This window comes from Thunnus thynnus, chromosome 6, assembly GCF_963924715.1.
Source record: "Thunnus thynnus chromosome 6, fThuThy2.1, whole genome shotgun sequence".
Classification (NCBI taxonomy): Eukaryota; Metazoa; Chordata; class Actinopteri; order Scombriformes; family Scombridae; genus Thunnus; species Thunnus thynnus.
This window is the reverse complement of record NC_089522.1, coordinates 693,403-805,948: the sequence shown is the minus strand read 5'-3', so window position 1 is coordinate 805,948 and position 112,546 is coordinate 693,403. Positions and strand designations below refer to the sequence as shown.

Here is a 112,546-nt window from a genome sequence, read left to right as displayed (position 1 = left end):
ATCCTCCAATCCCTTAAGTGCACCTGAAGGAGACGAGGATCACTGTGTTTATTGATTGGTCAGCTGATCTGACAGTCAGCTGCTGTTACAGCAGATCAGTGAAAGTACCTGTGGAACATGAATGAAAGCATCAACTGCAGCTTTCCACATCCATTCACAAAATAAAAATGACTGAATCACGAATAAAAACACTCTTTTAACTTTATTATTGTTCTTCATGGGCCAAAGGTTTCTTTTCTTCTCTTCCGCTTCAGGAATATATGACGTCACACAGTTGCATGTCTATATTATCACCTTGAGCCTGAAAATGACGTCAGATTGTCACAAAGTAAATATTTTATTTAAACATACAGACAGGTGACAAATTAAAGGAAAAACTGGTCCAGGTCTGAATGCTTGGCCCCTACAATGAGGGGATCCGGTGGCAATATTCAGCCTCAAGAGGGCAGGAATAGAAATCAAATTCATGTGGATTCCTGCACATACCGGTGTGCATGGAGATGATCTGGCAGATAAATATGCAAAAGGAGGAAGAAAAAGAGAAATAAATGTGGTTGTAAAATATCGCAAGGCTGAGGTTAAAAGTATAATCAAATCAGAAATGAAAAAGAAATGGCAGGAAGAGTGGGATAGAGGCAATAAGGGCTGGTGCTACTACAGCATTCAAAGAAAAGCAGGAGAAATGAGAGGAAGTAATAGAAATGGAAAGGAGGAGGACATTATATCATGGATGAGGTTTGGTCACACCGGTCGAAACAGTACATTAAACACAATGAATAAGCATCTACTGATAGATGTTAACATTGTGGACTACAGGAAACGGTGGTGCATGTATTTTTATACTGTCCTAGATATCAACAATCACATGACACTTGGTATTACAGAAATGTTGCAGATCCAGGAAACAGTGAAATGTCAAAAGTGCCGATGAACAAATTCTAAACTAAACAACCTGATTGTATTTCATGTAATTTAAGTGGCTTCAAATGAAAGTAACTGAACATGTGGTAGTGATGTGAATGAATGTGTGAATAAATGTTAATAAAGACGCAGTGGCCGCAGTGTCCTCTGAAGCAGAAAAAGCCTATGATATGTTGTAAAAGGAGGGACTTCTGGTTAAGAGGCATTTAATCAGAATTGGAGGAAAAGTTTTTCATTGGGAAATGGACTTTCTGAGTCAGAGAACTATCCAGGTAAAGGTATGGTCTGAAAGGTCCAGTAAGTATGAGGCAGAACATGGGACTCCTCAGGGGATACGTCCTATACTCAATTATGATAAATGATGTTTTTGAAACTGCATCACTAGATATGGGGAGATCTGTCACATCCTGCCTGGACTCTCAGTTTGTTTTTGTGTTCTTTGGGGTTTCCTGTGTTACACTTCTGTTGTCCAGTCCTTCTGGTCAGATGGTTTTGTTTGTTGATATGATTTGGATGGTGGGTTTAGAGGACTGTTGTGTATTTGGGTCTGTGATCATCGTTATTCTTGGACGGTTTAGTGTAGGTTATAATGAGAGTTTGTGTGTTCTGGGTTTTGGTTTGGTTTCTCTGTGTTTCCCTGCTGTGTTCCTGCACTCCCCTCCCGGCCTGTTTTTCTCTCCACACCTGCACCTCATCTCCTCGTTAGTTCAGTTAGTTTTTAAGTCCTGGTTTTCTGTTCAGTCTTTGTTGGATCATTTGTGTTTCAATGCCTGCTTGCTCTCTTGTTTCTTGTTCTGTCAGCTTTTGTTTGTGCTGCTCACTCCAAATAAAGAGCTTTCTTCAGACCTACTTCAACTTCAGTCTCTGCGTTTGGGTCCATTCCCGCTGCTCATCATGACAACATCATTATTTGCAGATGATGGGTTTTGTGGAAAAAAGGGAAAAATTTGGATCACGTAGTTAAAATAAACCAAGTTGAAATGTAAGGTAAGAAATGGGGATTTAAGTTCTCAGCTGAAAAAAATAAAGTAAGAGATTGGAGAAATGATTGGAGGACATTTTCATTTGAAACTGATGATTTAGAAACAGCAAGACATTTTGATTCTTAGGAGTCTATGTTAACTCCAGATTATGCTGGAAAGAACACATTAAAAATATTGTTGATAAGCATAAAGAAGTTATAAATGTGATGAGATGTCTTGTGTCTTGACTGGGGAGCCAATATTACATCCATGAAATACACATACATAGCTTTAATCAGGTCTGGGTCAGTTATATTATTATAGTTTTAATTAGGTCTAGGTTAGATTATGGGAGTGTAGTTTATGGTTCAGCATCAAGGACTGTACTTGAGATATAATAGATATGATCCAGACCCGGGCTCTAAGAGTATGTATAGAGCAGTTTGAACCTCCCCTGTGTGTGCCCTTCAAGTGGAGACAGAGAAATGCCAATGTGCTTACACAGATAACAACTTCTAGTCAACCACTGGATACATCTGACAGGTAAGGGAAGTAGTCACCCAACAAAAATGTGCTTCAGAGCTGCTGAGAAAGGGAGAGAACACCAAGGTCAAGTTTTGGCTGAACAGAAGATGCAGCAGTGAGGGACTGTGGAGTATTTGAGAAAGAGTTTTGTCCAACTGTAACATTGCCAATAACCCCTGTGTGGATACTAGAAGCTCTTGTGGTGGATGTCGAAATGCTTCAGATTGGGTAAGAAATAGAAGTACAGATTTAATGAGTGTGTTTTATTGTTATACAGATTGCAAATATACAGACTATGTGCACGTTTTTCCAACAACAGATATTACCGGTTCTGCAGGTGCAGTTCCAAGTCACAAGGCTGAAATATGCAAACACACATCTGATTTCTTAACTGTGTATAGAGTTGACTTGTTCCCCATTCTTATGGCTTTAGGATGGATCGAACAAAACACATGAAACAAAATACTAGTCTGTAGTGATTCAGTCTCTGCACTGTCCAGTCTTATGTCAGGTGTGTCTAGTAATCGTCAGGACTATTCAAAATAATTGCAGTACATTCAAGAGTAATAAAACAAGGCACCGAGGTCACATTCATTCAGGTTCCTGCTCACAGAGGCATTCTGGGTGACAAAAGAGCGAACAAACTAACCAAACAAGCAGTTAGAAAAGGAAACAGACGTCCATATGAAACCTTTGAAATCAGAGGGAAAGGGCGTAGTGTGGCAACAGCACTGGGATCAGTAGAGAAGAGTGAAGACATTTACATTCAAGTCAAAATAGGGTGAGTAGTGTGAGACAGAAAAGAGGAGGTAAGTAATGACTAGATTAAGAATAGGGAACAAGCACACTTAATATTAAAGGGAAGCAACTGGTCTCTGTGCACATTGTCAAGTATAAACTGTGCAACGTGTGCAGGAAGTATAAATCAGAGAGAAAGGACATGATGGAGGAAACGAAACGATTCAAGCCAACAGGATTTAAGAGCGTACTGGAGTGTGGTGATAGTGGACAGGGCAGAAGATGCTTGATCAGCTGCTAAATGAGGACAACGTGGAAAACGTGACAATCCGGCATCTGTAGGATTTCAGTAAGTCCAGGAGATGGCAGTAATGCAGCGCTGCGGCTGCCAGCTGCAGTTAAACCTCAAAGAAGAAGACGGAGAAGACGGGGCGGTAACGTGCTGAAACTACACACCTACTAGCAAACAGCGAAAACAACTGACTTGGGATGCATTTATTAACGTCTACCGGGATTTCCATCACACCCACACCGTCTGAATGACTGTCAGTGCAGCAAATGAAACGGAAAATAACAGCTTCTGAGCCCGTCTGAGCCGTCCAGTGACCCCCCCCCTTCACTGAGCGCAGGTAGCATTGACGCTAATTACTAAGCTAACGTCCAGTCGCGTAGTAGTAGCTAGTTAGCTTAAAAAGAGATTTCAAAAGCCGAGGGGCCAGGATGACAGAGGGTTATTTGTGAAGAGCGACCCCCATTCACGGTGAGTCACGAAACTGAGACGGTTTGCCAGCCGGGACGCTAACGTAGCTGCTAACGTTAATCTCAGTAAACTTGACAGGAATGACAGTTAGCATGTAACTTAGCATGGGTTTTATATCCTGAGTTACTCAACACATTATCATGCCAGACATGGCTGGTAAAGTAACAGCAAACTACACAAGGACAGTCGTTTTGACCGGTGGACATTTGGCTGATAGGAGGGGCTGTAGTTAAGGTAGATATGTTGGGGCTCAACGGTCTACAGTTTGATGACATTTAACTTAACGAAGGCTAGCTAACCGCAATGTTATAGCTAACATTAAGAAATTTCAGATAGATGTATCTGTGTCACTTTTCAGCTTAGATTTGTGTCAGTGTCACATTTAGTAAATAAGCCAGTGTATGTAAAGTAGGACATATTGCTCATGCGTACATTGTTACCCTTCAAACTGTGTGAAAGGTCGCGGCTGAGTCAGCGAGGCCTCCGGTAACGTTCAAACCTGCAGCTCCCACCGCAGACAAGGAGCTGCAGGTCCAGTATTGAGGCCAGTGGCTGCGTTGCACTGGTGTTATACTGTCTGACCAGAGTGTGCACTAGTACATTGATTACTAAAGGATGTGCATGAATACATTGATTACTGGAGGGTGTACATGAATCAGATCATGCTGATTCCCGAGGAGCAAGCGAACATGAAAACTTTCCAAAACACTATATAAGACCGAGCTGTCTAATTATACATGAGGAAGGCTGGCAGTATTTTATGTCTTTTAAACGATCAGTAATTTCCCTGAAGAGGCAGAAACCAACAGTGAATTTGTCCTTGGTATACACACGAGAGAGAGAGAGTGAGAGTGGACGAGCATTATAAGAAAGTAAAGTGAAATAGGGCTGCTTCACATTTGAGAAGTTGTAATCAGATCGTTTGAATATTTTTTCTTAAAAAAATGACTCAAAAACGATAATTTGAATATGAATAAAGTTGCATATTAATTTTCTGTTGACCCATATTCAATACATTAACTAATGGTTGCAGCTCTAAACTGAAACCAAAACTGACCTGATTACTGTAAACTGATGTAGCTCAGACTGTGCCAGGTTCAAGGTAATATCCCCCCATATAGCTTATCAAGTTATATAATTATAGTTCAGCATTTATTTATTAATTAATTACCCAATGTTTACCTACAGGAGCAGCACTGTGGCTCAGCAGCGGTCTGCTGCTCAGCGCTTAGGAACCTCCTATTTTCTTTCACTACTAGTGAATTTCAGTGACACCTTTTCCAGACATGTTTTTAAGGGTGTTTTCGATGTTTCTCTTCTGTCTAGTGCCATGTCTCTGGTTTTCCCACGACCCAACACCAACGCAGTCCACAGCAAGAAGGATAAGAGACTGATGGCTGAGGTGAACGCGTCGCCACTCAAGCATTTTGTTACGGCAAAGAAGAAGATCAATGGGATCTTTGAACAGCTGGGGGCCTACATCAAGGAGAGCGCTTCCTTCCTGGAAGGTAACCTCTCGCCTGCCAGTCGCTCTCTCTTTCACACTACATCCTCATTAAACTTCCATTATGTCAACTGCTCTCCAGCATCACTTGGAAAGTGTTTTCATAGAGATGAATATACAGAAAAACTGAGCTTTTGGCAGTGACAAATGTTGGTTTAGTGTAGGTGGATGACTGAGAGAAAAAGATGAGTTTTTAGATAAAGCTTGGTTAGTGTGGATGTGGGCTCATGCTCTCTTTGTCCATACACATGTAACCTCTGAGATCATTTCTTTATTCTTAGCAGATAATGACGTAAATCTCAACTCAAAAATAGATGGAAAATAATGTGTTGCATCATTGCAGAGCAGACAGTTTACATGATAATTATAGGAATATAAATGTGATACATTAAATTATTTTGAGTGAAATGTTGGAAACCAATCAAATTACAGGATATTTAATTTGACACTTGATGCCAGCTTACTGACGCCACTTTCTCTCTGGTGGTTTTACTTTATTACACCCATCAGCCGTCGATGCTGTTACCATGGCATCAAAACTGTCACTACTCTTCGGCTTTCAACCACAGACTGTGTAACAGTCAGCAGCTAACTGATGCTTTAACTTATGCAGCTGCTGCTGAATGTAGCTCTCAAATCAGTGTAAAAATAGGCTCTGCAGATGTTTTCTGAGGCTGTCTATGGAAAGTGCAGGTATGAAAGGATTGACTGACCTCTGTCTGATGACCTTCATATGTTAGATACTCATAAAAATGAAGAGCTGGACCCAGTCACCACAGAGGAGCAAGTCCAGGAGGTTCGGGGTTACCTCGCCAAGGTGGCAGGGATCGGAGAAGTGCTGGCACGCAGACATATGAAGGTGGTCTTCTTTGGGAGGTAAATATATCTTTCTTCTATCTATATTGAATCAAAACAACTTTTTGTTTCTTTGTTTTCTATTTTTATAAACTAGTTTTAGATCCAGTTCTGTCTAGCTGTCTAGAGGATTTCATATCAACTTCAAGTTTGGCTCTCTGCTTGTTCTGTAGGACCAGTAACGGGAAGAGCTCAGTGATCAACGCCATGCTGTGTGACAAGGTGCTGCCGTCAGGAATCGGACACACCACCAACTGCTTCCTGAGGGTGGAGGGCACAGATGGCAACGAGGCCTTCCTCCTCACTGAAGGCTCTGAGGAGAGGAAGAGCATAAAGGTCAGCATGAGTGTAACCTGATCTGAAACACTTCATGTCTCCAACCTCTACAACTCCAGTGTGTTTGCTGTGTGTGTAAAGCCGGCTGATGATGATGATGATGATGATGATGATGATGATGATGATGATGTGTGTTTACAGACGGTGAACCAGCTGGCTCATGCTCTCCACCAGGATGAGGACCTGGACGCCGGCAGCCTGGTCTGTGTCATGTGGCCTAAAGCCAAGTGTGCTCTGCTCAGGGATGATCTGGTCCTGGTGGACAGGTTAGACACGAGTTAACACTCTTTTATCAACACATGGATGTGTTGTATATGCTTTTTAGTGTAAGTAATACAGTGAGAAAGAGGATGGGCAGGTTTCTAGGCTTCAGTGACGTACAGAGAGGAGCAGGACTCTCTATACGTTCAGTTATGGCATTTCATACCGGGGCTAAGGAGGGGACACTGCTGCTTGTGGTGGTAGCTGCTATCACAGTGGTAAGAGTGAATATAGAAATACAGATACCTGTTTATTTATCAAAGGCAAATATTTAATTCCAGTTTTCTCTCGCCTAAAAGTGACCATGCTCCCTTGTTTAGGACTGCAGTTTGCTTATTCTGCTTGGTGTTTTCATCTCCAGCCCGGGTATCGATGTGACCACAGAACTGGACAGCTGGATCGACAAGTTCTGCCTTGATGCTGACGTGTTTGTTCTGGTGGCAAACTCTGAGTCCACGCTGATGCAGACGGTGAGACACGACAGCTTAACGGAGCTAGTGTGATTAAAAAGAGCAAATGGTCTGTTGAGAATTTGTAGTTTGAGACAGAAGCTTTAGAACTGGGTGAACTGGTGCATGAAGAGAAGTAACTGGAGTGATCTTCAGGATGTAAAACTGTCATAAATATCATGATGTTGTTGCACTGTTGCCTTTTTTTTTTAAAACAACTGTAAATGATGTGTGTCTGCAGGAGAAGTCGTTCTTTCACAAGGTCAATGAACGCCTCTCCAGTCCCAACATTTTCATCCTCAACAACCGCTGGGATGCCTCCGCCTCCGAACCTGAATACATGGAGGAGGTCAGTCAAGTTCACTCAAGCAAAACATCCTCCATCATCACCTGGAAACACATGACATGACTGACAAGTAGGCTTGGATAGAACTGAAAATAGAAAACATGGTGTTAAGTTTTTAATTTCACATGTATGGAGTAAAGTCTCTGTGTTGTTTTATTCAGCATTTTTATTTGTGTATCTATTTTATTTTGTTTTTTGTTCAGCCAAAATAGTCGTTAGTGACTTTAGTACATAACTTTATCTTGAGATGACTTCTTCTAACCACAAAAGCCGATTATTAGCGTTTTGATTGTGTTCAACTGCTATCTGTTCATTATTCTGTGAGCTATAAGTATTTGATCCCAGCCAGTCTAAGTAGGCTAATGACATATTAGACACACAGCATCGTAGGAGAGACAATGTCATACATGCTACACTGACTTCTGTCAGCAGGAGCTCAGCTCTTATGGGTTTTTTGTTTTGTTTTGTTTTTCTAATTTTTTTTTTAATACAATTACCGTCATATTCCGTAAACCACGGTAGGAAGGTGTGATGGTATGAAAAAAGAGATACTGGCCAAACCCAGTACCCAGAGAGAGTGAAGCCTGTGAAACTGACTCAGTGTGGGGTCGTTCAGAGTACTCTGACTATACAGTCCAACTTCTTGATAAAAGTATTGGTTCAATATCAACGTGTGTGTGTAAACGGAGGTGTGGTATACTATTGACCTGCAGCTGACTCAGCAGTAGATTAGACAGGTGAAGAGTTTAGCTTCTATCACCGTCGTTCTCCTTTCTTCATGTGTTCTGCTGGAATATTGGTGCGATAACGTTTTATTGAATTCAAATCCAATATGGAGTCTACTCCAGTGTTTCCTCTAGGAGTTTTTCAGCAGCGGTGAACAACACAACAACAACACCAGGACCCATATTTGTGCCACCAGCAGTAGAAATAACTCAAAAGTATCTTTGAATTGTTCCAGTCAAGTTTATTTATGTTCATAAAGTCGTGTGCACGTTAATTCACCAGAAGCTTTTGACACTAAATATTTAGTCATGATGCAACCTTGTGTTGGCAGCTGAAGAGCAGCTCGTCTGTGAAAGTCACCTGGTTTTGGAGCAAGATTTTGATTACAAAAAGAGCAACATCAGAGAAAAGACTCCACCATGACTTCCTAATCCTGGATGTTTCAATGAAAGTGTCTAAAGTCATCAATCATATTTACCTCAGGAACAGGACTGTTGTCTGACTGTGGACACTCAGTCTCATTCTTATTTGGACTCTTGACTTGGACTCAGTTTTAATGTGCACCAGGGCCGGCCAGTAATATTGTTTTGTTTATTGCTTTATTGTTTTACAGATTTCTGTCAACGTTGACCTAACAAACAGAGTTAGTTATGTATGTTGTGTGAAGGGGTTTGTTTCATGTAATGCAGAGGAACCCAGTTTGTTCTATTAATATTTTGATAATTATTTTGTGTGATTTTGCATATTTGTTGTATAGAGATAAATCATGATAGATTTAAAACATGTAGCCCAAACATTTGTTTGTTCTGCTGTGGAAAAGGTTATACATTTTCTTTGTTGGTCTTAAAAATGTAAAAAAAAAAAAAAAAGTGCAGATAGCCTTTCATGATGGCTCACAATCTTTGTCTGAATACAGACAAAAGCTGCACAGTACCCAGAAAACAAACGTTTTATTTTAGCTGTTAGAGAATTCATGTGAATGAGCTACAACTGATGTCTGATGTTTTCATCAGAGACACTGATGCTTGGCTAAAAATGAAAAGCTACGACCAGAATGTTTTCATTGCTCTTTGTTAATAAAGAGAAGAGTGAGTAGAGATGTCTTCATAAGAGATTTGTTCACACTGGAGACAAAAAGACAGAAGCAGGTTTACAAGGACTTCAGTGTTGTGGCTGGTGAATCAGGGTATGTGAAGTGAGGAGGACTTCCTGCTTCACTGGCCTCTGCATTGACTGAGAAATTCTTCAAATGTCCTGTATACAAGTTTAAAGACTTCTCAATTAGCCTCGGTGTTATCTAGCCACGTTGATAATGTAGTTAGGTTTGGAGATACCTGCTGCTGAGAAATGTGACGCCACATCCAGTCCAACTGAGCTTGTTGTGGTCCGTTCACACGTTATTGAGTAAACAGGCTGAGGGCAATACATAGACTACATGAATTTATACCACAACTGTCTCTTTTTCTCTTTATTTTTCCCACAGACAAAATGTTTGCTGGCAGCTTGGTGGTTCAGTGGTTACCACTGTTCCCAGTCTTGTCTCAGAGGCACATACCTGTCACTTAGTACCTGTCAATTATGACAGAAATGGGGAGAAATAAGAATGAAATTCTGTAGAAAGGAGAGGCGGCACTCTGGTTCCTCTCCCTCCTTTCAGCTCTGCAGTTCTCCGTTTCAGTGCTAAATGATAGTGATCAGCTGAAGTTATAGGGTTTGTTCCAGTTTCATTAGCTGTGGCTGTTCAATAAACTGTGTCGTTGTCGTGTCAGGTCCGCAGACAGCACATGGACCGCTGCACCAATTTCCTGGTGGATGAACTGGGTGTGGTGGACCGAGCCCAGGCCAGTGACCGCATCTTCTTCGTTTCTGCCAAGGAAGTACTCCAGGCTCGTGTGCAGAAGGCTCAGGGAATGCCTGAAGCAGGTTAATATTCCAACTGTGATCACGGACAAACTGGCATCATTACTGGATGGGAACAACAGTTACTGGTTGACAGAGTATATTTAATAAAAGACTGTATAAGACTTGAGTAGTAAAGGAAATGTACAGAAAGCTGACAGTAAACGTATTCTTTGATCAGATAGTTCCTGGTTTAAATCTAAATTCGTCCAGTTTTAGATGATTTTATTTCCATTTAGACAACTTGAACTTTTCTTTTCAATGAAAAATCAGTTTATTTATTTCTCAGAGTCAAGTATCAAAAAAGTATAGTTTTTGAAAAGTTTGAGACAGTACTCCGTTACGTTTATTGTCCTGTTTCAGGCGGCGCTCTCGCAGAAGGATTTCAAGCCAGAATGTTTGAGTTCCAGAACTTTGAGAGACGATTCGAGGTAAGAATCTCATACGTATGACGACCAGGAAGAAGTCTTTCATAGGTTTGTGTTTACAGATTTAAATATATGAATGAGGCCATCTATAAATGATCCTTATTGGGTCTATATGTAACTAACTGTAAAATGTAACTTGATGGAAGGAGGCTAGCAGTTTCCCCCTGCTTCCAGTGTTTGTGCTAAGCTAGGCTAAACACATTCTGTACTGGATAGTAAATTTTTAAGTAGTGTAAACTTTGACCTGAATGTTCTAACTTTTAGTCATTCCTGTATATTATTCTTCGTGTGAAGTAACTAAATAATCCAGATATAGTTCATTTCATCTGTACTGTGAATAGTGTAGTATCCATGCCCGTTCCTTGTCTTTGTGTTGATGTCTGGTTTGTTGTTGTTGATGTGGTTGCTGTGTGTAGGAGTGTATCTCACAGTCAGCGGTGAAGACCAAGTTTGAGCAGCACACAGTGAGGGCCAAGCAGATCTCTGAAGCCCTGCGCCTCATTATGGATTCAGTCCACATTGCTGCACAAGAGCAGAGGTGAGTCGGGTATCAAAGCAGATTGTACATGTGTACGGACCGAGACTGCATTTGAACCAAACATGATCAGAAATAAAACTCCCCAAAAAATGAATTATATTTAATAATTATTTGTAGTTTTAGACAATGTTACTTGAGATTATTTTATACCTTCTTACCAATGAGAAAGAGAGAGTTTGACTTGAGCAAATCCATGTATTTTGCTAACCAGGGCGCTCCTGGTGTGCCAAAATAATGGAGAGCTGCACTGCAGCACAAGCAGCATGAGGTGGACAAAACACAGTAAAGTACAGTAATGAAAGTATCAGCATTTGATCATCTTTATTTTAGCCGATACAATCCTTTAAAATATACCCAGCTCTGCCCCGTTATCGATCCTTACGATCGACATCTCTTATATTTACATATTCATAGATTCTGGATTTTTACATGAGGACGATTTTAAGTATCTTAAAAGCAAAGTATTTTTATATGTCTTATTATATCTTCAAACATGTCTGGAGGGGATCTTTAAGGTCCATTTACTGGCTTATTCCGCAGCTTCCACCCACATCTCAGTCTTCATCAGCAGATAGAGTTTGCTCAGTTTCCTTGGTGGGGATGATTGATTGGATCAACTCTATCGACTCCCAACTGAGAAAACTTCATTCAAACCCTCACTGATAATTTCTTTAAAGAATTTACGTTAATGGTTTTCATTTATGAGGCCATCTACGGTTTTATTGTGTTATCACATAGAAATTAGGTGTGTGCGTGCACTTGTACGGCTATCATTGTGAGAACCAATTTGAGTTTTAGACCTGGGAAGTGAGGCCATTTTGGCCGGTCCTCACTTCCTGACACACCTTCAAAGGGCTGTTTGAGGGTTTAGAATTGGGTTTAGGTTCAGTTTGGGGTCAGGTATTTAGTTGTGATGGTTAGGGGCTAGGGAATACATAATGTCAATGCCTGCTAAGATAGCTATATAAACGTGTGTATGTGTGTGCGTGCAGGGTCTACTGCCTCGACACCAAGGAGGACCGTCAGGACCGATTGGAGTTCATAGACAAGCAGTTGGACCTGTTGACCATGGACTGTAAGGCCAAGATCAAGAAGATCACAGATGAGGTGGAGAGACAGGTGAATCCCAACATAAATACCTACTAAACATACCTGCCGTCTGCCCTCTGAGCAGCTGCAGGGGAACAGTGTGGCTTTAATTACCTTCCTCAGTCTCAGTGGAGGTTTGTGAAGTGATGGACCTCTGGGGTCTAATTATTGGCCCACTTAACAAATACAAGTCAGAACCAGTCCAGTCAAAGAAACCGCCTCCATTTCAAGGTTATTTTTAATTTCAACATGTGTGTTGCAACGTAAGTGCTAGGAGATGCAGACTGTCCTGGTTCAGTTGGGTTCTAACAGAGCGTAAGAGGAAGTTAACCCTTCCAACAGGAAGTAGTTTTCACTCCCGTTCTCTGCTCATGTTTAGGTGTCTAATGCCATGGCAGAGGAGATCAGGAAGCTGCATGTCCTGGTGGATGACTTCCACATGGACTTCCATCCATCACCAGTGGTGCTTAAGGTCTACAAAAATGTGAGTATCATGTTTGCCGTCCCTCTCTGTGAATCTGCAGGTCTTGAAAAGTTTCTGAAGCGTTGAATTCAGTTTCCTCAAAAAGGCCATAAAGCTTTCAAAGGGCTGATATTGTGGAAAACATGAAAAAATTAGCTTTGGGATGGATTAGGGTGACGTTGGAGCCTCCTGTGCTGTAAAATCACTCAATTCTATCTCCTCAGCCTTTTTAACTTATTTGAAATTTTGAAATTCGTGGCTGAAGAGCGAGCGGTGTTGAGGCGGAACTCGTTACTACGTCACACCAGAAAGTCAAATCAAATATGTAGGAAGTTTTATTATGAGCCCACCAGTACCGTAACTTCTCTGGTCACAGTTTGCACTTCAGTGGGATGATGAGCAAAGTGTTGCTGGTTGTTCAGCAGCTAAAAAGTCTCGACATCCTTCCAGAAGATGGAAATGTATGTCAGGAATGGCTGAAACTCTTTTTTGGAGACAATCTTCCCTTCATTATTGGCGAGTAGTGCTGTGTGTGTTCGGCACATTTTACAGCCGACTGTCTGCTCAACGAGACTCAGCAGCAGGATTTTTTACTTTTTCATCTTCAATCTTGGGATTATGTTTTAAAACATGGTTTCTTTCTGTTACTCAGCTAAAGGAATATAATATATCTGTGCTAAAGCTAAGCTAGCGACTTCCTGCTACATCTGAAAAAACTACTTTTACTTTGTGAGGAAACTTAGACACAATCTCACCGCCCTGAAACATCCTGTTGAAGTCTCACCTGTGCAACAGCAGGTTCTTCCCTTCATTCAGGATCAGACTATATACTGTCTTACATCTCCAGACATTACGCCACGTAAAGATGCTGCATTATTCATTAGTTTGTAATCTGATTGGCTGGGGGTGAACGTCAGGCCACACCTCCAGCCAATCAGAGTAGGTGCTCATTAATAAAAGATCCTAAAAAGCCTTTAATGTAACTTGGTGAAACCTGCAGAAACTCTGCTTTACTGTACTTTTTGGCAAGTTGACTTGTGGACAGATGCCAACTAAAACATTTCTACAGCCAATTTATAGAGTCTGCGTAATGTACATTTTGTTATCTTCCTACTGTATGTCAATAAGGACGTCTGTGCAGACATCTGAGAGAATGTGTGTGTGTGTGACAGCAGAGAGGACCAGGTCTTGATTTAAAGGCATTGAATGGATTTAACAGGCTTATATTAGAGACAGGCCTTTGTTTCTACAGTCATTTCCCCTGTTCTGTAAGTCATCATCAAAAATCACATTTCTTAATATATTAGTAAGAAGCCTACCTGTTTTCTGATCTGTTGAGGTTTTATTTTGTTAATCCCTCCGTGTTGACAGTTGTCTTGATAAATTCAGTGTAATTATATATATATTCCGTATTCAGTACCACAACAGAGTCGTGCCACTCTCACCATTCTGCTGCTTCTCTCTTTAACTCTAATACTGAATTCACTCATTATTTATTTCCTGTCAGTTCTTTGCTCTCTGTGAACCTTCTGTCAGTAAAATATAATAGTTCCCAATAGTTTGGTGTGTCCACCCTCCTGACACTGTTCTCAACCTCTCCTCTCACACAGCTGCAGGATGGAAGTGCATGTCTGTGGGGATCAGCTGGTCTTTGATGGCACTAGTTTTTGAGGTTGTCTCTGGTTTCAGGGCCGGAACACACACTGCAGCACAGATGCTCTCAAACTAGCTCATTTACTAACACAGCAGAGGAGTCCGGACTGTGTGCATTTCTGCTTTCTTTGGATGCATCAGTCTGAAGTCCCCACTGTCCCTCTGACCACCTCCCGAGCTGGTCCAATAATTTATATTGGGGTGAAATATGATTGTTGGAGATAAAACGGGATCAAACTGTAATCCTGAATGTGAATATGTCGACTGTACTGTGTGTGCAATGTGAAATATTCCTGCTTCCAACAGGATCACTCTCCAACATCTCTGTCACAGTGTAAAGCTGGTCCCTGGCCTCCTGCTGGCTCACTCCACCAGTATAAAGCCTGTGTAATCTGTGTTATGTAAGAGCAGTCAGACTTAGTCCTGATGTACTCATTCAACTCAGGCATGGTCTCATTTCATTTGCACAGAGGCCAAAAGTGCCAGTTCTGCCTAAGCCAGTGGCCAGAAAACATTAGGTTAGACTGAACTGGACAAAACAGCTGTAAACCTGAAGCTGACAGAAGCTCCAAATCTATCTGTTAGTTCGTCAGATACAAAACACTTTGACTGCAAAGTAACTGACATTACATTGACTAACATTTCTGTATTTATTCTATGACTTCTTCTCCTTCAGTTCTTCTATACACCCTGGTAGCTGTTGGTAGGAATGCTGACAGATCACACTAATCTAGTCAATAACTTGCCTCCTCCTACACTGAGTCTGTGTCTCTGTTACATAATAATGTTCAACCTGAACCACTGTACTTTGAGCTTTTACATCAAAGGGATTCATATCATTGTTGTCATTCTGTAATCTTTTAACTTGACACATTTTTGTTTGGCTCTTTGCACTGAGAGAATGTGTCACCACATGGACACCACTTTTTTCGTTCCACTGTGGAATTTTTGAGGACGCTATATGGTGGATACATTGACACACTCAGCATTCGGACACTGAAGTACAAAAGGCATAGGATGAATGTAGAGAACTATAAAGTAAATAGGATGTGATTTTGGACTCAGCCTAGGACTCAGATGTTCCTGGTTGGAGCCTGGTTGGGCTTCTTTGTTGCATGTCATTCTTACTTTGTCTTCTTTCGTTTCCTGTCACATCTGTTGTCAGCAGTAGAGGTGATGTACATGAAACTAAACAGCACCAGTTGTGTCTTTTGACTGTTTCATTGTTGTGGCTGTTGTTTTGTTCTAGGAGCTACACCGGCACATAGAAGAGGGTCTGGGCAAGAATATGTCAGAGAGGTGCTCCACCACCATCACCAGCGCCCTGCAGACCACACAGACGGACATGATCGGTAATACTCCTCCTCTTTACACCTGAGACAGCTGCTGTTATCACTTCACACGCTGCCATAGTCAATGTGCTGCCAGCAGAATGCCACCGGCTACATGCATGTTATCACTGTTTACTATGAAGATGATGTGTAGATGCATTCATACATCTGTCAACTATTGATCTAAACTAATTTCCTGATATAGAAACATGGATGTTGGACTGTGTGTCAGTGACTTCTGAGGTCAGTTGTGAGTGAATATATAATCACACACTGAGTTCTTTGCTCTCCATGTGTCCATATAGATGGTCTGAAGCCTTTGCTGCCCACCCCGGTCAGAGAGCAGGTCGACAAGCTGGTTCCTCGTCAGTGCTTCAGCCTCAGTTATGACCTGGCTTGTGACAAGCTTTGCAGTGACTTCCAGGAGGACATCAGCTTTCACTTCTCTCTCGGCTGGACCATGCTGGTCAACCGCTTCCTGGGCCCCAAGAACACCCGGCGGGCCCTCATGGGCTACAACGATCAGGTAACACCTAGAACAGGGATCAGCAACTAGGTGCAACCATGGGCCTGTTTTTTTCAGCACTGCTTATTGGGGGCCGACATGTTGGGCAGTAAAAACAAAGAATATGGTTTTAATACTTTCTGTCTATTAATTTTTTCAAGAATAAATGGATTTATACAACAGTTTTAGGGTCTGAGGGCAGATTTCATAACTCCCATCAGTAAGTGAGGTCAATGAATAGTCATTTTGCAAAAAAAAAAGACAACTCATAAACATGAACATATCCTCTGTGTTACACTACAAGACTAGAAATGTAATTGATAACTTATCCACACAAAATAAAGAGTGGCCTCCTTCATTTATGGTTGAAGTTAAAATACTGGTTCTGTTACAAATCTGGTTATTCACTGTTGTAGAACATATAAATAAAGCTGATGTACCTGCGATCATAATGACGATGGCAACGACAGCAAAGATTATTCCTATTAAGATTATTATCACCACCAACACCACACTTTGCTGTTTCTTCTGAGACTGAGTGGGCTTCTCTGGAGCAGATTTAAAGTGTTATTGAAAGGGTCCAGATAAAGAATAATTCTCTCAATTTCCCTCAAGAGCTTATTTGGCAGATGGCATCTATAATGGACTCACAACACAAACATTTTCGTATTCCTCTCGTGAACCTCTTACTTTTCTGTGAGGTTTGCTTATTCAACAAACCCTTTTAACTGCACAAACTTGACTTTCATTGCTTGTTTTAAGTTGGTGAATGCTGTTTGTTCATGAATGCACACTAGTGAGTTTCGATCATAACAACCCTTGCGTGTTGCAGACCTGAAAACAGATCTTTACAGTAATCAAGTCTGGATGAAACAAATGCGTGTATCAGAGTCTCTGCTTCAGCCATGGACAGGAAAGACTGAATTTGTTGTGTAAGTGAAAAGATGCAGTCTTGGTGGTTTCTTTGATGTACTTATCAAATAAGAGGCTGGGATCAAATGTAACACCAAGATTCTTGGCTGCCACACTTTGTGAAATCACACAGTTGTCAAGCGTTACTGTTACTTGATCAAACTGGTGTCTGTTTAGAAGGGCCAACGACCAGCATCTCAGTTTTATCCAGTTAGAAGTAGGAAATTTGAATGATCATCTAATTAAATCATTTCAGTATGATCATCAGCCCTTTACAGGCACATAAAGCTGAGTATCATCTGCATAGCAAGAAATTTATTCCATGACTACACATAATTTGGCCAAGAGGCAAAATATAAAGAGAGAAACGCAGAGGGCCAAGAACAGAGCCCTGAGGTACTCCATATTTAACATTTTGATGTAATATTATTATAGCAGACACACTGTGTTCTTTAAGATTAATAGGTCTTAAGCCAAGAGAAGGCAGAGACACCAAAATTACAATCTAGTCTGTCTAAGGGCGTACAGTGTTCAGCGGTGTTAAAGGCTGAACTGAGATCCAGTAATAGAAGCACAGAGATGGAATCTGAATCAAGTAGAAGATCATTTACCGCTCTGGTTAGAGCAGTTTCAGTGGAGTGACAGGCCCTGAAAGCCGACTGAAAAGGTTCATATAGATACATTTCTTCTGGGTCATAAGCTGTTGAGACACAACTCTCTGTAGTACTTTAGAAAAGATTGGAGGATTAGAGACAGGTTGAGACTTATTAAGAGAGCCTGGATCAAGGTGAGGTTCCTTAAGTAGAGGTTTAACCACAGCCGTCTTAAAGCTTCTGGGGACAATGCCAGTCGTTAGTGATAAGTAATTAGATAAGTTAAAGCTGGCGTGCAGGTCTTTTGTCTTCCCCCTCTGGCAGTATGGGAGTAAAGGGCGACGCTCAGCTGTGATTGCCTGAGTACAGCGATGTCACTAGGACGAGGGGAGGACATTTCTCTTTGTTTGATAATGTTAATACAGCCTGACACTGGCACACAGCAAGGGCCAGTAAAAACGGATATATTTGGAAGGTCCACTGGCCCAAAAATGTATTTTTTGACAGCTCACTGGGATTTTTCCCAGTATGCCTGATGGCCAGTACATACCGGCAGTAACCTACCGCTGCAGCTGTAAAGCGGTGGATAAATTGTTTTATGTGTCACACAATCCCAGCAAGACGACTCATTTCATTATCTGAATTTAAAAGTACATCAACACGAACATCACTGGCAATAACTGTCATGTTCCAGTCCACCCTTGTTTACTTCACATCTTTTTTGTCATGGTCTTTGAAGCATTGTGGGTTTTTGTGCCGTGTGATCTGGAGTCACTGGTCTCTGTGCTGTTTGCAGTTATCAGCTGTGTTCTCCCTGCAGGTTCCTCGGCCCATGGCCCTGACTCCAGTGAGCACCAGCATGCCTCCATTCCCACAAAGCTCCATGACTCAGGAGGAGCTGATGGTGTCCATGGTGACTGGACTCGCCTCCCTCACCTCCCGGACATCCATGGGTGTCCTTGTGGTTGGTGGCGTGGTGAGGACACACTCAAACTCACACTCACTATAGGATAAAGGCTGAGGATTGCATCATAATATCATATACAGTAATACAAGAGTCCTGACTGTAGATTTGTCGTGTGCAGATCTGGAAGGCAGTGGGCTGGCGTCTGATCGCCCTGTCAGTGGGTCTCTACGGGCTCCTCTACATCTACGAGCGCCTCACCTGGACCACCAAGGCGAAGGAGAGAGCCTTCAAGAGACAGTTTGTGGACTACGCCAGCGAGAAGCTGCAGCTCATCGTCAGCTACACCGGATCCAACTGCAGCCACCAAGTCCAGCAGTGAGCACTCACACACAGTTAGACCTCAGAGGTAGTTCATCAGTGATTTGATCTGTTGTCAGTCTTGTTGTTATAATGTTTTGTTACTCTGTGGTTATCAGGGAGTTGGCGGGTGTGTTCGCTCAGCTCTGCCAGCAGGTAGACGTCACCCGTCACAACCTGGAGGACGAGATCACCGACATGAACAGCAAGATCGAGCTGCTGGACGGCCTGCAGAGCAAGGCTAAGCTGCTGCGGTAAGAAGCCCGCCACACTCAGGGTGCACACACACAAACACTGTGATACAGCCAGACAGGAGGCTTCATCATGCCTGTAGTAACTCCACCTGCTAATCTGATCTGGAGACGGTTTAGTCTAGTCCCTGTACAACCCGGATACATAAATGTGAATATTATTAACGTGTGTGTGTGTTCTGTTGTTAGGAACAAGGCGGGCTGGCTGGACAGCGAGCTCAACATGTTCACCCAGCAGTACCTTCATCACAGCAAGTAAACCTGCCACAGCGTCACCCGAGAGACTCTACAACACTTGTTACATCTGCTTTCAAGTTGACTCACTTTGGTATTTTCAAGTTAATGAGAGTAAACAGTCAACAGTGAGAAGGGACGGTGAGGATGTGTGACGTGAGAGGAAGCTGAGTGGTTGTGATGTGTGGACGGTCCTGCGGTCAGCTGCTACGTTAAAATAAGTTTCAAACAGCTTCAGCTATTAAATATAAGTCACCACATGAATAGAGGTTTAACCACAGACTCCAGAATGAAACATCTGGATGCTCATTCTTATCTTTTCATTGATGCTAATGAGGCCTGATGGATCTGACCCCAGAACAGCAGCTCAGTCTGAGCTCTCCCCGCGTTCCCATCAGCACCACTGACTGACTCACACCAGATTCTGCCTCAGTGAACGCGTGTAGATTAGATTTTGTACATATATTTTGAACACTGGACAGGTGCTGAAGTTAAAGGCAGTCCACATGAGGGAATGGAAGAAACAAACTAAACACATATAAAATAATTTATTCCTCCAGTTTATTAGGAAAATGTTTTTTCAGAGTGAAACGATGCTACGCAGCTATCAGAGGAGATTTTAGTTGAGTTGATGGTTTGGTTTTAGGTGACATGAAGGAAAAAGAGAATAGTCACTCTTACAGTTTTGTTCTCTGATCTGAACTGTAGACGTTACAGCTGATCAGAGTCTCAGAGCGACGCTGCTGATGGGTCAGTATGATGGTATCAGAACCATAAACCACTGGTTCAGCTCGCATGTAGAATAGTTCTCAGAGTAAACATTGTCATTTCTAGGGGAGAATCTAGGGTTCCTGTATGTTATGACTTAAAGAACACGTCTGGTGTTACTCTAAATCTTTCTTACTATGTGCAGATCCAAACCGACGATGTGAGTCTGTCTCTCAATACTCTCCGACTTCGCTACCCTCTCTGTGGCTCTCAGCTCTAAACCCTGTTTCCTCCTGCAGATGTAAATCTTAAAATATTACTCACAAATATATTGTTTGATTTTTAGCGATTTCCCAAAACAGCTGGTCACAAACAGGAGGAAAAGATGCATTTGTAGGGAACTATTTTCAGCAGCGGATGAATGCTCTAGTGAGTGTGTCTGGCAGCATGGCGGCGTGTGTGTGTGTGTGTGTGATTGAGTTGAAATATAAACTACAGTGTGTGTTTTCAGTGCAACACTGATGTGTTTCTACAGAGGACGTCAGGTTTCAGCAACATCAGGCTTGTTAAAGGTCCTTTTGTTCAGTTGCAACATTGAGCATTTAAATAGAAGACAAAGATTTGACATAAACACATTAGATTCTGACTTGATTTGACTGTAAATAGTCAAAATTATTCCTAAATATTGAAGTCAGAATTTTAACGTCCTCTGAGAATTTAGAGGATTCATTGATAGTGCTCATAACTCTAAATCCCTCAGTCTCCTCACACTAGAGACTCAACCAGCTACACATTCATCCATCATTAAGTAACAGAGTCTTTTGTTCCGTAGTTTGTCCAGCAGAGGGCGCTGGTGTTTATTTCTACACTGTAAATGTCCATCGCAGCACATATCCTGCTCACTCTTCTTAAAAAAACCATTTAAGGCATCTTATCAAAAAAATGTTTGTGTTAATGTAAAGAATGACTGGGCTGATATATCGTTATCATTTCTTTTTGAACTGAAATATCACATTTGATGATCTCAACTGTAAAACATGTTGATTTCTAAAACATGAGTGTGGAGCTCAGAGGGAATCTTAACTGGTGTCAGACCTGCAGCCCAGTGTTTTTAATGTGAAGCACCGTGGATGCCTGTCTCAGTGTCTTGTGTGTCATCACTACTCTTTTCTTTTGTTTTGCACCGAATGCGTTGAGGGGCGGGCTCTGTGTCTGCCTGCTCTCTATGCCTCTGTCTATATTAGTATTCATATTCTAATATTATAGTTTTACTTCTAAAGGAAGTGGCAGGAATCTGAACTACATGTGATGAGACCCCTCTCTCTCTCTCTCTCTCTCTCTCTCTCTCTCTCTGAGATAAAATGGTATATTTGGCCTCTCAAATGTGTACATAGTGTAATTTAAGAATTTGCCTTTCAATTGGAAACGAGGGGAACAAAGTGCTGAAGGAGAAGAAAGCACATCAGAGTGGATGTGTCTGGATTCGTCCAGTACGTTAAAGTCACGCTGTAACATAAAGCCATACACTGTGTTGCCAAGTGAGCAGAAGGCTGCCCTACAACACTTCCTTTAGAGGGAAGACATGCACTTTATCCATTCGCTGCTTATCGATTATATTTTTTTTTTCCACAAATGTAAAAGCAGAGAGTGGTTGTATTTGGCTTCAGGAAGGTGAAGGTACCTGCATGCAGTGACTGTTGTAGTTTGTTGTCCTGTTTAAATGTTCTATCATATGTATGTATGTACAAATAATAATAATAATAATAATAAAGGTGACAAAATGCTGAAAAAAGTTTATTAACAGTGTGTTGTATATTTGTGGAATGGCCTCTTATATTATAAGAAGAAATACCAAATATATGTTTGAAGTCATTTAGAAACTTCATCCCATAGTTTGTTCACCATAAAATAAAGACAAAGTTATATTAAAACAAAAAGCTTCAACAAGCAGCAGTGTGGTTGTTGTTCTGCATCTCACATGTCTTCATGCAGCTGCAGAGACATGAAAACATCCCATAAACCTGCAGACTAACAGATTTATCATCTGTTAGTAATAATGTGGTGAAGCTGTTTGTACGACCGCATCACTCTGATGATATTTGTGTCTCATCTCCTAAATTTTCACATTTACTTATTTTAGTAATTAATGTTATTCGACAGAGTTTGGATAAAATAATAATAGAATAAAATAAAAAAAAAAAAGAGGCTGATGAGCTGCGACCCGATGTTATAACTGACCAGTCTGTTGTGTGTAGAGGTGTGTGTTTGTGTGTGTGTTTGTGTGTGTTAGACACTATCAGCCTGCTGATGGACAGTCAGTGATGCGTAATGGTGCCCACATTCATTCATAGATCACTGCAGACTGATTTACTCACTTTCCTTCTTTATCCACATCAAACATTATTTTCATTTATTTTGTTTGGAGAGAGTTTAATTGAAAAAACCTTCTTTACATCTCAAGCATTAATCAGTTATTGAAGCATGTGTGCAGGAAGTATTTAGTTTGCTCGTGTTGATTGACGTTGAGCCACAAACACAGTTATGAAATGTTTACTTTCAGCACAACGTTTAGGATCAAATTTCAAAGAAATACAACAGCTGCGCTGCTTCATTTGAATAAAGTTCCCGCCTGTCTGCACCAAAACACCAAAACACCAGACAGACGCACACAGCGAGTCTCAACAGTCTGCACGTCGCTGCGCCTCCACAAGAATATGATCATCAGTGTTAATGGCTGATATATCATTTCATTCATCAATCAATCAATCAATCAATTAATCAATATTGGCCTCATAACTTCGGTACAAATTTAAAACTGGTCAATAGGAACTCTTGACATAACTGAGACACATCAGAAATCTTCTTGTATTTGTACCAAAATTATGACATCATAACATTTGCTTTAACTGGTCAGTATATTGTGTTTGTTTGTTTGTTTGTTTGTCTGTTTGTTGTGTGTTTTTTTTTTAAACTTTTCTTTAGACTAAACTAACATGATCACGTTGACATGGTTGGTATCCATGAAGTCATTGATTTGTGTTGAGTTTGAATGTTGTTGTGGTGCTGATGGAGTCCAGATGTTTGATCACAGATGTGAGTGTGTGCTCGTTGGCCAGCAGATGGCAGTGTGACATCACTGACTCCTAAACAGCCACCTGGTAACAAACTAAAACTGACAGAAGAGGACACATAACCATGTAGGAAGCCATGTTTTAACCTCACTTACAGTGGAAGCAGAAATATATCATCAGTATTTATTAATCTGTAGTTTATAATCACAGCGGAGGAAGATCTGTGTGTTTGTGAGTGTTGAGCTGAGCTGCAGACTCACATCAACCACCTCTAAAGGTTCAGCAGGTTTATCCTTCGCCTCTGTGAATAGTACATGTAACAGTATAAGAGTCAGTTTTATTTGTATAAGTCCAAATCATAAGAGAAGTTATCAGAGGGTTATAATGTTCAGGTTGAGACTGTGTCTTTAAATCACTACTTTCTTCTTACATGTGACCTTCATTGACTTTGAGTATATTAGTGATTGAACACAGTCTCAGTTTTTATCTTGATTTTCTTTTTTTCATTAATAAGTTATTGACTTATGAGGAACAATATGTAACTTTGACTGGTGTGAGACTCTACTGTGTGTAAATGATTCGGTCACATTACTGAAACAGAAGATAAAGATGGTTCAATACTGAGAAAGACAAGTCTGTAGTGTAGTACTAAATACAGTTCATAGATCAAGACTATGAAGAAGATATTGTTCACATATCTCTGGACCAACAGAACAATACTGCAGGAGCTTTTTACGTAGTGATCTGCTTAATGAAGGTTTGTCTTCAATTGCAGGTACAAATTAAACAGCTCTGATGCATTTCAGTCAATATATCATTAAAACCAAGCATATTAACTCAAACTGGATCTTGAAAAACATCAAATCTGATTGACTGAAACCAGTTGCAGTCAACCTACCAATCAGCAGTTATGTGTGAACTCGTTGGAAATAATCTTCAGGATTAAAAACATTCTCAGTAAGTTTTGTATAAAGAAGCTAAAAGTAACTTTTATTAGTGTTACATCCACCTACACTGCTCTGTGAAGACACAATGCAGACTAAATATGACTGAAATACTGAATGTGCTGTTGGTGCCACTAAAGGAAAGCTGGAGAAAGCTCAACTAGATTGTGGGCGGTGATGAGACGCTGCAGAAAGAAAACAAAGCAAGTGTTAAATCTGAGGAAACAACATTTTGTTTAATTGGCAGCAACATCTCAAAGTCACAGACTGATTGACGCCTGACGTCACGTCTGGTTGGTAGCTTGAGCATCTACTTGTAGCTACTAAAACAGTTTAGCATGACGATAAGTACGCAGCACACGCTGTATAGAGTGTGTAGTGTGAATCTGGACCACGCTATGATCAATCTTCACTGCTTCATTCATACCTCGTCATTATCAGGACTCATCATGCTTTGTTTCCAACATTATATGTAATTTAATATGTTGTGACATGCAAGAGGAACGTTTATAGAAGACGCCTCAGTTATGTTGACAATGTTAGATCTGAAGTGAGTTAAAGGAGGATATGATAACTCATCTGTCACATGTTTGTATGTGAATTAAACGCATGTTAAAGTTAATCTGAAGCATGACCACTAACTCAGACAGGCTGATATTAGTTATATAGTTAGTTTATATAGATATATTGTGTCAGTGACAGTAAATGTCAGGAGAGAAATGTCAAAGGCTTGTTTGATGTGTTGCTATTATTTTGTCCACCAGACAGGACTGACTAAGAGGGCTGCAAGAAACAAGTTAATTATCAATTAATCTGCTGATTATTTTCTCAATTAATCACGTGAAATGTTGAAAAATTGTAAAAAAAATTTTAAAAAAAAAGTGAAATTGACCATGTATATAACAAAGCAAAATAGTAAATTCACAGAAATGGCAGAAAATGTTTGATACTTTTGCTTGAAAAATGAATGAATTGATTATCAGAGTAGTTGCTTTTTAATTTTCTGTTGATTGATTAATTGATTAATTGACTAATCATTGCAGATCTACTGACCAGTATAATTTTATAATTTTGCACTAAAAAACGTCTCAGTTCCCTAATTTAAGGGAAAAAACATTTATGTTGTGTGTTAATGTTTAAAACTATATATATATATATATATATATCAATATATTGACCAATATATTGATATCAGATAGTATACGTATCATTATCAACCTCTATCATCAAGGTTCTAGTTTATACCGGCAGGTTTGCATGTTTAAAATGAGTTGTATCATTTAATTCTTTTAAGTGTTTTAAGAGCAAAATAACATAATTTGACCCTTTAAATTTGGAAACACTTGAGAGCAAAATGTTCCTGAGTGGCTTCATTCAGAGAACCAGTCTGGCTGCTGCTAGACTTCATTATTTCTGTTAAAACTAGAGAAAGATCTGCATCATGTCAGCTTGATGCTGGTTAAGGAGATTTTTTGCAGTGTCGCTGTCTTTAATGATGCAACCTGACAGGAAAGTTCACCACATTTATTTCTTCAAGCACATTCTGGTGTTTTCATCTGTTCTGCTGTCAGAAAGACAGTCAGGCAGTAACTGACAAGAGAAGAAGAAATGTGCTCAAGAACTGGCCGTTCATTGGTCTCCATGTTCCCCTGTGTCCATTCATATGTCTACAAAGAACCCCATTCACACACACACACGCACACACACACACACACACACACACACACACACACACAGTGATGACTTGGATCAGTTTAAGCTCTTCTGAGCGGACAGATAAATCAGAACATAACATGATTTGAAAGATACTTTACTTATTAGATCTCAAAACACTCATTTATCATTAATCTAGTTACTGGAAGAACTACTGAATCTCAACTCAAGGTCCACTTACTCGCTTTTTCTGCACTTTTAACCACATCTCATAGTCAACATGAGTGAATAGAGCTGGCCCAGTTGTCGTCATGTGACCTACGAAACAAGAGTCACATGATAGCAGGTGGTTGTATGTGACGGTATATGGGGGGGGGTCAGATGTGAAAGTCCTCCTCGATCTTTCCACCAACTCCAGGTCAATGACCTTTGACCTGTTGTCAGTGTGATGTCACCTCTCATGATCATCTGATTTATTTGAAAGCAAAAACAAAAACAGAGTAAGGAGGCTTTGAGTTCACATGAATTCATCACACATTCTGATCTTAAGGTCATGAATATTCTTTCATACAATCATCATTTTCACAAAGACATGACTTTTCCGTCCTTCCAGTCACTGATACACAGAGATGAGAAGGTTAAAGCTGGAAACTTCTCTGTTAGATCAACATGTACATTTGTCGGTCGTCACCACAAAGCAAGAAATGATTGAGCTTTAGTTGAACTTGCTCCGTGTCGTCTTTACTATCAACAATCTTTACAGGTTCATGTTTGAACGCTCACAACAACATGCACGAGGTTCTCCTGACCAGCAACCTCTTGTGGTCATGTGACAAATAACAGTTGTAAAGGCAGATGTTACAAGTTGAAGAGAGGAAGGAGGAAGTTTGGGGCGAATGGTCGGACGCACAGAATGTTGACTTGAAGACTTGGTTGGTTTGTTTTGATCTTTTTATGAAGCGAGTAGTTTTATTTTCCTGTTCATACATTCATCTGATCAGGCTCCTGTTATCCAGACTCATTAAAACCAATCCAGATAACATGATCTTGACTCACACTGTGAGTCTGTGGTTAGCACTCATGTGATTGGCTGAGCACTGATCACATGCTGGTCGTCCTGATTGGTTGCCATGGTGTTTGTAGTTACAGACAGCTGCACAGTACGATTTCATTTAAAGCCGAGGAACCATTTTACACACTTTACAACTATAAAATTAGCATATTAAACTGTAGAGCTTAAATTGTATGACAAATCTCCAGCAAATGAAGTTGAGTAATCAACCAGATTGTATTCTAGTGATGTAACTATTCATGTGTTATAGTGCTTAAATGACAAATCCTCAGATGTCGTTTTCTGGCTCCATAGTCAGATCAACCACAAACATCTAGTTGTATATATTTCTTTTGTTCATAGTATCCCCCAAACTATATTTGAGATTAGCACTTTTTATTGTAAAGCCTATTTTATCATGTATAGATTTTACTCCCATCTTGAAATGTCGTATTTCACCTTATAAGCAGGACTTTTCTCTCTGAAGACAGTTCAGCCCAGGTTTGTTAAATCAACATTCAAATCAAGCTAACCCCGTTAGCTACATACAAAGAACAAGGCCCAAGGCTGTTAGCTAGCTCTAAGCTAAACTCAGATTTAAAAGAGACGACTGAATCTGTAGAGTATTTATAGTTTGGAGGTTTTTTTAAATCTTTTTAACATGTTTTATTGCTCCTAACAGTTCTGTGTTAGTCATTAGCCTGTCAAAACAGTTCCTACTGTTGTCCCCCTGTAGAAAGTCATTTAGAAGTAATTTGTATTTTTATTATTATCATGAATGTACAGTTGAAGTAATAGAAAAGTCTCAGTGGTGCAGACCTAAGTTCAACTTGGCCACAAAGAGTGAAAACCTTCAAGTTCAGCCATTAATTCATATAATACAAACATTGTACCAAATGTACCCAATAGATCTCGTGTAGACTGGACATGTTATTCAACCACTCAGCATCATCATCATCATCATACTATCCACTTTTACTCCTGTGAAAAATTGCTCAATGAATAGGCGCTTCAGACAGCTACTTAGCAAACGAAATGCATCTTGCATGGTGGATCTGCGTTGCTTGATCAACAAAATGGCAACATTGATCCCAGAGGTGGCTCTCAGCCTCATGAAGGTCCCATGCTCTGCTGGCCTGTGAGCCCGTCTTGTTCTCGCTGTAATCGCCTGTGAAAAAACAAGTTAGCGATGCTTTCGACTGAGCCGTAACACGCCAGCAAACAGTAAAAAATACCCAACCATAAGAAATTAGATATGTTTCCAGTGTCGCCTTTAACTTTTGCAAATCTTTGACTTTATTTTTGTATTTGTCACTGAGCTCAGTGTGACTTGTGTCTTTTCTCTTCAGTAATGCTAAATATAGTCATCTAACAAAACGGACAATTAAAGGAGATGTGTCCACTTCAATAGCTGATTGGGGTCTGAGACAGTTTACTCTTCACCTCCAGTCTCCAGTGTTTACTGGTAGAATGACGGACGCAGCAGTCAGTGTGTGTCCCTGCTGCCGGGGGCCTTCAGGACCCAGGGAGATGGTATGAGAAGGATGAAGTGATTCCTGACCCACATGGAGACACAACGTGAACTCCAAATGTCCTGGATCAGTTGAAGTTAAACTGAGATGTCAGCCACACATCAGACTTTGTTTGGCACACTGCTGTGCTACTCTGAGAGCCAAAGCCCCTGCAAACCGACAGCTTACACGCCATGTCTCTGTAGCAAATGCCCACTCATAATCTTGATTACTGAGGTTTGGCTATGGTGGCCAAAACAGTCAGTGGCACCCCACAACTCACAAATGGATGTTGAAATTGTATGGAAATAATTCCCTCCATTTGAAATTGGATTAGCGTTTGAGCTAACGTTTGTGTTTCACTTGTTTAGTGAGACCTCCATGCTTCCTGAAGCAGAGGCAGCATCATTCTGGCTGTCAGATCCGTCCAGACGACAGCAGAGGACACAACAAAAGAGATGGAAAGAAAAGACAAGAAAGGAGAAGTGGTCAACTGCATGGTTTCAACTAATTCACTGTTCCATTTCAAGAGTAAATACATTCAATTATTTAAAAAAAAAATCATATTTTATTAGGTTTATTAACCTTTTAAGGTCTAAATTTCTCCTGACTCTGAGTCATGTGGATGTGAATATACAGCAGCATACAGATCTTTTCTGTTTTGAATAAAATGCTCAGAATCATTTCACAAAATGATTTTTTTTTTTTCAAAGGAGGTGAAAATCATGTTGTTTGGAGCAAACTGGCCGGCCAGGCCTCTTGCTGTTTGATGAACTGGGGCATTGTGGGGCATCAGACACATTTCATGGCTCAGTCACCAAGATCGATTAAGTGAAACCAATCGACACATTGCGTGGTAAATGGGGGGCGCTACTTTCATGTGGCTCACACGGACTCTTTTCTTTCTGGCATTTGTGAAGGCGAGCCTGATCTAACTGATTAATACAGAAACAAGCAACCAGCCTATCACATGATGTGGAGGCTGCAGGACAGTGTGTCAGCGGAGGACATGTTGGACAGATGGAGCTCTGCCGTCAGCACAAACTCATCAGTGGCTCATAGCGGCTGCTATTCTGCTGCGCTGCTAGTTTGTTATTAGCATTGAGTTAAACATTATGATTTTAAACTGTCTGTCATTTCACTCACTTGTTTTACTACATTGTAACCAACAAATCATGTCTGTGTATGTCTGATGTAGATGTTATTTCATCAATGGCTGAACTCTGTCAGTATCTGCAGCAGTGGTCCTCCACCTCTCTGCCTCTTCACCCTTTAAACTGAAACAAAGTCCACTTGTGACTCATTGTCAGTGTTGTATCTGGGTCAGGTCAGTCAACCGAAAAGTGATTATCTGAGTCAGTTTTAGAGGTCTGAAGAGGTAAAACCTTACAGTAATTCACAAGAATAAAGAAACAATGAAGGGAACATCATGGGAACGACGTTCCACAACAGCCTTTTTGAAATATTTACATTTAAAACATTTTATATATCAGCCACAGATGAGCGATTTCTATCAGAAGCTGTACTATTAAAAACAGCACACAGCATCAGCATCATCCATCCATCCATTGTCCTGTTTCTTCACTTGTTTCATTCATTTAATAAGGTCTTTCAGTAAATCATATCTAATCATTTACAGTGTAGCAGCAGCGTTAACAGCCTGTTCTTCTCTGTGTGGATAGTTTGGATCTCTGTCACCCTCTAGTGCTGAACGTGTCAAACTCAACACTGAACTCTTCTATAAACTGGACTGTACGTTCTTACATCGAGGTTGAACTCCTGTGAATGCAGCTCACTTACTTCAGAACATGACAGACTTTCTGTCAAAGAAGCAGAAAATGAAACGTTGAAAGGGTCTTTGTGTTTGTGGTTATGGGAACACTGTGCTGCGTCTCTGGTCTTCATCTGGTGTCTCCTCTCTGATTGCATTTAGCTGGAAATAAAGGCGAGACATTAAAGGAAGAGTCAGTCATTCTGGAGAGAGACCCAAACACCTACACCCCTCTCTTCATGCTCCTTCAGAAGCTCCGCCCCCCAAATTCATGGCTGCACATCCCCATGGCAACGGCCAAAAGAGAAATATATCAGAATCCAGAGCGATGCGTCGGCTGTAGAGTCACTTCTGTTCCTCTCAGACTTTATCATGATCCACACTCTCCACCTCTCTGCAGCCTCCACACTCCTCACTCTGGCTGCGCTCAGCGTCTCCATCCACAGAAGCAGCCGTCTGTCAGCCGTCTGTCAGCCGTCTGTCAGCCGTCTGTCCGCTGTCTGTCAGCTGAGAGGACAGAGAGGACAAACCTTCACCAAGCTGACAGACAGCCGAGACTTACTGAAGCAAAACAGCAAATCCACAATGTTTGTATTTAAGGATTCATTGATACAGTTAATAAGTTGAAAACACATATACAGCAGAATATTTGTGTGATTTAAACAGCTGGCTGCTCAGATTACGCTTCACTAAACACGACAGAAACAGACTCTGAGCGTAAAAAAACTGTGAGAAAACACTTTCTGTGTGAAGTGGCCACAGCCTCTCTCTCCAGTCCCCCCACTATTCAACGGCTGCTGGAGACGGGAGACTGTCACGTCCTCACACAGACAGCTGCTCTGATGACTTCCCTGTCCTGTGCATGAGCACCGACGCCCCCTGCTGATTGGCTGGAATAGTGTTTAATAGTGTTTTTCAGAACAGACAGGTTGTGGACTGTAAGGAGACTGAACAAGCCTCCTCCACAATCACTGACTCTACCTTTAACTTGAAGGTCGTCCTCAGCTGAAGCACAGTCCCACTGTCAGCTGATTATTCACCAGACAGCCTCATCAGTATCAGTCACCACTTCACTATTGCAGCATCTAACACACGTACAGTAGTCGTAGAAGACAACAACATGTTTTCTCACCTCTAGAGGTTTTATTTGTTCAGGTTTTGTCTCTTGAGCTTTTAACACAGTGATGCTCTCATCAACGAAAGATCTTTACTTTTAGGTCATAATGATGATGGTTGATCTTCATTCATGTGTGATTTGTTGATTTGTTTGTTATCTGGAAACATGAATATGAGAGCATTGGAAGGATATTCTTCATTTGAAAAGCATTTAATGTAATTTTAATGTAAAGTTGAGGTGATATTCACCACATTCATGTAATCATTCCTGGTAATTGAATAATTGGATGTATGGTCGTCACATGCAGATGATCAGTTATCCAGTTTACAGATGATGTGTGATGTGTGGTGATAAATGATCTATACAGGTGTGCTCACACCTTTACCTTCATTTACATGTAGAAGGTCATTTGTAGTCAAAATGTTGTAAAGAAGTAAATAAAGAAGGATTTAGGAACAAGATGACAGCATGCGGCTAGATTGATCCATTCATGTCTGTGTAATCACGAGGACACGTTTCTGTTTTCAGTTTTTATTCATTTTGAATTTAAGAGTAAAGTAAAGATAGATCAATCTAATAATTGTACTTGAACTGGTGAAAGAAGCCCTGTGTGTGAAAACACAGAGAAACAAAGTTGTTGTTGATGAGATTAAAGCTGGAAAGAAACACGTTGACACAACTGATCCATGTATGTAACTGTATGAGAATTCATCTACGACGATCAACACTCCTTTTACAAGTTTCAACACACACAAAGGAGGAGTGTACGATTTAAAATGCAGTTAAAATCTAAAATGAAACGTCATCACACTGGAAACTGATGTTAGTTCTCCTCTGTGTGTAAAGTCTGTTATAATAAAACATACATGAGCTTCCTCACTCTGCTCTGTTCTTCACCTTATTTTATTACCACACTGTTTTCTAACTGATATTATTCATATCTTTTAGGTTATCACTTGATTTTAAGAGGAGTTTCTCCCTTAATCCTATAATTACTTCAATGTGCTGCATAGTTTCATAACTGAGACTCAGAATAATTTATGACACACCCAGACTGGAGCTGAGCTCGTCTGCTCCGCATGGATTCATGTGAGAATTAAAGAGAAATCATGTTTAGTTTTCTCTTGAAAATAATATATTATAATATATTTATGTAAAATATAAACTAATCTAAAAAGGACATAATATTTATGTTAAAATGTCAGATAGAGTGTATGATGTATAATGTTGTTACATATAGTATCTGTCTCTGTGCTTTGTGTTCACTCACTGGATCTGAAACATGTTGGTGTTTTTCACTAGTCAAACATTCAATATAAAAATAAATGTCATCAGTAGACAATGGACTATTGTACAAAATAACAGAAACACCTTACTATTGAATTGTATCACAGTGAATCATTGTAGAATATTTATAGTGTGTATTATATATTATTTCTAGGTATTTCTGTTTTTTTTTATTTTTATTATGAGATAATTATATTTTTTGTATATTTCATATTGTATTCTAATGTATTTTATTAATGTAAGATGTTCCTACTATATGATCCTCTCCTGCATGTCTTCATAATGTAATGTTATTTACTCAGTGTATGAAATAATGATCATACAGTATAACAGAAGAGGAGCGAAGGTTTAGTGGGGGAGGTGGTACTGGTAGTCAGCCACACTGGTTCTTCAAAAGAAAAAAAAAAAACAAGTAACACAATAACAGGTGACAAATTAAAGGAAAAAACCACATAAAGTGTCTCAGGAAGGTGTTGGGCCACCACGAGCCACCAGAACAGATTTAATGCACCTCGGCATTGATTCTACAGTCTCTGAAGTCTACTGGAGGGACGAACACTCTTCTTCAGAAAGATATGGTGGAGTGGAGACAGATCAGTCCTAAATCTCTCATAGGTGTTCAGCCGGGTTGAGATCTGGTGACTGTGAAGGTCATAACAAATGATTCACATCATTCATTGTCCTGGAAGAGACCGCTCCCATCAGGATAGAAATGTTTCATCATAGGATAAAGCTGATCACTCACATCAACTTTGTATTGATTAGCAGTGACTCTTCCCTCTGAGGGGACAAGTGGACCCAAACCATGCCAGCAAAATGCCCACCAAAGTACAACAGAGCCTGACAGACCTGTACCGCTTTTTCCTTTAATTTGTCACCCATCTGCATATATACAAATATAAATATATATATATAACTTAAAAAAAATCTAATTAACTCTTCTTTCATCTGGATTTTGACAGCTGGACAGTTGCTTTAAATATTTTAGTAAGTAAATCAAAGTAAAGATGAATTAATATTAGATTGCACTGTATTACTGCATAATGTTTGCTTTTATTTGATATTGAATTGTATTATTTCTTTGTTTGTCTCTGGCTGTAGATAGTCTAATAATTAAAACTCTTCCCATCATAGCAGCAGCATCACATCCGTCTCTGCCACAGTCTCAACAAACACTGATTAGCAGCTGTTTATTGCGTTAGATTTCATTAAATATGACAGGTGTTTATGTTGTGTCCTCCCGGTGTGAAGTGCAGGCTGCTGTGCTGGTGTGGAGGCAGTGTTGTGTGTTTTATACGCCTGTGATGTAGACTTTCAATGTGTGTGTGTGTGTGTGTGTGTGTGTGTGTGTGTGTGTGTGTGTGTGTGTGTGTGTGTGTGTGTGTGTGTGTGTGTGCGTGTGTGTGTGTGCATCTTTATCCCTTCGCTTCCATTGGCTGCTGAAACTTGTTGGAGCTTTTCCCTGTCGAATAAGAGAAAGCTCCACGAACCTATCGGTGCTCGCGACCCGTCCCCCCTTCTCGAGCCCGCCTGGTCCAGACTTGTCCGGGATACCGTCAAAGTGGTCCAGCCTGCACCCCGGTTAAATAAGCTCATGTCAGACACAGAGCAGCTCCATATTGTGAACACATTAACAGTGTAAGGACTCCCCGCCGCTCCACACACAGCGCTGCACTTTGCCGCCGAATTTCATCTGAACCTGCTCCACGAGCTCTGCTAGCTTGACTGCTCTGAGGGCTTTCATGTTGATTTTTAATCTCCTTTTTCTCCTCCGACACACACTGGACCGTCAGACATTTTCCACCTTCAAAACACTTGTGACCAACAAGTCTATACTTGAACTGGACAGCTAAACTTGTCCATGTGTTTTTTTGTTTTCTTTTTGTACCTTGTTTTTTTTTAACCGTATAATGTCGTCTTTGCCAGGAACGGTACCGCGAATGATGCGCCCAGCTCCCGGACAGAACTATCCCCGTACCGGATTCCCTCTGGAAGGTAGGACTCAGCCAGCAGCAGCAGCAGCTGGGGGACCCGGCTCCACAGCCCCCGCGGAGCAGCCTGCTGGGCCCTTTACACTCGGGGAGAAGAGATTTTTTTAAGGATTTGAGGAGACTGAAAACTTGCAATTCAATTTGAAAAATGAAAATATGCTAGCTAAACATAAACATGTCAGCTCATTGCAGGAGTTTTAGCTTGACAAATAGCCCGGGCCTTGACTAGATACAGCACTAAACTGCTTTATTTTTGCCATGAAGGACTCGCATTAAAACAACTTTTTCAGATATTTAAAATTCCTTTGTTAGCTTACTAAAATTGTAGCCTAATAAAAAGTTATTATATTAGCTTATTGGGCTAAATATTAAAGGTCCTAGCCTAAAGGATGTCTAGGCTAAACAGGCAGCTGCAGGCCTACAGGCTATGTGCACTTAATTATTTAAACATTAAGTGACCATTTCGACAACTAATTTAAAAAGAATCTAAACATCAAGAAAAATCCAGACAGTCTATAGGCAAAGATACGGGATTTCCTCAAGTGTCCTGCGCCTGGAAATTTAAATGAAACAGAAAAGAGCGAAGAGAAGCAGAGGATTACATCAATATTTGGACAGCGTGATGGTGAATAATGAAGACGGACAGACGGAGCTCTTCACCTCCTCTTCAGGGTCGGACGGAGCTGTGAAGAGCCATCCGGTTAATGTCAATCTGTTGACGAAAAAAATGCGTTTGTTTCTACACTTGAGTTTTACGTGTCAAAATTAGAAAAGGGCTACGAGGCCTACATTAATTAATATTAACATGTCAACAAATTATATACAGAAGCAACACAACATTTAAATGGGGATATTTTCCTTATGAGTGAATATTAGAGTAAGAAAGCTCCGTCTCAGTGTGGCCTTGTGTCGTCCGCAGTGTCCACTCCTCTGGGCCAGGGACGGGTCAACCAGCTCGGCGGGGTCTTCATTAACGGCCGGCCGCTGCCCAATCACATCCGACACAAGATAGTGGAGATGGCTCACCACGGGATCCGGCCCTGCGTCATCTCCCGGCAGCTGCGGGTCTCCCACGGCTGCGTCTCCAAGATCCTCTGCCGCTACCAGGAGACCGGCTCCATCCGGCCCGGAGCGATAGGAGGCAGCAAGCCCAGGGTGAGAAGAGCCACCATAACAACAACAACAACAACGATATTAATATTAAAAAGACGATAATAATAAATAATAAATAATTAAGCAATTAAATAACTGTAGAATTGTGTATGCTTATTTATTGAGGCCTCTCGCCTGATGACAGTTTTGAATGAATTATGAACTTTGTGTTTACGGCCTTAAACGTCGCAGCAGCTGGAGCTCATCACGTGTGTCTCTGTCCCACCTGCAGCAGGTAGCCACGCCGGACGTGGAGAAGCGGATAGAGGAGTACAAGCGGGACAACCCCGGCATGTTCAGCTGGGAGATCCGGGATAAGCTGCTGAAGGACGGTGTGTGTGACAGAAGCACAGTCCCTTCAGGTGAGGCCTCCTCTGGTAAGCCGCATTTCATTTATTTTTTTTCATCCTTCGCTATTTTCCGATTCAAATGAATAAAAGGAACAAAACTGTTGAAAATGAAGACAGAGGTTAGAGGAAGCGGAACGAATGTCATGAGCATTATTATTATTATAAATAATAATAATAATAATATGTAATTATTTTTATTATTATTATTATTATTATTATTTGGCCCTTTACTGACGCAGCCTTCATGTTCGCAGTGAGCTCGATCAGCCGTGTTCTCCGAGCTCGATTTGGAAAAAAGGACGAGGAGGACGAGTGTGATAAAAAGGATGAGGACGGAGAAAAGAAAACCAAACACAGCATCGACGGCATCCTGGGCGACAAAGGTAGGCCAGAGGACCGCGCACAGCCAGGCTGCTTCCAGCAGTTCACAACTGTGCGGACAGCTGGTTGGACTACAGTCTACTTGATGAATTGTCTACAAATTGGGCCTAAGTGGGCGTTTTGTCGCTTCGCTTTTTCCTCCTTTAAGCTGTTTTCCCAGCAGACACAGGAGCCGCTTAATTATTTATGATGGGAGCATGGATCGGGCTCCTGTGGGGCTGCTTAAACGCTTCCTTGAAAGCGATGCTGACAGATGACGGATGTGCCAGTCAATATCAATTACTGGCGGCCCCGACAGGGACCCCGCTCACATCCAGAGGCCAGGGGCCACAACCTCACAGCGGCCTGTGTAGGAGCTCACATCCAAACATTTCATTTGCTTTGGAGGCGCCGAGCCCGACAGAAAGACTAATGAGATAACCCGATAATATTCAAATAGACACAATTCATAACGTTGAAGCCAGCAGGAGAGAAAAATATCTTTATACCGGGAAACTTCCTCTTTAACGTTTTATAGTAAACGAAATGTGCAGAGAATAACCTAAATAATTTAAAGGAACAAAACAATTAAATTTGATCCATAATAGGCTGAAATTATTTTATAAATAAATCTTTAACATTAATGATTAAACGTGATTTTTTTAAATGGCATTTCTCTCAGGTTGCAATAAAATTGCAATTCAACTGGAGACATATTTAAAATTCAGCAGCTTATATATATTATGGTATTTTTTATAAATGTTTGCCACATTGAATATAACCCTTTTTAAAATATTTGAGATGGTTTTGTTTTCTGGGGACAAACTGTACATATCAGGTCAGTTTTTAATACGATGTTGAGCTGCTTTGCTCTCATTTAGACAACAGACGCAGTAGAATAACCTCCACACTGGGTTTGTCTTTGCTTGGATCAGCTGTCCGTTAATTAGACTTAAGGGGTGTAGCTCCCAGTGTTTCCTGACCACTGGTTCGGCTGGTGACATTTATTTTTTCAAAGCGCTATCAACTGTCCTCCTTTTCACATTCTTCAAAAGATCAGCCTGACTTGTGTCTCTCTGTCATCCGGGCCTGGCATTTAATCATTTGAAGACTTAGCCTATTACAGCTGCTAATGAAACCGGTGTCTGTTGAATAGGCGTCTGTGTTGGAGAGGGGTGTAATAGCTCAAAGGCATGGTAAGAAATATATTTATCCCCTATCAGCCCTCACTCTCACAGTTCCAGGCACATGCGTTCTGTTGAAGGGCTTTAAAGCAGATTAAATTGAGCCTTTTATTTCTTTTCACTTTCATCTTTCAGCCGCTCACTTCGTGGTGTGGAGCCTGCGGCGCAAATTCATGAGATTTTATGGGCCTCCTCTCATGTTGTTTAGATTGCATTTTTAAATATTAATTTCATTTGTTTTTGTTGGCACGGTGACAGCGTGTCAGCAGAGTCAGAGTGTGTTTCTGCAGTGGTGTGAATGACGGAGGTGTGACTGTTGTTACTGGATGAGCAACGTTTACGCTGAGTTTTCATCAGATGAGCAAATATACAGTATGATGCAGGCTACATGCTACATGCACATTAAACCACAGTCACAAAGCTTTTCATAAAAACACATAAAAACAACACAAAATGTTGTGATTTATTTAGATTTCTTTATTAGCTCATTTATAATGAAATAATTAAACTCTACTCAAGCTGCGTTTTCTTACAAATATATATTTATACATACAAGATATGACTCCACATATATATATTTTCATTTGTCTTCAATATTATACAGTATGACAAAATATGACAGAGTATAGATTGATTATTTTAATTTTATTCGATGTTAATGTTTGGAAAATATGGACACGAAAAGATGCAAAATAATCCGAATATTCTGGAGATCAGTTTTATTTATAATATAATATAATAAATCACACATTTGCCTCCGAGGGCTTTACAATCTGTACATTTTACAACATTAGACCCTCGATTCATATAAAGAAAAACTCCATAAAAACACTTTAACGGTAAAAATGTAAAAAAGTGATGAAGAGCAGCAGAGGAAGGTCTCACCATCAGGACAGACAGATGTGCAATAGATGCTGTATAGAATAAAACAAATTAGATATGTAGGATATTTTCCAAAATACACTGTAAATATATTATAAATTGTATGTTAATAAATGAGGCCTCCACATATGGAAACACATTTGACTGCAGGAGTGCAGGTGTGACTGGTGGGACAGGTAACCAGCTGTGATGAGCTTCCCATCAACAATGACTGGTGCAGTCTTTTCATCTGCAGTTTAAGGCAGTATTTAGTCAATATCCTGTTTCCCAAAGATATGCATAACCCACTGTGGGCAAAAAAAAAAAAAAAAAAACAGTGGCAATTTCCAGAGTAAGCCTGGCTGAAAGAAAAAAAAGGTCGAGAGTGAGGATGGAGAGAGTGCATCAAACAAATCCAGTGGAAGTGACGAGAAGCAGCTTTACAGAGAGCACAGGCTGTGGGAAGTTCTATTGCAGCTATTAATAACACTTTTCCCCGGGCATCCGCACTTACTCCACTCCATCTGCACTTTCTCCCAGCTATTTTGCTGGGTTGAAATTGAGGGAGACCCAAATGTTGGCTGGAGATAACACAATCATCACAGCCTTGGTCCTGGGCTGTGTATCAGTGTATTAAACTGGGATTAACCTCCCCTTTCCCCCTCGCTGCCTCACACCAAAAATTCACATTTTTAAGGGACATATAAAAAAACACAAGGGGGGCTGGAAGCCAATGTGCCACACAGAGGAATGGTACCAACAATAATAATGATAATCATCAGCATTATTGTCATCATGATAATCATTAGGTTATGATACGATCGATGATGGAGGCATTTATCATCTTACCTAATCTACTCTCACATAACGACTCAACAAATCATTCAAATAAATATGATGAATCTGTATTTAATATACATTTGAACTGCAGCCCTAATCCTGGTCTCTTGTGTGTCACACAGCAGGAAGTAATTTAATTATTTTATTAGTTTATTTAACAGGAATTAAACAGATAAATATTGTTACACAAAGATAAGCAGAACAACAGAAAGGATGTATTCAAGGCGTCTACTGAAGCTCATTTACAACCTCCGTCCCTGCTCAGGCTGTTAAAACTCTATTCAAAATTAGCTGTAAATGTGAAGATTTAGCCATAAAAACATCTAATGTGTTACAGATTTATTAACAACACCAACACAAACATGTCGTATTATCCAGACCAGAGCATCAAACCTCAGGAGTGACGGTTGTTTTATCCCGACTTGCTCTGTACCGACTGTACCGACTGTACCGACTGTACCGACTGTACGTGGTCTGTTCATCCTTGTGCTGCTGCTGTTACACCTCATTTCCCATCAGGGGATCAATAAAGTCTTCTCTTCAAACTTGTTTCTGAGACATCGGACCTGTTTTTGATTTCACATGGTGTTACTGAAGACACTAAACTCTATGAAACCATGGATACACGGACGTAGGAAAATGAGACATTCAATAAGTGCCAACAGTATGAAAAAAAAACACCTGGAGTGGAATAAATGTAAAATCCTTTATCACACATTATATAATTTAATATTCCATTATCATAATGTATTGTGATAGGCTATATTAAATTTTATAGAAAAATTGATGTATGAAACAATATGTGATGGTTCTTCATCACATTGATGCAAAACTGATAAAAACAAGCAGAAACAACAGGAACAGTTAGCTTGGTCGTTGTCAGATAGGCCCAGCCTAAATGTTCCCATTAACATAATAGTTTGATTACCTTCAATTATTAATTTATCAATCAATCTAGTTATCACTGATCATGTCATTCTTCAGGATGATAAAATATGAATGTATGTGTGTATGTAAAGTGAAGGGTTAATGGTTGGATGAGGCTGTGGAGGCTGGCAGGGACGGCAGTAGAAGATCACACTGATCCCTGTGGGGGAAACTGGGTCAGTGTAGCAGCACAGAGGAACAAGATAAGACAAAGTAATAGAAGACATGCACAGGAAATAAGAAACAGGAGACAATAACACAAAGGAGTTGCCACCCTACAACATGGAAGGTCAAATGTTTTATATCATAATATGTGTAATAAGACGTTATATCAGCAGAAAAAACATCAACAATTGAATTAAGACACAATTAATAAGACTATCAGTTAATGAGTTAATTAATGTGGAAAGTATGAGGGTAAGGTTTTAGCTTTAACATATAAAATAATCCAAAAAAGCTGATGTGAAAGTATCACATCAGTAACACGTTTCACATGATCCAGACATATAACAAATGCCAGAATATGTATTTGTAATATCACATGTGTTTTTCAGACACTGTATGTAAAATATGTTATTTGTCCAGACATTAAAGATGAGGTCATAATAAGAGTTTTTAATAAGGTGCAGCAACTAACATTGGACATAAAGAAATCTCTGATGAAGACATCGTAACATTATTAACAGCTGTTATTATTACCTCAGTTGTCCTGCCTGTTGAGATGCTGGTTTGAGCTTTAGTTAGAGATTCCTACACATTTAATAAGGATACTTTCTAATATCAATCAATCAATCAATCAATTTTTATTTATATAGAGCCATATCACAACAGAATACTGATGTATCACAATATGGCAAATTAATGCAAAGTTATTCATCAGACCAAACCCTTCATATGATGCTCTTTAAAACATACACACATATATATATATATATATATATATATATATATATATATATATATATATATATATACATAAAATAGGTTTAGGTCAGTTTTCATAATCAGCTATTATTTATAAAATAAAAACACTAAATACTTGTCAGATATGAATATTTGCTGACAAACAGACAAATTAATTCATCTGCAGATATCACATTAATGGACATTTATCATTTTTATAGACTAAGTGATTAATCAGTTCAGTAATTGATAGATTTGTCTAATGAAACAATTCTTAACTGCAGCTCCACATGAAATTATAATGATTAAAATAATGATAAATCTTTACATCATTAAAACATCACAGGTCAACAGTCCCGTCTCTGAATGCTGCTGATAGTAGTATTTCTTCTCTTTTTCAGCAGCCATTAGCATTTTTGTCGGGGTTGACCTACTTGTTGATTTTCATTTATTTCTTGTAGCACTTTGGACTCCTCAATGATGTCTTTGAGAAAACAAATATATATAAAGGGGAGCTGCTGAGCTGGGAGGGGGCTTTGAATAGGAGAATAGCAGCCCACTTCTTTGCCATGGAGTGTTCAGTAGCCATCCCTTAATCCTCCTTTCATTTCGCCGACAAATGCCAAGAATCTTGTCTGGCGACCCAATGGGAAGCTGATCAGCCAACAAAAGAGGAGCAGTGCACAAAGAGCAAACAGGCAAAATGGGGTTGAGGGCAGTCAGAAGCCTCAGGCGTCCCATTAACAGCCCATTTGCAAAGGATACACACAGGACAATGGCAAAAAGAGAAATCACAACACATAGTACAGACAATATGGCAACAACCAATTAATAAAATGTCAACACTTGGGTTGGTCTTTAATTGAGCCCTGGGTGAGTTGGAGAGCTCATGAACTGCAGCTGTGCAGCTCCAGTCTGAATGTGTATCACTCATTTACATAGATAGAATATATAAACCAGTTTTTAACAAAGCCACTGACTGGTCAAGCTTTGCTCAAATAGAACTTCACTCTGAATTACTGGAGTCCCCAAAGTTTCCAAAGATACCAAATATGTCAGACTGAGTTTGAGGAAATGTTTATATAATTATGAATATTTAATATGTTAATATATGCATATATATTATAATATAATATTAATATATATTAATAATATATTTAATGGGATGGTGCAGCTCTAAAAAAACATTCTGGGTTTTGAATATTTCACTCAGTGTTTTTCATTTTAAGGGGAAAAATGAGTTAAAGAGGTTAACTTGATATCTTGTGCTTGACTGGTTGTTAGCTGCCACTGTGTCAGGATTTGGCAGGGAGACATCTGCTTTAATCCAACTCATTTGGCTCTGGAGAGCCTGCAACAGACCATTCAGGGAGGTTTTCTTCCTCCACTGCAGCTCCTTCACAGTTAGCTGCAGGATCAGACATGTCAAACACTGCTGGCTTTAAAGACACAGCTCCTTGACAGAATGATTCTCTCCAAAAAAAATACCTTTTAGGTTTATTCTTCCATCTACAACTAAATTTATTTCTCCACAAGAAACAAAAGCGTCTGTGTCTTAAATTAAATCCTGGATTCATGGTGATTTGCATTATCTTGCTTGTCACTTAGACATATAAGACAACACAATATAGCCTTTGATCCTTGAGAATTAGAGAAGATGAAATTCAAAATAAAAAAGCTGCAGCTGCTATTTATGATTGGGACAAAAATGAGAATAAATATCAGGTCTGTAGCCTTGATTTTAGAAATACTCATGAGTCCAAGTCCCTCCTATAGCCCCCTAAATTTTTGTTCAATATTATGTATTTAGTTAGCTGTTCGGTTATAATCTCTGCATACTACTATTTCCCCAACATGAAGTCTGTCTAAAAATATTCTCCACGCTGCCGCAAGGAAAATCTGGGTGGGGAAATATTGAATATTTATTCAATATATTGATTATTTATTTTGTGTGTCCAAATTTACCCTGACAAATATAGCACGTGAAATTCACATCTTTACACGTCAAAGACAAGGTAAGGTGACATTTCCTTGTTAGGAAGAGGCCGGTAGTTGGGTGGATGGCTACATAGTTGGGTGGCAAAAAGTGGACTTTGCTGCAGGAGTGTCACATTTCCAACTGAAACTGGGGACAGTTGCAATGATGATGTTTCAAATGATCATTTCAACCCAAACCACAATCTTTTCCTAAACCTAGCCAAGTGTTTTTTGTGCCTAAACCTTTCAAAGCCTTAGTTTTGAAAGCCTGATGCGTCGCTTTATGGACACCAAAGGGTACCTTGTGCGTCTGTATGAGACGCCAGAGGGGCGTGACAAAGCGTCGGTATTTGACGATCTGGGATGAGAATGTGTAGGAAAACTATGCTTCTGATTCTATGGATTATTGGCCTCTGTGGACCATGTCTGTCGATGCAACTTCCGGCAGCACACCTGAGTGGCAACATGGACAGGTGTGGTGAGGAGTCATGGCTTGCACGCTCATACAGTCGAGAGACTTTTCTGGAGCTACCGTACAAGATGACATCAAGCCACTTCTACCGTTTGATGTTGGATATCGTTTCTCAGGAGCTGATCAGAACTAATGGGAGAGAGGAATGAGGAAGGAGAAAAAAACGAGGAAGGAGAGGGGGCATTCAGAACCGCCTATGGCGGAGATTCAATTGGCCACCCCTTCCATCTATCATTCTTACAAACCTGCATCCATTGACCAACAGAGGGAATGCGATACAAACATACACAAGGTACTGTAACGAATTTCGTGAGGCATCTTTGTTATACTTCGTGGAAAGCGAAAGCTACAATCTACAATGCCGACTCTCTCTTTGAAGACCCTGGATTTACCTTGTGTGATATAGACTTGGAGAAAAATAGGGGAAGCGGTATTTGCGTGTACATAAATGATCTATGGAGTATCTATAGTGTGGCTGTGTGTATCTGTGGTGATCCCAATGTAGAAATTCTCAGCATGATTTTGAAACCTTTTTATTTGCCTAGAGACTTTGGGTGTATTTGCTTTTTGTTGTATATGCGCCTCCTAACAGCAAAGTGTAACAGGTGGTTGGCACCATCGCTGACTGTGTGCACCAGCAGTGCTTGGGGACTTGAACCAGTGTCACTTAGAGATTCTGTTACCTGGGTTTGAAAAGTATGTTAAGGACCAGACCAGAAAAGACCATATCCTGGACAAGTGTTTTGTAAATGTGTGGGCCACCCATACTAAATTCTGTTGTGCACATGAGAAGTAAACTAGAAAAGAAAGTGATAAGGACATGGACAAATAAAAGAAAGGAACAACAGAAAGCCTGTTTTGATTGGACAAATTGGGAAATCTTTCAGGAGGGATCACCAGAAACAAATGATTACATACATTTTTGTGTGCAGCTGGTTGTCCCCACAAAGGAAATTCAAATCTATCCAAATAATAAATCATATGTGACTAGGGACATAAAAAAGTCATAAATACAAGGAAAGTGGCTTTCAAAAACAACGATTCTGAAGCACTCAAACAGACAGAAAATGAACAGAAAATCAGATTGAGGGAAGCAAAATTGCTGCACAAATGGCTTTAAAGCTAATAACCCCAAAAATGTATGGGATACCATGGAAACTATGACAGGAATGTCATCTCCAACTAAACCTATTGTGATGGACAATGACTTAAACACTTTCTTTACCAGATTTGAATCACTAGATAATTCTGTTAAGTGCATTGAAATACTTAAAACTATGATACCCGCTACCTCAGACAGAATTGTCATCACTGTTGAAGATGTCAGGAAAACATCTCAGTGTACAAATACCAAAAAAGCTGCTGGGCTGGATGAGTGCAGTCCTTTTCTTTGCAACTGAGCTGGCTCCAGTGTGGCAACCAATTTTTCAGGCTTCCATAAACACACACACTGTCCCTCTGTCATGAAAAACATACAAAAATGCACATAAAACACACATAAAACCATTAACCAAAATTCCAAGTCCAATAGCCCTTACCTCAGTGATTATATAATGTCTAGAAGAAATATCTCCAATATCTTGTCAGTACAACAGAAGACAAATTTCATACCAATTTGCTCATAAGAAGGCTTGTGGTACAGAAGATGCTGTTGCCACTCTGGTTCATATCATTTCTAAACATTTAGACAAACCCAACACCTATGCAATAACGCTCTCTCTAGATTTTTTGTCGGGTTTCAACACAATACAAGCAGACATTTTGGTGTCAAAAATGGTCCAGCCGGAACTGAATCCCTATGTGATTCATTGGTAGGCCTCTCACTAACAGAGTCCAGATTGTAGAGGTGAACAAAACCCTTTCATCTGTCATCGCGACCAGTGTTGGGGCCCCTCAGGGTTGCGTGAGTTCAGTCATGCTTTTCACTTTCTATACCGAGGATTGACGTACAGATGACACTGAATCAATACATTCTAAAGTATTCTGATGATACAGTCCTAATACCTCTGTTAAGTAACTCGGGCAACCCTGCGCTGCCCTAACATGGCTGAACAAAGTGGTTGAGGGGAGTAATAATAATGCTCTTGAGATTCACACAAAGACAAGGGAAGAAATTGTATTTGGTTCCCCATCTCTCATAAAGTTCATATTGTTCCATCCATAATGAAAAAAATCAAGCAGGCATTTTTATGCAAATACTTGGGTGTAATGATAGACCATCTGTTATCCTGGAAAGACCACAGTGAATTTGTCGACAAAAAGACAAAACAAAGAATTTATTTTCTCCACCGCCTTAGGTCTTTTGGGGCGAGTAGACAAATTCTTCTTTTGTTTTTTACTCCTGTGATAATGACAGTATTGTAATATTACATGGTCAAAACTGCTCCACCAAATGAAAATCTGCACAAAGATTGTAGGCCATCCCCTGAGAAACTCTAAGAATCAGCCTAACATAATAACATATTAAGACCATATTAATGTTGGCCAACAACATCGTCTCTTACCCCAACCATGTCCTGATCCATCAAACGGGAGATACGGGGTTCCATGATTTAATAAGGTTAGACTGAAGAACTCTTTTGTACACCAGTCAATCCTAAAATTAAATATGGAGCTTAATCCCAGATCAAATGTACGTTGAAAGGCCTTGAATACTGTCTTCTATGATTGTAATGTTATGTTAAACGTATGTTTCTTTGTTTCTCGTCTTAATTTTTGCGTCAGCTCAAATAGAGCTGCTGTGATGCAAGAAAAATATCAGACTTGATCTGACAATAAAGTATTATCATCATCATATCCTCATCATCATCCTCAGTGGTAGCTATAGACCTGATAAATATAGATAACATTAAGCATCAAAAGAAATAATTTACAAACAAGCAGCCAAAGTATTATATCAGAGGTATAAAATATTATATCATTTCAATTTTGAAAAAGGCAGCTGGATATTGTATTTTTAAAAATCCGATCATCAGCTGCTTTTTGTCTGTTTATTTTTTAACGTGTGTATAACTGATTATTCATATTAGCGGTGAATGTAAAGATCCGGCATTGGGGAAATGGTTAAAGGAATTATTTAAGCGAGTGACTAAATGCATCTCTAAAATCCTGTTTGAAATTTCCATACAGAGGTCTATGTGCTTGGATCTATTAGATGGCTTATTCATGGTTTTCTCCATCAATCCGTAGAGGAAATCACATTCACCAAATGCAACCATCCAGTGTAATTGGCTAGAAAATGACCCTAAATATTCAAAGATTACTGGGGCATAAAGAGCCGTCAGTTTTTGGGGGGCAGAGTAAATGTTCACGCTACTGAAAGGTATGAAAGTGGATTAATGGCCGTTTCTCCGTCACTGCATTAAAATAATTTGAGCCACATATTTAACACGCTCTCAGGCCATGAAGGGAACCGAGCATTGTTCACAAGCTAAAGAGCTAACACTACATTCTTATGGAAATAGATCAGGGAGCACACTGTACAGTGGCTACCTTGGATTAGTGGCTGATTTTATAGAACATTCTGGCTTTTTCTTGCTCACATCTCATCTGATGATTAAATAACCTGTTATTTTGGAATTACACAACCCAGTCTCACATCAAAATGTGTAATAGCTACATATTCATTTCACAATAATGGCTCTTAAATTGTTGAGATGCCTAAGTTTTTTTTTTTTGGCCTGTTCTTTTGTACTGGCTTGCATCCAAGTCACGTGACTGCAGAGTTATTATAGTTTTGTATTTTTCATTAGTTTTTGTTTTTATTTCGTTTTTAATTTTTTGCTGTCAATTCAGTTTAGTTTCAGTTAGTTTACTCCTTTCAGTTATGTTTTTACTGTTTAAAAATGTTTAGTTTCAGTTTAGTTTTTACTATTTAAAAATGTTTAGTTTTAGTTTAGTTTTTATTAGTTTCAGTATTAGTTTTAGGGTTATTTTTATCATAATATGGGGGCCTTTGTCAGGGGCCAGATTTAAGAAGTTAAGAATAGAAATTACAATACAAACGCAACACTTTGTAACGGTCATGTAGACATCCCAGTCTCAGTAAACATATGCACCAATGCCTCCTCATGCTTGTGTTGACAAATTTGACCTAATTGACAAAGAATAAAACTAAAGACGTTTTCTGTATATTTTTATTTTACTTTAGTTACTTTTGTAAGTACACAATATTGTTTAAATTAATTTTTGTTTTTCTCTAAAGTCTAGTTCTCTTTTTTATTTCAGTTAACTAAAATGTTTTAGTTTTAGTTAACTATAATAACCTTGCGTGACTTTCAAATTTCTGTCTGCAAAAACAAATAAATTGGCTGCCATTCCTTTTATTCTCAGTGAAATATACAATATTTTAAGATAGTTTCAGCATTAAAATGCAATTTGATAACATTTCTTGTGAGAAATGTGCATTTTATATTAATAATCTTTGTTTAGTGTATGTATATGATGTTGTTGTTGATGTTGATGCAGTTTAATACATGCATGATGTGGCTGAACAAACATTTTGAATCCATAACAAGGTCCTTAAAGTTTCTATCTCAAAGATCTCCGTTTCGTTCTCTTTGGCAACACCATATGGCTTTAAGCGGTAACTGCAGGTGTGTTGTTGGACCTCACTCGACCTCACTCCCAGAGATCCAAACAGTGTTGCTGTGTGACGTCATGCTAGCACAAGCAAATTGAAGAGCAAGTGATCTAGGTGGGCCTTCTCTCTCTGACGGATCAACCACTGGGTAATGAAAAACGCGTCACTAACTGCTTGTCTTTGAATGCGTGGCGGGAAGAGTCGCCACTGACACCTGGTTCCTAATAATCATTAAACTGCAAATGCAAGAGCTTTCATTAGCGGGCCATAGGCTCAATCACTATTGTGTTACCTCATTTGGTAAAAGATAGTGACTTAACAGACACTTATTTAAATGAAAACCTTTGAGATTATAAGTTTAAACACAGTTTGAAGCGCTGTGTAACTCCCACTGACACTAAACACCAACCCAAAACCCCATCGCTACAATACTAGCTAAAATGTCTGAAATAAACCAACATCTTTACTTTGTCTTGACACAGATCATCTAGATGCTGTGTAATTACTAGTTCAGCAGCACTAGATATTTGATATATTCAGTAGATATATCTTTTTATGACTCTATTTACAACCCGACTTTGCAAACCGGAGGAACTACAACTGTGGTGCTGATTTGTATCAAGCTGCATGAAGTGACTCTAGTAGTTTTTAAAAAATATTAGTGTTTTTCCCAGAAGTGGAAGTTGTAAATACTGAACTGAGAGTACAGTTAGGAGTTTAAGATGATAAACACATTTGTGTAATCAGATCGTAAATATCTAATTGTTAAACGGGTGAAAATTAATTTTAACCATATTTTACCAATATTTGACAGTATTTAAGTATTTCAAAGCAGGAACCATGTAGAATTTTCATACTGACATATTTTGTTATTCTCCAGGTTGAGACCTTTCCAACGATGTATTTAGTTTATCTCTACGACAAAGTTTAAATTTCCTCATTTCATGGACACAAGCCATCCCAGGCCTAGTTTCAGAGCACTTTGAAGGCCCAAAATATGATGTGAAGCTTTCTGTTTGTTTGTTTTTTTGGTTTTTTAGGGGAAATAATGACTAAAACGAGTCACCTTCAGAGATCACAACACTGCTGACAATTATTCATTACAACAGGGTTGGAGGAAGAAAAGACCAACCTGTTTTCATTCATGCATTCATTCACTATTTACACAACCCTGGAGATCTTCTGTATCTTTATGATTCTTGGTTTTGGGATTTTATGTCAGCATGATGATTTATCAGCCCATGCAAGCATACAAAGAATGTGTCTTGGCTTTTGCGCCCAAAAAACGTCACACAGAAGAACAAAAATAGACAAAAGCAAAGTAATGATAATAATAATAATAATAATAATAATAATAATAATAATAATGAAATAAACAAAGCAATTCTTGGAAATATAAAATTAAATGAGCACCTTCACATTTTACAATCACAGGCTATAAAACACCTTTTCTTAACACAGATAGTGGCGTTTGGATTCTGGTTGCGGCAGCTGCAATTTGAAATGGAATGAAGCCCGCTGACAGCAGACAACCCAAGACAGTAGTCAAACACGCTAAGTCCTTAACCTACCGCTATCAATAACTGACCAAAAAACTCTTTATTTCTCAGAATGGAAAGTTAAAACTGATGGCCATAACATTAACCTATCATATAGTTGAGTTATCAAGGACATTTTCATATTTTTGTGTTGAGAAATGTTGAAGATATCATTAGAAGAAAATCTTACCATGGTAACAGTGCAGAAATACTTCAGGCAGCAGGTCCTCCTCACAGCCAATCACAAAACATCAAATTCTGGATTTCAAGTTCAATTCATCCCTGAGGCTCTAAAATCTACATATTTATTGAAAAAACATCATCAAACATACATAAAATAACACAAGTATCATAACAGCTCAGATAACTACACAATGCAAAGACAATGATTCAAACAACATGCAACCACCACAGTAATGATAGAAAACCTGAAACAACTTTACTAATAACTAACAAACATCATATACATTCACTGAACAAAGATTAGGAAAATAAAATGCACATTTCCTGCATTTTAATGCTGAAACTATCTGTAAATATGTATTTTCCACTGAGAATAATTTTGTTTGAGCACACAGACACTTATGTGACGTGGACGCAGATCAATAGAAAAGAATAAGCCAAAGAAACATCTCACCAGAGCTGTTATTATGAAACTAATACATTTTGCACTGTAGACCAACGTACCTATTACATATTTTGATATGAGACGGTTGAATTATGAACTTCTCTCAGAGAGGAATGTGTATTTCATTAGACCTGCGGAGTAATGACACAACTGAATATGATACCTTGATATCAATAACTATGCAGATTTGTGTTAGTGAGGTGTTGTTCCATCCTGAGCCTCCAGAGCAGCTTCAGTGCTCCTTGTCTGCTGGAGGTATGAACAGCCTTCTTCTAACAGATTTTCTCTCATTTGGTGTTTTGATTGTGGGTTGAGATGTGGTGACTGTGAAGGTGGTGACATCACCAGACTGTCACATCATCTTTATACTTATCAAACCATTCAGTGACACCTTGTCCTCTGCGGACGGGGACACTGTCATTGTAGAAGATACTACTGCCAGCAGGTGATTCTTTTCATCTGTATATCAGGTTAACAGAGGTAAAGACATTCATTTCACTTATCTAGTCTAATGGGGCAGCTGTGGCTCAGAGGTAGAGCTGGTCGTCCCCTATCAGGTCAGTGGTTTGATCCCCGGCTCCTCCAGTCCACATGTCAAAGTGTCTTTGGGCAAGATACTGATACTGTGTGTGTGGGTGAGCATTGGAAAATGTGCTTTAGATAAAAAGTGCTGTATGGCTCCTGATGAGCAGCCTCTGCCGTCAGTGTGTGAATGTGGGTGTGAACGGGTGAATGTTGACATGTATTATAAAGTGGTTTGAGTGGTTGGTAGACTAGAGAAGTGCTGTTTATTGTGATAGATGTCCAGCCCTCCAGCAGAGGGTTTGAATATGAACAAAAGAGAAGACAAATAGTTGATGGATGTTTGGATTTCCAGGATAGAGTGTAGAGAGAGCACTACAGACAGCAGGATGGTTATACTGAATGAAGACAGACTGATCAATCATGTCCTTAACCCTGTGTGAGATGTGGAAACTACACACCTCATCTAATTCACACTTGCACCATGTCTTCTATACTATATACCAGTATGATAAACTAAACAACAGTACTGTTTTGGGATGTAGTGTATGTAGGTGAGACTAAGTAGTTCAGGTGTCACAGCTGTCGTGATGTGAATACTGTGAACTTTCTATGTCGTCACTCAGACTAACGTTAGCGGAGCGGAGCAGCAAACTCCAGCAGTAACAAACGCATTAAACAACTTTAACCAAATCTGAGGTGAAGAAAATAACTCGGTGCTCAGTCTGTTTCACCTCAGAAAGCCTTCACCCGCTCAGCGATGTGTTTCCATGGAGTTAACGGAGCAGCAGAGCTGCTAACAACACAGTGGAGCACTCCACCTCCCCTTATTGTTATTCTCATAGATGATGCTTTGCACTTAACTTTATAAAATAAATGCGGACGATTTATTTTATATGCTAGTTATGTTTCATGTTGTGTTTCAGTGGACTAAAGACACCAGTGAATGGTTTGGAGGAAGGAGACTGAGAATATTGCCGCCTTTTCTATTCATTCAATCGAGAATCGATTCTTAATGGAATCGGCAACCAGGTGATAGTTTTGAACTGGGAGATAAGCATCGTTCCAGGCTTACAAAATAGACACCGTCATTTCTCACAACCTTTATTTTTCATCTTTTTGTTCCATCTTGGTATAAAATTTCAATCCCTATGGACACTTTTGTCTGTCAAATTGTGATTTTTTTACTTAAGCACACAACACTCTAAAGGTGCACAATCTGTGTCGGCTGCACCACGCAGCACGGTCTCCAGCCTTTACCACCTTTGTGTCAAAAAAATCCAGGGAAAACGCTGGATACCAATGTAGTTTTACAGATTAAAGCTCAGTACCAAACAGATTGCAGGATTTCCTCAGTAAAATGGAGCTGCATGTATGTGAGAATATACAGTATTTGAACATCCTATTCAACACTGAGAGGGACTGTACTGTCCTGATGGCTGATGATGTGATCATACAGCAGGAACATTGAGACATTCATGTTTGAAAACAGCAAATAAGATTTGGTTTGAAGAATTTACCCTCTTTGCAGATGCTGGCCTTAAAGTCAGTGTTGTTTAGTGTTTTTAGCTCTGGTCAGACAGCTGCAGATGATGAGCATGTGGACAGAAACAACCTGCCTGTCTGCTTTCACATGTCATCCACTGATACTCAAGCAGTTGCTAACAAGAAAAAAAAGGAGCAAAAAAAATCTTCAGGGGACTAGGAGGCCCGTCTGTTATTTTGTGTCTGCATTTGCCATTGAAAGAGTTGATGAACTCCTCCAAGTTTATTAAAGAAAAGGAAACAATATGAACCAAAGGCTTGAGGCACGCAGGCTGACAAGTGGCGGCCATTGTGGCTTGAAGGCAGATGCATGAATACCTCTGAATAGACTCCCTCAAAGTGACACGATTGAGCTAGACAACAGCAAAACGCTGAAAGGAAAGCTTCTCCTCTGCGCTGATCGGCATTTCTAATGCTGCTGCTTTGAATGAATGTACATTTGCAGTGGGGGAGGGGGGGGGGGGTGCTGTGGTCCACTCACTACAGTTTTTACTGCTGTTTGGATGGAAGTAAATACTTTATGCAGGCAAACGCTTGGAGCACAACTGGGAAAATAAATAAACAATTAAAATGAATAAATAATAAAGAAAGGCTCTGATATGATGAACCTTTCATTCAATGGATCATGTATATATACACATACTGCTTTACACACAGCTGGATACATCAAGTCATTTTTTAAATCTACCAACTCAACACCAGAGTTTAACAGTAATAGAACTAACTAGCAAATCTCTTATTTTATCTGTTTTTTTTTGTTATAAATAAGAACTGATAGTTTGCATTTATTGAACTTTGAAAACAAAAAATGGGGCTTTTCAAAAATCCATAGAGGAACTGTTGAGTTTAAATGTATTAATTAGCCTTTATTATCTGTTTTCACAACATAACAGACAGCTCTGCTACGCCAACAGCTGCATTTCACATTACATACACCAGCTGTCTGCTCAGTCTGCTCTGACTGAATATTTAGGGTGATATATTAAGACATATATTAATATTCCTGATGTCCAGAATCTGTATTTTGGACTCTTCTTTCTCTCTCAGCTCAGCCTGAGCGGTTGAGATGTTTCACAGTATGCTGGACTATTTCTTGTCCAGGCTTTATCCAGAGTGACTTCACAGAGACTTCCTGGGACCTTGACTTAAGATGATATAGTCAAACTACTGTTTGCGAGGTCAAGAATGAACAGACATACATACATCTGCAGCTCCAAAGGTGGGAACGTATGGACACAATAACTTATACACCTGTTCAGTCTAATGCAATAACCTGGCAGTGAATACTAGTCAAAGCTCATTATTTCATGTATTTTCTTGATATTCTGTTACAGTGTCCAGTCAGCTGAGGTTGAGATGTGATTGACTAAGAGCAAAAGTGTTGCTATGGAAACTCATCATAGGCAGATAACGTAGTTGTTTCTCCAACAGGAGAGGTCACGGGGTCATTCAAATCAAAAGGCTTTATTCTCTGGGGAATATGAATGTGCCCATTAGATTTGATAGCAATCTGACTTTGTTATTATGAGATATATTATCAGATATCAAAGTGATGTTATGTATCGGACTCTCTGAGTGTCAGCAACACTCAGAGGTCTCATCCTCCTCGTAGCATCAATGTACTCATGAGATGTGGTGACAACTTGGTAATTAGATTCTGACATTTCTTCTGTACAGTCAGAGATGTTGGCCTGTTGGTTTTGCCGGAGGAAAGGTCAGGAGGTCATCACATCATTCTGACCAAGTGTTGGACTGACTGATGTGCACATCCTTTGGTACGGTGTAGGCAGAGATGACAGTAGCTGACAGTGAACATCTGTGATGTTGTCAGTGTCTCAGTGTGTCGGGAGGTTGGTGACATGGTGGTTATTTTGTCTCTGCCCATCCACGTATCTCTGAGGCAGCGAGAGGAAACAGAGTTTGGCTGCTTCAGTAGAAGATGGTTTCTCAGCTGGATCTACACTGGAAGTGCTGTCAAGGCTTCAGGTTGCATTGTAGTGACAAGCTGTCACACCAGTTTGAGTTTCACATTGGTTACACAGAAATGACGACATACAAAACTGATTAAAGAATTATATTTAAATATCAATATATCTCCTCAAACAAACCCACATGCCACAACAATCTAGTGCAACCTTCATGTTGGATGGATTCTATGGCACATTATGGGCCTTATATCAAACAGTGACACCTGCGTTTGAAGCCTAATTAGTAGTGAACACGACAGCCGAAAAGTCTAAAAGACACCATCATCCTGTGACACTTATGTCCATAAAATCTCCCATTTTCTGCTCTTTAGCCTCTTTATCCTGGAATCTCTCTCACTGCCTTATTTGTGTGTTTTTTGCTCTCATACACAAAGGCAATAAACATGTCCTCAGAGTGTTACAAATCAGAAATTTGCTCCCCCCCCCCTCCACCAACTGTGAGAGGGATGGCCAGCATTGAGTGCAGCCATTTTGGAGCAGCCAGCTGCAAGAGGGAGCACTGAGCTTCAAACAGCAGGGTTTGTCTTACGCTGGAAACTGCTGCACTGATTTAAGCATCCACTGGCTCTGGACTACTACACCCCCCCCCCCCATCATCCCGACTCCACACTTCAATCATCGCTCTGTCTATTACAACATTACTCACTAATATACCTCACATGTTGCTAAAGGTCTGTAGGAAGAACCAAGAAGTAAAGATAAAACATTTAGAGCTGCAGTGCATTCATCAATCACAGCCCAGTACGTTACAACTCCCCTCTTATGTTTTACTAAGGTGACCATATAATGCAGCGTATGACACACACCGCCTATGAGAGGCCTTGAGAAGGCTGTGGGCCGCCTGGATCGGCATGAAGAATGACATCAGCAGGAGGAGAGTGAGGAGCAGCAGCCTATCCCTCCATCTCTAACAAAGCCTTTTAACCACAATCTGTAAAGAGAGTCAACAAGCACAAATCACTTCATTTTCTTTGCGCTCCTCTGATTGTTAATATACTTTCTTCCAAAATAAGATTATACTATTGCTCCTTAAAACTTTCCGCAATTGCTTTCTTTAAGCCTGCAGCTGTCCACTGAGGGCTTTGCTGTGTCGAGTATATCTTAAGAGCTCCTCTTATTATTATATTTGCTCCCGGCTCTAATCTTTATCGGTGTTTATATTGACAGTCGGCAATTTTTGTTTATGGCTATTTTTTTTTAAAATCTACTAAATAAAGACATGAGCGTGCCAGTGCCTGGGGAGAAAAGAAGATAAAGACTTTGTATTTAGTAGCAGTTTGCTAAGACATAATGCCCTGATAAAGCCAGCATCTTTGTGTGGGCTGGATTGAGTTCAGTGCCAGTTCTATGTGGCGTTTTCCTGAGAGCACACAGCTCGCCTGTAGCCGAGCTCCTATAGCTTTCTGTGAAACTATATGTTTCTTGCTGCAGTCAAGTATTTTACAAAGTGAAACCACAAAAGTTGGTATTTTTCTATGTTATTTTTCAGCGCGGAGAGCGTGCAGAGTTCTTAAATCTTTTGGCAAATAGGCTTCTCATCACTGTGAAACTGCCTACGTTGCACACACTCCACTCCTGCTGCTGCTGCTTACTATACACTTTTGCTGCATTTGTTGTGACTAAATACCATTGTGTCGGAGCTGTATCGGAACAAAGGCGGGAACAATGCTGAACTGAGTGAATGGGAGCGTGTGCAGAGGCAGCGGCGGCGGCGGCGGCGTCACGGCGCTGGTCTCGGCTTCAGCGCGGTTTTGCCCACTTGGGCTTGAATTTGAGGCCTTTGTTGACAGAGCGGCTCCTGGTGCCAACTGGCAGATTTTATTTTACTTTCTTTTGTGTTCTTTGAATAATTTTTAAAACTTTGGCCTCAATTAGTTGAGTGGAGATACCTTCGATTCAAGGCCCCGCATTGTCGGCACAAGAATAAAAATCCGCAAGTCAAATGAAAATATGCCACAGCAGCAAAAATTAAATTAACCTGTAGCTGATATTACAGTAAGCTGTAAACATTAAATGAATCAAAACCTGCTGGAACAAATGTGAGCTGTTTATCTATAGAAACCATTTTGAGCAGTTGGTTTATATTCCTGTTTGAAAAGGTTACATAAATGTTCTTGAACGGGTGATTTGCATTGACAGGGACGCAGTGTGTTTATATTAATAACTCAGTGTCAGTGAATGCAGCAGGTGCAGTTATGCTTCATTCAGACTTTTGCTGATAATGTTGTTGGTCAGGAATGTGTTTCAGGTCATGTATGTGTCCCCCGTCACACCTCTGCACCGTTTGACCTCTTTCATTCTTAAATATGTAGGCTGCACTCTGCTCGGCTGCTCGGCTTTAGTGAGTCAGACTGGAAGTGTTTGCTGAAGTCCTGCAGAGTGCTGCGGGGCTGCCTCTGCTCTTTCATGGCTGGGGCCCCCCTGAGGTGCTGCCTCTATTGGCCCCTGAAAGGCCCCGGGAGGCTCCGTTGTTTAAGGTGAGCCCACTTTGTCACTGAGGTAGCTGACCAGAAAGAGGCGAGCAAAGAGCCTTCAGAGCCGTGACAAGACGGCGAAAAGAGCTGCAGCCGGCTTCATCTATTCACTCTCCTCCAGCCTCGACTCTTCAGTCCTGCTGCCGGGGGTTTGTCCCCTCTGTTTACTCTCTTACATGTGGTCTGTGGAGTGGATTATAATTAACCAGCATGTTGATTAAAGGGCCCATTCATCCAAAATACAAAAACACTTCACACAGTCACATCAACCAAAACAATGGAGGTGAAGTGAATTTACAAATATAACCGTCCACATTATTACTGAAGCATGTGAGCTCACATGACCAGGCACATGTCAATGCATACATATAAATATATGGTTGTGACGCAGCCAGGGCAACAGTGCGTAGCTGTGGTGATATGACTTCAGTAGGGGTGGGGGGCTGCTGACTACCCCCTCCACCCCCAGGGGGAAAAATACAACTATTAATGAGATTCAGGCTCAGTTTGTAACGTGTTAAATTAATATTTGACTTCATTAAATACCTGCAGCATCACCGTGTGTCTCCAAATTAACTGGGAGTGTTCACATTTACACACACAGATTCCAGGTTTACACACTGGATGAATCCTGAGCTCCATCATGGGACGTTTCTATTTTGTTTTAAGCTAAAAGTTTATAGCCTAATTACAGTTTTTAGTTTCCAGTTACTGAAAGCAACCAGTAAGTTACAGTAGCTGTTGCCTGATTGGACAGATAAGCCTGTTATTACGCCCTAAATGGGCCAATAGGCTGCCCCGGACACCTGGAGGCAGCACCCCTACTTCTCCTTCACTTATTGGAAACTGCAGATCTGCTTTGAGAGAAACATGACGCCTCGCAGGATTTGATACAGATTTTAATAACATGGAATCTTAAATGTCTTTGTTTTGAATGTGGAGTATCACGGTGATGAGCCTCTAGTCAATATAAATACAAGTGAGTTGACTTGACAGTGTGTCATGTTGAAGCGAGGTGTGTAGCAGCCAGTCATGGTGTGAAAACATAAAGTGTAGGCAGTGAGGAGAGCTAGCAGGTGGGTTAAATCCTGCCCTGAGGCTGAGCAGATAGTAGAGAAAGAGATCCTTATCAGAGACAGCACACTAGAAAAGACTTTGAGTACGACGTTCTCCTTTCTCTCTCTCACACACACACACAAACACACAAACACAGCAGCTGTGGACAAAAGTGAAGCATCAACAGGCCATTTAGTGAGAAAGACATGGTTCTGCACTACGAAATTCATCAATTGTTGAGCAAATGTAGTGTGCGCGACTGGTCAGAGCCCATGGAGAAAAACTGAAAGCAGATCCTGATTGTAATTATACTGGAACTAATATGATTTTCAAAATGACCCATAATTAGTTTCATGCAGCTCTCTAGAGCTCTGTCAGTCTTTGTCCCCATGTCTTGGTCAAAGTGGGGAACAGTATTGTCAATATTCTCCACAAGAAAACTCTGTTTACACACTGCAGTCAGCAGATGAAGCGTGACGTCCGTCTATTCAGCAGTTTGTTAAAAGACGGCTATAGATTCCCCGTCCTGTCCCCTCTAATATCATACCATCCAAACATTCATGAAAGACCTCACTCAGCTTCACATGTAGACCAGACACCCTGATGAGGAAGAGTTATTGAGCTGCATTTAGACACAACAAGGGAATGATGGGCTTTAATATATTAATATTGTAAAACATCAGCTGGTATTCAACAGAGTGAAGATGATCACAGCTCTGTACAGACAACAATCACAATCATGACAAAACATTCATATAATGAGAACACCTAACAAATCTATTGTGTATCCCTCGTTAATGTTTACTATGTGTTTCCACTGATAGAAAGTAAAGAAAGAAACAAGCTGCTGATGAAACTGCAGACCCCCCTGACGTCACGTCCACTTATTTCTCTGGGAATTTACCCAGAGAATCGACCTCCAGGGATTTTCATCAGCAGCTAGAAAACTAACACATGCTGGCTGTTTTACTGGCTGATTACTGGCATTTTTATTGGTAAAATAATACCAGTATTTCCCACCAGAATTGTATTCAGTTTTATATTCTGGCTGCAGAAACCTGGTCTCTGAGCCATAAACAACACAATAAACATATATTTTATAAAGCACCATTCAGCCAGTATTCTGAATGATTGATTTACACAGTGCACCACTATTACCACCATTGATCCCACTGGGAAGCGTCACATCCAGTGTTAACAGACTGTATTTAATCCCAGTAAAACAAAAACACTGAATCTATTATAGATGATTCTTCAGTTGAGAGCAGAGCAGACTCAGAGGGACACAGCACACACTCTGATTTGACTGCACATTGTGAAAAACATAATTGGGTATTAATTTGGTGATAAATCACTTTCCCTACAATAGTGAGATGGAATTACAGCTATCATTATTAAGTATTCAGACAATAAATAACTGGCTTTGGCTGCAACTGGACCGTAATTGTTTCATTAGATTTGTTTTTTTAGAGGAACACAGAATATGTTTGTGTCTATTTGTAGTCTCTGCACACAATTATAGTGATCTGATAAAAATAAAAGACTGGATGTGTTTGTATAATAATTGTATTCTGTAACACAACAGAGCTGCTGTGTGAAACAGAAGCAGTTTGTTATTTATACCGCGGCACATTTGCAAACCCTGTGTGTGTGTGTGTGTGTGTGTGTGTGTGTGTGTGTGTGAGGAGCTGCACCATGCTCCCGTTCTCCTGATAAGACATAGCATGCCAATCGAGGGATCTGGTGGAGACAAAGATGAAGTCCAGGTTGAGCCCCTCTATCGGCTCTAGGCGTCTGTCTCATTAGCATAATCTCTGCTTCCCATTATCAGCTGGAGAGAGGAGCTGACCATCCTGATCCACCGGCCTGTCAAACTTTATTCTCCTCCATCCCGGGGATCCGCATCGCGCTGCCATCTAAAGCGAGCGTGGAGCTGCTGCTAGCACGCGATACCAAACCACCGACACTGGTGTCAGCACGGCTGCCTGGACGCTGCCGACCACACCGTGCCATGACATGCGCGCTGCTTCTCGCTGTCATTTATATGTCCGACCGTTCTGAGTGTCGCTCACAGCTCTGCTTCACAAACCCGCTCTCAGGTGACCCACTTTTCAGAAAGGCTCCACTCTGCCAAGACAAACTTATATTATTCAAGTGTAAATTAAATTCAGGGTTCTTCTTCTGCTCGTTTTAAAGCTGTTTGTCGTTGAACCTCAATGACTTTTTGGGCACTGAACTCAAACATGATCAGATTATTACTACCAACGCTGGTGTCTCCTCACACACCTGTCAATCAGTCAGAAACAAGTATCTTCATCTGTTCATGGAACAATGTTCAACCGTTCTCACTGACATGCAGATAGTTCTGGTTTCAGTCGTTGTGAGATACAGTGTTTTGTTTTTTTACATAGAAAGACGTTCTGATAAAAATGGTGCACAATGAGGTCTGTGGATTATCTACAGTAACAAGACACATTTCTGTCAGAGCTGTGAGTCACAACATAACACATGATACAAGTCTGAAGTTACTGAGGGAAAGATGTGATATAATTATAAAGAGAAAAGCAGTTTATTAAGATATTAAGATGGATCAATCTGTCTCTAAGCATCATGACTGCTGCCTTCACAGTGAGACCATAATCATATATTGTGTAATTGAGATATTATAATACAATTTAAAGTCCTGGAGCTTTATTCCCCCTTTTTAAAAGGAATATTAACAGTAGCTTTTAGTTTTGATAGTTTAAATCTAGATATCAGGTCGTTGATAATGTTAAAGAAAGTCTGGAACAAACAACTAAAACAACAAATAATAACAAACAAATAAACATTATAATCATATCAGACCTACCAGTCAAGGAGACCCTTCCAATTATTAATGTCAGATTAAAATGTCTTAATTAATGGTAAATAATTAAATTGATACATCTGCTCAAGTCTTTGCAAACATGGATACTTAAATATTTAAATTTGGGCGTGAAAGTAATAATAAGAGATAAACATATATGTTTTTTTTGTTTGTTTTTAGAATTTATAAAAAATGTATGAAATTAAACTAGATAAAAAATAAAAAAGCAGATGTTAAAATAAATCAGACAGATCAAAAAAGCTTGTAATTTAATTTCCTTTGTGTCGATACTGTTGAGTCTTTTTCCTGTAACATTGATGGTAGAAATATTGCATCCATATATATATATATATAAACATATATATAGACAGATATGTGTCGACTGCTGAAACTCTGAGAGGAAATAAGGTGACGGTTTGGTGGTTAAAGGTGATTGAAAAGAAGAAAAAATAGGGAAACAAAAAAAACAAGGAGCCTTACGGACATTTTTGTGGCGTGCAGGCCGAAGCCACGCAGAGGCAGAGGAGAGATTCACTGTAGGGCGAAGAAGCCTCATTTTCACCGCCACCCCTCCCTCTCTCTCCCACCTCCACCCCTCTCCTCCCTTAAATCCAGCAGCATGTGGAGGGAAAACAAAAATAGAGTCCATCCCGTCGCAGCAGCACCCCGAGGACTCGGAGGTGCCTTTTGGAAAGTGATCCCAGCCCACTGCAGCGGCCTCAAGTGTTGTCACGCTGAGTTAGTGCCAAATTGCTTTGCAGCAACCCCCCACCCAAACCCCCCCCCCCCAAACCCCCCACCCCCGTCCCTCCTCCAACCTACCAGCAACAAACAAGCCATGTACCGTATATGGAGGCTTTCTTTAAAGATGTGCATGTGTATAAATATATGTTTTTTACCTTGTTTTTTAGGAAAACAAATCTTTGCAGGGACTAAAATGGTGAAGGAATTGATTTAATTAATGCAGCAGCATGTCCTGCGGCCACATGTAATCCATTGAGAATTCTCTAGCGGGAGCTTTCAAGGAGGGCAGCTGGGGGGGAATACAAAAAGATATTCTCCCTGAGACTCTTCCAGTGGCCTGTAATGGCAGCCTCGCACTAATCCCATAATTCCTTGTTTAATTAAACTACAGAGCCGACCCTGTAGTTGTCTAAGCCAGTTTGATGGGGCTTTTCTGTCTCACTTCACCAGCACATGACCAACTTCAGCACACAATGAAGGCACTCATACACAAACAAGTCAATAAAATCTGTCAATACCCAGAATTCTATGCACCACAACATTTATTTGACAAATATGTAGATCAAATATAAAAGCTCTGCTGTGCTGGAGACCTCTTTAACGTCCACACCTGAGCTAAAGCCTCCGTACCCAGACAGGAATTTCACAGGGTCGTCGTATGTCACACTGTGAGAGATGGATCTAAAATCTCAGACTCAGTCAGTCAGACTGCTGCTGGTGAATCACACACGTACCATGTCAATAGAACAAAGAACATTATGCAAGCAGGCACATGTCATTAACTGACATCATCCATCTGCGCTGGTCTCATCTTTTAAAAATGCAACCAAACAGAAGCTGGCACTAAAATGCTCCAAGTTCCCTCTGACACACACAGACAAACACTCTCTTACATTTAAACATAGTGTCATGTTGGTGTCTTTTGTGCTGTTTTATGACACTTTTCAATGGAATAGTTAGTAGACTCGGGTCACATTGTGGGATTTAGGTCTTAAAGTTATGACATGGTCAGATTTTTAATGCACGTCTGTCGCTGAACTGTTCTCACACACAGATCCAAGACCACTGTGGTGGATTTACAACCAAACATTTCACATTTCTCTTCCTTTATCCAAAAGCCCAAAATTACAGTCTGGGGGCCTTCACAAAGTTAATGTTTCTGTTTTAATACTCTTTATGTCTAGAATTTTTACAGGAATTCAACATATTTGCATTCAGTAACTGCCTCTATATATATGATTTACAGTGTTACAGGCAGAGTCATTGGAAGCACCAACATCTGCAGTTTGGATGCACGAATGTCTATAGTTTGAACTTTGGATTTTATTACAAATGGCTGGATTTTGGGTATTTTGCCACAACATGAGAAAACAGTTGCCATCCTGTTAATACTTTAACTTACATTGCTGTTATAAAGCACATTGATTAGTGTTTCTGAATTGAAGCAAAACCCCAGAGAGGCAGGAGGATGACAACAACTGGCAGCACCTTGGTACGTGTCTGAGAGATCTGGACACCAGGATGCCTTTAAGGGACTGTAATCATGTAAACGCTCTGCTGTCTTGTTGTCTGTTAGCAGCTTTCATTCTCTCCTGTGATTACAAAGACTAGTCATTTAAGAACCAGCAGGTAAACCTCTTGTAGGACCTGTGATCTGTTTCCTGATGAGCTGTTCCAAAAATGTACAAGTTAGTAAATCTCCACCAACCTGATCAACAACAGTAATGTCCTGTGACTGTGATGTCACACCGTAGTCCACACTAGCGTATAGCAGAGCATTATATCTCTGCTTTATGTTTTATATACTCACCAATCCTGGTAAGCAGCCTCATTTCAAATGGATATCTGCACGCATCAGATAATCTTCCAGAGCTCCTTCTGAACGGTAGCATGGACACCTTGTGTGTGAGTGAAATCAGCTGCACAATAAATACACTGGGACTATTTTCAGCCTGCCAGTGTGTTTGTCTGGGCTTCCCTGAGGCCCACAATGAAAGAATGGTGCTACACATGTCGTCAAGGTGGTCTGGAGAGATTAGCACCCCTCATTCCACTCCAACTCTCAGCACCGAGCCCCGGGGGATGCTAGGATATGCAGGTTTTGATACAGAATTGTACTTACCAAGCACAAGGAAATTGTATTGTCATATAAATAACCACACAGAGAAATCATGTAGCCTCCAGAAGAGTCATTGGAGGCCATGCTATTTGAAGCATCATTTGTCCCTTCCTCCTCTGCCTCCTTCTCTCTGTATTTGGAGTTGAAGTTGCTGTGTTAAGTCTTCATCGCTGCCACATGATCACAAGGCAACTGTACACATACAGATATGATGGCATTAAAACAGAATACCAGAATCTCCGTCCCTGGTCAGGCAACACTCAGCTGTCTTCCCTCCTCTGGCTTGGATCTTGGAGATGGAGGGGAAGGTACGGATTGGATCGTGTCTTCTTGGAATGGACACTTTATTGCCCTGTAAGCAATTAGCCCTGAGATCTGCAATCATCAAGAACCCAGACTCTCTTCTTCTGGGCTTCATCAGTCAACACTGTTGCCCATGAAAGGTTACTGCTGGTTTACTTTGCCACATATGTTTTGGAGGCACTGTAACATGTTCCTGGATTATGTTCCTTGTGTCAGATGAGGTTTACTCAGTTGCCATGAAACCGTAGATGTTCAATGAACATACATCAACACACACACAACAAGCAAGTCAAGGCAGGTTCACAGTTTACTGTTGAGTAGATGACCGACATGATTTGGGCCTGATGACTGATGGGAGGAGTTGGAGCAGGTGGTTCCAGTCCGGGTCAGTCAGTGTTGACGGTCAGTGTTAGTGTGATATGTAAAGATTCTAATCTGAAGTCAAACTGTACAAGTGGCTGGTTGTCGTCCATCTTTGTTTTAGTGACAGTTGGTGATCTCGTGGGCTTTGTGGAGTCGTTACTGACCAGTTTCACCAGTGTGTTGTTTAGTGTTATTAATCTCCATCCTGAAGGTCACATATATGCCAGTTGGTGGGAACAATCTTTATGTGGTTTGTCCAAAGCTTTAGTTGAGACTGTTTGAAGAATGAACTGTTACACTCAGTCCTGTCTCATGTTTCAAGTCAGTGTTGACTTTTTCAGTTTCACCAAACCACCATCTTTACTGAACTATAACCAGACCCATAAACTCAGTAATCATGCTGTAGTTGTCAAGAGCAGATGTTGCATGACAACAAATGAAAAATGCTTTGCAGATATGTTCAACATACAAACTGCTGAGGCAGCTCAGAGGACGTGTTGTTGTTTATTTGCCTGATGTGTGATCCTCCTGTAGATGACTGGAGACTATACTATATGCTTTATGTTATTTCATTTAATTTCACAACAGTTGGCTCAATGATTGTTAGTATTACTGAAATGAGCAGATGTCCTGGAAGAATGTAAGCAAATCAGCATCTTTGTGCAATTTTGTGATGATTATGATGAGCCTTTGATTTTGTCAGATAATTGTGAAAGAGTTTCTTTATGGAGGGAGTGTGATGTTATTATACTGTTGCACAACGTCATGTGGTTGTATGTATGATGGGATCATAGTTAGATTGTACATGTCATTTGTATAATCACAATATAAAAAACGCTGCCATGAAGTGACCTCTAATGTGTCCTGTTTGTTCAGGCAGTCGGATGGATGAAGTGTCAGACGTGGAGTCGGAGCCTGACCTCCCCCTGAAGAGGAAGCAGCGCAGGAGTCGAACCACGTTCACGGCGGAGCAGCTGGAGGAGCTGGAGAAGGCTTTTGAAAGAACCCACTACCCTGACATCTACACCAGGGAGGAGCTGGCCCAGAGGACCAAACTCACCGAGGCCCGGGTTCAGGTAACACACTCACATCTCTCTCTCTCTATCTTTGAAAGGCTGGCTTCACCAAAATAGGGAATAAATATAAATACAATAAGTTTCTAGATCAGTTTCTTTTGGGTTCCCCCAAATAACAAAATCTCACCTCTGCTGGTACCTGATCATACAGATTCAGGAGATGGTTGGGTTCAGCATCTGACACTTTAAAATTCAACAGCAACGTCTCTTTCTTATTGTTTCTATTGAAACCACTTTCTACCAGAGATCCGTCCTATTTGTCCTAATCACTTCAACTGAAGAGATAGATTCTGTGTCTAAAGCTGAGAAATAAAACCAAACTGTCTGCAGGAGAACCTCTAGAAACTACAGCATGTCTTTGTAGTTTGGGTGAACAAAGCCTTTAAAGGCACATTCCTCATTCTTAGTTAATTGCGTCGCTGTTGAAGAACAACTGTAGCGTGTTGCTACCTCAGTCCTATCAGATTTCTTTGGCCTCAGATCCAGTTGGACAACGTCTCTGACCTTTATAGTGAGTGAAGTTCTGGTCAGAAGTGAACAGTTTAGTTTTCAGATGTTCAGCAGTTAGGTGTGTACACACACACACACACTGTTTCTTCTTTTTACTCTCTCTGCCTTCATGCTTTGTCTTTTCTTTTGGGTTTATTTGTATGGTTGTACAAGATGTCACATTATTGTCAAGTCCAACTAACATTCACATACACATGTGAACAGTATACTGCTGGAGGCTCTACCAGCTGTTCACATCTCAGATATGGAACGGCTTTGGTCTCTGTTAGGTTTTGACAGCTCCACAGTGTCCCAGTAGTGCTGGAGAAAATACTGTAGAGCTCTAACAACAGCTGTTAGGTGTTCAGCAGTGGAGTGGGGGCTGCATTCCTCATGTATGTCTCACTCCCCAACATCTTGGCTGGAATCTGTTTTTCCCACCACTTTCAAGCCCACCACTCATTGTAAAATTCACAGAAGAGTCTTGTCTCTCTCTCACGGGAGCTTTAATCCACAACAGCAACGTGGATCAATCAAGACCCAGGAAAACAGGGAGTGAGAAACCAGCCACCATGGAAACCATTCCCCACTCTGCCACTTGCTCTTACTGCAGGCCTCGGAGTGATCTACGTCTGCACCACTCTGCTCATCCCACGTTTACTGACGGCTTCCAGCCACATATTCAACAACCAACAGCGGATATACACTTGACTAAACTATCTCAAGCTCCACTTGTTAGGTTCTCATTTGTTCAGGAGCTTTTGACCGTATCCCATTGTCCCCGTCCATGCTGATTCATGTTGACACTTGACTGTCCCTGCATAGAAGTGTGTAGAAGTTTCTAAGCAGACAACTGACGAGGAATCAGTGGAAAGCTCCAGAGCAAACCAGTAAGTGGACCTTGTGATTCTCTGGTCAACTGCTGTTTAGAAAAGGTTGCAGCAGCAGTCACATGTGTCACAGTATGATCCAAGACCACCGTCCTGGATCGATGACCAAAGATTTCAAGATGTGCTGGAGGGATGAACAACATTTTCTCTAATGTGGAGTTTTGTCGGTGACGCTGGTTAATAAAGACGTTTCTCCACCAGTCAGCTTAGTGCTCAACATATTTGTTTGTTACTTGAGCATCTAGTCTGCTGGTCAAACAGCGACAGCACACTCCTCCTACAAGGAGGGCGCTGTCTAACTCATCGCTCTAAAGTCTCCCATAGGTTTCCAGCTGGGTTGAGACGGGAAGCCAAAACATATGATTCACATCATGTTCATACTCATCAAACCATTCAGTGAGCCCTCATGTCCTGTATGGAAGCATCTGCAGTCAATATGTTTCTACACTCATTTATCTGCGTCTGTGTTACACTATATTACAGTAAATTTCTACTGATGATGGCAGGAATGCTCTCAGTTATTCTGTTTTCATTTCAGAAAAAATAAATAACTAAATGATGTTGTTTATAAACTGAGATTGTTAAATAAACTGATAGATTGTTAAATAAACTGATAGATTGTTAAATAAACTGATAGGAGGCTTTTACTGAGAAATATTGATTTAAGTATGAAGAGGAAGAAGAGTTGAAGCCAACTGTAAACTGAAAGGATGTGTGTGTGTGTGTGTGTGTGTGTGTGTGTGTGTGTGTGTGTGTAGTTTATATAGAGAGAGTTAGCGTGAGATTGATGTCAAATCTCTTCATGGCTCTCAGTCTCTGTTCTGTTGGACTTTACTGCTGTGAAATTCAATCAGGTTATCCAGGTTTTACTGCTCATCCTGGACACACACACACACACACACACACACACTCATACACACACACACACACACACACACACACACACACTCATACACACACACACACACACACACACACACACTGCTAGTTCCCTCAGTAATTCTTGGGCATGTCAGTCTACTAGCAGCTTAACAGCAGACACCATACATGCATACCTCTACACATAGGAAGAGTGAGCTGTCACCACCTCACCAGTCATCTACACACTCATTATTCATCAGTTTGTTATTTCTTTGATTAATACAGTAGATTAATCCCAAATGTCCAGGACACTTCTATATCATTCACAGCTACATTTAGGGGATGTCCATAGAAAATAAAAAGCTCATCATTAACTGGTTTAGATTCAGTAAAAGAGAGCTCTGCAGGTTTTGTAGACTCAGAGAGATCAAGTCAGTGAGTGTTAGTTTACAGTACACACATGAATTCAGACAGTGTCTATAAAAAAAAGAGTCTGTGTGTTCATGTCAACGTCAGGAGGAAGAGGAGCAGAGGTCCATTCAAAGCGACACTGCAGTGTGATTTGAGAGTGAAGCATCGGGCTTTTAGAAAATCATTACTTACCACATTGCTTACTCACACACACACACACTAATTCACTGACACACACTGATGTACAAAGTCTGCCTGCAAGCATGAAGGGAGGGTTTAACCAGTGTGGAGGTTTTTTTTAGGCCGACCCAGATGCTAATACTGTCTTTTTTATTCAAATATTGTTGTTATGAAAGTGATGATAGTCAGTATTTTGTTACTGTATTCATGACCTAGAAGTCTGAGAGCTCATTCAGTTTCTTGTGCATGTTTAGGTCTACTAATCAAAGGAAATATGCTTCACCTTCTTGCTGAGAATTGAGCTGCTAGTTAGCTTAGCTTAGCATACTGTAAAGACCAGAAACAGCCAGCCTGGCTCTGTCCAGCGTCTCTAAAGCTCACTGATGAACATGTTATATCTACATCTGTATGTTCTGCTGTGGTCTGGAGGAGGCGACTGAATGAGAGCTGTTTCTCTTCACGTCGTGTCCGTCCACAGTCGTACTGTAGCTCTGCAGAGGGAGTTGGACTGTCGAGTTGAACAGTCAGACTCTACTTCTTCTCCTTCTCTTGCAGTAGCACCTCAGGGCGACAACACCTGCTCTAATTATTTGAGTCTCCTCCACAGAAATAGGAGTCCAAATGAACTTCTCCACTTGAAAGGCATGTTTTCATTTGCTGCAAATGAAAAAGGAGGATTTCTGGAGAAAGTGGGCGGGTGGAGAGCTGGAGGCTATACGTAGGTTCCTGCCAAGGCTCTGGATGTGTGGCGTGTGTGTGTGTGTGTGTGTGTGTTCATTTATTAACTCATGTGAGTGGTATTGTATGGTCTGATTCAAATGACGCAAATGATCAAAATGTAGTTACCTGTGTGTCCTAATCTGGGACGGAGTGTGAGGAGGAGACGGAGGAACAGGCGGACAGCGCCGGGCCCTGTGAGTGTGTTTTCTGCAGACTGACAGGCTCATACTTGCTCTGAGCTTCTGTCTTTTAGTTGGCTTTAATTAAGAACTTGGAAATTAGTGCCCTGCTGAGTTGAAAAAGAGCACCGTTTAGCTTTTGGCAATACACACCCTTTTGTCATTTCACAATCTGCCTGATTTGGCTCACTTTATTGGACTCGGGAGTAGGTGTGTGTGTGTGTTTGAAATGTTCTCATGTTAGACATTTTTCTTTTTCTTTGTAAACTCTTAGACAATTATATTACACTGCAAGACAAATAATGAGACTGTATATGAACACAAGTCTTTAATTTGTCTGACTGGAACCTGTTACATAGTTCTGTAAATAAACATTTGTTTTATGTTTTTGTCACGTTAGATTTAGATGATAATTAATCTGGAATTATTGTGTTTCCCAAAAAACAAAAGCCTCTGTCCCCAGTGTTAAAGTAGAAGGTTTGAAGTGTGGTGGTTGCTTTGATCAGTCATGTGTTAAGTGTTGAGCTGGTGGATGTTGCCGCCTCCTCTCCCTCCTCTTTGGCCTCCATTCATCCCATTGAGGCTGCATTCATCTGTCTGGAGTCAATAAGGAACAACGCATGATTAACCACACACACACACACACACACACACACACACACACACACACACACACACACACACACACACACACACACTCCATTGACAAACCATTTTCTTTCTCTTTCATACCAAAAGATCAATAAACTCTTTTTTTTTACAATGTGGTAACATTTCAGGGTTTAGTTATTTGTTTCTGCTGACCTCCTGTGGTTTAATATCTCTCCGTGCTGCAGTGATGTAAGAGTGTACTCCAGGTTGTGTTGGTACGCTGTGACATCACTACTGAGTACCAACCACACCCGTCAGTGATTCTGGGTGTAGGTTAGCATTCAACTGTTCACTAACCTTCAGTCACCTCAGTTCAGTCACTTTATTATGAAGATGGGAAACAAACCTGTCGTAAGAAGCAGTTTTTTCTTCTCACTGTGACACCAGTGTAGCACATGAGTCAAGTTAAGTCTGGCTCATTAAACTGATGCTGTCGGTCTCTTTTTGTTTCAGGTGTGGTTCAGCAATCGAAGGGCCAGGTGGCGAAAACAAGCAGGAGCCAATCAGCTAGCAGCATTCAACCACCTGTTGCCGGGTGGATTTCCTCCCACAGGAATGCCGACACTTCCTACATACCAGCTGCCAGAGTCCAGCTACCCAACCAACACTCTGTCCCAAGGTAGAGCTGATAACACATTGAACATGTTAGTGAGGAGCTGCTCCACCACATCCATCCAAAGATATTCCCTCGTTTGATGTTTTGATGATGGTGATGGAGAGAACACGTCGTTCTCCCATCAGTGTTATTGTCCTCACTTCCTGCTGTGCTGAGCTGGTGCTTACTGTGGGGAGTGAAGAGGCAGAGACACCATATATCAACTCCATACATACTTTACTCTCACATAACATCCTGTCTGTGTGAACTGACTGAAATACACATTATGTCTTGCAGTTGCAATCTGCAGCTGGCCTGATCAGTAGTGTGCAATAGCCGTGTTTGGTCAGCACCATAGAGCTGAAAGATAGGACTGTAATGTACAATAACTTGATCATTGCAGCACAATTAGCTGGAGGCCACAGATATCACAACTTTTCCCTTTTGTGGTATGTATATGATATAAAAGTAGAAAGGCAAAACATTTTACTCAATATTGTGTAAAGAGAGAAACAGGCCTGTTGTTATGTAAAAGCAGGAACTAGTTAATAAAATGCTGAACACAAAGGATCAATATGCAGTGTTATACTTCGTTGGATCATCTCTTTGTATCCAGAGCAGAAATATGTCCCAGACTGGTAGCAGGGGAAACAGTTATTAACATGAAGTTGATCTGTGTGGGCTACAGGGAGGTTTTTAGATGGTTCTGAACTATGTGCTGTTGTGTTTTGTTCCTCAGACGGTGGCGGTACAGTCCACCGCCCCCAGCCATTACCTCCGTCAACTATGCACCAGGGTAGTCTGTCCAGCACTGACAGCAGCTCGGCCTACGGTCTGACCTCCAACCGCCATGGCTTCTCCAGCTACTCCGACACCTTTATGAGCTCTGCACCTAATAACCATGTCAACCCTGTCAGCAACGGACTCTCCCCACAGGTAATAACTGATGACTGCTATTATATATATGCACCAGGAGGAGTAGAACTGTTATGCATTAATGTAATCCATCAAGCCTCTGTTACTTCTGAACAACCTCTGTTAGGATGTTGTTTGGACAATCACTTTATTCTCTGTGTGTTCAGTGCAGAGATGGAGGCAGGCAGAGGTGGCTAGCCTCCATCACACCTGGTAACTCCAAACCTTTACATGGTGTCTCTAGCCACTGGTGCATCCTGAAATCTCCCGGGCTTTCTAAGGCAGCGTTCAGACTGACATTAATGCATCCCTCTCGTTTGTTTGAATTGAGCCTGTGTTGACGTAGCAGAACAACAACAGGCTCATCCAGGCTCAACTTTTGCAGGAACACAACGCAGCGTCATCTGGCAGGGTTAGTAGAGGGGGGGACATGTCCTGTGTGTGAGCTTGTTGTTTATGGTCAGGGACTTGGTTGCTTGTTATGTCATCATGTTTATTTCCACACATGTAGTAACAGTAGATTTGTTGGGAGAAATAAGCTTATTAGCAAAAAGTTTTTACATCTGCTGTTACTGAATCAGTGAGGTTAGGTAAATACTTTCAATGTGTAAAAGGAAAAAAGTAATTCATTACATTTTCCATGTAACTTGCTCAATGCTGGTTGTCATAACAGCAGAATAAGTGAAAAACAGCAGCAGCTCGGTCTTTTTAAATACTGTGTAACATGTAACGTGTTATCTTGCTCCATCGTCTCCTTCACTGCACATTTACAAGAAATTGTGACTCAGTTGAAAATAGATGCAACAAACCTTTAATGAATCCAGCACCAATATTTTTCGTTTATTTATCATTTTAAACTGAAATTGACTTTTCATGTGATTAAACTCTTCAGGCCCAAAATTTGACTTTGTTGTTTTGGACCCACAATCCAATTCAGACAATACCAGTGGTGATTTAAGAAGATTTCCACTGACTCTCAGTCAGAAAGTGCTGCTTTATTGCACAGTCCTCTTTGTGAACGGGTTAATTAGAATATTTTACTATGAATTTTGTCCCCCATCTGTAAGTCTGTGCAGTTTCCTAGATTATTCAAGCTCGTGGCTTCTAACAGATTGTAGTGTGAACTTTCAACCAGAAAGATGTTCACTTCAAGGACCAATCCCTTCCAGAAAAATAATCTCACTTACTATTGACTGTGGTCATTAGTTTCAGATGCTGTCAATGAAGGCTCCTCCATTGAATCATAGCTGATATCCAAGCATCATATCCTTTAAGGCCTTAATGCACTGGAAGCGTCTGAAGTGCGTGTTTTGAAGTACACCTATTGTTTTTAATGGCCGAACACGCACTAGAAGCGTCTTGACGCGCTTACTCCGACCTTGTTTTGATTTTTGGAGCATCAAATGCAGACCCTGCAGCCGAAGAAGTCCTTCTGTGTGTATGTTACATTTGGTTTAGTGTAAATGACTCTGCGTAGCTTCTCTTAATACAGAGTAACAGAGTTTTAGGTCAACCTGATCCATTGAGTCTGATTTGTTTTGATTTTTGCTAGACTAAATAAATTTGGATAGTTATGTAAGGCTCTTTGTACTAAATGATAGCAACGGACCTCTTGTTATTTTTCTATTATATATATATATATATATATATATATATATATATACATATTCTTGGTATTCCATTAACAATAATATCCAGTGGATCAGTTACCTGATTTTAGCGGGACAAGACTCACATGGTAATCAGAGGGATCAGGAGAAATCCTGGTCAGGCTGGATCCACTTAAGGCTGATTACTGTTGGTAACTAACAACACTAAACCTTGCTGCAGTTACCCTGCAAGATCAGCCAAGTGTCCTAAAATATCAGATACAGTAGGTGTTGTGAGGAGTGGAGCAGGTGGACCGAGACGCAGGAGACTGCAGGCAACAGGAACAGGTGACTGGACAGAGAATAGATGAGGAGCTGACTGGCTGGGAAAACACTGGGGGCAGAGACGGACTAACGTGGTTGATACAGGGCAGGTGTGAAGGGACGAGCAGGCTGGGGAGGAAAACCAAGAACCCAAAAAACACGAGGAGACAGATGATCTTATCTTTCCTATAAAATAAAATGCAGTAATGTTTCTTCTTCATAACAATCCCTTAAACTAAACACATGCTCCTACAGGTGAGGGGAATGAGGTGATGCAGTGATAGCAGGACAGATGAGAGAGGCATAGTGCATCTAATGTTGAACACTAACTACATACAGACATCACTACTGTGGTGAAATAAGATGCTCATAAGAAACTGACAACTCATGGTATGAATGAGCAGAAGGACTGGATAAATGATGTCCTGATGAAGAGTAACTAAACCATAACCAGCACTGTAGAAGACTCTTATCACATTAAAGCAGTGAGGAAGGAAGTTGTCATGACTGAGATGTGAACTTAGAACCAGACTCACTCAAAGCTGAGAGGAAGATACTCAGAGCCAGACCATGACAGCATCATGACAGTCAGCCGTTACAGTAGCATTAAGTCATCATTGTGATTGTCCACAATACTAGTCTGCTGGACTAGACTTAGTCTATATCTATATATTGAATATATACATATATACACACATGTATGTGTGTGTGTGTGTGTTTGATGATGAAATATGATCCCAGTTTGAGTAAGACATCCATTGGTTTGTCTTTTTATTTACCGTAACCATGATCTTCTTTCCCTGATCTCTATAAACAGATATCTGTGTATGAATGTAGAATCTGTTGGCATTGGGACAAGATTTTGCTACCGGAAACGTTCTGGTTTCTGTTTTAGTCCGCTTGTAGTCCATTTGTAGTCTGTTTGTAGTCCGTTTGTAGTCTGTTTGTAGTCCGTTTGTAGTCCGCTTGTAGTCCGTTTGTAGTCCACTTGTAGACCGCTTGTAGTCCGTTTGTAGTCCACTTGTAGTCCGTTTGTAGTTTGCTTGTAGTCCGCTTGTAGTCCGTTTGTAGTCCGTTTGTAATCCGCTTGTAGTCCGTTTGTAGTCCACTTGTAGTCCGTTTGTAGTCTGCTTGTAGTCCGTTTGTAATCCGCTTGTAGTCCATTTGTAGTCTGCTTGTAGTCCGTTTGTAGTCTGCTTGTAGTCCGCTTGTAGTCCGTTTGTAGTCCGTTTGTAGTCTGCTTGTAGTCCGCTTGTAGTCTGTTTGTAGTCCGTTTGTAGTCCGAGTAGTATTGACCAATCACGTTAGAGCGGGCTTGCAGGTAAACAGTCCGTGTGGAGAGTGAAAGAGGTGGAACACATCAGCTATCATCTGACAGCGATTTAGCTTTTCATTAGCTTGTTGTTTTAATGTATCTGCATTCATAAGCATATATCTGTTTATAGAGATCAGTTGAAATGTTGTCTGGACCGTGTCAAGTTGCTAATCGGACTATAAACAATGACCAGTGCACGGAAGAGAAAGTCTTGGCCCGGATACCCAGATATCTGCTGGCTACAGCGGAACCCCTGAAACATTGTCCGTTGCCCCCAGAGGCCGAATCAGACAGACAGCCGGTGGTCCAAGATTGTTTCTTCACTAACCTCGACCATACTGTTGTTCCCGTGCAGAGATATTAGACAGTGACAGTTTCTGGACATAAAAACATTTTCATTGAACATAATCCAGGGTTTTACAGAATCATCCAGTGTCAATGTTATTGTGTGGTGATAGGGTTAGTGCCATTAAATCACTCATTACTAGACGTAAACACAGCTTGTCTCATTCACAAAGAGCTGGCAGCAGAGACTCTGTCAGTGTGTCCTCCTGAACGGGGAGGAGGGACGGATTCCCCGCGTTCTCCTGTCTTACTCTCTTCAACAATAACCATTCAAAATGAGACTGGACTCGTGTGCTCAGGCAGGAATAGATGACTGGCTCGTATCGATGCACATCACTGGATGAAGAAATTTGATGCACTTAGTCCTAAACACTGGGCAGCCCACCCCAAAAACAAACATGCAGAAAACAAGATTGAAATGCTGTTTACAAAGAGTTCAATTCAACAGCACGTTTGCCTGCAATTACTCTCTTTACATATTTTATTGGCAGTTTTTATTCTGCTCTTCAGAGCTGGTTGACTTTCCTTCCTCCTGTTTTCTTTGATGAGAGGAGAGACGTGAGGATTTGGTGACAAAAAAGAGATTTGCTGTTGTTGCTGGAGAGTTGGTGATAACGGAGCTCTTTCTACAGCACATATGTTTATTAATCGTTGTGTCGAGGCTTAATGCTACAAAAAGAAAGCTGCATATATATCAAGAGCCGTGGCCACCTTCTCCATCCCTAAACAACACAGCACTGGTTTACATCAGGGATTACCACACTGCAGGAACATATACATTCTTCTTATTATTGCTGCACTGACTTACATCTTTTACTTTGTGCTTTAGATGCGACACACAAACTGACTTTACTATTCAATTTAATACAAATATTTAAAAACCAGTGTTAATAAGTGAAAATACCATATAATATAATATCATTCAGAGAATTTAAAACTGTCTACACTGAATTATTGATCAAACTTTTGAAAAAACTGAACCAATTCATTTATATCTCACTACAGACCAAACCGTTGCTTATATACAGTCTTCAGGTTCTAGTGAAATAATGGATACTACATTAAAGTGCTGAGTCTCAGCTTTAATTTGAGTAGATTTACATCAAGATAGAAAGAACTGTGTGAGAGATACGCAGACTCAAGTCCAAACTTCTTGGTGCATGTCAACATTTTCCTGAGAAAAAGGGTGCAGCCAGGTGTGATGTGGAGGAGAGGCTGAATATATTATTAGTGGGAGGAAAACAGAACCAGTAGGTGGAGCTGGGATGAGCTTCAGGTCAGGTTTTATATTAATGGATCAGATCAGAATCGATTGAGGTAGTTGGGCAAGAACAGGACCATGTTAGACTCAATCCAGAGGAAATAATGACCTCACATGTTATCCTAACATATGGATGTTGATGCACACACGGCTGGTTGTCAGGGTATTTTACACACATGGATACACGTCCATGCACAGAACACACTACTGACAATGTTTTGTGACGTGAACGGCAACACTAAACTTACTGCAACAATCCTCTTGACATGAAGGAAAACTATTTTGATTCTCCAAGCTATGTTTGGATTTTATTGAGCTTAATCAAAACGTCAGATGACAGATTTGCTGGAGCTCAGGTTGCATCCTGAAGACAACCACGTTGTTTTATTGATTCTGACTGATCCTGTCGCCATGTCAAATAATGCACAGCCTCTGTGTCAGACACGTATCTACTGTAAACATGTGAAGGACTGGACGTTCTACAAGTTGCTTTGGATCATATTGTTGGTAAGAATCATCCTTAAAAAGATTGTATTTGATGTGCAGTGGATGAAAAAACGACAGCTGAGGCCATGAAATTGCCCTGCGTCTGCGTCTGTGATAAGAGGTGGTCTGGACACAAACACATTTTCATACCAAAATTACTCTGCGCTGCCTAATCAGCAGAAACAGCCTCAGTGCAGGAAATCACCAAACAGGTGCAGAAAATTGCATAAAGACTGAATTAACCCTCAGAGCCCAAAGTGTTCACGAGTAATAAACACATGAAGTCAAACACAATCATCACATGTAACGTTTAGTGTAAAATCCTTTGCAGTCAGCGACTGTCTGAAGTCTTGGACTCTTAGACATCAGGAGACACTTTGTATCTTCTCTGGTGATGTTCTCCCAGACCTTCACTGCAGACTCCTTCAGTTCTGGCTTGTTGTGGACTCTCTGCCTTTGGTCTGGTTGAGATCAGCTGATTGACTGGAGGCCAGTGGAGGATGTTCCACCTCTTTGGTTGCTGTGTTGGTTGTTGGGTTTGTTGTCCTGCTGAATGATGAAATGTGCTCCAGTCAGTTTGGATGCATGTGTAAATTCATCCTGTTGCTTCTGTCAGCAGTGAGCCGTACATGTCTTTACCACAACACAAGCATGTTTGACAGATGAGCTGCTCTACTTTGACTCATCACTTGTTCCTTTTTCTTCACCATGTAAATGATTTTCAGTTCATCCACAACACTTGTGCTCCTCCATCTACCAGCTCCGTGGACATTTTCTAGTTTTCCTGCTCACCTGTTTTTTTTAGAATGAAATCCATCGTTCACTGATAGATTTCTGCTTTTTTCAGCCTTATTATGATCTTCTTCACTTGCACATTCACCTCTTTACTCCTCATATTGACAGACCGCTCCACCTCAGTCTACTTTATTATCCATTATTATATTTCAAACTGAATGTCAGAGTCTGAAGAACAAATATGTGTAAATTTATGTGTAATTGCCCAAATAATTACAGTAACGGCTTCATTTAATATAACAAATATCAGAATTTTCGGGGAACTTGAAAATCAAAATAAGATGAAAAATATTAAAATATTTTAGTGTCTCTCAGAGTATCATTTGTCATCTTACACTCCTTCATCTTCTCTGCATTCTCCTCCTCTTCATCCTCATCTCCTCCTCTGTTTGAACATACGATAAATACAAACAATAACAATGTTAAATCTATTTCAACATTCGGTCGACCGACGGTGTAACCACTGTTCACTCCTCTTCACGTTTAAAGGCGTCACTGTCGCTGTTCAACCAATGATGACCAAAGACAGAAATGATGCTCAGCATCCAGCCAATCAGAATCATGTTCCAGCGCTACTGTTGATAAGTGTAAATAAAACAAAATATGTATTTAACCATGGTGAGAAAACATTGAGATGATGTCATTGGCTGCTGATTGGTTAGAGTAAACTCCCAAACATACATCAGTTAACATGAAACTAAAGTCTGATTATCAGGAAACATTAAATATATTTCAATGTGATGGAGCGATGCAGCCGTTAGAAACATGGCGTCTCTGGTTGGAACATGTCAGTTACTACAAGCACATAGAGTTTATTTATACATGAGGCTGTCAGACATTGTGGAAACGTTTATAACTTTGATGCTACTCAGAAGGAAATTTAAAGGGAGAATCATGTTTGCAGAGATTAAAGTGTAGCTGCTCTGCCAGGACTGAACTATTTCAGCTGCAGTAGATACAAATCTTAAAATGATCCTTCATCATCTCTCGTGCTTTCTCATCTTCTGACGTTTTATTTGTCTCAAACGGTAACATTTTGTGCAGCTTTCAGACATATTTATGAGCTTAAAGCATCCAGCGTTATATGTCAGGACGGAGCACCAACATACCAGTTCACTGTGGAGGAAATCCCGTCAAATTGAAATCAATACAGCTCCAGTATATTCACTTGATTGAAATGCTATTCATCCCTGACATGAAATGCATGTGCAGTGAATGCTGCTGCTGCTGCGTTCACTGTTTATTGTCCTCTCAGTCTTTTCTGAATGGCTCTGAGTTCCAGCTCAAGCTTTTCCATTATGGGTTCACTGCTGTTGACCCTTTCATCATGTTCCCAGGCATTTACATGCGATAACAATGTAGGGGCGAATTTCCTTAGATCCCACTTCAAAATTGCAGGGAGACCATATGCTGTACGTCTGACAGGCAATAATTCAATTTGAAACAGCTATATTGCATTTGGAATGTAATTCACACAAGCCATTTCTGTGCCTCCGCTGAAATTGAATGGGAAAGAATTAGAGGCTGACTTTCATGTGGAGATGGAGAGTGCAGCCAATTCCAAGTCTTATTGACAGAAAGACAAAATGACAGTATGAAACGCCGTCTCTGTGATGGCACTGCATGAGTAAATAGAAACCCTTTTCACAGCTTCATCATCAGCGTTGTTACAACCTCCCTCCTGCCTCAAAAAGCCGCAAAAAATAAAGCGTTTTTTATTTTATTTATTTTTTATTTCAACCACACGTTTTGACAAATTCCCATAAATCTATTTTGCTTTTGAGCCTTCCAAGTGATGAGGAGTTTTTTATTTTTTTTTTCACTCAGACAGCCAGTGATGCCGGATCACTAATCCCTTTTTGTCAGGTCAGACAACTTAGTGACCTGGCACTGAAGATGAAACTATTACTTTCCACAGTGACCCCAACACATCAATGCATCACACCAGTAAAGAAGAACACATTTCTCCTCTCGCTCGCTCTCATTTCCTCTCTGGTTTGTTGTGAGAGGAAGATTTAGCCTGCTTTGGAATGGTGGAGCTCTCTGGCTCGCTATTTGATGTCGGGGTGAGGGAGAGAGAGAGAGAGGGAGAGAGAGCGGGCGAGTAAGGATAGAATAGAGTGGCTTTCAGTGTAGGGGGATCAGAGCTGCTTTGGTTCCCCAGCTCTGTCTCTTTGATCCATATCCCCAGGCCTGCCTGCCTGCCTCGCTAACTCAGGCCTCTGCTCGTGATTCCTGACAACTGTCGGCCTGAGATAAGGAGGTGGGGTGTGGGGATGTGGGGGGGGGGGGCCTCTTCTCACACTGCCCCCCCACCCCCCTGCACCACTACCACATACACGTCCATTAACACAGTAACCAAATTTTAAAAATCAATGACCGAATGTGTTGAATTATAATCAAGAAGCCCGGGCACGGAGCGAGCTGCCAGACAGTGAGGGGGGAAAAATATCTTTGGGTTGTGACACCCCCCCCCCCCACACCAAGCCCCTCCCCCCACATTAAAAAATAAAAACACCCCCCATTCCTGTGCCCGTCCTCCTGCAGCCCCCGACTCACAGTGTGTTGACACGGCTGCGTTCACCTGAATGTCAATGAGTGCGGTGCCTAATATTAGTCTCAGCTGCTATTAAAATTTGTAGTATTAAGCCCTTTGACTGGGCACGCTGTCAACTGGCACACTCCCATGTCAACAAATCAAAAAGGATGAGCGCATATATTTACATCATTCCCATACTGAGGAGGAGAGCAGGGGGATAGCTGTTAATTAGAAATCGGCTGAAAAACAGACTCTGCTTCAGTTTGGCAAGAAGCAAAGCAAGGAGCTTTATTGCAAATAAATAAATAAGAGACCTACTCAAGCAAGATGCCAGAAAGCAGAGGAATTTAAATCATATCCACTAATGGGATGTTGAATGTAGAATCTATTTTTTCTTTATTTCTCCTCTCCTAGAAGCTAAATGGAGCCCAGGCTGCCGTCCGACCCACTGGGTGGCTAGAAAAGTGTTAAAGCACCTCTAGTTCCTGTGAAACTCCAAATTTATCTTATCAGTTTCTACAAACACATGTGCCATGACCACAGAGAATACCTGATTCTGATTGGCCAGAGGAAAAACCCTCACATCTCTGACATAGTGTCCCATCCAGCATTGAAAATGAATTCTCGTACCAGGGTACCAGGTAAATGCGTACGGCTGTCAGATCCTCTCCACAGATGATGTGTGATGCTGCTGCTGCTGCTGCATTCACAATTAAACAGACAAATATAAGGGAATGTGATTTACATTCATCTTGTATGACTAAAACAACCCCAGAGCATGAAGACTGAAGTCTAAAGGTAATAATGACGTCTCTACATCCAAGCTAGATGTGTTCATATACTTCACACTTTCCTGGAAAGCCTCTGATGGAGGTCTGTGTGTGCATTTTAACAATACATAGTCTTTGCATAGTATTGTTATAGTATATATATATATATATATATATATATATAAGCATTTGCAATACTATGTAATGCTTATTACTATAGTACAGAAAAGTACATGATATCACTAGCTGTGAGGTAGAATATGCAGCTCACAGTTTTGTGAAACAAAGAGCAGAATATCCTCTGAAAATAACACAACCTTACATGTGTGACTAAAAATACTGACAATACAAAACCTAACCTACCATCAGTAGTGGTTTCAACCAGAGTATTAAACATTTAATTTGTGAGGAATTGCATGGTGGAAAATGATACGTTGATTAATGTAATGACCGATATTGAAAGGGATCATCTGAGAGGTGAGAGAGTCAGTAAATGTGTAAATGTTGCTGTGATTACTAACACCAGAGCAAAGGTCATCAAACCTCCACAGCAGATGTCACCAGTATGGACCAGTGGGTCACCTGATGGTGATGCTAGATGAAACATCAGGGGGTAATCAACGTGATTATCTTTTGGAGATTGGTATTCATAGAATATCAAGATTTCAGAGGCACAAATTCTCTCAAACGTCCTCTGATGTGCATTAACTGCTGAGGCAGCGAATGTGTCTCATCGTCTTTATGAAGCTGCAAAATAAGATGAACCAACCTGAACAAAGCGGGTACCAGTGCAGGTACAGGACCACACTGCCTGTTTTACAGCTCTAATGGATTTGATGTATTATTCTGTGTCAGTAACTCTGGATACTGGAAGGTAAAGATAATGCAAAGCCAGTATAGATATTTCCACTGCACGTTTCTGTCTGTCTCCGCGAGGCGTTCAGGGCCCAGCTGCCCGCTGGTTCCAGCAGCGCTCTGCCTGTCAGCCTCCAGCTGAGAGCCATCTCTCTGTTTATTTACATGTCATTATGGTAGGAAGAGCAGATATTAACACTGTCAGCTGCTGTTTGACCTGACATCCCTCAGTGGGCCGACCCCCCGCTGCTTGAGCAAACAGCTCCTGCTCGCTTCCATCATCTGCCTTGACCTCAGCCTGCTCTGATAAAGAGCCACTTGGCCTGAAATCATTAAAGGTTACCAGTTAGTTTGGAGGAGATGTAGAGGAGGTAGAGGAGGGGGGAGGCATGGCTGGTGTTAGTGAGGAGCAGAGGATGATTAGAGTAGTGAATACTCCACCAGTTATCTCTCTATAAGCTGTTGGAGTATAAGTGTAACCCTCTCTTGGATGAGAGCCATGAGGAGAGCTTTAACCCTTGCTTAGTGTGAGGCCTTGCAGGAGTGGAATATGTAGCTACTCTTTGTTCTCACATAAAGAAAAAGCCCAGATGTGGATGAACTGGTGCACAAACTGGTTACCTGGAAAGGCTGAATGATCTCCTACTGAAACTGAATCACGTAGCGACACATTTACATTTCAGCAGCAGCAGAGTCTGTTGTTGCTGCTTTTCCTCAAGCAGTGTCTCAGAAAGATGAATACACACAAGAATAGAATTTCTGCACATAAAATAATATTTTATTATAATAAAATATTCAAATAGTCTCAAATAGAGGTGTAATTAAAGCATAGGTAAAGAACAGCGCTGATTGTTACTGTGTTTGACTACAGTCAGTCAATACATTGATCAATTTAAAAAAGAATAAAAACAATCTAAATCAATTCAATTTGAGAATTAATAATTTTGTCTCCTTATTCTGTCTTTAATTATGTCTAAAATAAATGTTTAACAGACTTTGAATTTAACTGTTTGGTATTTTATGTTATTTTATTGCCTATCATGTGCCATTTCAGTTCATTTCCCTCTTTGAAACTTGAATTTAAAGATCTAGAAGCTCTGTGGCACCTAAAACTGAAGTCTTAAGCAGCAGGAGCTCTGATTGGCCAGCTGTTATATGTTGGCAGGAGCCAGCTGTTTTGTGTTATTTTTAAAATGCATCACTTAAATGCTAATTTAACTAATCACATTATAATAGTCTTTTAAAACTGATTAATGTATCAGTTAATTACAATAAAATTAAACACTGTAAATGTCTATAATTATCACTCTGCTGCTCTGAGTTACAGTGACACTGATCTCATTCCCTCATCAATCACAATTATTTCTGCTTTGCTGTTTTTTTTCTATCAGAGTTGAGGTACCATCAGTGAATCTTAACAAAAAGGTCTAGCAGGAAAGGGATGAAACATATGTGCAGGTAGTAGTAAGTTTACTGACAGAAGTTCAATGTTAAATAGAAAAAAAGACAAAGCAGAAGCAGCTGCAGTACATTGAGTATTTTACTGATAACATTAGTGCTGTGGAATAAAAGTCTCTAATACAAAAAGGTTTTAAATGACGACCTGGCTCTCCGTGTGGTTAGGGTAAATAAAGGTCCTGACCACGATTTGACAATTTATAATTTGTCAAATCCAGCAATTAATTTTGTTTAGCTCGACCTTTCTTGTGCTTGTTAACAGCAGTTGACAAAAACTCTCAACTCAAGGTCCAGGAACAAGCTTCTTCCTGAGTTTTGGACCATAGTCAACAGAGGCGGCAGCATCAACCACTTGCTACTCAGACACCTTCAGGACTTTATGACTAAAAGTTGAGATTGACACTTGACCGTTTGATTGAAAGCCTCGGAACATGTGAGTAAGTGGACCTTGAGTTGATTTCAGCTGTCTTGAATGATTTGCTGTTTACAGACTACTGCAACGTTCAAAGACAGTAGTAAAATGTTCCATATCTCATGGTGGTATTCCCCACTTTAACATCACAGCGACGCTCACTCAGGTTCTCATTTAGTTAATCTTATTTCCTCTGATACGTTTCTACAGGATATTTGTCATTGTTGCAGCTCTATATATTTAAATATGTCTTCGTCATAACAAATTGACATTTGATTTATTTTTCATCACTGATGGGGGGGGGTGGGATTTTCAGGATTATGGCCTCTGACGAATAAACACATCTGCTTGAAGTGAAATAGCATTAATCTCATAATCACCTCTGATTGCATCAGATATTCTGCATTCAACGCTGACATGCTCCATGTGCTTTGCAATTACTGTCTGACTTACAATTCAATGGAAGACAGTGATAGATCCTGTATAACGCCAGCAGCATCTCAACATCAGCCTTAATCCCAGCTGCTGCGTCCGCCCACAACACAGGCTCAACCTGACACTTGGAGGTAAATCACAGTGATGTGTTGTAGTGAAAGTTAACATTAACAATAGGTTAACCCTCAATGTTGCATCCATCCATCCATCTGCCGAGTCAGGTGTCAGTGATCATGTTGGACTGCAGCTGGAATCAGTGGACAGGAGCCTGGCTGATACTGGTGGTTTAGACCAGTACTCATATTATGTAGCAGCCAATAGTTTTGGATAAGGTCCCTTTAATTTGGTTATTAAAGAATAGTGACCATCATATGTAGCGAGCGAGACGCCACTCTAACCTTTGTCAGTGTTCTCCGGTGGACAAACTATATATAGAGACTGTTTCTAAATGACCTCCAACACATCTTTGACATTTCTCTGCTGCTATGACTTTGTTTCATATCAGCTGACATAACACACATTATGACCCTGGTGGTATAACGACTCGCCCTTGTCCAACACGTGTTCCCTTTCACACTGGTCCTGTTGGGATAGTGTCCCTGAGATAGAGTTAATCCAAGGAGAAGTGAGTCCTCATCCTTGAAACCTTTTCCCTTGTAAAAGTGAAATAATATGATTAGAGCAGAATGTAAATCCCGCATTTGTGTAGCTTGTCTATCAGTCACGTACACCTGTCCAGCAGTTTTCAGACCGTCTTTTTCATATGTGACAGCAGTAATTCTTGACTGCTTGACAGATAATTCAATCCTCGGTGTGTTTCTGTAGTAAAGACGTCAGAAATCGCTTGTGACTCGTTTTCACTTGTCATGAATTTATTTCCTTTGTGGCAGAAAAACACGTTTCATGAGCCGTCAGAAGGTCCTGCAGGTTAAACAGAGCTAACCAAACACTTCTAGGACTGACAGACTCTAAAAGACACGTGATTAACAGACTCTGAGCAGCCACACACACACACGGCCTTTCATGGTTTTTCACTCACTTGTACGTATGAAAAGTGATGGAAGTAGATTTGTGAAGAACAAAAGAAAGGATGTTGAGAGAGAGGTTTAAACTGTGCCTACTCTCACACCTCCACACACCTGGCCAATCACTGCGTGAAGTGGGCGAGAGTGTCAAGATTGTCTGTTTTGAAAAGTAACAAGAATTGTAAGTTTTAGATTTCCCACCATTTCCACCATCAGACAGGTGTGAAGGGAGGGAGGTTCAATAATCCTGTTCAATAATCTGACAAGCACTTTGTTTGAAGCATATTGTCATCTTCCACCTTTCACCTACACTACCTGATGTAGGTCTCATAAGGCCCGAAAATCCCTCAACAGTCTTTCAGGTCAACATTTAGGAACTCAGCAAGTTTCCAAATATCATCTAAACAGTTGAGCAGAAATATAAAAGGTTGGTGGTGCACTGGGCACCATAACAAACCATTGAGTTTACCTTACAAAACATCCTGGCCTTCTGATGAAAAGCATTACTTGTTGTTTATTCTCTTTGGAGAATAAATATCACTGTGATCAGATGGTAACCTGACACACCAGATGATTTGTTACACAGAACCGTCTGAGAGGAAGGAAACTGTTTGGATGTCGATCACCATCTATCACCATCGATCGCCACCTATCAACATCTATCACCATCGATCACCGTCTATCGCCATCTATCAACATCTATCAACATCTATCACCATCAATTACCATCTATCACCATCTATCACCATCGATCACCATCGATCACCATCTATCAACATCTATCACCATCTATCAACATCTATCAACATCTATCGCCATCTATCACCATCAATCACCATCTATCGCCATCTATCAACATCTATCACCATCTATCAACATCTATCACCATCTATCGCCATCTATCAACATCTATCACCATCTATCAATCACTATCTTTGGAGAATAAATATCACTGTGATCAGATGGTAACCTGACACACCAGATGATTTGTTACACAGAACCGTCTGAGAGGAAGGAAACTGTTTGGATGTCGATCACCATCTATCACCATCGATCGCCACCTATCAACATCTATCACCATCGATCACCGTCTATCGCCATCTATCAACATCTATCAACATCTATCACCATCAATTACCATCTATCACCATCTATCACCATCGATCACCATCTATCAACATCTATCACCATCAATCACCATCTATCACCATCTATCACCATCGGTCACCATCGATCACCATCTATCAACATCTATCACCATCTATCAACATCTATCACCATCGATCACCATCTATCAACATCTATCACCATCTATCAACATCTATCACCATCGATCACCATCTATCGCCATCTATCAACATCTATCAACATCTATCACCATCTATCACCATCTATCGCCATCAATCACCATCTATCGCCATCTATCAACATCTATCGCCATCTATCAACATCTTTCACCATCTATCACCATCAATCACCATCTATCGCCATCTATCACCATTGATCACCATCGATCACCATCTATCAACATCTATCACCATCTATCAACATCTATCACCATCAATCACCATCTATCGCCATCTATCACCATCGATCACCATCTATCACCATCTATCGCCATCTATCAACATCGATCACCATCTATCAACATCTATCACCATCTATCGCCATCTATCAACATCTATCACCATCTATCGCCATCTATCAACATCGATCGCCATCTATCGCCATCTATCAACATCCATCACCATCGATCGCCACCTATCAACATCTATCAACATCGATCACCGTCTATCGCCATCTATCAACATCTATCAACATCTATCACCATCAATTACCATCTATCACCATCTATCACCATCTATCAACATCTATCGCCATCTATCAACATCTATCACCATCTATCAATCACTATCTTTGGAGAATAAATATCACTGTGATCAGATGGTAACCTGACACACCAGATGATTTGTTACACAGAACCGTCTGAGAGGAAGGAAACTGTTTGGATGTCGATCACCATCTATCACCATTGATCGCCATCTATCAACATCTATCACCATCTATCACCATCTATCGCCATCTATCAACATCTATCAACATCTATCACCATCTATCAACATCTATCACCATCTATCGCCATCTATCACCATCTATCACCATCTATCGCCATCTATCACCATCTATCGCCATTTATCAACATCTATCAACATCTATCACCATCGATCACCATCTATCGCCATCTATCACCATCGATCGCCATCTATCGCCATCTATCAACATCTATCACCATCGATCACCATCTATCGCCATCTATCACCATCTATCGCCATCTATCAACATCTATCACTATCTATCACCATCTATCACCATCTATCACCATCTATCGCCATCTATCAACATCTATCACTATCTATCACCATCTATCGCTATCTATCGCCATCTATCAACATCTATCACCATCTATCAACATCTATCACCATCTATCGCCATCTAACGCCATCTATCGCCATCTATCACCATCTATCACCATCTATCGCCATTTATCAACATCTATCAACATCTATCACCATCGATCACCATCTATCGCCATCTATCACCATCGATCGCCATCTATCGCCATCTATCAACATCTATCACCATCGATCACCATCTATCGCCATCTATCACCATCTATCGCCATCTATCAACATCTATCACTATCTATCACCATCTATCACCATCTATCACCATCTATCGCCATCTATCAACATCTATCACTATCTATCACCATCTATCGCTATCTATCGCCATCTATCAACATCTATCACCATCTATCAACATCTATCACCATCTATCGCCATCTAACGCCATCTATCGCCATCTATCACCATCTATCGCCATCTATCGCCATCCATCAACATCTATCAACATCTATCACCATCTATCACCATCTATCAACATCTATCACCATCTATCAACATCTATCAACATCTATCGCCATCTATCAACATCTATCACCATCTATCACCATCTATCACCATCTATCACCATCTTACCTTGCAAGATCATGAGATCAGAATCCTCAGAGGACACTGGACCACCAGTGGTTCGGACCAATCAGTGTTCTGACACAAGTGCGTAACTTGAAGCCTGACAAGATGGATTCTCGTGTGAATCCAGCTGCCTCGCCAGGTAAATCAGATGATGCTGAGCAGCCTGACACTGGTATGATATCATCTCTGTAATATTGCAACAGTAGTCCTGATCCTCACTCAGGTATTTACCAAGAGTGATACTGTGGAATGGAACAGCCTCAGTTGAGTTAACTTAATTTCAATAAACCAACAGACGTTTTACAGTATTTGAACCACACACAAACAATATACAAGCCTTAAAGTTATAATATAACACTGCTTGACACGTCATAGTGGGGTCAGTGCATAAAGCAAAACTGTCCTTACATTAACCACAGATGCGTCTTTTTTCTACATAAATATAGAAAATGCTGTAAAAAAAAAAAAAGAATTGGAAATTTGATGTACAGTGTTCTCTATAACTATCTGTAGCGCTCTCAGCCTCTGTGCTTAACGTACAAAAATAGAGCCGTTAAGACACTCAAGACACAGATATAGAAATACCAGGCGCGCTGTTCTGACAGGTCATGACACATTGGACCCTAATACAGTAAACGATTCAAAGAGTGTTTTAAAGTAGAGTCTTGAGAGGCTGAAGATGGTAGTGTGTGGCACAGAGATAACCCTGGCACATCTGCACACCTCTGTCCTCCTCTCATCTCTTCATCTCTTAAAGACTCCTCACACTGTTTGACCTGGAGGTTTATCACCTCATCCACCTTCTGTCTATCTGAGTTTTTTGAGTCTGTGTTTCACTGGCTTTCACCCTTTTAGTGAGGAGATGACCTTGACTCACGTAAAGCACATCATTGTTCTCTATTCAACATCTCTACAGTTTCATTCTGTATCTACAGGAGGACAGGCAGACCGAGCACTTTGCACAAGCTCAATATAACCCACCTGTTCATTTCTCACTTATAATTATAAACTATGCACCAAATCTGGTGCTGCATATAATGTTTGCATACTGAGTCTTTAACTTGTATGGTTATTTATGTTTGAAGTTACACATAAGTACAGTACAGCAGCTTGCATTACTACATATTTACAGTTTAGTGGGTTGTTTTTATCATTTTCAGACCTGTTGCAGTATCTGAGTGAATTATACCTCATTCATTCTGACACTGTTGCGGAGGTCAAACATGCGTCTGTATGGGTCAACCATCCTTCATGACCCTCCTCTAGACCAGGGTTGGATGCAGGTTGGCTTGGTTTAACTGGTATTGCTACCAGGAATTATGAAGATACTGGTGTTTAACCATCATTTAATTGACTCAACAAAAAAAGAGACAGAAAGAGAGAGAGAGAGAGAGAGAGCATGTAGATAGACAGAGGGGAGACACTGAAACTTTACTTTTATCTGCAAATGATTGAATGTAATTCAGTTTAATCTCTGCTAACAGTGAGAAACAGGGTAACAGCTGTCTCACATGAACGGGTCAAACAAGCATTGAGTAGATCCTCCTCACAGGTGTTCCTGCTGTCTGAAAGAGGTTTGATTGAATGACATGAAACCGCGTGCTGCTGTGCACACATTTTGACACCAGTGGTCACCACGTGGATGTTGTCTTGGAGAAATGCTTGCTGGGAATGTTTTGAGAAGCCCTGAGTTAACTACTAGCTACAATAGCTGTAAGTACGAGTATCAGTAACTATCAGTGGGCTGCAGCTGCAGAAGAAGACTGAGTACAGAAAGCAACAAAGAAGAGAGTTTCCTAACATAGCAGCGTCATTGGTTAGCATCAGTAATATTATGGTTACTGTTGCTGTAGTTTAGGGACTTTCAGCCTGAACACTGGGCTCCTGTTTTCACATTAAAGGGTCAGGTCACCCAGATACTTATACTTAACTATAGTATACTTTACTTGACCACTAATTTAACCAGGCAGTGTGCTGGTGGGTTGATGGGTCTGTTTTAGTCTGTCTTTTTTGTTTTTGACCTAGCCCACAGAGCAGGGGGAGATGACATGAATGTGCCACTGGTTTATCTCTTATCTGATATCTGCCCAATCACATCCACACTCTCCCCCTTCTCGAGCTGAGAGACACAGACAGAGACAGAACGAATGATGGTGCAGTCAGAAGCAGAGCAAGAGTGAGGGAACAAAAAAGGGGCAAAGGAGGTATAGAAAAACTGCTTGAGAAAAATTTAAATCTTTAGAGCTGGAGGCAGGAAAATGTGCTAAACTCCCAAACATGTTTGCTGCAGTAACAGCAGCAGCAGCAGCTAATCTGCAGCAGGTGCAAGACATGCGCCATGAGCAGTGTGTGCTGAGTGATGAGGGAGGAAGAGAGAGACAGAATCCAGCAGTACAGACAACCAGAGAGACAAAGTGTAGGAGCAGTAACCATATGTATAGTTTAGCATCAGAATCAATAAATAGCAAAATACTAGTTTCCTCATTACTTCATATTATCATCTTGGCTTGCAGGAGGATAAAACCTGCTGCTCAACCCTGGTTATTGAACCATCTATCTACTTACATAGTGTGTTATCCATGCTGTCCTTATTTAATTAGCTAAATCATGAAAAAGAAAACATTGTGCTGAAGATGCTTTCTATGAATCTAACATGATTATCATCACAGATATATCAGCTCCTATATCTCCAAAGTTGAAGTGAATTAAATGAATTTATTTGTAATCAAAGGTGAACTCATCTGTAAAGCTTTCATGAAGCATCTGTCTACATGTAACAACAGTAGTTTACTAAACATAAACATAACAAGAGCAACGATGAATGATGCTTCAAATATTAATAAACTATTTTAATCAAACACTCTTCAGCCAGTAGATGTGTTTAAGTCAGTCAGTCAACTCATTTCAAACATGTAAAAATAGAAAACAGACAAAAACAATAATAACAATAAAACTCAATAAACACATTCTCGTTAACAACACAAATTAAATATGACATGTTTGAAAAGGAGTAGAAAGAAGTTTATGTGTTTATGTTCTATTAAAGCCTTTATTTAGTCGTGTAAACCGGCGTAAACACTAAAAACAGATTGTTTACACTAAACACCTGAAATAAATGATATTGCATCACATAGTAAAGAAAGCAACAAAGTCAAAAAACAAAGCTCACACTAATATTAAAATATGAAGATCATATAAAATAAATAAGCTACAAATCACTGAGTGATGTCGTCCCATCATAAGTTTAGAAAGGATTTATAATCTGTTTCCTCGTTGTGTAAACTACACACACATCCTGTAGATATACATTCAGTATTCCAGTAGGTTTCCTTTGCATCACATCATGAGAGACTACGTTCACACCCTCTACCAGTATGTTCTTTATGTCCGACTGGTGTGACTGGGTGTAATGGTCAAAGTATCATGTTCCAGTATGGTTGAAAGCTTTTACATGATATTATCTACTATGAGTGCAGGTCTGAGTGTGAAGAATAAACAGCTCAGTTAGTTCTTGACTGAGCTCACAGCTCAGCTCTAATATCCCAGCTCCTCTCTGTCACTGGGAGGAACCCTGGTGCTTTCTCATATTATGGTTGTCCAAATATTTCACCCGGTGATCCAAGTGCCTTTAATTGATGTCAGTGAGTTTATGCTAAATATGAAGATTTGAATAAATTCCACTTTCAAGCAACACAATGGGCCGCTCCGCGGTGACAGGCCACCTCCTTGTTGCCCTGAAAGGAAGTGTCAGGCTGCTAGAAACCCCTCACCTCCTCGCCCATGTTAGGCTTTGACACCTCCTGGGGTCCTTGAGGCTCTACCCCTCTTCCCTCTCCATTTCTCTATCTCTCTTCCACTCGTTCTCTCTCTCCTCCCCCTTTTCTCTGTGTTCTCTCTGAATCTGTACCAACATTAACAGGCCGGCCAGGTTTTCATGGCCCCTGAATCGCTTACAAACTAACAACTAACACCAACACAGCAACAGACAGAAAACAGGCCAACAGTAAAGAAAACACGGATAACATGTGTGTAACATAAATATTCTATATGGTGAAGCAGGACTAAGGGAACTGGTTTAAATGGGTCTTCATTACAGTCCACCATTAGCATAACAAGCTGACTGTGGCTTAATGTGGGACCAGGAGTTGACTGTGGGCAGAGAGGTTGAATCTCCCCTGCTAGTGGATTTTGTTGTACTTGGTAACTTGGTAACCAGCGTTGTCGTTAATTCAAGTAAAATATAATGAAAGTGTTTTTGAGTTGGTTCAGAACAATAAAGAAAATGTAATTTTCTGGCCAATAATATCATCGTCACCAATACGTTGTGCTTCCATATTCAATAGAAACAGATAAATTAGTGTAAATGAACTATTAAAGAAATGACTGGAAGGTTTTTCTACATCTAGACAGTCTGTGATGAATCCAGTTTGATCTGAATGAAAGATATGAAATAACTGATTCAATTCTGTTTTTAATGCTTTGACAATAATTCTGATATCTGTATTGATTAATGAAGGAGAGTGGTATCTGCTACATAGAGGTGGGTATGTATTTGGTATTTCAGGGCAGTTTGCCTGCTAGATTGTGAGACATCATGTGTTTGACATTTTGGCCTGATGGTGAAACTAAAAACAAAAAGCTCAGGTGGTCACAAAGATCATGAGGACTCAGCATCAAGGAGCAGCTGTCATGGTAACAGACCGACTGATGCTGCTGTAATGATAACTACATGATCCATTCCTGGTTTATTCTGTTGCATTTCCCATTTTGAAAATCTTGAAATCTTTGCTATGACACAAATGAAATGAATTGACTTACATGGTACCTTTTTGTTGTTCCCAGAAACTGTATAATTTTGATGTGAGGTTCTTAGTTGTGGTTGTTGTTGTATAATAAATATGTCTTCCTGTTTGTCTGCAGGTGATGAGCATCCTGAGTAACACCAGCGGTGTTTCCTCACAGCCGCAACACGACTTCTCCATCTCACCGCTCCACAGCGCCTTGGATTCCTCTCCGTCCAACGCCATCTCAGCCAGCTGCAGCCAGCGTTCAGCCGACGCCTCCATTAAGACGGTGGACAGCCTCCCGTCATCTCAGTCCTACTGCCCCCCCACATACAGCGCCACCAGCTACAGCGTGGACCCAGCTGTGGCGGCCGCCGGCTACCAGTACAGCCAGTACGGCCAGAGTAAGTCCTGATGTCTACAGGTCTACAGTCAGCTCCTGTATTCAGTCTGTGAGACAGACGGTGGATCCACAGGTTGTTTTGGTGAAGCAGACAGATTTAAAAACTCTCTGATAGAAAGTAGTCAGCTGATCAATACCGATATACCAATATATCAATACCTGCTGTCCTTCCTCTCACATCCCCTCCTGACTCTGACTGACTGTAAGAACTCCTACATGTTGCTCTGAGTAATGATCACAACAGTGTAAATGTAGATGAGTCACCGTCACCTGAGCAGATCAGATGCTGACTCGGTCGCTATAGTTACTAGATGATGGGATATGTTGTGTGAGGTGAAGTCACCTTCACACGACTGAAGTTTCAGCATCAACGTGTGTGTTGCTGCTGTATGTCGTCATAACAACATCAACATCACTATACAGTAAATATTGTCATATGACAAATGTATAGATTTATTCCAGTATTATCATGAATGACATGATATGGTACATCCCTAATGGCAACTAGAACATAATTATGACAAATGAATATCCATTAATAAATAATAAAAGTATAGTTAAGCAGGTCTGTGACAGGACATGCACACTAAAAGCCCGTTCACCAGCACGTCCTCACACTCCTGCTCTCTGCTTCACTACATGAGCAGCTGTTAGCTAACAAGCTCAACATATCAACTTATAAACTGATGATCACGACTTGTTGTGGAGAAGAATCAGTAAACGCAGGTTTAAACATTATCACAGATTATCTACAGTACGTCAGCCTGGCAGCTACAACATGGTTACTGTCAGAGACAGTCAGACTGCTGCAGGAACATCCACACCTTCGCTACATAAAAGCTCTTTGTCGGCATTAACACTGGCTGTGAATCGTGAAGTGTGGAGCTCCAGTAAGGCTGTAATTCATTAAAGGATCACTCCAGTCTGCTACAACTTGGCTCTTAATTGTGTTGATAACGATGTGATGTTCCATTAAACCGTGGACTCGTCTGATATGATGATACGATATGATCACCAACATTACAGCTATAATATGTTTAAAATATGTTTCTTAAAGAAAACGTCTGTGATGCCATAAATGATCCTTCTTTGCGTTGCCCTCCACCCCCACCTCTCCCTCCTGCAGACTGACTTAACTTCAGACATTTGACTCTTCACTTGTTCTAATTCAGGAAGCACCTGACAGATTAAAGTGCATACTGTCAAAATAGCTGAGGTGTGTGTGTGAGTGTGTGTTTGTGCATGTGCATGCGTGTTAGTGTGTGTTATCAGGCTCTATCTCGGAGGCAGAAGACTCTCAGTGTGACTGCTCAACAGGGATTTAAGGTATAAATCTGGTTGACAGGAAAAAAACAGCTTCCTTTAGAGGGCCTCACTAAACCCCTGTGAAACACATATACACAAACACACACACACACACACACACACACACACACACACACACACACACACTGCTCCCCCACCAGTTGTCTGGGTGACTGGCACCTTGGCAGACAGACCTGCCCACCCATAGGTGCTCTTCTTTCTCCCAGTCCTCAGAAGAGAGTGACAGCTTCCTTTCTGTGCACACTAGCATCCTAACTGACATGCCATACTTATCTCCACCCCCCCTCCGATAGCCACAACACACACACACACACACACACACACACACACACACACACACCGTGTCACATCATATCTGCTGTCAGCCCTCCTCTCTCTCTCTCTCTCTCTCTCTCTCTCTCTCTCTCTCTCTCTCTCTCTTTCTCTCTCTCTGCTGCACTACAACAGACAAGTTATCAGCAGCTGAACCAGGGAGGGCCAACATCCATCCACCAGTCTCACAGAGCAGTACGCTGAGCATTAATGCCAGCTTTCCAACAACCAGCTACCTGTCTGTCTGTCTGTCTGTCTGTCTGTCTGTCTGCTAACCTTAACTAAGAGCTGCCACTGCCTGAACATAACTATCATATATTTACTGGTTATGATCCAGCTCCAGGCCATGACGGTTCTACTCAAAATCAATCAATTATATTTATTTTTTAAAGAAATTGCAACAAAATTCCTTCATCATCATCAACATCATCATAGTGTTATCCTTTAACACTTTATCTGTTAGTGTGAAGGATGATTCAAACATTTAATATCATTTTCATGTTAAATGCAACATAACATGCTTTAGGTAGACTGAGATGATGATGAACTCCTCTTCCTCTCTCCTGTCTTCCTCAGCTGCTGTGGATTATCTGGCCAAGAACGTGGGCCTGTCCAGCCAGCGCAGGATGAAGCTCACCGACCACTCGGCTGTACTGGGACTGCTGCAGGTCGAGACGGGCCAGGCCTACTAGTACTCACCCGACATATTTAAACAACATGGCACCTGGTCACCAGCACAACCCACACCTCCTGCTACCATCCATACAAATCTCCCAGCGAGCATGTGTGTGTGTGTGTGTGTGTGTGTGTGTGTGTGTGTCTACTGACTATACATGGGCCTGATATTTAGCTTTTTTATTCTTTATTCTCCGAGGTTTAAGGAGTGACTGATCCGAGCTTTCAGCATTCCCCACGGGACCAAATCCACATGAAGTGTGTGTTTTTTAATTTTTATATGTTGTTCATATTGCATCAAACTTTGTACACAGCGTCAGTGTGTCTAACTTTACTGGATATATATCTATAAATTAGTGATATAAACAATTAGAATGTGAACATTGAAACACTGAAACAAAAGGAAAGCAGCTACATCTCTCCTTCCTCTTCTTTAACGGAGCATTCAGACTGAACAGTCACAGCTTTTTAACAGTTTCAACTCACATGGTCGTGTTTTGCCTAAATTCCCGACACCCAGAGTGAATTCACATCCATCGTGTTGTTGAAACTGACATTAAATGAAATTTTGCACTTTTAAAATTTCCTCCATGTTGAGTCAACACAGCCTGGTAGCGCTACTGGGTCTCCTCCTCCTCCTCCTCCTCCTCCTCCTCCTCCTCCTCCTCCTCCTCCTCCTCCTCACCTTCTTTGACTTTTATTCATTGACATATGTTTCTGGTTTTGTTGTCAGACAACTGCACCAGTGATTTGATTGTGGCTCATGTACCTGAAATCTGAGTGAGTTGTGCTTCTGAGCAACAAAAACAGGACTCTCAGCTGCTTTTTAAACAGTTTTTAAGGATTTTTTAAAATCACCTTGAGAGGAATTCATTCTGGATCAATACTTTCTAATCTGAACTTTATAGATACTGACTATCAGCATTGGCATTGGCAGATATTGGCAGCTTACAAAGAGAAACCATGTATCAGCCTATAGGAGCGTGTGTGTGTGTGTGTGTGTGTGTGTGTGTGTGTGTGTGTGAGGGAGATGAACACCTCTTTAGCAGACTGATGCGGATTCATTCAGCCATTCCTGAAGAGACGTTTCTGTTGTGACTCTGCAGTCCTTCTTATCAGCAACAAGACCTTCTGAGGAGCTTTGGTCATAGTTGGAGGTCAAACAAGCTCCTGACTGAGCAGCTGACATGCAGCGTGAGGATCAAACCCCCCCCGCTGGGTTGAAACTGGACATTTCTCCAGGCAGTTTGGTACCAATCATTACGATCCTATTCTTTCTTTTAATTTCTTCTGATTCTTGTTGATTTAATGTCTACTGCATTCATGTATCATTGAGAAACAACCACTGGGTAGTACTATGGCAAGCCCACTTTCCATGAAATCACACAGAGCTTCTCATAATCTGCCCGTGACAACTAAACTATGGTTGATTATTGGTTGAAGATACATTCCCTAATTTTGCTGTGTCTGTGTTTGTGCTGAAATCCTAACATTTCCTCTGAGCTCACTGTTGATGTGTTGAAACTCACCACGTTTATATAGTGCTTTAATCCAAAGCGCTTTACGATGTTGTTCCTGCTTCTCACACTCACACACCAGTGGCAGCATGTCACCGTGCAGTAATTAGAGGTTCAGTATCTTGCTGAAGGACACTTGGACATGTGGACTGGGGGGGTCAGGGATGGAACCAGTGGACCTTCTGAGCCACAGCTGCCCCGTTTCAATACAACAGTGAGCTGAGAGAAAACTGTAACAAAACCAGTGGAGCATATCTATAAATGAAGATACCATAAATTCTTTATATACCTCAACTGCAGAGAGAAGCAGGCCTATATAAGAGATTTGTAAAAGTATATTTTATATGTTAGTAAGAAGCCTCCCTGTTTCCTGATCTGCTCCTCTTAATTTGCTGTCAGTGTGACCTCAACACTTCCTCCATGTTGACCTGTTGTCTTGATTAATTCAATATACAAGCACACAAATTCCTTACAAACCCAACTGATTTCAGTTTGTCTCACTTTGCCGTTCTTTTGATCGCTATTAAGTCAGTGAAACTCAGCACTTCCTGCACAAATGTTTCAAATTAAAAGCCTTCCAGCAGCTCAAAGGGCATAATTCTCCTGCTGTCCTACCAGGCTTTTAATGTGATATATCTGCAGGGAGACCTGTGACAATGACAACTGTATTAATCAGAGTGGTGATTATAAGTGATGTTCCATGTCAGACGTTATAATATTTATACTTATACCCCTTCAGCTGCCTTTATTTATACCGAACACGTGTGTCAGATAATCAGAACTGGTTCATACTGTCGTGATATCTTCACATTTTGTCATTTAGCAGATGCTTTTATCCAAAGCAGCATCTTTGAAGGTTACAAGTAAACGAATGGCAAACTGACTTGTCACAATGTAGAGACACGTCATAGAGGAATCACACATATCAGTAATGTCAACCTTAAAACCAGTAAAGTGGTTTGCCATAGTAGTACAAACTACAAACTGCACCAGTTCCCTGAAGCATTCCAGTGAGGATGTGTTACACATTCAGACAGAGGGAGGTTTCTAATCACCCCCACTGACCAAAGGGAAAACTCCTCGCCATTCCGCTCCAGGCTCCCTACTGGACCTGCTGCACTGCTCAGGAGAGCGCTGTGTTCTGCTCTCCAGTGAAACCAGTTTGAGGTTCATGGACTGGAGGAGAAATGGAGACCAAACAGAGAATCACTCCCCTAAATATAAAAAATATTCCAATAATCAAAATGCGTTTCTGCATCAGGAAAGTTGTCTTTTGTTTTTCTTTCCCTCTTTGTGCTGTATCTGATGACAGTCCAGAGAGACACTCATACCCCCTTTCACCAAGATAGACCTGCTGCTAGAGCTGCTGCTGGTTCAACTAGTGAACCCTCTAAGACCTGCCTGCTTTTCCACTACAGAGCCAAATCGCTACACAACTGTACTAACGCCAACTAAAGCACTTCACACCCCAACATAGCAGGTGGCGGTAATGCACCTTAACGCACTTACATAAACAATGTACAACAACAATGGCGGACTACATCAGAGCTTTACTTTCTCTTAGTACATGTATGCTTCACAGTTTGGCTGTTTGAACTAACGCACTACATCCTCAATCAGTATGTGCTGCCTACCAGATGAATGATTAAGTACCAGCAACTGAACTATACTCAAGCAAGACAGTCATGTGATACAGTCATGTGACTGTATCACATGACTGACAGCCATCTCACCCAAACGTTCCAAACAGACATTATTTGGATAAACTGACCACATATTAACAGCTTTTAGCCTAGCTCAAGATCTCCGCCATTATGGCAATCCATTTTGGTTGTGATTGGCCACGATAATCCCGCCCCCAACCTGGAACCAGTTCTCCCAGCTGAGAGCTTTGGCTGGTTCAAGATTAGGCACCGACTCTGAACCGGATCTCGAACGGCATTGGTGGAAAAGGGGTATCAATGTTTAATCTGCGGCTCGTGTGACCGTCATGAATTTCAAGATGATGCCATGAAATTAAACTGAGTTCATCTCCATTCCCGCTGGACGCTGGTGTCCATGACTGCCCTGTGGTGACTGACGGATGCAGAGGCTTTTATAATATCATCTGTCTGCATCAACAGCCAGGTGTCTGTGGACGCCGGCTCTGTTAACCTTGTGTATATACATTTTTTCATTGACAGCAAACCAAGGAGAACATTAAGGATCAAATGTACAGATATGCCCATTCACCCCCCACCCCTCCTGTTTACCTCTTGGTCAGTGTTCAAATTACATCGTGGCTTTTTTGGGGGGAGGGGTGGTGGAGGGTGTATTAAAAGCAAAGTCTACATATCAAATTAAACACACAGCTTATTATGTTCAGATCAGTGTTTTGGGGGCGATACATCACCATTTGTTCCAACATAACCTGCTAATCTGAGACCTGATTCACAATAATCACATAAATCTACAAAACATTATTGACACACATATAAATGACCCATGACAGGACACACAGGATTGATCTTATATCACTGATTGCAGCGTTACAAATGGTTATTTATCAGTTTTCTGAGAACCCCCCCCCCCCCAACTCTATTAGGGCTATTAGGGGAGCTGATCCCCCAACTGCCCTGTAATGCGAACACTGCCCTCGGTCCTTTCTCTGCTTGTTTTGTTCAGTTTTCTGTTTGGCATGTGTGTATGTTGCCATCGTATTATTTATTCTACCTGTATGAAGTATTAGACTAGTGGGAAATTTGTATTGGCATTTACTCCCCTCAGCCTGTTGGTGTGTCAAATGTACTGGCCTAACTGTCTGTTCATTAAAGCTCTACAACTGGACCAAGACCATAGGGCTCTGCTGGCTTCTTGTCCTGGTTGTTTTATTATTATTTATATACTTATTGGGAGCATGTACAGTGTTAAACATTAATGTTATTAATGTTATGGTGCCAGAGTTAGCTTATAGCTCATTTTCACCTGCAGTCAAAGCAAAAAACACACAGAACACATAATACAAGAGCAGTTAGGATGGAAATGGAAGAAAAATGATTCAGTTCAGCATGTTTGAGATTTGAGCCATTTATTCAAGTGTTTCATACAGATTATTGGTAATCAATGAGACTGTTCACCGATATTAAGAACGATGTCAAACGGTGTCAAAATTTAGAACAGATGATTTTAATGCAGGATTATACTTCATTTATTACAGCAAAACCGCTTTGGAGCCTTTAGTTGGTTTCAATTAGGCTATTTAAATGCAGTGGTGTACATTTACTTAAGTACTGTACTTCACTACAGTTTTGAGGTACTTGTACTTTACTTGAGTATTTCCATGTGATGCTACTTTCTACATTTCAGAGGGAAATATTGTACTTTCTACTCCACTACATTTATTTGACAGCTTTAGTTACTTTTCAGATTAAAATTTTACATAAAATAACATAATGATGACAACAGACTGTTAAAGATTCAACCAGCAGTTCTCAAACTTTTTAGCTTGTGGCCCCTTACAATAAAATCAGTGTGTATTTGTGTCTCTTTGTCATGTTTCAGATGTCTTGGAGTTGTTCCACCAAAGAGACATTTCTCCTCACATGGTTTCAAATAAATAACTGTTTAAGGCCCAAAGAGGTTAAACTCTCCAATATTTCACAAAAATGCAAAGACTAAAGAAAAGTCCATTTTATGCAGCAGAACTATGTTTTTTCTTCTTTCCTACCCAATCTATAACCGTCACAAAGCCGTTCAAACTAGCTGCACCTCCAACAGCTACAACTATAAAATGCTACTTATGCATCAATTTATCAGTATTAATAATGTACTTTGTTAAATTTATTTAATATATCAGGTCTTAGATTCACTTCATTACATCTAAAGTCTCTAACAACAATCCTGCAGCTCTCTAACAGTTACAAGAAACAGTAAGACAGCTTCAGGACAACTTTAGTAACGTTACTAGTAGTCGTGAGTTGAGACTGACAGTATGACCGACCCCTGAAGTGACATACAAGAAACGTTATAGCCTGTTTTTTGCTAGTCAGGTGGCTAAATTATGGCTCAACAAATGAACTTGTTGACATTCACTATCACATTCAAGCTAGCTCTAACGTTACGAGACTGAACATTAGCTTAACTCACGTTATATCACTGCAATAAAGTACATTATTTGGGTAATTTCAGTGGTGTAACTGGGAAACTGGGCACACTCATCATCATAGAAATAGATCATAAGATTGTGATATTTACTTCAACTTTGGCAGTATCTGCTGCCTTACCTTCCAAACACAGCTCGGCTCGCTCGCCGGAGCTGCTCCAGTCTGCAGATGCTGCTCTGTGGTACAGTAGCCCTCAGTGATGATCGGCTTTTACCATAGACTGTAAAAAATATGGACGTAGCCACATGACATCACTCACTGGTTTCTGAACAGCGGTGTGGAAGCTCAAAGTGGGCGGCTCCAGCTGTCGCCATCTTGGCAATGCCTGACTACCGACTAATCCAAAAAAAAAAGAGGTGGAGCTGAGGTGGGTGAGTTTTTTGTACGAGGCTGTAAACATGTTTATTTCTGCTGTAATTTTGGGCATTTTAACATTAGAGTCTATTTAGTCACTTTTGGAGCCTCAAGTGGCCATTCGAGGAACTGCAGCTTTTGGTATTTCCGCATTGACTTCATTTTTCAGCCCCGAGTGGTGACTACAGAGAGGCTGCTGCATCAGAGCCAATGTAGTGCATATTGGCAATCAGATTTAAAAAAATAACTATAAAATAATGAATATAATGGTTCCGATAATCATAAAAACGCTGAATATCGGATCTGATAATCATCCAGGCTGATTATTGGTCGACTCCTAGTAAACAGATGTGACTACTGTTGCCTACAGCCAGTAGTTGCTAGGCTACACGGTGTCCATCCTCTATCCACATCGTGCTCCTCATAATGACAAAACTGAAACAGCTGAATTTCAATGAATACACTAGTAATTTTTTTTTTTTATCCCATTTTCTACAAATCGTGTATAATTTACTTACTGTCAACCAAAACATACCAAGTGTTTTTTTATTTTTCCAGTATGGAAATGAACTAGCAGAGACTTGGAAGGTGCTTGAATCAGATAATCCATTCTACTGGATATTGTGGCCCCTTATTTTGTGCAAAGCCAGTAAAAGGGCAAATGCAATCTCAAGGCCACGTTTGTCTGGTGTTTAGTCAGCCATGTATATTTATATGTATATATTTTTTATTCATTTCCTCACTGCTGCTCTGGCACAGACCTGTGTGGATTCTCAGCTTAAGATTATGTTTATGTGGAAGAAGATCAAAGATATTATTACAGGGTATTCTCAGTTATGCTTCTACTATTGCTTCTCACTATTGTAGTGACAATAGTGTGTGCATGTAAATGTACCCACATACAAAGTTTTATTCAACAAATTAACAGTAATGTAGGAAACAGGACTGAACTGGCACTGCAGAGAAATGAGAACTCCTGGCTTTCATGCTTGTCAAACGTCAGCTATCATTACATGGTAATGCAGTTGTATGAGCTGACGAAATGTATTATCATGCAATATACAATATCCCAACAGTTCAACCAGCAAAGCCATGCATGGACTGTGTTAACAAGCAGAAGAGGCAGCCTGATGGAGATTTTAGGGTGGATATCAGCTAGGGGTGTGCCTGAATACAAACACGTTATTAGTTTTTACAAATATTCATACAAATATCGCTATCTCAGTGTCTCTCCTCTGCTCCGCTGTGACGTCTATCAGCAGGTCTCAACGAGGGGAGTCACATCCACCTGCTACATGACGCACATTTCCTAATTTGGACATCACTCCTGGAGTTGGGAGTGTTCCCCAGAGATAAAGCTGAACTACTGACACACGCTTCATGAACACTTATCGTAACACTTTAATCTTCTAAAATTAAAAGCCTAATAAAAACAAAAACAGAATTTTTAAGCCTCTTTCCACCTTTATTTGAATACAAATACAAATAATTTTGCTGCCTCAACAAATACAGATACAAATACAAATACCAGGCCTTCTTCACATCCCTAGTATCAGCTGGATGCTGAGCTGGGCCACAGTGAGCAGGGCTCTGGAGGTCCCTGCAGGACTGAGGATGAGGAGGGAGCAGAGCTGCAACAAACTGCAATAACAGCAAAGTCATAATTGGCAACGTGTTCAATACACAGAGGAAGCCAACACAGGAGCATTTTCATTGGACAGGGAGCAGGTGAGAGGATGCCTGCGTGGTGTGCTATATAGTGTTACTGTACATTCATGAACATATATAATTCTGATACTTATTCAGTTGATGACAAGGAGCAGCCAGCGTTATGAAGATAATCCATTGGCAAAAGTTCTTTCTTATTGCATTGATGTCATAAACCCCAATCATGATCTAATCCCCCTTTTGATAATATATGACTCTCCAGGCTTTGAAGTCAGCCATGACAGCTCCAGTGATTGAAAATAGTAAAAATCCTCTGTTGAAGCCAGGCAGAATGAATGGAGTCATGTTAATGAAGAAGGTTGTATAAGCTCACAGTGGAGCACAGTGGCTGCTGCCTGAGGGCCTGTGACCCAGACCTGACCACAGCAGGCTGTCGTAGGGATGGAGCAGCAAACTCGAGCCTGCTGGCTCAACTGTCTCCAACAGCAGGGAGAAAATATCACATGAAAGATAAAATCAATGGAGGATGCCATCCAGACTGTTTGGAGGAAGGAGGCTCGCTCGTTTCATCAGCTCTATTAAAACTTGATTCAAACAGCATTATGCTGCATCAAAGCCCAACGCTGTAGCTTATGCCTTCATCAGGGGCCGAACAGACTATACCATCAAAGTCTGGTTAGAATTACTGCTAATGTTCAGGGCAAAACCAAGTCCATTGTTGAACAATGTTACTTCAAGTTATAATCTGATACTTTTACCTCTATCTATGCTGTCTGGGGTCTCTGGTGTCTGCACACTAGCCTTAAACGTGGTTGTCATCATATTTTTAATTGTTTATTTAAATTTAAATTGTGAATTTGTAGCTTAATAGGTGTTAATTAAACATGTTTTCTTGCAGTCATGTGTCGCTGTAGTCCTGCTCAGTGTTTAGTCTCGTTAGCCCTGTTTGTTGCCTGCCACACTACAATATTTTACTGAACTTAACCAAAAGCTTGGAGTTGCCTAAACAGACCCATAAACTCAGTAATCAGGCTTTAGTTGTCAAGAGCAAATGAAAAATGCTTTGCAGATATGTTCAACATACAAACATATGTGTGATCCTCAACACTCCTCTCACACACTCTAGATGTTTGGATGTTTGTCCATTTAGGATAATTAAGCATTGTGTGATGACAGGTTTGATGACTTTTAATAAATGCTGACAAGCTGGTTCCTTTTTGTGGTGAAATATTGTTTGATCTGTTGTTGTAACTTTTCAGTTAATAATCAGTTTTCTTTTCATTCAGTCTGAATAATTAAATATATGCTTAATGAACATGCAGAAACTAAATAATCATTTATTCATTTATTCTGTGGTTGAGATTTCTATATGACCACAAACGGCTTCTAACTCCAGCAAAGTGAGCCTGTCTAGTAAATCCCTGTTAAAGTGAATATATATATATATATATATATATATATATATATATATATATATACAAAATAATATGCAGGTAGTAGTGTAACTGGTGACATCAAGTATCACACATGGAGCCACGTCATTGTATGAATGTGTGACATTTGTTTTTGAAATTCTCCAAATTGATAAATTCAAAACTCCAGATTTTGCATCTGTGTCTGTCAGTCGTCCCTCATTTAAATACATCAGTCACTGTCAGAAATCACACAGCAATATGTTTTTACAGCACGTCAAGTTTCACAAGAAAAACCATGTCGAGGTATAAATGTGTCACATACAGTTTGGAAAATGTCGACATGTCTTCCTCAATAAAATCACGTCCCACAAAACTAGATGTTGACGTGTTTATTAGGAATCAAAAAGCTGTTTTTGAGATTTGAGTTTTGAAAGTAAAAACTGTGTTTTATAATGCATCTTTCATTTACTCCACTGAAAATTTCAGCAAATCTCTCATTTATTTATTTTTTTCAATCAAATATGAGGAAATTATGATTGTTATCATGTAATTTGAGCTGACTTTCCCTTTAATTTTCTCAAAACCTGTACAGTAGTATTTCACATGGACTCAGTCTGGGCCATCCTGAACAGGATTTCATTTAAACTGTCAGCAAACCTCTTAAAGAAAATAAAATATAGCAGTTTAAATATGAAATTATGATTCTTATAATGTAATTTGATCCAAAACTGTACAGTAAAATAACGCAGAGTTTCAGAGGGTTATAGTCAGTGTCGTCCTCAACAGGACTCTTTTTTCATGACAGTTGAAATATAAGATAATTATGAACGTTACAATGTAAGTTGAGTTGACTTTCCCTTTAATTTTCTCAAAAATTGTACAATAAATGACTCGAGGGTCGTCATGAACATGATTTCATTGAAAATTTCAGAAAACATCTTAAAGAAAAAATGGAAATTATTAAAAGTATAATGAAATTTGAGCTGACTTTAATTTTCGATCATGGAAATAATGTTATCATATTAGGACTTATTCGGTTACGTCAGATTCAACAAGACTTCATGAATCATGATGTGTAATATAACATACATGAGAAACTATTGCTTCAAGCATCAGTACAGTAACAGTGTGAATCCAAGCGGCTGCTGGCTCGACCAGGTTTCCACACATGACGGCTCACATGGGGGCTACACACCTACTGCCCAAAGTGGGTCATTAATGAAGATTGAGCGTGATTACCTTTGTATGAGTCTATACGTTGTTTTTAGTAAAATCCTGCATAGTATACCTTTAATCTTAACATGAACAGTAAGCAAATAAAATATTTCCAACAGGGGTAAGATTCTGACTCTTCTCTCTTTTATTCCTTGAAGAAAACAAGCAAACTAACAAACTATCTTTATCTTTCAAGGAGAGCCGAAGAATTATGACCAAAAAAAAGGCATAAAAAGTCCAGGTCCAGGCTTGCACCTTCTTCAGGGTGTGGAGACTCACACACAAAAGAAAGGAGCAAGCCGACACGCGTTGGTGTGTTTTTAACCCACTGAAATAAAGAGCTTTTATTTTTCAAACCTACCCTGAGTACCTGGACCTGGATTTTTTATGCCTTTATTTGTTGGTCATAATTCTTCCATTCTCCTTGATTATTATTAACTTCCATGAACACCAGTAGTGTGAGGGACACCATTAACACTCCTGTTACTTCTATCTTTATCTTTATTCAATTGTTAGTTGCAGTCTTCATTGGTATTTTAGTCTTTTTTATGATATAAATATCCATCATATATATATATATATACTGTATACAGTATACTGTATACAGTATATATATATATATATATATATATATATATATATATATATATATATATATACTGTATACAGTTGAAGTTGGAAGTTTATAATAATAGTAGAGAGAATGATTTATTGCAGCTTTTACTTCTTTCATCACATTGGGACAGAGGTTTACATACACTCAGTATTTGGCAGCATTTCCTTTCAATTGTTCAGTTTGGTGAAACTTGGGTTTCCAGTAACCTTCCATAAGCTTCTCTCTAAAAGTTGCTGGGATTTCTCCTGACTGAACTGGTGTGACTGAGTCAGGTTTGCAGGCCTCCTTGCTTACACATGTTTTTTCAGTTCTGCCCACAAAGTGTCTACTGGACTGGTCTCTGGACAAAGTACTGGACTGGTCAGGGCTTTGTGATGACCACTCCAATACCTGGACTTTGTTGTCCTGAAGCCATTTTGCCACAGACCAGACGCATGGGTACTTTAGTTAGGTGTGTCACCTAGCTCCCTTTTGTCGTCAGTCTTTATTATTAGTGAATTTTCATCATGCCTACAAGTACATGTACTAAAGTGAGAGAAAAACATTTAGTTTTGCAGTGTGGGATCAGTATTGTAAGCTCAGTGTCATTTAGTTAGACTGCTTTAATGTTAAAATCTAAAGATTAGTTACAAACAAAGTTATATTTGCCCAGCAGCATCTCAACACTTTATTTTACATACAGCAGTTTTATGGGAGCTACACCTCCACATACTTTACCAGAGCAAAGAAGAGAGTGAAGATAAACCCATCATCTTTTTGGTGAAGGTCCAAAAAGTCACTTAATGGAGCAAAAATTATGAACAAGAAGCAGCATAAATTATTTCTAATATTCCAACATGTGTTATAAACAGAATAAGTGTATATTTCTTTGTAAAATGCAGTAACATAAGCTTTAAAGAGGACACCTGAAGACATTTAACCCAGAAAAAAACACACTTTTTAGTTAAAATAGAAGAGACTGAAGTGGTGGCAATTATATGTAAAGAATGTCATTTAATAAGCAATTAACCTCAACGGCGAGATCACAGGAGCAGCAAGACTTTCACAGTAATGATTATTTGAGGTTATTACTCTGACTGAGAGCAGAAAGTGCCACGAGGAACACTGCAATTAAAGGACATGTCTGTAGAAGTTCAGCCCCCCACCTCAGCCGGCCCAGGGGTATTGTGAGCAGAATACCGCTGTGTCAAGCACTCAACGCTGTCACAATGAAAGCACTTACAAAGCCTAACATCTCCCTAAATCCCATAATTATTCAAGGATACATTATGTACCTGGGCTCCAGCTGTCTGATCGCCACAGTGAGGGGATTGCACCTTTTACAATCAGCTTACAGCAGACAGATTGTTATGATTGGCTAATAATATCAGCTTGTAAGTCGTGTGCTTAAGCAGTGTGAAACAGATGAAGAAGAATAAATGTGAAATAATTTGCTAGATTCCTCTCTACCTCCTCCTCCTCCTCCTCCTCCTGCTCCTGTTATTCTGGCCGTTCTACTTTTTATTTACCTGGCTGATTTCATTTCCCCGACAACAAAAGAAAGTCAGACGTAGAATCTTTTTGAACCCCCCCTCCTGCCCCCCCCCATCCTCCACCCTTCACCCGTACTGTTGCTGCTATCCTCGTCTTTCATTTAGTGTCAGGGTTTTCCTTAAGTCTGCCGTCTTTTATGTCTTATCACAGCAGTCCCCTGAATGTACGATTACTGAGCTCTGCAGCAACCTCTGTTGTTCTGTGGCCCGCTCCCCCACCCTGCCCCCTCACTCCCAACACCCCACTCTTTCTAATCTCCTCACTCCAGTAGCACTTTGAAATTAAGCTGTGAGGAAGTCGGGTGTCTCACTAACCTCTGTGCTCCGACACCAGGCCCTCAATCAGCCTCATTGTGGAGAAAGTCTTCAACACGTCTGAGTCAGCATGTCTGAGCTGACAGCCGCTCTGAAAATCTCGGCTTTAAAAGGCAACATGACTCGCTGATACCCAGCTGACTGCACAAAGCAAGAACATGCAGATAAATCGCCTCTGAATATTTCTTATTGACTGTTGTGATCTCCATAGTCGGTGCTACATTTCAGACAAATTAATGTCCGTTATGTGTGGCCATTAATTTGCTTTTATTAAGCAAAATGATCTCCTAACAGGCATGAAGTGCCGGCATAGACAAACGCCCCAGCAGTATTTTTTTTAAAGATAATCATACATTACAAGGTTTAAATTTAAAATGCAGTTTCTCACATGAGATGGCCACATTTCTGTACAAATTACAGCATGTTTACGTTGTCTTAGTCCAGATATACATACAGCAGGGTCCAAAAGTCTGAGACCACTTTCCTAGAGAAAAGGAAGGAAAGAATAAATGAGAAAAAAATGAAAGAAGGAAATAAAAGAATGGAACAAACAAATGGAAATTGCTCCGGTTCAGCCTGGCAGCTCCCGTCGTGATCTTATCACAGGAAGGATCCTCTGAGTGTTTAAATTATTCTCTTCTAACAGCAGGGGAGAGGCGGTTATACCTGATTATGAATGTAGATGAAATGATGATAAAACAGTCACACGATACAAAAGGACAGCAGCTGATGTAGTGGCAGTGAGATGAATGACGGGCACTGGTTGGACTGGTGGTGGGGGGTCAGATGTTACTGTTGTGGGCCACAGCACATGTTAATGTGTGTCTGCTGTCTGAAAGTGGTACTATTCTTCCCTAGGTGGTAGTGACCATGCCAGTGTGGTGAAATGTAAAGTCCTGTTTAGATTCCCATAAAACAATAATCATGTACTCTTGGTACTTGGTCTGTGGTCTCATGTCCATTAAAATGTATTTAAAGTCTGTGTAAAGGAAAATCAGAGGTTTCTTTTGAAACACATTATACATGTTAGAAAATAATTGCTGAAAACATGTGAAATTAACTGTTAAACTGTTTTTCACCATTTCTGTTTTCAGGATTCTTTGGGCGGGCCTGAAATGGTGGATCCATGACGTAGAGGGGTGACTAGCATGACCCGCCCCTGACGCTATATTAGAACTAGATCGCCTCTGCGTCGGCTGGGGGTGTAGTCTGTTGTTGCTAATGGCAGTATGCAATATCTTCATTGCAAGCTTAGCATTAGCATCCAGGGGGATGTATGCTGCAGTCACAACCGTTGTAGTAAACTCTCCGGGCAGATAAAAACGTCTACACACAATTATGAGATATTCTAGTTTAGCAGAGCAGTGCCTCTTGATGATAGCATTGTCCGTGCACCAAGCTTTGTTAACATAAATGCACAACCCCCCACACCCCACCCCTGAGGATGTAGCACCCCAGTAGCTCAATGGTGCTACTGGGGATGCTGCTGTTAAGCCATGTTTGCATAAAATCATGACATTGCAGTCCATAAAGGAGTTATTTCAAACCCAGGTGGAGCATACATTGACAGGTAGAGTCGGTGTTAAAGCTCTGGTCCACCCAGAGGATATATCTATGTCCTGCTGCTGGTGCGGGAGTGCTGCCACCCTGTGTGGCTGCCTCTCTGTCCAGTCTCACCCTCACTGTCTCAGGCTGTGTTGTGGACGCTACTCCAGTGCCTTCGCCATCACTACAGATGCACTCCTGCAGCTGCTACATCCAGCCCCTCGCCAGTGCTTTCAGCAAAGAAGTGAGTAACGTTGACACTGAATTTCATTGGAAAAAAACAACAATTTCACATAATGATGTCTGATGATGGATTGCTTGTTAACTAGTCATTTAAGTTACAGTTTTGCTGAATTGAGTCCACATTTACCTACAAAATATGGGGTGAATTAAAGAGTGGCTCCTAGTGTTACTTTATTCTTGAAATATCCATGTTGCTTGTCTTACACCTACAAACAAGGCCTATCTTATATTGTATATTTTTAAGGGAGTTCAGCATGAGTGTTGTTAAGTTCAGAGGCTCAGAGGCTGTTCAGTGCGACATCTGGTGGCTATCCACAAGAACATTCTATTACATAAACTTAAAAGACAATGTTTGCAGTTTGTATAATATACATTTTTGTATATTATACAAAAATGTATAATATTTTTGTATAATAATAAAAAAAAAGGCTCCACAAAATGCCATAATTCTTAGGTAATTGTTGCCCTGATGATAGCCATGAATTTTGTGTGTGTGTAGGAAATGAAGGACTGCCCCAGATCTCAGAAAGGTATGCTAGTGTCCAGGAATAAAACCAGCATGCTGGAGTCCTTGTACTGTGGGGCGTCTCTTGTTTGCTCCACCATAAACTCTTCATTGAGGCCACTGAATGGAGCTGCAAGATGTTACTGGTCCCGTACAGTGCTGAACTGCTGAGGCTGTGAGGAAGGCCCAGCCACTTGCGGAGAAAGCCACTGATCTTCCTTTTGAGGGACTCAAATGTTGTCAGTGGAACCACGTAAACCAGCAGAGGCCACAGGACTTGGGGCAGAATGGACTGTTGATAGATCCAAGTCTTGAATCTGCCAGGCAGGCCTGACTTGTCGACCTTGGTGAGCCAGGCTTCAAGGTCTTTGTTGGACTTTTGAATGGCGGCAGATTCTTTCAGAGTTGAGTCAAAGAGCTTCCCCCGTCTCTTGACTGGTTGCTCTGTGATGGAGGTTTGGCAGTTCTGGATGCTGAGAAGCGGAATTTGTCAACCACCTTCCCCTTCTTCAGCACCATGGACCTTGACTTGGTGGGCTTGAAACTCATCCTTGCCCAGATGATAAGTTTCTCAAGTCCTTGTAGGATCCACCTTCTCCCTGGGACCGATGTTGTTGTGATGGTACGGTCATACATAAATGCTCTTATCAGGGCCTGTCAACAAGCCGGCTCGAACAATCTGAGTGGTATGGACCCACAGGCATTGGCCAGGTCCAACCACAGAACAACTGGGTCGCTTCTGTTTTCATGGGCTTCTCTGTTGACTTGCGTGACTACATCAGTATGCTCAAAGCAACCGGAAACTCCAGGAATTCCACCCTCCTGCACTGAGGGGTCAATGTAGCTGTTTTTGAGGAGAAACTCAGTCAGTCTCGGGAGACAATGCTGAAAAACACCTTCCGTTCGACACTCAGCAGTGAGATAGCAACTCTCCCCCTTTACCATATCACCTTCAAGATCTCCTATAGGTGTCAGAGAAGTTCTGGGCAGTGCTTGTAAACTATGCAGGGTACGCCACTGGGGCCTGGAGCAGAGGCTGAGTGTGACAGCTTGATGACCTCCTCAATCTCTGTCAGACTCGGCTCCCTCAGATTGAACTCTGTTGAGGGATTGTCTGATGAGAGCTTTGTTGGGTTCGAGCTCCTGTTCCCTCATTGGATTGTTCAGGGTGTCATGGAGGAAGTGATTGACTTCATCTGTGGAGGACATGAGACAGCCACTGCACTCGTCCCCAAGTAGTTGTTTAGTAAAGCCAACAAGCTACTGTGGTTACATATAGTAGCATCAATATATTGTTGTTAGTAGTTGTTAGTTGTCAATGGTGGACATGTCAGAACCAACCTGGTCTCCAGGTTAGCAATTATGTTCATAAACCTCTAAAATGTTTTCCCAATGACATTGCATCGACAAACGTAATCACTGCTTGGATTTTGTTTGCAGGTTATGTTTTTTTGAATGAATGAAATGTTATATTCATATAATCGCTCTGAAGTCAGAGGGAGGAGGTCAGGGTGGATGGGGGGGACATACAAGATGCAGGACTCTGACACCAGAGACCTGGGTTCACATCCTGAGTCCTGTGTGTTCGGGTTTAGACAACAAAAGCACTTTGGTTCAGGTCAGTAAAAAGATGCTGGTTTCGTTCAAATCTTAATAAACATGTTGAGTTTCAAGTCACTACAGACTTTTTTCTGTATTGAACCAAGACCATCCTCCCCAACCTTAACCTGCCTAAACATAACCATGTACATTATTTCTGAACATTTCTCATATGTTCATTATCAATATTTTTGCAACTTACCAAATACATAATTTAACATTTTCTCATTATGTTGAGAGAAAACATAATTCAGCCAGCATTACGTCTCAGCAAAACATATTTGCTGTTGTACTTTAATGGTATATGAATGTAATTTCTAGGAGACAGGGTTGGTCAGACCATACAGACATTAAGACAGGACAGCAAAACAGTTTATGACACAGAA

The 112,546-nt window shown here is 40.6% G+C and overlaps 2 protein-coding genes and 1 long non-coding RNA gene across 6 annotated transcripts; 2 read left to right on the top strand and 1 right to left on the bottom strand.

Annotated features, from left to right (window-relative positions):
* The first annotated feature begins 3,541 nt into the window (after positions 1–3,541).
* Positions 3,542–22,048, top strand: mfn2 (mitofusin 2). 2 transcript variants are annotated; one of them, XM_067591192.1, is made up of 18 exons: positions 3,542–3,775; positions 5,233–5,414; positions 6,151–6,286; positions 6,439–6,601; positions 6,743–6,867; positions 7,224–7,332; positions 7,553–7,660; positions 10,153–10,306; positions 10,646–10,713; positions 11,127–11,248; positions 12,241–12,367; positions 12,717–12,821; positions 15,703–15,805; positions 16,090–16,310; positions 18,615–18,770; positions 18,880–19,076; positions 19,178–19,312; positions 19,499–22,048. In XM_067591192.1, exons 2-18 carry the CDS (start codon positions 5,237–5,239, stop codon positions 19,566–19,568), a joined length of 2,277 nt encoding a protein of 758 aa, XP_067447293.1. In that variant the 5' UTR covers positions 3,542–3,775; positions 5,233–5,236; the 3' UTR covers positions 19,569–22,048. The 2 variants fall into 2 exon arrangements, with proteins under 2 accessions (XP_067447293.1, XP_067447292.1); XM_067591191.1 differs by having other exon boundaries at positions 3,542–3,906.
* Positions 22,049–34,074: 12,026 nt separating this feature from the next.
* On the top strand, positions 34,075–99,843 carry LOC137183947 (paired box protein Pax-7-like). 3 transcript variants are annotated; one of them, XM_067591187.1, is made up of 10 exons: positions 34,076–34,294; positions 34,583–34,651; positions 35,567–35,802; positions 36,032–36,176; positions 36,404–36,532; positions 65,260–65,459; positions 70,294–70,459; positions 71,175–71,371; positions 92,915–93,182; positions 95,396–99,843. In XM_067591187.1, exons 2-10 carry the CDS (start codon positions 34,597–34,599, stop codon positions 95,509–95,511), a joined length of 1,512 nt encoding a protein of 503 aa, XP_067447288.1. In that variant the 5' UTR covers positions 34,076–34,294; positions 34,583–34,596; the 3' UTR covers positions 95,512–99,843. The 3 variants fall into 3 exon arrangements, with proteins under 3 accessions (XP_067447287.1, XP_067447286.1, XP_067447288.1); XM_067591186.1 differs by having other exon boundaries at positions 34,075–34,651; positions 36,032–36,161; XM_067591185.1 differs by having other exon boundaries at positions 34,075–34,651.
* Positions 69,503–70,111, bottom strand: LOC137183950 (uncharacterized). Its single transcript, XR_010928588.1, has 2 exons — positions 69,994–70,111; positions 69,503–69,786 (listed from the first exon to the last, which is right to left on the bottom strand). It is a non-coding gene; the product is annotated as an uncharacterized lncRNA (long non-coding RNA).
* Positions 99,844–112,546: the final 12,703 nt, after the last annotated feature.

What these genes read in the sequence shown, in the direction of transcription:
- mfn2 (XM_067591192.1), top strand. Translation starts at nt 5,237, where the DNA reads ATGTCTCTGGTTTTCCCACGACCCAACACCAACGCAGTCCACAGCAAG. An exon ending in ATTGCTGCACAAGAGCAGAG is followed by an intron (nt 11,249 to 12,240) that starts GTGAGTCGGGTA and finishes GTGTGCGTGCAG; the next exon opens with GGTCTACTGCCTCGACACCA. An exon ending in TGCAGCCACCAAGTCCAGCA is followed by an intron (nt 19,077 to 19,177) that starts GTGAGCACTCAC and finishes TGTGGTTATCAG; the next exon opens with GGAGTTGGCGGGTGTGTTCG.
- LOC137183947 (XM_067591185.1), top strand. Translation starts at nt 34,567, where the DNA reads ATGTCGTCTTTGCCAGGAACGGTACCGCGAATGATGCGCCCAGCTCCC. An exon ending in CGGCATCCTGGGCGACAAAG is followed by an intron (nt 36,533 to 65,259) that starts GTAGGCCAGAGG and finishes CTGTTTGTTCAG; the next exon opens with GCAGTCGGATGGATGAAGTG. An exon ending in GCAACGGACTCTCCCCACAG is followed by an intron (nt 71,372 to 92,914) that starts GTAATAACTGAT and finishes GTTTGTCTGCAG; the next exon opens with GTGATGAGCATCCTGAGTAA.